A 140,628-nucleotide genomic window follows, 5' to 3' on the forward strand; every position below is an offset into this window, starting at 1 on the left:
AAAAAAAATTATATATATAGATATAGCTACAAGTGGGAAGTTTCATTGATTTATTTCTATTTTACTAACTAAAGTAAGGGGGGAAATGGTCAAAAATGAAGATTCAAGTGCATTAATGGCCGATTCCAAAATGTATTTTGAGGATGACATTAATCGAAATCAAGGTCGATCAATTGCAATTTGAATCTAACACCTGATTCTACCATTTTCTGATTTGAATTTTGAATCAATGCTTCTATGATTATTTCTTATTCAAGAATCATTAATAGATTGTCAAAATATATGTCAATGGATAATCACAAATTCACTTTTGATTCCTTTTGGTATCTAAATATTTATCTAACTAATGGAATATCTGAATATGAGTTTGAATACCTTTAAAGATTCATGTGGTAGGTAACACATGAATTCAAACGTCGAAGTATTATTTTTTTTTATTTTTTATTTATAATTCTAAACCATAAATATGTATTAAAGGTTTATATTCAGTATATATTTTTTTGGGAAATCGTATTGATATCGTATAGCTTTTGTAGGTGGCTGATACCCGATCTGATACGATAACGATACCTCCAAATTGTAGTCAAATATCTTCCCTACTCGATTAAGTAGTGCGGCCACCAGCAAGCTTTTCCTATTTATAGTCTATGACTTCTGAAACCAATAAATGACCGCTGAGTTGTAGTCCCTCAAGGTTCTCTAACTCTGAGTTCCCCGAAAGAGACTGAAAAGTAGAACATAAAAAGCGAGGTTGATAAGTTTCATCCCGTGAGAATGATCTTAACCATGGTTTTAGTGCACGGTATGGACATGGGTATCGGTAACATGTAAAATTGATACGATATTGATGTGGTATCGGTCTGGATCGATTGTATCAGACAAAATTACCTTTGAATTTTCTTAAAAAATGAGTTTTCTGATCATTTTACTTCTTGTCCGTACCGTGCTATCGATACGGTATCGATGACTAGCAAAATCGGTATGTATTGCCCTATACGAATGATACGATACCAATTCTTAGAACCATGATCTTGACACAAAAGTTCAAACATCTAACAAAGTGATCCAAAGCATGATTCAGAAATCGTTTACCCATTGTTAATTCTCTTCATGAATAATATGAAATTATTATCCTCCAACAAGTCATGCCTTCATTTATGTTCGAGTGAGTGTTTAAAAATTGGAATTGGATCGGTCGAATCAACTGATTTCGGATCAATTCGAATTAGAAGGGGAGTGGGGGAGGGGGAGAGAGGAAAATTTTAGACACATCTCAAGTGCATTAGGTTTTTTTTTATATTTTTTTAATAATTTTAGGGAGAGGGATCGCTCCAATGCCACAATGCAATTTTCCACCAATGAGGGGGTGGGTGATGGAATCATCCAATAGGGAGAGCTTTATGAGACAAAAGAGTATGGAATCCATGGGTGGGATGTGAGAGGATGTGCACATGAATCACACTAGTGTCATGGGATTCTTTTTCCTAATTTTTTATTAAAAAACCAATCGATTCCATGGTCGATTCAAGAAAACACTGTTGGAGTCAAGAATTGGCTAAATTTTAACAATTCAACTTACATTTGAAATTTCTAATGATTCACCACTACTTGTGTTTAGAAACAAAAAGTCCTGGTAGTTTCTTTTTCTCATATATGAGAGGCACTTATTTTTACATTTAAATTTTTATTTTGTGTATTTGTGATGAACCAATGGTTGATGTCTATCGATAAGATTGACTACACACCAGCTGCTTGGTGTACACAGTATGAAAGGTGATGGGAGAGATGTTCAATAAGGTTTTCACTACTTGTTAAAGGATAACATCCAAGTTAGTGAGGTGTCAGACTGTGACTGGTTGAAATCCTTGACCTAGATAGTCGTTATGTAGAGAATTTACAAACATGTTTTTATACTATTATATTCAACTAAATATATTTGAAAAGTGTTTTCAAATTGTTTTTGGCTTAGTCACTAGTCATGGTGCTCCTTTAGGTATTTGCAATGGACTTGTTTGCATGGAGGTGATTTTTGTACCATGCGTGCAAGTCTATTATGGATGTTGGTAGTGTGGGGAGGGATGTAAGAAAGTGTAATGAAAATATTTACTATGGGGTGTTTTCAAGTGATACATTTTTGTGCAATTAAGGACAAATTAAAAACTACCATTTAGGATCATACCACTTGGTGCAATCTTATGTTAGATTATAATCTCCTAAGTTGGTTTCTTCTATTTAAGAGAAACTTGACACAAACCCTAATTACACTAAGCATTATTTTGCACATGATTCTCTTAGGGAAGAGAGAAATCTTGAGAGAAAAAAAGAGGATCTTCTTCTTCCTCAAGCAATGATTTCAGTCATTGGAGGTAGTGTAGTTGACAGAGATCATGCCCTCATGTTGCATTCGTTTGGAGGAGTGTGTCACTTAGGCGTTTTAGGTAACCTGTGAATCCAATATTGATTTGTTATCACATGTGTTCATCGAGATCCTTGCACTATTATTTATTTTCGTATAACTTCTGTTGTCACTAACACCATGCCCACGTTTGCATCTTCCCCTCAGTCGAAAACCACACAACACTCTTCTCTCCGTAGCTCTCTCTTTCGGTTTCCCCATTCCTTTCCCTCTACTCCCTCCATGACATCCCCGCCCCCACCCTCTGCTCCTTCCCCCACCCCCTGCAAACCTGTAACAACCCTCTCCCTCTACCGTTTCACTTTCCCCTTTGTCCCTCTTCCACCCTACGTGTATCAGTAGAATATCCTACAACTAGTGCGTGATCTCTGTGGTCTCACTTGCGTCATATAACTATGGAATATTGCATGCTAGAATCACATACTTGGTTTCCATGTGTAGCTTGTCATTACCTTGTATAACCTCTAGGGTTTCCATCCAAGATAGATTTGATGTATATTGCACTATATATATAAGAAAAAATTGAGAAATCCTATGCACGTAACATTCTTTTTTCCACGTATAATATTGAATAACTAATTATAAAATAATAATAAATAACCATATAATATTCTCATATTTGAATAACTCTCTACATATCCTATGCAGCTAACGTTCTTTTCCCCTTCAAAGAACCTTGTCCTCAAGATTCAATTTGTGATAGTTGAATGTCGGTGATCAACCCACTTCTCTGTCTTTATAACTATCGACAAAAGCAACCTCGATCTTCTTCAAGATTCTTTTTCAGCTTCTGAAGTCATTGATTGCGAATAACTCATGGTTGACCAAATTGCTTAGGGCATTTCTCAAATGGATGGTTTACAACCTTATGAAATTTTTTTTGTTTGGGTTGGTGTAGCAATCACTTTACGTTCTGTCCGTGAAGTCGTCTCACGCGATAGCTTTCTTTTGTTGTCTTCTAGTTCATTCATGCCGTTATGAATTTGGTGTTTGTCTTCTTTCTTCAACTCGGCCAAGTCTTCCTGAACATGTTTGGAAATATTCCATTATTGTTTTGGACAATGCAATGATATTATGATTGCCTAATTGTAAATCTTCACTAATGGCCTCGATGATCTCCGATGGAATACCCATGTTGCAGGATCATCGTCTGTGATGTTACACCCTAGTTGTGCTTCATCGATCCACACCTTCTGAATGACACCCATGCCACCTGTTTGACACGTGTTGTCATGCTAGACGATCTCTAGCTCAAGGGTGCGTTGGAGAGGAGCCCAATCCATCGAGTCTCCAACATTACATTACAGTAGAAGAACTAATCTCCTTGTACAAAGAGATGGACTCATACAAATTACCTAGGGGGCCCATCTAATTCACATCCAACTAAGGGTGTCAAAATCAAACCGAAACCAAACCATTTTAGCATAAACCGTGAAACCGTTTAATAAATAGTTCGATTATGATTTTGAAATTGAGACCGTTTAACTAAACAGTTTAAATTGAGCCGGACCATTTAATCGAAGTAGACCGTTTAACACTCTTAGATGTACATAATGTGCCAAAATCAAATTTATCGAAATCAAACCAAACCATAAAGCTGTTTAATAAATGATTCGATTATGGTTCTCCCCCCCCCCGGGCGATTCCTCCAATTCCAATGACCACCTTACCTCCTACGGCCCTGCCCAAAAACACTGCTCTATATGGGATCCTGTTATACCCGCACCCCGGATCATAATTAATTATTATTTCTTTCCCGTGACGTGTGGTTATCACTGCCACGTGCTGGTGAGCTGTTCTCACTGGTGGTCAAACCCAGTTACAAATTATTGATCATGATACGGGCTTACCATTGACTCACCATGGCAATGGAAAAGTAAGTTCTAGCCTCAAGTCTTATTAATTATTCTTTCCTTGGTAACCTCGGTGCGGGTCCGGCTTGAACCGCCGAGCTATTTCATGAGAGAAGGAAATAATTTAAGTTCGGGTCCCACGTACCTTTAGGAAGTACATTGGGGACTTATACCCATCTCTTATGAACCCATCTAAGAATGGGCTTTTCCCTAATTAAGGTTGTGGGCAGGCCCATTTGACTCTATTTGACCCATCTAACTTAGAGTACCCATTTAACTTGGGTGACCCATTTAACTTAAACTACCCATTTAGCCTAATGACCCATTTATCTTGGATCCACCCATTTAACTCTTGACCCATTTAACTTAAACTATCCATTTGGCTATTTGACCCATTTAACTTAGAGGATCCAAGGTCCATTTTCTTTAAATAAGACAAAGGGGGAGAAGCATTCATTTCATTTCTTCTCCCATCTAACCTAAATCGTGGAGGAGAGAAAGAGGAGAGAAAGGAGAAAGAAGAAAGAAGAAAGAAGGAAGAAGGAAGAAGGAAGGAGAGAAGGAGGAAGAAGGGTGGAGAAACTTGGTTGGAGGTTGGAAGAGCACTTCTTGGAGCCTCAACATGGAGCCTTCTACCTTGGGGTGGGTAAGCCATTCAATCCCATCTCTTTTCTTCTATTTTGGGTTTTGGGGTTTGGGAAATGGGAGAAATTCGACCTAGGGTTCTCTTGGAACCCAAGGAATCAATGGAACCTCTAAACCTAGACTATGGTGGAGTTATTTCACTCCATTACAAGCCCTAAGCCTAAGTAATCTCTTTCCATTTAAGAAATTTAAGGTTTCTAACATATTATGTCCTAATTTAGGTTCTCTTTGTTTTCTCTTAAATCCATGGGATTACATGGACCTAATGAGGTCTTAGAACCCTAATGGACCTAGGAGGAAGCTTTCTTGAAGCCTCCCTACCTTTAAACCCCTTGAAAAATGAATCCCTAGTGAGAAACCCTTCAATTTTCGGTCACAGTATGTGGTTTTACACTTGATTCAGTGTTCAAACCACATCCGCATCCGACCTTGACTAAAACTATCCTAAGCCCCTGGTTAGCTAGGATTTACATGTGGTTTCGACACTGCAAGAAACCACCTGAAATTACCTTCCCGAGAAGGATTCTGCGGAAGGTCGGATTTACACTTGATTCGTTTTCGAAACCACATCGCATCCGACCTTGACAAAAATTGTCCTGAGCCCCCGTGAAGCTCGGATTTACACTCGGATTCAGTTTCCGAAACCACATCCGCATCCGACCTTGACTAAAACTGTCCCGAACCCCGGTTTCCTAGGATTTACATGTGGTTGCAGAATTTGGGCATGAAACCACTCCCGCAACCACTTCGTCTCTGAAACCTTATACTTAAGTGTTTATGGGAGACCTTTGGGGATCCGTTCCTTTCGCTCGTGTAACCTTATTCCACTCCTTGTATAGGTTAATATATTCACTTTTGTGGCTTATTGCTTGATCGAGGCGACAACGATAATCGTGGTGCTTGGCGTATACGTTGTGAGTGGGTTTGGTCGTTGGGCTCGTTATTATTATTGCATTATATATTATGTAATCATTATAATTAATAAGCATGTTTGCGCATATTGCATACTCTTATATACAATTGTTATAATGTTGATCGGTAATGTTGTACCTTGATGGGTCTCGGTTGGTGGTAGTGTTAAACCCGAACACTATATACATTTATGAAGAAATTATGTTGAATGTCATGTTGAATCAGATGCGCCGTGCCGTGTGGTAACCGGGCACTAAACCGGATGAAAAGTTGATGCGCCCGGATTACCTCTCGGGACGATAGGACCTGGCATGTAGTATATTGTGGCTAGGATTTCACACCCTTATGCTACGACCCTTACCAACAGGGGTTTAGGTGTTGGGTAATCGCACACCGGATTCGTGGAGGTGGGAGAGGCCACCATGGTAGTATTGGTTATCGAGGGTCCGCCATCGAGTGGTCTTGGAGGCTTCGATCGGCGTAGGTCCCACGTGACAATTGAGGTTTCATTGTGGCGATAAGTTAAGTGACCCACAGTGTCTCCCGAGTTGTCACGAGCATATGCCATTGACTTAGTTGTGATGTTAGGTGAAAAATTTACTTAACATATGCATGCATCATTGGACTATGTGAATTGTGTGTTTGTGCATCCCCATCCCCTCACGGCTCAGTGGAGAGCTAACCCCTCGTGTACACAATTTTTAGATTATGATGCAGTCGGAGGAGCCAAGTCGTGTTAGAGGAACATGGCAACGGGTGTCCTTGTGACAATTGCGCCACGGGCCGTGAGAACTCTAGGGACTTGTTTCCTCTTTTGTTTATTTTAGGCGTAGGCCCATGTAAAAACATTTCTTGTTATACCCTTGTTAATCATTATTAGATGGTAATGAAAAATGGATTAACTACAGTATTTATCATCTAGGCTTTGATCATCTTGTAATTATTGATTTTATACGCTCGCAAAACTACCGATCATTTGAATGTAATATTTTCCTTTCCGCACTCGATATTATATTGTTTTAATATTAGTCATGACGCGGCGTTGGGACACCGTGTCGCTGATCCTGGCCTTAATAGGATGACAAGCGTTGTCCTAGTCACCCCTTATAATGTATGTCATCCCTATCGGGATGGGGCGTGACGAGTGGTATCGAGCAATGATGCTCGCACCGACTACGCCTCGCGGACTCTTGATTTACTCTCCACAATTAGGTTCTAAACTAAAAATCTTCAAGAACATAAATGATTGTGTGCGTACATAGGAGAAGACCGATTGTGGTGAAACAAGAACTTAGAAGATAATAGGTAACGTGGAACTTAGGACTTGAACCATAGGTCGTTAAGCTACAACTTTGAAATTGCTTGGTTGAGCCTTAAGTAGGTCATAAATGAGTAACTATATGTTAAAATTCATAAACAATAATGAACCAATTATAACCAAGCATAATTATCAATACGATTTAAACAAGAAAGAAGTAAGCAAATACATAGAGATACATATAAGATTAATTACAAATATTCAATCGCTCCAAATCTTCTTGGGAGGCGATCATATCCTTCCCATTTCAACATTCATGATTTCATCTATTCCAACAAAGACATATGATTCTATCCCTGCTCAATCAAAAGATACTTATCTAAACACTATAATTATTCCAGATTCTCTCGCTTTCGGCATAATGTGCCTTTCCCCAACTCGAAATGCAAGATCTCATCCTGTTCCAACTCAAAACATTTGATTCTATTCATCTCGATTAAATATACAAGTCTATCATTTCTAAAAGTCCCCAGTGGTTCATCCTAAGACAGAACTAGAAGAACCGATCGAGATAACTTCAATTTGTTGAGAGAAAAGTGGGCTAGTCATTTACACCACCGCCACCACCGCGACCAAGAAAGGTGTCGATGTTACCTACCCCTCTCTCGATACCCTCTAGGCGTCGAGTGGTCGAAGAGTTGCTTCGTGACCTCATCGAAGCCATCCACCACTCGGGAGTTCAGCCGCCGATGGCCATCGAATGTCAATACCTCCCACTTGATTAAGGTATAGGGATTCCTTCTAAGTGAACAATAGGTCCTTGCTCCTCCAATGGACACGTTGATAACGTCGGCCAACCTGGCCGCAATGAAGGCTATAGGAACCCCTTGACACATGAAACAACCTCGATAATTCCGTATGCCTGGGTTCTCGGTGTCCAGATTTGTATAGAATGGTAAATGAGTTGTAGGTAGTATGGTTCGGAAGGTTGAGAATGTTGGTCCACCCCAATGCCTCGAATCTCCGCCCCACCATGGAAGCTTTGAGATCATCCAACACTACATCCCGCCCTTCCACTATATTTTTTAAAGCGGAAGTAGTCTGGGTAAAGCTCTGGGTCCTCTATCTTTTGAAACCATAGTGGATCTAGGACAGTTGGTGCAACTTGTTCAACACATGCACGCTGTGTTCTTGGAGCCGTTGATTGTTTTAACCTGCAGCCAAAAGCTAAGATTGATAGCAAATTAGTACCTTGAATGCTAAGGCCTAAGTAGATGATCAATGTAAGGTTGTAAAGTTCAAAACCTAGCCCTTGATTTTCCTTTCAAAGCAAATTAAATTACAGCAGGATTCTTAGGCTAGAAAATTCTGATTTTATCCAATTGTGATCTAAGAAGTTGGGAAAAAGGGAAGGCATGACCATTATGTGAATGACATGATAAATAATGAAGATTCATGGTCATAATATGCCTAGAAAGTAATGCTTTATGCAAAACAGTGAGTTCAGGCAAAATATGGACTTATTTGATCTTGAAACATGCTATAAACTTTAAAGAAAATTTTTAGATTTTGTGATTGGAAGTTTGAATCTTGAGAAACAAGTAAAGTTGGCTTGTGACCACTCAAAGGATGTAAACTAAGCCCTATCTAGTAAGACCGATTCATACATGGCAAAAGAGAAGAGGAAAATTTGAGTAGGTTTTGATTTTTTCCAAAATCCAACCTAAATCCTTGAGTTAGATGCCAAGATCGTATGCAAGCCCTTGTATAGGTTGCTTATGGTGAGAAAATGGTTAAGATTAGATTGTGAACAGCCTACTGAGCAAAAGAAAGCAAAACCCCCAAGTTTTCAAAACCTAAATTATGTTTTGGGGTTTCTCCGGAGCTTTAGAGTTGTGTTTTGAAGGAGAAAAATAAACCTCTAAGTCACGGGTTTTAAAATTTTAATTTTGGGCCATGCGGTTTCACCTGTGGATTCAATTTTGTGAAATCGATCGAGAATCCATGAATTTCGAGAACAAAATTTGATTCGAAAAGCTCGGATTTACCCGTGGTTGCAACTTACATCGAAACCACACCTAAAACCACCCAAGCCGAGAAAGGGTTTTCTTGCCTTGTCTTGATGAACCAACCTATGTTAGGCTTTTATTACCTCTATTTGATGTTTCCTCGCCCCTCTTGTGGCATATCTTACCCCGGTAACTTAAGCTTTATGCTTGACAAATAAAAGTATAGAAGTGAAATGTATACAAGATGTGGAAATGGTATTGTGACAAGAGCATATAAGGGAAATGAGACATGATAACCAGAGGAAGATGTTTGGAGTGAAGAGAAATGAATAAGATCAATGCACATGTAAAATCCGTGTGAAATCCCTAGTGCATGGACGTGAATAATGAGATCAATGTGAACAACATATACTTTTGGCGACTTTACATCCCAACCAATATCAAACAAGCAAGCTATTGGATGAGAATACCTCAACAAGAGACAAGAATTATTTATTTGAGGAAGAGAGGAAAGATTCTAAGGATTTTTATCAACGATCATGTATACAAGAGAATATGCTTGAAGATAAGACAATGTGATAATTTTCTATGAGAATTTATGGCATGTAAAAGAATTAGATTTGAACTTGAAGAGTTTCTTCACAATATTGTGAATTGAGGACTTTACCACAACCAAAACCTGGGCATAATCCAAGTAAAATTCAACTAGACATGACAGCATAGTGATAATCTCTAAAATGCTTGCAAAGACTTGAAAGTTTATAAAAGATGCAATAATCAAACAAGGATCCAACAACTTAGTGCCATCGATCAAATAGGACTTGATTTACACCCAAAAACCCTAGTTCCAATCGGTTTGACATGGATTTGGTGTACATGGTCATGGTATTACAAGCAAAGTCAAGACATGATCACAACTTAAAATGATTCATCCCAAATCCAAGAAAAGAGAAAGTAGGAATGGAAAGAAAGCCATATCTTGAACAAGTGAGAGTTAAACCTTGAGGCTTAAGATTACAAGAAAACCACCCGAGGGAAGCTTGAACGGAAGTCCCCGTAGAGCTTTTTCTCCCCTGCGGTTATGTTCCTTTCTTTGGAGCCAAAAGTGAGTTTTAAAACTCGCGGCTCTATTATGTTAAATTTCGCAAATGAACGAACGAGCGAATCCATTTATCGTGAATCCGCTCCGCATAAAACTTGAAATTATCATTATAAATCTATGCGGATCAACGAACGGATCCACACTCATGCATCCGTCCGTATATCCGTTTGACTTAAACCCTCTCGGCCATTGAGACTTTTGAGATTGGACAAACGAACGGATTCGCATTCCACATCCGCCCGTTAGTCCGCTCTCCCTATTTTCGTGGAGGAGCCACGAATGCACCCGGACATCGACACCGCTCGTGAGTCCACCCAATTTCTTTTAGGATTTTTAGCTTGTTTTGGAGACCTTTGACTACACTTATATGTGATGATTATGTGCCTATACCCTAGATCGGACACCGTTGTGTGACCCATTTGTGGGAACCACCTAAGTCTAGTCAATACCTTGAATTGAAAGAGGTTAGGACTTGTACCGATGGGCCAGCTAATAAGAACTAGCAGGCATTGGTAATCGTTGTGACTCCTCTCTTACATAAGAGGAGAAGAGTTACCTTTGAGGATGAAGACCTTTGATCCTATGAATTTAAGGACCCAAACCTTATGGGTAGGTACTAAGAAAGGAAAGTAATAGGCTGGTTTGGGCTGGTCTATGTGATTGAGCCATGAAGGTCACGTGTATTTGGAAGTCATTCATAACACCTCAAGCTAGTGACGACTCTATTTGAACTTTACTTGGTTTATCCAAACCTTGTTTAGACTCATAGAGAAAGTCCTACACCGTGATTTGACTTTCCAAAAAAAAAAAAAGAGACTTAGTGAACCGTACCTGAGAACTTCTTGTTCTTGTGGATTGACCTAGATGACAGATATGTCCATAGGGATTTGAATGTAATTATTGAATCTATGCCTACATATTGGTGTGATAAATATATATAGATATACCTTAGAACCTTGGACTTGTGTGACTAGAGTGATTCTCTGGTACTACAAGTATGACCTTACATCGACCTTGCTGTGTAACTAGTTGGTGCCCTGACCTTGGTTGACCAAACCTTAGGGTAATGAAGAATGAATTTAATGACCGAATAGGTTAAATTATGGAGATCGCTTGAAGAGTTGACTTTGACAAAAGCTAGTAAAGGTTGTTGGTTCTCGAAAGAGGACTGATGTGGATTCTTCCTGTGGGATAACGTGTAGTAGGTTTAAAGGTTGTGAAAGCTAAAATCGAAGGATGTAACAAGACCTTCTCCAACGATGATATGAATGGGGTAATGGATCACCAAATGCGTTCCCTCCGTACTGGGAGTGAACAATAGGAGATTCCATCAATATTCCAAATCATTCTAAAGTTGGGTTAGGTAATGAGACAACCAGATGTGAAAGCCTTTAGAATGTGAACCCTATGTTGGGACATGGACAAGTTAAATCCTGTAACCCAAGACCCACGCAGTAGTGAAGGCTAGAATAGTATCACCCGATCCGGAAGATTTAGGAACTCGTTCCTTGAGACTTAACTTAGTAGTTGGAACCCCTGTTTTCTAGGGTTATTGTGAACCACACCCCCGTGGTAATGCGACCCGTAAGGAAAAGAGAATTGTGGAACCCGACTTGTTGTGCCACGTAGGCACCGCCTCATCTTGACCCGACCTTTGACTTAGTTCAAGATGTGGGTGACTTGGGATGTTGTTATCCAACACCCTTCTCACTTGAGACCCTAGTCGCCTCAAATTTCGGGACGAAATTTCTTGTAAGGTGGGGAGGATGTTATACCCGCACCGGATCATAATTAATTATTATTTCTTTCCCGTGACGTGTGGTTATCATCGCCACGTCGGTGAGTCGTTCTCACCGGTGGTCAAACCCAGTTACAAATTATTGATCATGATACGGGCTTACCATTGACTCACCATGGCAATGGAAAAGTAAGTTCTAGCCTCAAGTCTTATTAATTATTCTTTCCTTGGTAACCTCGAAGTGCGGGTCCGGGCTTGAACCGCTCGAGCTATTTCATGAGAGAAGGAAATAATTTAAGTTCGGGTCCCACGTACCTTTAGGAAGTACATTGGGGACTTATACCCATCTCTTATGAACCCATCTAAGAATGGGCTTTTCCCTAATTAAGGTTGTGGGCAGGCCCATTTGACTCTATTTGACCCATCTAACTTAGAGTACCCATTTAACTTGGGTGACCCATTTAACTTAAACTACCCATTTAGCCTAATGACCCATTTATCTTGGATCCACCCATTTAACTCTTGACCCATTTAACTTAAACTATCCATTTGGCTATTTGACCCATTTAACTTAGAGGATCCAAGGTCCATTTTCTTTAAATAAGACAAAGGGGGGGGGGAGAAGCATTCATTTCATTTCTTCTCCCATCTAACCTAAATCGTGGAGGAGAGAAAGAGGAGAGAAAGGAGAAAGAAGAAAGAAGAAAGAAGAAAGAAGGAAGAAGGAAGAAGGAAGGAGAGAAGGAGGAAGAAGGGTGGAGAAACTTGGTTGGAGGTTGGAAGAGCACTTCTTGGAGCCTCAACATGGAGCCTTCTACCTTGGGGTGGGTAAGCCATTCAATCCCATCTCTTTTCTTCTATTTTGGGTTTTGGGGTTTGGGAAATGGGAGAAATTCGACCTAGGGTTCTCTTGGAACCCAAGGAATCAATGGAACCTCTAAACCTAGACTATGGTGGAGTTATTTCACTCCATTACAAGCCCTAAGCCTAAGTAATCTCTTTCCATTTAAGAAATTTAAGGTTTCTAACATATTATGTCCTAATTTAGGTTCTCTTTGTTTTCTCTTAAATCCATGGGATTACATGGACCTAATGAGGTCTTAGAACCCTAATGGACCTAGGAGGAAGCTTTCTTGAAGCCTCCTACCTTTAAACCCCTTGAAAAATGAATCCCTAGTGAGAAACCCTTCAATTTTCGGTTCGCAGTATGTGGTTTTACACTCGGATTCAGTGTTCAAACCACATCCGCATCCGACCTTGACTAAAACTATCCTAAGCCCCTGGTTAGCTAGGATTTACATGTGGTTTCGCACTGCAAGAAACCACCCCGAAATTACCTTCCCGAGAAGGATTCTGTGAAGGTCGGATTTACACTGATTCGGTTTTCAAACCACATCCGCATCCGACCTTGACAAAATTGTCCTGAGCCCCTCGTGAAGCTCGGATTTACACTCGGATTCAGTTTTCAAACCACATCCGCATCCGACCTTGACTAAAATCGTCCCGAACCCCGGTTTCCTAGGATTTACATGTGGTTGCGAATTTGGGCATGAAACCACTCCCCGCAACCACTTCGCCTCGAAACCTTATACTTAAGTGTTTATGGGAGACCTTTTGGGGATCCGTTCCTTTCGCTCGTGTAACCTTATTCCACTCCTTGTATAGGTTAATATATTCACTTTTGTGGCTTATTGCTTGATCGAGGCGACAACTGATAATCGTGGTGCTTGGCGTATACGTTGTGAGTGGGTTTGGTCGTTTGGGCCTGTTATTATTATTGCATTATATATTATGTAATCATTATAATTAATAAGCATGTTTTGCGCATATTGCATACTCTTATATACAATTGTTATAATGTTGATCGGTAATGTTGTACCTTGATGGGTCTCGTGTTTGGTGGTACCGTGCGGAACCCAACACTATATACATTTATGAAGAAATTATGTTGAATGTCATGTTGAATCGAGCGCCGTGTCGTGCCGGGTAACCGGCACTAAACCAGATGAAAAGTTGATGCGCCCGGATTACCTCTCGGGACGATAGGACGGCATGTAGTATATTGTGGCTAGGATTTCACACCCTTATGCTACGACCCTTACCAACAGGGGTTTAGGTGTTGGGTAATCGATACACCGGATTTCGTGGAGGTGGGAGAGGCCACCATGGTAGTATTGGTTATCGGGTCCGCCACCGAGTGGTCTTGGAGGCTTCGATCGGCGTAGGTCCCACGTGACAATTGAGGTTTCATTGTGGCGATAAGTTAAGTGACCCAAGTGTCTCCCGAGTTGTCACAGAGCATATGCCATTGACTTAGTTGTGATGTTAGGTGAAAATTTACTTAACATATGCATGCATCATTGGACTATGTGAATTGTGTGTTTGTGCATCCCCATCCCCTCACTGGCTCGTGGAGAGCTAACCCCTCGTGTACACAATTTTTAGATTATGATGCAGTACGGAGGAGCCTAAGTCGTGTTAGAGGAACATGGCAACGGTGTCCTTGTGACAATTGCGCCTACGGGCCGTGAGAACTCTAGGGACTTGTTTCCCTTTTTTTTTATTTTAGGGCGTAGGCCCATGTAAAAACATTTCTTGTTATACCCTTGTTAATCATTATTAGATGGTAATGAAAAATGGATTAACTACAGTATTTATCATCTAGGCTTTGATCATCTTGTAATTATTGATTTTATACGCTTCCGCAAAACTACTGATCATTTGGAATGTAATATTTTCCTTTCCGCACTCTGATATTATATTGTTTTAATATTAGTCATGACTGTGCGTTGGGACACTGTGTCAGTGATCCTGGCAGCTTAATAGGATGACAAGCGTTGTCCTAGTCACCCCTTATAATGTATGTCATCCCTTGTCTGGGATGGGGGCGTGACAGATCCACTCCCCCTATTATAGGAATTGGAAGTGCCCGCGAATTGAAGGGGATAATTATCCAATCAGACCGTTAACACGCTTACATCCAATGCTACGGATGGGACTCGGAATCAACCGTCAACGGTGGAATCTGTACAAGGCATCAAGGCCCACGCCGTCCATGTGCCCATTGCACGTTAATGGACAGGTTAGCGAGAAAACTTCAAAACGTTGCTGAGTCTCCCGGTGAGTCCTGAGTCCTGACAGTTATTTTATTTTGGAATTTTTAATTCAGGTGGGTTCTGAGAGAGGGAAAGAAAAGGGCATATTTAAAGAAAGAACTGGGCTGTAACCCACAGCTACGTAGTAGGGTGAGTTTCTGTGGAAGTTTCCAGTTCCACTAATACAACACGTACTACTACTCTTACTTCACACTTCTTCTATCAGTAGCCATTTCCATTTCCATTTCCATTTCCAGACTTTTGGACCTTTTATAACGTTCTTCTCTGCAACACGAAACCCCTGTGTTGCTGCTGCTCTGCTCTTTGTGTCTTGATCAGAATAGCTTCCTGCTTCCCGCATTCTTCTGAGGTTTCTTCTATATATAAATGTGATCAATGCTTGTAAGCTTCGTTTGTTTCTTTCCATTTTGTCTCTCAGTTTTTGGTTCTTCGATCGATCTCTTCACTTTTCTAGTTCGGTTGTTGAGTTAGAGAGTTTTTGTTTCCTCAAGATATAATTAATCTAACGTAACCAGTCTCAGAGATGATTCTTTTTTTCTCACTTTCTTTAATTTTTCTCTGGCTAGGATTATTGGTCTTCTACTGTGGTTTTGGCTAGCATTTTTCTTATTGAACTTCCGTTGGCCTTTTCTACATTCTTGCCGCCTCAGTTTTGGTTCTTTTCCTCGCTCTTTTAGTTCGGTTCTTGAGTTTGAGAGTTTCTGTTACATCTAAGAGGTGATTCTGTTTCGCTTTCTTTTTTTTTTTCTTCTCTGGCTAGGATTATTGGACTTCTACTGGTTTTTGGCTACCATTGCTCTTATTGAACTTCCGATGGGGCTCTTTAAACGTTGTTGAGGTATATCTATCCTTCTATGCTACAACCATTTTCTTTTCTTCTGCTCTTGCTGCCTTTGTCAATTTTTTTTTCTGAGGGATTTGAAACGACAATTCGACATGAACTATGGCCTCCTCCTCGTGGATAGGTTTGATTATGTTTATGCTTGTCTGTGGTGATTGATTTCTTGTTTACTCTAAGAACGGCTTGCGGCAAATCTTGCAAGACCTCTCGGTTAGAGTGCTAATTATTTCTGATGTTCTGCTCGTCATTTTCTTTGCTGCTCTGCTAAGTTGCGGAGATGAAATTTTCAGAAAGGCATTCACAGAGGATGATGCCATTGCATTTTTGCATGATTAGCCATCTGCTTGTGACTATATTGTGGATTTTTGGCTCTGAAACAAGCTATGTTTTTCGGCCTCCTAGGAGCTTAGATTTTTTTCAGGGTTTCCTCTACCCTTGCTTGTATTGTCTTGCAATATTATAATTTTATGGGTTTTACTTTCTAATTTTTTGTTTAAAGACACATTATTATTGTTTCTTCACCATAAATTATGTTTCTTTTATTAATTTTAGGTTTTGCAAAGACCACAGTATTGAGTCTTTACTACTTCTAGCTGGAGACATGGAAGCTACATCTCACTCTAAAAGAGCAGATAGAGTACATAATTGTGAATTTAAGTGGGGTGAAAGTCGTGGAGATGGTGGGACAGATAATGAGGTCCAATTTTACAAGTCATTTACGTATGATGGTGTAGAATACTCTTTGTATGATTGCGTCTATATGCATGTGCATGGACTAAATGAGCCGCAGGAGCCTTATATTGGGAAACTTGTGAAAATATGGAAGCTGCGAGATCATAGGAAGTACATTAGGGTCGTATGGTTTTTTCGGCCTAATGAGATACTTAATTGGTTAGGAGATGATGATGCATCACTCAAGAATGAGATATTTTTGGCGTGTGGCAAAGGTGAAGGCCTTTATAATGACAATCCTCTGGTAAAAAAAATTTCTTACCACCTACCCTTGCCCTAAATGTTGTTTGTGTTGTGATTTATATTCAAATTCAATGTGCTTGGAAACTATAAATTAAACTTGAAATCATCTCGGAATGGTGCCTCATTATTTTTAAATCTTTATTGCAATGTGGTTGTAAGTGGTGAGATTTTTCCAAGAGGGAAGTGAATGAAAGTAAGTTGGATGTTATCTATTTGTTTGCACCATTCAATGATTGTTGAGAACACTCTGCCCAATGTATTTTTTCGAATAATAATCTTTTCTATAAATTTTGCATTAGCTTATCTGAAATATTTGTTTCTGTCTCATTCCGTTCATTTGCATCAACTGAAGTAGGTAATTTTCATACTTGTATGATGAAAGGACATAGGGAAAAAGCAGTAAAACCTTTCTTTTCGATTTCATATTTCAACCTTGAAAAGATGATGTTTAGATCCTCAATGAATATCCATGATGGGTAAATGGCTGATCAATTTTTGTTCAAAACATTTTTGTCAAGGAAAGAGATACTTAATAATAATATAATTATATGTTATTTATAAAATAAAAATAAAAAACAAACTTATAAGTTTCCTGAAGTTTTTATAACTTTGTTTTTTTTTTTTTTTGGGGGGGGGGGTGGGTTGAGGTGTGGATTTGTGCATGGTGCTGGTTCCTCTGTCTCATTTTGGTTTCTTGTTTTAAAGGAATTCAAAGGTGTGGACTTTGTTTTTTAAATGATAGGATTTCCATTTTTTGAGAAATGGTTGATGAAATGTAATCTGCAAAGTGTGCATTATATATTCTAAATTTTGAGATGTCTTGACTGAACCACCATGAAACACTGATAAATTTAAGCACTGTGAATAAACCTACACCAAGAAGTGAATTAGTCTACATCTGCTGATGGATGAAAACTTGAATATTGTTCAGGATTTTTAAAATTTATTTGATTATTTTTATACGTTATCCCAAGCTGATTTTATGTGCAAACTCTTTACTCTTTTCCCTATTTTAATTTTGTTTTATATGTTACCAGTTCATTATATGCCTCTTTCTTTAGAGATCCATCCACAGGTTGATCAATTTTATCTTGTTCCTTTCTCTTCCCATTTTTGGTTCTGTAATTGCCTTGCTTGTGTTAAAACGTCTCTTGATGCAGACCATCCCACTGAGCTTATTTTAACTTGAGTGAAAACTATCATTCGTGTTATTTTAGGCCGAGAGTTCCTTGAGTAATGCAAATACATGCAAGGTGACAAGGTGACAAGGTGTCAAGGATTGCTATCGGACAGCGTATCTGAAAGTTGGATTTAAGAGACTTCTCATAGATGTATCAGAGAGATGCTGGATATGCTTTGATACTAATGGATATGCTTATGATACATGTGCAAAACAAGTCTTTTAAGCATTGTGCACCATAAATAAGAAATAAAAAAGAAATCTAACCAATGTTAGGTTATCTCTGTCTTCACGACATCTATATGATTCAAATATGTATTGGCAAGTGCAATATCAAACCTACTAATAAGTAATAGAAAACAATTATGCAAGAAGATTTGAAAAAGAACCATCTATTTGCACATTTGGATAATGACTTAAAAGTAACCCCTGAAGGTTCAAAACCAAGCAAGCAATACATAAGTATGCTTCTGGAAACAGCCTCTCTGTGAAAACAGGGGTAAGGCTGCGTACATTATGACCCTCCCCAGACCCCGCAGTGGAGGGAGCCTTGTGCACTGGGTACAGACAAGAAACATACTACTAAGTATTAAGTACATATACGCATTAACCATACTACTACTCTAGTAGTAACAGATTAAACAAGTATGAAGTTGTATGTAACTAGTAATAAAATGCACTTAGCAACAAACATAAGTATATATTATAGATGGAAATTCATTATAGAGGGTGGGCCTTGGTGCAACGGTAAAGTTGCTCCATTGAGACCAAGTGGTCACGGGTTTGAGTCTGGAAACAGCCTCTCTGCGAAAGCAGGGATAAGGCTGTGTATCAAATGATCTAACTATAGGTCAGTTTTTTTCAGTTTATATGTGACACTTGGCAAAAACAAGCAAGAAAAACTAAGATTCAAGCCCAATAAAAAAACAAGTTAACATATTTCAACCACCAGATTTTATGTTTATCTCTACTTTGATGAGCTTTAATGCAAATTTATTGCTTGCCTCTTCTTATATTGTTTTTTGAGTGTAGATGGGATCCATTTGGATTTTTTTGCCAAAAAAATCAAAGTAGGAAGAAGTTTTCTGTCAAAAACTGGAAATTTTGTGTTGTGGCAGCCTGTACAGAATGTATCGGTACCATATTGGTCTGTCAGTTATGTACATAATTTTTTTATGCATCGGTTCTGTATTTTATGGGCATAGCCAATCTCGATACTATCGGACCTTGCCATATTGATACTTGTCGGTCCTTATTGTATTGATACTTGATACCATGAATACATGTATTATTTTAAGACTTCATGAAATTGTTTTTGGAGTTATGCATTAGTATTTGCTACAATGGCAATCTTTATTGAATTTTCTATATCTTTATCAGGAAGTACTTGTTGGCAAATGCAATGTTGTCTGCACATCGAAGGACAGCAGAAATCCTCAACCTTCCGACATGGAAATGAGAAGGGCTGATTATGTCTTCTATCGTACTTTTGATGTTGGAAAACGCAAAATATCAAATAGATATGAGGATATAATAGCTGGCATTGAAGGTACATCCTCTATGTCTTCTCTTTTTCATTGCTCATATCTGAAACCTGTTTCTTAGTATATAAGCCTGAAGAGCCCCTCCCAGCATCCAGTTTTGATCCCTCCGTATATATGCTGCTCTTGGATCTTACATTTTATTTCAACTAAGTTAATTTTATTGGTCTCCTCACCCCACCTCACCCCTCAAGAAAAAGAAAAAGAACTTTAAGGTTAATAGGTAAATGTGGTGAGATAAATTCCCCTTAATCAAATCGAAAATGGGAAAAATTGTTCAAGTTTCTGTCAATGAACAAGAAACCCCTGTCAGATTGATGTACAAGGTCTATTTATTTAAGGTTTTTGCTTGCTTGTTGAGGGGTGAGTGATTAGGCTCTTTTACAAGTCGTAAGCCTAAAGAGTGAAAATCCTAGAGAGTAAAGATGAGAATAAGTAATGGATGTAATAGAAGGGAGAAATTAGGGAGATGTAAGGAAGGTAAGGGATGAAATCGATGAGGGTTATGGCCTTACATTTTTAGAGTACTATTATTAGTGGTTAGAACAAGAGTCATGTTTTGGAAAGAAAGATGCAAAACTGTGAATATGGCTTTTGAGAAAGGAATTTATATAATATAGAGAAGAATAAAGAAGCTTAGAGAATTTGAACATAAAGGAGTAAAGATAGAGAAAGTAGGATATCACCTAGGATTTCCTTGTGTTTCCATGCACGAGACTTGCTCCAAACAAGACTAATAATCACTGGATACAGCCTATACTTAAATTAACCTCTAAGGTTCAACTGCTTCTAAACTTGAAAAATCCAACTACAGTTTAACTAAAAAGGTAAATGATAGAAGTCCAACTAATGGTGAAAACATAGATCCTACTTTCAACTTATTTATCTGATAAAATCAGGATCTACCAGAAATTACAGATCTCAACTTGCTAAAATTAATTAAAATTGTCATATAGTAAATTAAGAAAAAAATTAATATCAAGCAAAGTTTAATCAAATAAAAGTATCCTTTTCGTGGGGATTGTGCTAACATCTCTGTCTTTGATTCTGCATGTAATTAGACTTACAGCCGATGTAAGCATTGTTGAGACTTTAAGTCTGTACCTTCCTTGAAATTTGTTCTTGAGGTATACCATGATCAAGATTCAAAGGCATAAGTCTTGCACCCATAGCACAGACATGTGCATGCAGCCATACATGTAGCATATGCAGCCCTCCATTGAATGGGATTGAAGTCTTCCCCATAGACCAGTAGCCCTTTGAACTTTCTGGACTTTTTCTTCATTTTATTTAAACAGGAATCAGAACAAAACAACTATTTTTCCATGTGGCAAAAGTCATATTGGGCTGAAACTTGCCATGCAAAAAGAGTTTAGCAGCAACATGTGCATCCGTGATGACCTGCCATCTCTGCTGCCTTGTGGGAGAATTGTGCATTAACAATATTTGCTGATTTTTAAGGATGGATAAATTTCTCCCATCTCTTCTAATTTCTCGTATTCATTGCAGTCAGGCACTTCTTCAACGCAACAAGTCATCGGAATGACAATTGGAAAACAGATTCCTCTTCCAAGTTAGACTTGCCTAAAGCAGTGGCAACTCTGGCAAAAGATGGGAAGCCTGGTGTCCAAACAAATCCATCAATGAAAGGTGACCTTTGACTCCAATGTTTAACAAATGTGTCTTGTCAAATCAATTTGATGACTTGTTTTTGGCACAGGTGCAGAATCGAAGAGAAGTATCGCTAGTGGATCAGATCAGGGACGCATTTCTGATGAATGGGTCTGGCCAAGGGTCACAACTTTTGACAAGAGTACAATTAAAACTGGAAACATTCCATCCATTCAAGTTGTGGATGAAGGAAACCTAAAATCTGTTCAGGATTCATTACATTTGGAAGCATCTGATGGTAGACCTTTCAAAAGAAGGAGACTTCTTCTTGGCACATCAGTTAAACCTTCGGAGAAACTGGAATCCAATGTGTCTCCTGCACTAGCAAGGGAAGAAAGTAATACCAATATCTTGAAGAAGCTTACAGTTGATCCCAAGGAGAGTGCTGCAAAGCCTCCAGGGTTTTTTTAGAGAATATCTCCATATAAATCAAATGGTGACACCAGAAAAGATCTTGTTGGTTAGGTAATGATTTCTACGGTGAGTTCCAGTGACAGCAACCAAGCTTTCTGGTAAAGCATATCGTAAACTTGCAGTAGAGGACATCAGAACTGAAAGCCAAGTAATAGATGTCACCAGAAGGCCAGATGCTGTAAACTCTCCCCCCCCCCCCCCCCCCAATGCTTTCTTTTCTCCTCCAGGGAAAGTATAATTTTGTTAAAGTGTATCAAGAAAGTGTTGAGTTAATGTATTACACTTGTACCTTCATTTATACCTGCTTTTGCTTCATTAATCAAAGATATGTATCTTTCCCAATGGTTTTTGTTTTTGGTATCACCTCTAATAGATGTATATGCTGTTCTCAGCCCTGGAAGGAAGAAATAGAGAGAGGTCATGAGCAAGGAACCCTTGTCCTGCTGAGAAATTTGGACTCATGTTATGCTTCAGCAGAAGTAGAGGTATCTATGGTACATCTCAAGTTGTAAGGTCTTAGAGGCTAAGAATTTAATTAAGGGCTAGTTTGTACTGTTATTCTTTAATCTCTCCATTTTAAGCTCTATTTTGCTTCTTTGTTTTCTCTCCTTCCGACGATTTTCTTTTTAATTTTCTCCTATCAAAAGAGGGGAAGGGGGAACTTGTTGAAAAGGTTTCAAGCACATCACCTTAAAAAAAAAAATTAGTTTTACTTGCTCTAGTACTGCCTTCTCAATTTTGCTATGTTCCAAAATTTTCTCTGTTTTCATTTTAAATGTATGTACCCAGAACTTTGCATGTTTTAAAATGTTTAAACCTGCTACTGGCCAAACGAAAGGCTTGAAGTCCTAAACATTATTTACTTCCTCTTTCTCTGTCGCTTCCATTTCCCCAAGTTCCTCTAATACGGGGGTGGACTCCACCAGGGCAGGTGTTAGAGGAACTTGGGGAAATGGACCTGGAGCAAATAAAGGTCTGGCGATTGGTTACCATTCATCATCCATTGCCCAAGCAAACCTCCAACTGCTTGGACACTTGTATCAGGTCTGGTCATCAGTAATTGGCTCGAGTTTATCAATCGGGTACTTTAATACCAATAAACCCTCGACATTCCTTATATTCTTATTCGATGTGGGATTATCTTTTCTGCCTTCCCCGTGGAACCCCAACAATGATGACATTGCTTTTCATTGGAAAGCTATTGCCCCCGAATGAACGGTTGAAAGTACAGAAGGTTCCGTCCGTCACAACATGTTTAAAGATTTAGTAAATTCTCATATAGATAAACTCCGTGTAGAGGAGATGAGGATGTTGAGATGGACTAGTGGTAAAAATAGAAAGAATAAAGTAAAAAATGATCATATTAGAGCTGATTTGGAAGTTGCTCCAATAAATGATAAGCTACGAGAAAATCATTTGATGTGGCATGGTCATGTTCAACGGAGGCCTTTGGATGCCCCTAATACGAAGGAGTGATTTGATTCAAATTGAAGGAATTAAAAGAGCCATGGGAGGAGAAGCAGTGAGGAAAGACATGCATTCTTTAAGCTTTGTATCAAGTATGACCTCAAATGGATCTATGTAGCCGGCCCCAATTAATTGAGATAAGCTGAGTTATTTGTTTGTTTGGAAAGTTCTCCCTCCATCTCACATTGTCGTCCCCATTTTTACGGATTTGGCTCTTGTCCTGCAGTGGGGGGAACTGGAGAGTCCAGCCCAGCTAAATGACACCAGAAACAGAGGTGGGGTGATCATTTCACAGGTGGTTCCCACCTGGGCCCCACATGTGAAATGACCACCCCACCCCCTGTTTTTAGGTGATTTTGCTGGGCTGGACGCTCCAGCTCCCGCCACTGCAGGACAGGAGCCGGATCCCATTTTTACTGTCCCAAATTGTTTGTCTTCCTAATATTTAAAGGATTTTAAAAGGTGGGAAAGCTGCTGGTACTAGTATCGAATAAGGGGGGTTTATGTTAGGACTGAAGTTTACCATATTATCAATTTCATTTATCCTATTGCGGTATTGCCTTTATTATCCAATTTGAAGAGAATCTTGTCATAAATAATGGGAGGATAAGATTGCAAAGTTGGGTGGTTTTTAATACCTTAACCGCCCATCCTCAAATATTGTTATATTTGATTGTAGAGTACAGTACATCTGAAAATGATCCGATAACAGGAAGAAAAAAAAAAAACAAGGTTACTTTATGTGTACTTGACAGGATTCTGGGAATACTTTTGGCCACTCCTAGTTTTTCAAAATAGTCCCTCCTGGCCATTATATGCTGCAATTTTTTCTTTCTATCTTCACTAAAATATCCTTCCAAAAACGGTTGACTACGCGAGCACTCTCATATGTCTATCTCTCTCGTCTCAAAACAAGAATGTAGAGGTGTCTTTTCAAATGGGAAGGCGAGAGATAGATTCATGGGAGTGTTTGTATAGAACTTTCTCCCTAAAGTTATGGGAGAGGGATGGATATGCAAGTACTATACCATATGTTAGCACCTTATGTGTCTTATCTCTCTCTTCCCCCCTTTGAAATGACTCCCTTACCCTTCAAAGGGGGAAGAAAGAGATAGACACAAGGTGCTAGCATACGGTATACTGCTAGCATACCTAACCTTTTCCCTAAAGTTATATAAATCGTTGGTTAAGAAAACTTTAATATTATGTAAGGCGTTTAAGTGTACCGGTTTGCTCGAATGCATTGACTAAGGAAAGCTCTGAAATTCAATTTTTTCTGCATGTATTTGAATCAAACTTGAGATGCTAATCAAAACGACAAGATAATTATAATTTGTATTGGAATAGAATTTTAACTGAAAACATATCTTTTTGCAAAAGGGTGAATCTTGTTGTAATCAAAAGTGGTGAATTGAAAAATTGTAACTTTTTTCTAGTTGGTCTTTCTCTTCTTTTCAAAAGTACTTTTGATTGTCCCTTGTTTTCTCTCCATAAGTTCTCTGAGTTGGATAAAAAAAAAGGTTCTCAAAATGATTTGAAAGTGACTTGCCAATATGTCATACTTACCATTATGTTATTGTCAAGAACTATCATTATCTTGCAGGATAAAAATGAAAAAATCCTCTGCAGTGCCCTAATCTGGCGATGCACTGCAGTGCGGGCCTGAGAGCTCATCCCGTGGAAGATGCGACATCCAACGGTGCCAAGCTTGAGAAAAAAGAAAAGGAAAAAAACTGCCTTGCATCGAGCTCACACCGTTGGATGAGGTTTCATTAACGTGTCGAGCTCTCAGGGCCACACTACAGTGCAACGCCAGATGTCCACAATGCAAAGGATTTTAACCCAGATAAAATAGTCTGCAGTGCATGGTTTGTGCAATTCATTGCAGTGCAGCCTCCATAGGATGCCACGTGGAGGAAGTGAATCGTGCAGTTGAAGATTGAGTGCTTGATTTAAAATGCAAAAACCCATTTGACTACCCGATTTGAGAAATGACCCGCCTGACGGCTGAAACGGGTCTCGTGAAATCCCAAATCCCCTGGGATCTTACCTTGCGAAATTCGAGCTTCAGTCCCCTGGCCTCTTCTCTCTACTCCTGCTAGGGTTTTGAAGTCCAGATCTCCTCCCTACGACAGCGATCTTATCGAAGTATCCAACTATGGATTCCGTCGATTAAACCTAGACCATTTTTCGATGTCTTGCTACCGTGGATTAGAAACCCTGTGGAAGTGAGAAAATGAGAAGGAGAGAGCTTCGCATCTGGGTGAAATCTTCTACATTTACCCCAACTGAAGGGGGAAAAAAAAAGGGGTTTGATGAAAACAAAGGGGAATAAATCACGGTGCAGGTGAGGAAAGTGAGGCTTTGTATTTGCTAGATTAGGGCACTCTCCCCACCCTCTCCCTTTGTTCCTTCCCCAACCCCCAACTTCCCCGCAAGAGTATGATGCTACATTGCACCTGGACTACAATTACTATATAAACATCAAAGAAATGAGGCTTAAATGATATAGCCTGATAGGCTGACCGTGATGAATTGAGAATGAAAAGGGCAAGCTGCACAACACTAAAGACATAAATGTAAAATAAGAAAATCTATAGAACCAATCTGTTCAAAATGGAATTGATTAACTCCGATTTTGATTAAAACTGATCTTGATAAAACCTATTTTGGATCAAAATCAAAAGTATAAATGATTACAGAAACTTACCTCTTGTATAGCTTGATTAATTTTCTAAGCGGTAGTGATGGAGATACTGTAAGTAGTTGTTGGAGGGCGGTGATTTCTTCAAGAGAGCGGAGAGTTCTCATCTGTTTTTGGATCGACTCTTGTTGAATCTGTGGATCTACTTTTGGCGTTTCAAATCTGTTCGGTTTTGGTTTCCAGCGAAGAGAATTGTCTTCTTTTTTGGATCGACACTTTTTGAAACTGTGGATCTGTTTTTGGCGTTTCAGATCTGCTCGTTTTTTGTGCCTTGGTGCTTCTGTCTAGGTGGAGAAAACCAACCATTTCAGATCTGATCTTGGGGCTTCTGTCCAAGTGGAGAAGAAATACGTTGTTGGTGCAACTACAGATAAGTGCCTTAGTTTCCTTTTTATTGGATGAGTTTTTTGTGTTGCTCCACCTCAGGTGATTTGTCATTTTTGGAATTTTATAGTTATTAATCTGAGATCTCAGAGGTGACGATTATCCCTTATGTTTCAAAAATCCGTTGGATATTGAGGGAGTTATGGAAACATGAAGTTCGTGTAGTGCGATGAGCTCCTTGTTTTGAAGATTCGATTGATTTTCTCTTTCAAAGCAGTCTTTTACTTTCTCATAGTGGATCTGAAGTAGATATCTGGGGGGGGGGGGGGGACCATGCATCTGTTGCTGAGATCTGCTTCAGGGACCAATTGAAACAAGGCAGCTCTGATCTGATACAGAGTAGAATCACAGATCTTTGTGAGGTCTTGGAGGTGGTAGGAAAGCTGGTTCAGCTGGAGGGTAGGTGTTCGGCTGAAGGTCAGGTGTTGAAGGTGCTGGTTTAGGTGGACCAAGCAACGGATCTGGTTGATTCTAGTTTTTGAGAGAAAGTTGAAGGTGAGAGGTGGAGTTGAGTTGAAGGGTAAAAGAAATAGAGGAAGCCGAGTTGATTCTGACACTAGAGAAGGAAGTGCTGTCGATGAAGACCATGTTAGGTCGAGATTCAAAGTTTGGGTTTGCAGATTTTTTAGGGTTAATAGCGAATGAATGAGAGCAGGGGAAAAAAATCCGAGAGGGAATAGAGAGAAGACATCGACGTATAAATGAATACCTGTGCGGTGGAGTTGCAGGTCAACGACGATGGAGTGGGACGAAGGATGCAGCGGTGGTGGTTGAAGAAGAAGAAGAAGAAATAGTGGTGGGTTAGAAAAATAAAAAATTAGAATAGGGTTATTTTAATTGAAGGGCAAAGTTGATATTTAAAATGTATTATTTAACACCGTCCCTCAGGGATGTGATTGTATAATTTAAAAATATAGGGGTTGTTTTGTATTTAATATAAATTTCAAGGGATGATAATGTAATTTTTCCTTCTTTTTTTTGTGAGGCATATATATTGTAGTGATCTTTTGAGAGATATGAGAGTGAGGGTTTGTATTTGCTTCATAGAAATAATAGATTCATTTTAAAACTTGGCTGTGGATGTAGTTTTTTTTTCTTGGGGGTGAAACACGTAAATCTGGTCTTGTGTGTGTGATTTCTCTTCTGTTTTTTTCGTTTTCTTCTGCACTACTGTCATTCTGCTACGTTGTTTTTCTAACAATTATGATGCGAGAAATGGTGGGTTTTGAAAGAATCTAGTGAAGACAGTAAAGGAATTGAACCTTGTAAAGAGTAGTGACTGAAATTTGAGAAGCTTTGGTTAAGAGGGAAAGAAGAAAGGTGGGGGGGGAGGGGGGGGGAGGTGGGGATTGAGATCCTCTCCCATGCGGGACGGTGTCCAGCGCGGCTGGGGAGGCCTCGATCCACATGCTACTGCACCGGGATGTGTGCGGAGGTGTGGATTGAAGCCCTCCAGCCGCACGATAACCAGCGCACAAGTGTGCTGGAGAGGATCTCGATCGGGGGGGGATCGCACTAGGTTGAATTTGGTTGTGAGGAATGAATGGTAAGAAGATGAAAGGCAAAACTTTCTATCTTTATGTGAAAACGCAAAAGAAAAGAAAAAAAAAAAGAGAGCTTGAAATCAACGTAACACAGCTAAAGCTTTTCTTCATGCTTCAACGATACCTGTTGCCCTATTCCCCAGCGTATTACTTACCAGTCTTCCATCTTCCATCTTCCATCTTCCATCTTCCAACTTCCAAGGATGTAGGAGGAGCCGTGGAGGGGAAGTCGAGATAGGGAAGAGTCGTCTTCTCTTCAGGGTTCCGGCAGGTAAAGGGTAAACCTGATTGCTCGGATGGGTCTGGTTTAGTGAAATGAGCCCAACCATTTACAGCCCACGACGCTAGAGTGCAATTCCCCTCTTGCATGGGATTTTTTATTGTTCTTACTCTTACCAAAGCATGCACACCTCAGCACATCATTTATGAATATGCATTTTTTTTTCAGATGCCTCTACTGTTTGATTAGTATTTTTTGTTTTAAACTTTGACCACTTCCTCAGCATTAAGTTTGGTACTGGGTTTATTAAATTTGCTTATCCATTTTAAATTGCCAAAATGTTGAATCTTCTGGTGACATCTATTACTTGGCTTTCAGTTCTAATTACCTTCTTTTCTGCAAGTTTAGGATCTGCTTTACCAGAAAGCTTGGTTGCTTTGTCACTGGAACTCACCGGAGAAACCATTACCTGACCAACCTGACCAATTTTGGCTTCACCTGTTGGTTTATATAGAGCTATTCTCGAAAAAAACCTTAGAAGCTTTTCAGCGCTCCCTTTTGGAACCAACTCTATTACTGTCTTCCCTTGCCAAGGTAGGAGATGCATTTGAATTCCAGTTTCTTCGAAGGTTCAGCTGATTTGCCTAGAAATAGAAGTCGTCTCATTCTTTTCAAGATTTAAATCCAGATGTAATGCTTCCAGTTTTAATTGCATTCACGCCAAAAGTGTGACCCTTGACCAGACCCTTCCCAGCAGAACTGCGTCCCTAACCTGATGCACTGGCGATACAACTCTTTGATTCTTTCACTGATGGGAGATATTCTCGAAAAAGAGCCTAGAGGATTTTCAGAAATGTTAGAATCTTAATAGCTTGATTTTAGTTACCAAAGAAATTGAAAGAGTAAATCTGATTGTAACCGAAATGGTGAAATTAACTTCACTACCATTATGCTGTTTTATGATCAACACATTTTTTTAAAAGGACAAATCTTATCATTTTACATAAAAACTACATTAAATATTGCATTAATAACTTTAAATTTTTTTTTAAAATCCTATTTTACTCATATATTTATTACTACATTAATAATTTTTTAGAATAAAACAAGGGGCAGTTAAAATGAGGTTGCAACTATTTCACCACTTTGGTAACAAGAAGTTGCACCCATCTTCAAATTACAGAATACGCAACTATCCAACTATTCATACATATAAGTGTGAGAGAACACAGATGTTTTGCAATGAAAAAAACACAAGCCCATGATCTCATCACTAGATAGGTACAGTGAGAGAAACCGAGAGCCAAGTGGTATGGGGCCTGTTGTAGGACTTGGTGCTTCAATTCTCATTGAACCTGTCCAGTGAATGCAAAGGAGCCATCATAGACTCCCTGCTTAAACAATATGATTCATGCTCACATATACCTAAATAGATACACATACATGCTTTGATCAAAAGAAGATACACATACATGCATACACCTTTATTTGTACAGGATCAAAAAGATTCGAACAGAATGGTGTAAAATACCCAGAAATTATGGCCAGCAAAATGAAATTTAAACTACACCATGCACAGTGAAGCAAATGGGGCATCAAACAACCTTCAGTTCACCTAATCACAGATCAAAGCCTCACAGCTGAACACAATCACTGCAGACGGTGCAAACAAGTAATTACTTTATCTGCATTATTCTATCGGGTGGATTAATATTTGGAAGCATTACCCAAAAAAAAGGATTAATATTTGGAAGGAAATTTGACTAGACACAGCAAGGTTAATACCAATAAAATAAAAAAAAGATGGTATTTATGAACTATTAAGTTACAAGATGGATTTTGAACCCCCCCCCCCCCCCAACAAAAAAAAAAAAAAAAAGTAACAAGATGGATTAATGAGATGTACCAATATACTTAAAACATTGGAACATAAATGTTGAGACAATATTATAGACACATCAAACAGATTATGTATAAATTTGCAATCTATTCACGGTGTGGCTAACTCCAGATTTTCCATGCATGATAACATGGCACTGTATTGAGACTGGATCCAGCCAAGACGGAGGAATGCATGTCATCCAAATTTAGGAGGAATTTTTAAGTTCATTAATCCTCCAAGGGACCAATACCTACAAGAAAAATAATGTCATCCACAGAATATTAAACTAGAAAGTCTAAGTCGGGGAATAAATCAAGGATTCCAACCTGTAGATCTTTTACTCAGTTGTGGGCCTGATCATGCTCAATAAAATCCAGGGCTTCTTCTTTCGAGACCACGTTAACACGGCTGACCCTATTCTTATGTGTCACCCCATATATCTTGTCAGCAACTTTCACAAGCTCTGGCCGGAACGTTGTGGTTATAAACTGAGTATTTGCCATGTCTGCAAGGCGGCGGATCATGTCTACCACAAAGAATTAAGGACTCCAAGCCAAAAACCAAATCAAGCAATCAAGTTGGGCATGAAACAGCTAAATCATCAAATATTATGTAGTCAAGGATCTGGAGCCAATGACAGGACCTTACTTTTGAAGCAGAATGGGTCAAATGCTCCACTAGCTACTCACGATCACATGTTGCCTCATTTGGCATGGCATATGTTCTCTTGATGATACAGAACTTTATTGGGGAAAAGAAAGAAAAGAACAAACAGAAGCATGCATCTCTGCTATTGTCACGGTTAGCAGGCAAAGAATTGCAAGATCTAGCTGTCAATCGGAAGCAGATGTTCACAAGGAAGCGATCACCACCAAACAAGCACTTGTAAGATGCCACAGCCTAAGAAGGCCACTATCCAATAGAGAGACCCAAGTAATGACTAATTAAAATCACCCTAGACTCTCTAAATGAGACTAATGGTGGGACCGGGAATAAAACTCAACCAAACATAAGCCCAAGGACATGAAATTGGGTAAACAAGGGAAAGTGCTACAACCCAAACAGCAAGGGGAAGGACTGCTGCAATCATGAGGTGGCAAAAGGACCCAAAATATATTTTGTAAGAAATAATAAGGGTCTGCAGAGAATGCAACCAGAGTATTTATCTTCCATTTAGGTATTGCAATTGAAGAGAAATTTCTTGACATCTCACACATACAAACACATGCATGCACACATGGATTACGGAGTATGGAAGTAACTGCACCATGGCATGCTATATATGTGTATGGATACATACAAACAAAGCATGATGCATACATGGATTACAGAGTATGGAAGTAACATATATATGTTGATAACCACATGTATCTAATGCCGCGTCAATCTCATCAAGAGCAAGACGAACCAAGGTAAGGAAAAAAGAAAAAAATGGGAGGATTGGATACTTCCAACAGCAGTCCTGTACTGTGGATCTAATGCCGCGTCAATCTCATCAAAAAGATAAAAGGGGGCAGGGTCACACCGTTGTATGGCAAAAATCAGTGCCAAGGCGACAACAGTTTTCTGACCCCCAGAGAGTTGCTTCATTGATTGTGTCTCCCCCTGTCCAGTAAAAGAAACCTGACACAATAAAAGCCCAGAAAATAATTAATTTTGATTCAAAATCAGGCTTAGAACAAAAAAAAGCATCATTTCTTCAAAAGAAGCAATTTCAGAAAACATAAGAAAACTCCATCAGAAAACAATCTACGGACACTACTATTCATCTTCCAAAACTAGGCATGCTCAAAGATTCCACAAAGATCAATCTTCACTCATAGAAGGAAATATAAGCTTCAACATGAAGACACATGCCTTCACTTTTACTCCAGTATATTTTTCGACCCTTCCCTCTGGTTCCACCTCACGAGGCAGATCATCAAGATCTTCGTCACCAGGATCTCCATCCTATAGAAAGAAAAGTAGGATGAGAACATGTTAAGTCAAATTGCAAAAACAAGACCATGAAAAAAAAAATTGTGATTACATTTTCTGTCAAAGTCCTCCACGAAGAATTCTCAAAATGTAAATGACAAGAAATTCCTTGTGCAAGATAATGAAAAATGAAACAATTGGAATGCCAATCTTAAGCAAAGAGAAATAGATTATATCCATCACTGCAGTAAATTTGAGAAATTTTACATAATAAACAAGATAAACTCAGGTAGGGATACCAAACACTCTGGTTCATGAGCTGAAATATCCTAGCCAAATTGATGAAGGAATGCTCTGTCAAAGAATGGATTTCCTTCCAAAGAATATTACTTCTGCTTCAATCAACAATTGGACAAAAAATAATGTATCTAGGACAGTTTGAGTTGTTCTTGCCTTGCCAATGCTGGTGCTCATATATTGTGCTGTCTTAAAAGTGGGCTAATGATCCCTCTTTTTGTCTGTTTACATGACAAGTCCCTAGGTGATGATAATACGGGCTCCATTCATCTGAGGTGTGAGGTCTAAAATTTAGGCTCTATGCTAAGAATTTTTATTTGTTATTTATTAGCAAGATAACATATTCTATTAAGAGGGCTGGTCACGGGTTTGAGTCTGGACACAGCCTCTTTGTGAAAGCAATGTAAGGCCAAGGTTTAAAGTATCGACCGACATGATACGATACAGACTGATACGTACCAATACTTACGTTAAATGTGTTGTGAGAGTATTGATATGTATCGGTATGTATCGGCCAATACAGACCGATACAACTCGATACATACCGATACGGTCGATACCAACCAATACGGCCATTAAGGGCCTGCATGATAACACTTCTGTCTCTTTTTCTAAGAGAAATCCGTTTGTTAACACCGGTTCATTTTTTTGTTCCTGGAAATGAACCGGGACAAAAAAGTTGCTGAGAAATAGAAAAAACGAAACTCCAATTTGAAGCTTCTTTGTCCCAGAAATAAAAGGAAGAAATAAGGGGGGAGTTGCTCTTTAATGAGCACATGCTTAATTTTATGGGCAAAGCAGTAATTTCATGTTCAAAATAAAACACCACCATTAATGCAACTTCAACCACCACCACCACCACCACCATTGACGCCGCCACCACCTCCACCACTACTGCCACTTTCAACTCCTCCACTACCACCACTGCCACCACCACCGCCACCACTACCTCCACCTCCACCTCTACCACCACTTCCACCGACACCGCACCGCACCTCTACCACCGCCACCACTACCACCACCACCACCACCACCACCACCGCTTCCGCCACCACTACCGCCACCACCACCTCCACCACTACCACCGCCACAACCACTGCCACAACCACTTCAACCAACACCGCCACCACGTCAACCTCCACCAAACTTTGGTATTTAATGGCATTTTTTAAATTTTATAAAAATTCTAGAATCAGAAATTATTGTGCATAGCAAACGCGTTTCTGTTTCTTTTCTAACCAAGAAATAGAAATTATTATGTGTTACCAAACATGTTTTTTTCCCCAGAAATATGGCCCAATAACAGAAGTAAAAAAAAGTTATTTCTAGAATAGAATCATATCCCAGAAACAGAAGTGTTATCATGCAGGCCCTAAAGGCCCATGTGACTATCAGACTATGATTTTGTTTTTGAGATCAGAGATTGAAGGAGATTTCACATAAAAAGGTTGGTTTCAGAAAAACTTGATCTTTGTGTTTAAATCATGGTTTTTAATCCTATTTTTCGTTATAAATCAATAGATTTAGGTAAAACTAAGTTTGTTGATGCATTAAACATTGATCATTTGCAAGGATTTCTACTCAAATCAATGAAAGTCTCTTGTCTCGTTATACATTGTTCTCCATTTTAGTGTTTATGCATTATACATGTTATATATTGCTTATTCATATTATTTTTTGCTCCAAAAGTGCATTTCTATGTGTATCTTGACCATTTCTATGTGTATGCTCAGGAGCAAACCATCCATGTGCATGATGCCAGTGGCGATGAACACATCCAGCCGGAGCCAATAGTAATCAGCACTCCGGCCATGGTCTTGAAGGAAATGGAATCCATTTTTCCATAGAGGTTGGAAGGAGAACAAGCAACCATTCCATCGGTAAAGCCTACAATTACTTACTTGTATAAGGAGGCTAGACGATCGCTTGCTATTATTCATATTAAGGATGGTGATATTCCTATTGTTTCCCTTCCTACAGCCGTTGGACCTCCCAGATGGTCAAGATACACATGGAAATACACTTTACAGGTACATCTGTAAAGCCCATCAATGCTGGTCCTTCTCAAGGCAAGTGGGTGTCATCAAATTTTCTTGTGATGTCCTATCTCATCAACTCCATAGGTCCTGAAATAGTCGGCGGTTATCTCCTTCTCGATACTACTGCCAAAATTTGGAAGACTACAAAGGACACCTATTCACAGGTTGGTAATGCTTCCTAGTGTTATGAACTCCGCCAAAAAATTCATACTACCAACAACAGGAGTTATCTCTTTCCAAGTATTATTCCAAGCTCTATAGCATGTGGCAACAGATGGATTTTTATGGGTCCTTTACCACTACCTGTGATGTTAATGCTACCACCTTCAAAATGTGGGAAGATGGACTTTGTGTCTTTGATTTCCTTGCTGGCCTCAATATTGAATTTGATCAGATACAAGCTTATGTCCTGAATCGTGATCTATTTCCCACACTTGAGCAAACGTATGCCATGGTGCAATCAGAGGACAATCGTCGCAATGCTATGGTTCATCCAGTTACCCAGGAACGATCAGCCCTCTTTTCTAGCCCACAGAGTTCATCTCGAGGTGGGCTCGCTCATGGTACTAGTGATCGTTCCACACCTGATCGAGTTCGATTGAAGTGCAATTTTTGTGGGAAGGAGCGACATACCAAGGACAGGTATTGGAAATTACATGAGCGTCCCAATGATACTTGGAGACGTGGGTCACGTGGGTAGAGTCATTCTTCCTCTTCAGCCAAAATGAATCAGACTTCATCTGAGGACACAATTTTTTATTAGCCCCTTTCTTAGGAGGAACTCCAACACCTACGTCGTCTAATGACCCAGCTAGACTCATCTTCTTCATCATCACCATCTACAGCTTCGACTACCTCCTTACCAGGGCTTGCAATCATCATGTCAGTGGCAAGTTTGATCCAAAGGGTTTGCACTGCATTTTTTTTGGGATATTCTGCTATCCAGAAGGGGCATAAGTATTGCCATCCTCCTTCTCGAAAATTGTTTGTGAATATGGATGTTATCTTTCAGGAAACAGACACTTATTTTCCCACTCATACACCTCTTCAGGGGGAGCCTACGAGTGAAGAGATGCTTTTAATTGCTCCATTGGAGGTGGATGTGCCTACTATAGAAGATCCGTCTACTGAGCTTGAGGACGGGATAACCGGACAAGAGCAAGATCAGCCTTTAATCTAGGGGTAGCAGGAATGGCCTCTAATTCAGGGGGAGCATGGTCAGTCTACCTTAAAGACATTCATTAGAGGAACGTGGCATAAAAGAAAGCAAGTTGACAATACCACCACTACTGCTCCTAACCAATCGGCATTACTAGTCTCAAGTTCTTCTGGTCCTCTGGTTCCTTCTGGTGAGTCCCCTTTAGATCCTAGTCTTGACATACCCATTGCTATCCGTAAGCCACGTATTGTACTCAACATCCCATTTCTAATGTTGTTTCATATAACTCTCTTTCCCCATCATTCTATGCTTTTGTTTCTTCTTTGTCCTCTGTTTCCATCCCTAATGCCTGAAGAAGCACTAAAAAACTCAAGGTGAAAAGAAGCAATGAATGAAGAAATGAGTGCCCTGGAAAAAAATGACACTTGGGACTTGGTGCCTCTTCCTCCAGGAAAGGAACCCGTAGGCTGTAAGTGGGTTTTGTAGTCAAACAGAAGGGTGATGGATCGGTAGAAAGATATAAGGCAAGGCTGGTTGCTAGAGGTTTTACCCAAACTCATGGGATCGACTATTAGGAAACATTCGGCCCAGTTGCTAAGATGAACACTGCCAGGGTAATTCTCATGTATTGTTAACCAAGGATGGGATCTCCAACAACTTGATGCGAAGAATGCCTTTCTCCACGGGGAGCTCGATGAAGAGGTGTATATGGATATCCCTCCTGGATTTGCTGCCCTAGAAACTTAGGGCAAGGTGTGTCGTTTGAAGAGAGCTTTATATAGTCTAAAGCAATCCCCAAGAGCTTGGTTTGGTCATTTCCATAGAGTCATGGTGTCCATTGGGTATAAACAAAGTAATGTTGATCATACGTTGTTTATCAAGAAGACTGATCAACATATCACAGTTTTGATTGTCTATGTAGATGACATAGTTGTTACTAGAAGTGATGTTGATGAAATAACCAAGCTGAAGACCTACTTGGGGACAAAGTTAGAAATTAAGGACCAAGGAAAGTTGGGGTATTGATGCAGGGCATCCAGCTGGTCCAACCAACAACCCACCATCAAGAAGGCCTGATCCAGCTGGTCCAACCAACAGCCCACCATCAAGAAGGCCTGATCACTACTTTGTTAAGAAGTATGCTAGGCTAAAGGCCCAGTCCAAGCCCACAGCCCAACAACAGCCAAAGGCCCAGGCCAACTAAGGATTCATGTGCATAGGCCCAAGTCTGGCCAACAGTAGTAGGCCTAGCCCATGGCTAATCCTCTTGGGCCTAGGACCAGATCAGACCACCTTGGCTGGCCCTCTTTATTCTTGTCTTTTAGTTTCCCTAAAGTCATTGGTAGTTGGTGACTAAAGTCATGTTAGTAACTTAAAGTCATTAGTGGTAGGTTACTAAAGTCTTGGTTGTAACTTAAAGTCTTTGATGGTAGGTTACTAAAGTCTTGGTTGTAACTTAAAGTCTTTGGTGGTAGGTTACTAAAGTCTTGGTTGTAACCTAAAGTCATTGGTGGTAGGTTACTAAAGCCATGGTCATTAATAGTAGGTTACTAAAGTCATGTTTGTAAGTCATTGGTAGTTGTAACCTATAGGCATTTATGTCTCTCTCCTCATACTATACAAAGAGACCATGGCTGCTCATGGAAGTATGAATTACAACCAACAAATCAATCTCCTTGTGAGTCTTTTACTTGTTAGCAAGTGGCCTTGGGTGGATCTCCCTTGGTGGTCTAGGTGGGACTCCTACGGCTGGGACACTAGTGGGACTCTAGTTGTCTAAGTTATCTTTTATTTATCATCTTTATCTTCAAGTATCCATCATCCATTACAGCAAATCATCTTCAAGTCATCTATCAAGGCATCTTATATTTTGTCCCTACACCAATCTTCCATTGCACCCCTTTTGTTGCCTTTAAACTCTATACATAACCTTCCTTCTATAATCCTTTAGCCGTGGACTTTTCATTACCTCCATCAAAACCAGCAGCCAACCATCCTAACCAACCTTAGCCTAATTAAACCCATTTCAGTTCAGACCCTATCCCCTACCAGTTTCAATCTTGGCATGCTAACCATTTCGGGTTTGCACCAGGTATTTTCTTGGGATCGAGGTTGCCTATTCTGCTCAAGGTATCTTCCTTTCTCAACGAAAGTATACGCTTGATCTTTTGTCAAACACAGGAATGTTGGGGTGTAAGCCTGTTGATACCCCATTGGATCCTAACACTCGTCTAAAGAATAAGGATGGAGAGCCAGTGGATAAGGGTAGCTACCAAAGGTTAGTGTGACGCCTGATATATCTTTCACACTCAGCCAGATATAGCCTTTGCAGTGAGTGTATTTAGCCAATATATGCATGACCCTCATTCAATCCATCTAGAGGCAGCATATAGAATCTTGAGGTATTTGAAGTCTTCTCCAGGAAAAGGTGTTTTCTTCTCTCCTTATGATCAATTGCAACTTGAGGCTTTTACCGATGCAAACTGGGCAAGATGTCCAAATGACAGGAGATCCACCTCAGGTTATTGCACCTTTGCTGGAGGCAACTTGGTACCTTGGCAAAGCAAAAAGCAGGCTGTAGTTGCTTGATCCAGTGCAGAAGCAGAGTTCCGAGCTATGGCCAATAGCATATGTGGGAACTCCTTTGGCTTCAAGGATTCCTTCGGGACTTATGTGCCACTATTGAGCTGCCCATGCACCTCTATTGCGACAGCAAATCAACAATAAGCATAGCACATAATCCAGTTCAACATGATCAAACCAAGCATGTCGAAATTGATCGTCACTTCATCAAGGAGAAGCTGGAACAAGGAATTGTGTGTGTCCCTAATCTACTGAGCAATTAGTTGATATTCACACTAAGGGAATTAGTAGTAAAAGTTTTAATTCTATAGTCAGCAAGTTGGGCATGTTTGATATTTATGCCCCAACTTGAGGGGGAGTGTTGTAATGTGGGTTCAAGGGTAGTTTTGTCCTAGGGTATTTTTGTCCTTGTACCTAGTATGGAATGTTCTCCATCTTGTTATAAATAAAGAGTGGCTGTGACCATATAGTAATAAGCCATATTTCTCAAATCCCCACACATACCTCTTGAGCAAGCTGCACGTATGACATTTATTCTCCAACTTCAGGGTGGTGGAGGGTAAGAGCCTAAGAGGGTTGAAAGAACACCTCCAAAACAAGATCTCAAGACAAACTCCACTAAAAAAGAAAACCCCAAATTTGACTGAAAATCAAAACCTTTTGGGATTATCAACAAACTCTAGGAAACAAAAGGCACTAAGAAGAATAAGAACCCTTCAGAATATGGGACTGATTCGATGGCTAGATAGGGAGTAATTTGAAAAACAATGATCTCTCAAATGCGCAGGGTGTAGCTCTGATCCATGACAAACTTAGAGAGAGTCGTTTGAGGTGGTTTGGCCATGTCCAACGAAGGCCTCCGGATGCCCCATTTTGTTGGACCAGGATGTTGGGGTGCTGAAAAATGGTAGGAACTCATTGGTAGATATGCCTGAACTCCCAAATCACTATATGCTGAAAACTATCAGAAAACAGGGGAACCACACATTTAGATCAGAGATTTGGAAGAAATTAAAGGCAGGGTTGAATCACCAATAACAGCAATAAATCGGTGATATTAAACCAACTCAAAACCAGAGATTAAAACCCACACAGAAGTAATAATCAGACGTTCAAATAACAGAACCTTGCACATGAAAACAAAGGACTAAGGCTTCCTGCCAGCAATAGTATCCCACTGCCAAGCTTCTCGCTAAATATACCCACCTGAATCTCTCAAAAAATTGCAGAGCAAACAAGCTTTCAATTTCACTTTGGTTACAACAGAACGGATAATGAGGTGGTGAAACTTGATGAAAGGGAAATTCCGCAAAGTGATTATTTTAGATATCTTGGCTCAATCATAAATAAAGAAGGTGATATACAGGATGATGTTTCACAGAGAATTAAAATAGGATGGGTGAATTGGAGAGGTGCATCCAGAGTGTTGTGTGATCGGTGTATTCCTTTAAAACTTGAAGAAAATTTTTACAGGACAGTCATACGACCAGCTATGATGTATGGTGCGGAATGCTGGCAGTTAAGAAGCATCATATAGATAAACTCAGCGTAGCGGAGATGAGCATGTTGAGATGGATGAGTGGAAAAACTAGAAAGGATAAAGTATGGAATGATCATATTAGAACTTGTTTGGGAGTAGCCCCGATACGTGATAAGTTACGAGAAAGTCATTTGAGATGGCATAGCCATATTCAATGGAGGCCTTTGAATGCTCCAGTATGGAGGAGTGATTTGATTCAGATTGAAGGAACAAAAGAGCCAGGGGCAGACCTAAAATAACCTTAGGAGAAGTGGTGAGGAAAGACATGCATAGCTCAGGGCTTGTTTCAAATATGACCTCAAATAAAGCTGATTGGAGGGCAAGGATCCATGTAGATGACCCCATTTAGTGGGGATAAGGCTGAGTGGTGGTGGTTGTTGTTGTTGTCTCTGAGCTTCAGCCCTTACAATACTTATATAGAAAATAAAAACTCCACTCCTAATCTGAATAGGAAACCAAAATCCTACACAAACTATGAGTCTTTATTGTTATAACTTATAACTACAAACATAGCTGAAATAAAACCTATTTAAACTAGGAAAACAAATCAGCAACTAATTAATAAACTAAGCCAGCCCCAGGTGGGCCTGAAATAAATCCATGCATGGGCTGGATCAAAAGGAGCTGTGCTCCTCATCTTGCGGGTGTATACTTTCAGCCCCTTCTCTGCATCAGAGGGGGAGTCTTAGAAGTACATATTGTGAGAGTAGAATAGTAAATAGAATGGGAGGAAGCACATATGTGTATGTTATGTTAGTAGAGGGGCATTCATGTAATTTCTCTTTTTATCTAATGTTAATGAATATAGGGGAGAGGTACCCAACAATCTCTCCCAACTCTCTTACCGCAACTTCACCTCCTCCATCCTTCCTCCTACTTTCTCTCCTCTTCTTTATCTCTATTATCGAACTCTGATTGGGTTTGTCAAGCTACATTAAGTTTCAGGAAAATACCACAAGGGATCTAGAACAGTGTGGAAATTGCCATGGTAGTAGACGTCTAGACGAACAGATTTAGCTAGTTATAAATCTCAATAATATAGTACTTACAGGAAAACTTACTTCACTACCTTCTTTTATTGGATGGGTTTGGTAGCATCATCTAGATCATGATGAAGAACATGAGACTACTGTGATGCACAAATTGCTTATTTATGGGATAATTTGAACTAAAAGCAGAATTTCCATAACCACATAACCGGAGAATGACCATTGTGATACTAAAGTTGAGAATTTTTACAAAGAGCTATCCCACCATTACATATTACAATCGAAAAAAGCATATAAATTAAACAAACCTTTTTCTTCATCATAACCAAGAAACCATGGCCACCTTGAACAAGCTCAGAGAATACTTCTCGGAAGTGCCTAGCAACACCTTTGAATGTACGTTCGATTGATTCATCTTTCCTTTGATCCAAAACAGAGATCAATTCACTAATTTTCTACAAAAGTACACATTGAATTGGCAAGAACTGATCAGTTCACAGGCATACACTAATAAGCATAGACTTAATTTTATGAAAGAAAGTAATGAGGTTAAGCGAAAGTAATACCTCATCCCCTGCATCCAATTCAGCTTGCCTTTTCTGTAGCTCCTCTCGTTGCTCTGTGAAATTGACATATTGATCAAGTGCTTTCTTGTTTACATGGCTAAATTGCTGCAGTTGTTCCTGGCACTTGGAAAGCATTTTATTCAACTCTTTTGTGCTCTTCCGCTTATACCTGTTTTTTTTGTGTAAAAAAAAAGCAATGTTTAATAAAACCCACGGGGTGGGGAAGAGCAGGAAAAAAATAGATAATTGTAATTCCAGTTACATGGTAGCATAGTTGTCAAGGCGTTGCAAAGGCGTCGCCTAGGCGTCCAAGCGGTTTTGTTGGGGCCTAGGCGACCTATGGTATCGAACCCGATATTGGCCCTTATTTATGCCAAATATCATTGAAGTAAAGGTCTTATATTTGGTATTTCATTTACTTAAGAAATTATTCATAAATAAGCAAATACCCCCTATTTGAATCCAATTAAAATAATTAGAAAATAAAATTCCAAAAGGATAAAAAGTCAACCCTCCAGTTCAAGAACAAAAACTGGATTTTCAACAGTAGGTAAAATTTTCAACTTTCTAATGCTGGGATTTTTCTCAAATCTAAAAATTTTGTAAATCTAAATATAGTAAAACATTGCTAAAAACCAAAAGTGCGGTAAAATATTTATTTGTTTTGATATCTAAAAAAATATTTTCATCCAGAGCGATTTTGACAGTATTCGCACATACCAAATAAGGTTTGACCGGAACATAACTTCTTCAATATAAATTAGATTTAAGCAATTTTGGATTTGTTGGAAAGCTAGTTTTGTGCTCTACCTAATCCTAAAAGTCTCATGTAAAAATAAAACCATCTAACTAGTCAAACTTCTTAGAGAACAAGAACATTTCTCTAAATCAAGAACAATTTAATTACTTATAGATAAGATCATATTTTCTAAGAACAGTATAAACCAAATGTATGTTTGATTGTTTCAAACTTCCAATAGCTTGCGTCTTCAGTTCTATTGTCTTTTAGTTCTATGTTGATTTTTGATGACTTGATATGGCTTAATATTGATTTTTGATGATATAAGGTATAAATTGTAGCATACTAAAATATTGAAGCATGCTAAATAATGTTAGAGAAGGGGGAAATAAAAAATAAGACTTGGGGGCACCGTGGTTGCCTAGGCAGGTGCCTTGTCGCCTAAGCACTTAGACACCCCTCCAGCGCCTTGGGTCGCTTTGCCGCCTTGACAACTATGCATGGTAGTTAGATCTTAAGCCTAATATTACAGATTCAGACAATTATCAAACAAAGTAATTATACGTGAATTCTTCATTCATAATCCTTCATAAAGAATGAATATGAATGTTATATCTTATCAACAGCTCTTCAGTGGATGTCAGTTCACCAGACAGGAGGATTTAGAAGAATGGGAATCCAAGGGAATGTTTTCTCTTTGGCTTATTATTTCCAGTTTCAATATATCTTTTATATTTCCCTACTTTTATGATAGGCAATATCCTAATAATATATATATGGTCTTATGTTATAGCTGACATTAAAGACAGAGAGAAATCTGTCCTTGCTTGGTGTTTAATTCAACTAAAGAGGGGAGGGAGAGTTGAGAGACACCGTTCTCTCATGGAGATGGTCTGAAATGAAACATGGTCAAGACAATATAGAGTAACTCTCAGCAGTTCTTATCTTATTTGATAAAATAATTTGGATGTGGATCAAAAGATTAGAACACTCCTTTATAACCTTAAGCAGTTCTTATCTTATTTGATAAAATGAGTTGGATGTGGATCAAATGATTGGAATCACACTCCAAATATTTAGAAGTGTAGTTCTCATAAAGATGTGCTCCAAAACTATAGAATCATGGTCTTTTGTGAGGGCCACCTACTTCCTGGGCTGTTCTGGTTAGGTTCACAACAATGAAGGAATTTTTATCCAAAAAGAAAAACAATTAAGGAATTTTTCTAAATCGAAGGAAAGTAATATACATTTCAAAGGCATCCGACGGTAATGAACCCAGATCCCTAATTTTCTTCATGCAATCTTCTTGTTTAGAAAGAAACATGCTCCTTTTACTTAACAACTGCTCCAGTTCTTTTGCTTCATCCTGAAGCGTCCTTTCATAATTGTCTTCCAAAGTCTGCAGCAACACAAGGACTTACAACGTTCCATATACCTTCTTCCTATCAAGCAAGTTGACAGCACATGAAATATTACCTTTAATTTTGTTTTCTCATCTTTGATCTTCTTGACTTCCTTTGTTCTCTCATCTATATTTTCTGCAATTCCTGTAGAGCATAATTTCAGTCAGAACAAGGCATCAAAAGACAGAAATTTGAGAAAGGAAAACTCGGGCTGGTAAGTCAAATATGTCACCTTTAAGTTGTTGTGTTGCATCATCAACTGATGTTTTAGCATCCTTCAGTTCCTGCCTCTTCAGTTCAAGTTCCCCGTCAAACGTGTCAGTCACGGAAGATATAATAGCTTGCAACTCTTGTTGCCTTCTCTCAAGGTTGGTTTTTAGGTTAGCATCAAGCTCACTTTTTCTTGTTTCAATCTATAAATCAAAGATACAAAGGAGAATATAATAATCTACATAAATAATGAAGAATTATACACAAAATAATATAGGTTCAATCAACAGACCTCTACGCGCTCTGCCTTGCAGGCAATAATCTTTTCTTTCAGCTCCGTGATTTCAGGATTCAATTTTGAAAGAAGATTCTTCTCCTCTGCCGTTAAGTGATCAATAAGATCTGTTCCCATTTCAGAATGCTTCATGGCCACATCAGATTTGAGCTGCTCTATTTGACTGAAGGTTGTTGCAAGCGACTTTTCCTACAGAGATAATACAAACATTCTAATGCTGGAAGCAACAAATAGGAATACGTAAATCGAAGCAAAACTCATTGTATTCCAGGAACCTTATTTTCAAGGGCTTTGCGATTGGAGTCTTTCTGTTTGGTTGCATTTGCAATATCCTGCTTAATTTGTTCCAATTCTGACTTGTCATGAGCCAATTTGGCATCAAATTTCTGCTGATCACTAACATGCTCTGTAATTTCCTTGTCTATCAGTAGGTATAGGTTAAGTGAGAACTGAAAGAACACATTAGAGTCCCACCAAAGTTCCCAATTGAATGGCTTGATTCTAGTTCAACCAATTTTCAATAATAAAAGGATGAACAAGAACTAATAAAAGGCATAGTAAAATCAATAAACCATACGGCGCAGGTTGTTTCACTAAATGGATGGAATAGTTGAATAGACTCCTGAAATTGGATATATACATTATCTTGAAAAAATCAAGATTTATAACTTCATTATTTAACACCTCATCCAGCTCACCAACATCAGCAAACACCAAAGGGTGGAAGAAAGGCAGAAACACCCAGGTCACCATGTCCACTGGGGTCATTGCTGACATGAAAAAGAATATCGTGAACCATCTTAACAAAAATTATTGTATATAGGTCCACAAGCCAATTACTTCCTTGATCTAATTCACCGTCATTAATAACAGTAGCACACTGAAAAAGGTGAAATAAAGGAAGGGAAAGGGAGTCTACCCTTTCCAGCTCATCCTCTGTCACCTAGGCATCCTTCAATTATCTTCAGAAGACAAACAAAACCAAGTCACTTTTATTTTCCATTTCTCACTTTTCTTATCTCATTTTTTCATTCCTCTTACTTTCCTTCCTTTTGTGAGGACCTCAGTTTTCCCTACTTTGTTTTGAAAGGATCCATGTAGCCGACCCCATTTAGTTGGGATAAGGCTGAGTTGTTTTTGTTGTTGTATTCTCCTACACTAAACTAGATGCAGAATCTGATGTGAGAAAACCACAAGTCCAATACCGTGGTCTAACACATTGTTTTTATATAGATTAAACTAATATAATTAGCCAAACCCTAAAGCACAGAAATAAGAGTATTTGGAAGGAAATGAGAAAGGATTGGCAGCCTTTCTCAGGGAACAGAAATGGAACAGAAACTAAAGTGGAGTAATGGAATTCCCAGAAACTTTAGAATATACAAATTGGATACTGAGGAGTCGTGCAACCTAGGGATCCAAACCCTAATTAGATCGCTATAGGCCCACTAAAAGTGATAAATCTCAAATAATATGAATAGTGGCCATTTGGCGCATTCAGAAACTGTTCAGACCCCTTCTGGGTAAGAAACAGAATCAGGGACTAAACAGGAAATAAATTTCAAAAGAAAGGACGTTTATGGAATTTAAAAACAAGAATGGGTTAAAATCGAACAAATTCTGAAAAGGAAGGGCTTTATGAAAATTAAACAGAAGCTGTCCTTATGTGGAAATAAGCAGAGTATATCTTCTTCAACCTAACAAAAACCGGACCAGTGGTAGAGCAAAACATGTTTCGATTGAGAGGAATCTCATATGAACACCGATCAATTTGAAATTTCAGGTAATGAATCACAACTCCCAGCCCTTCTGAATGCAACCAATAACAGACCTAATTATTAATTATAAAAATTAATATATATATATATATGAAATTGTATCTGGCAGAAGTCAAAGAACCAAATTTTGGTTTTCGATTTGAAACTCTCTATTCCACGCTTCCAGCAAGCTTTCGAACTAGAACTTTGCAGAAAAGGTCACCCTAAGGTACTGATTCAAGCCCCAAAGTTTGAAGCTGAAAGAAGGAATACCGATTGCTGAACCAAGTCTATCTCCAGAACAGGAAGGGTAACAACAGGACGAAAAGAGAAGGAAAGAACAAAATAAGGGGGGGGGGGGGGAGAAGAAGAATAAGAAGAAAATTAAGGTAGAAATCAGACCAGATAAAAGGAAGAAGGATTGGACGAAGAGATTCAGAACAGGGAGGAAGAAGAATAACACAGCAGTCGAAGCAACCTTTCAACTTCATAGACAGTGAATTAACTCGAACAGAATTCATTCGATCAACTCTGTCAATTGATGGGTTACATGGCTATTAATAACTTTGTTAAAGAATGATGATAACTCTAACTAGGATTCCTTATCACAAACTAACTCAAAAGACTGACTGAACTCAACCTCCTAATCAACTGCTAATAGACATAAAATAATAATACTAACAACAATAATAATAAATAGAGGATGGGCCTTGGTGCAACGGTACGGTTGCTCCATTGTGACCAAGTGGTCACAGGTTCAAGTCTGGAAACAGCCTCTCTGCGAAAGCAGGGGTAAGGCTACGTACATTATGACCATCCCCAGACCCCACAGTGGCGGGAACCTCATGCACTGAGTACGCCTTTTTTAATAACAATAATAATAAATGAAACTACAAAAATAACCCCAAAAAATAAATAAATCCCTAATAACTCTATTGGACCAAAATCCAGGTTTGAACCGGATTTTCCTTGGTCTGGGCTTCCAAATTGGTTCATGCCGGTCCAACCAAGCATATGCTACTGCATCAAGGAAAGGCTAAATTCTGGAGAAAAGGGCCATTTTATTTGGCAGCTGCATAGTGAAAAAGAACAAAGACAAACCCTTCAGACACTCCATTGAGCTGAAGTTTGGCCCAAGAAATAGGCACCAAAATGAACCTGTAACTCTGTAAGTGGCTTCAGAAGATATAGGTGGTCCATATTGAGCTTAAGCCCACTAAAGCCATTAGATGGCAATGGCCTACACCACAACAGGAAAATTTGAAGTTCTTAATCTATTCACACAGCTCGAGTGGGTTTTAGGGTTGCCCGTATCTATTATATTACTTCTGATAAAAGAGAATAAAAAGGCATACCCAGTGCACAAGACTCCCACCACTGTGGGTTCTGGGGAGGATAATTTTGTACGCAGCCTCAGCTCCACTCCATGTTTGCAGTCTTGTCATTTGTTCATAAGAAAGCCTATGGATTCTTACTTATCTATGTCATAGTACATCATAAGCCTATAGAAGAGACACATGCACGTCTTAAATTCCAACATTACCCTTCAATATATGAAACAGATACATCCCTTGTCCTCCATTATAAGTAAACTCATTTACTGTCATCATCCTTCCTCAGCTATCAAAGAGAAATATGACCAGGCAGTTTTCCAACACATTTTCTTGTTCTGATTTCTTTTAACCTACATAACTACATTAGCCTTCGCTATATATTTTTTTTTATATGCTAAACCACTTAATGTAGCTCTAGATAGGAGAAGGATCCTACTAGAGGCCAAGCAACAGGATCTAAAAGGGGGCTGCAGGTTCAAATGGTCAGAATAAGGATTTTAGGTCAATTTCTAGGGTTAGGGTAGGGTAATGAGAATGTAGTTTATATGATAAAACTAGGCAGGCTTTAGGGAGTTTAATGAGCTAGGTTTGATTAGGTTTGAGTAAGATTTTAAATTTCAGAAAATTTAGGATTAGGGTTTCGGGTTTTGGGAAATAGAAAATGGAATGAAAATAGGGTTTGGGATGGGATTTTGGGGCAGGGCTTTGGATCCAGTACAGGGGACAGCGGGAGGGAGGTTCGAACTAAGTTTGGGCTGATTCTGATGGCTAGATTAGGCTGTGGAAATTTTAGGGTTTGTGGGGCTTTAATGGAGGATAGGATTTTCTAGGGTTTGGATGGGAGTTTGGGGACCAAACTCAGATCGAGTTTCCCAATTGGGGAGGGGGATAATCGATCCAAATCTGAGAGGAAGGTGATGGCTGGAATGGTCTGTGCAGGGTTTAGGGCTTTAAGTTTTAATTTGAGAAGAGGGGAAGTTAGGGTTGGCTGTTTAGAGGATTTAGAAGAAGAGGAATGGGGATGGGGGCTTCAAACTTAATTGGAATTGCAGGAGGGAGATAACAGCAGCTGAAACTTGAACAATGGAAAAGGATAGAACCACCTTCAATCTTAGGGATCCTCCCAGCCATCACAGCGCAACGAGTCGTAGGAAATCCACCTACCCTTTCCACCTTGATAGAACCACAAGGATGAACACTCTCAAGGAGCAGCAGCAACAAAGGCAGCAAACACGATTTTCTTTTTAATTCATTAACTGTGGGGGAGCCTCACACAATTTAATATTTATAATAAAAGGCTAATAGCCAAATCCTATTACAATCTAAAACTCTACCCTCACTTAAATCGTGGAGGGGGGGACCTAATTAAGACAACCCCTAATAACTTAAAATAAAAGACACTTAATTAAATCACTTAAATTGAACCAATTGGATGCAACCAATTTGAACCAGTTCAATTAAAAAACATAAAAATAAACTAAGTATTGGGCTAATCCCGTATGCCACTTATGTACCCTTAGTTTAAGCCCATTAAAGTGGCCTATTACATAGAAAACCCTTGGGATCAAAGGCCTAACATATATATATATCCCAACCTATATCCCAACCTAGACTTATTTCTAAAGAAATTATCCCATTTCGATGATGAATCTGCATCACCACTCTTCATCCAAAACATTCCATTACCCACTCTATTTGTTTTTATTCTTATTCCAAGGTTACCAATTCCCTCTTCATCCTACACGTTCTATCACCCTACAAAATGGTTTCTAATGATTACTCAGGGAAGGGGATGGATAAACCATGAGTTTCTAATTTTCTAATTGCAAGATTGCTCCTCTGTTTAGAGATGGCCTTCTCTTCCTTTAAAGCAATCTATTGCCCATTTGCTTTCAGTTTTCATCTTCTTATTCCAAGATTGCCCATCTATTGGAAACAAACTTGAGAGTTCAATTTTCAGTAAATTTGATCAAAATCTCTCCAATGCACCTTGTTAGGCCAAAATCACAAATTCTACGTGGCATTACTTAGATATGTTGACTCAGCAATTCATCCCATCAGACACAGCCTATTGATGCTCCTATTGCTACGCAATGAACATGCCACCCCGCAACTAGTACAGTCTCAGATCAGTCCAGTGTTTGATCTAAAATTTTTTTTAAAAGAAATCAGGACTAGAAAGAATAATTCACTTGTTTTATAAGAATTGTAATATCAGCAATGGAATTGTAAGGTAAAGGAGGAAAAACCTCCTGTTTCCTTTATGAAAGTGATACAATATTTATAGCTTTGATGATTTCCCTTGGTGATTTCTCTCACTGCTCGCAGCACAACATAAGCATGTGATTGGTGAGACTCGAGAACAATAGGTTGGCCTGATAGGGGAACTTCATTGAATTCTTCTACATGGCTTTGCAACTCAGAGGAGAGGACTAGGTGGTCCTACACTTCAGGTTTGAAGTGTTGTCAAACTTTTAAGAACAAATTGAACCTGATTATGAGTGGTAGAAAGATTCATGATGGCACAAATAAGATTTTGGGTGATTTAGGGACAAGTATCCAATTTAATAAGAAAACAAAAGAAAATAAAAGAAAGTATACAGAGAAATACCTAAGGTGTCAGCACAATAGAGCTTTCTTAGGGCTAAACACCTAAGAGAATCTGGTATCAGAGCAACCAGGACCTTGGAGTCTTCAGCAAGAGATGGTAAATTGCCAGGATTTTGCCATCTTCGTTAACCACTCAGAAGTCAGAAATGAAAATATTATCTCTAGAATTTTCTATGTAGGCTGTCTCCAGAACAAGAAAAGAAACAAAAGTTGTAAGTCTCCCATTATTTTCTCCCACCATCTCTGTCATCTTCTCCCAAGACTTTCAATTTTTTGACCTGCCACCAGAACAAGAAAAGAAACAACAGGTGCAAGTCTCCCATTATTTTCTCCTGCCACATCTTTCATCTTCTCCCATGATTTTCAATTCCTTGACCTAAACCCTATTCCCTCAGCCAAATCTCAGTTATAAACCTTTAATTTAGGAGACCCAACTGATGCCCCAGGTAAGCTTTTGCAAAGCCTAGAACCCCTCTCTCTCTCAAAAGCCCTCCTCCATGTTTCAACCCAAGCCTTAATTCCTTATCATCCCCAATCCCCTGCTCTCTAATGACCTATAAAAACAAAATTTTGGAGTTAAATTCAAACCAACACCCTCTTTTCCCCTCTTTTGCAATAGAAAAGATGGTTGTGGTTAGTGTTTAGTTGAGGTGAAGATGGCTTCAAACCCACATATGTACTCAACCCTAAAAAAACTAAACCCTTTGAGTGCCTAAATCTTTTTCTTTCACCTATTAGCAACCTATTATCTGATCAAGAATTTTCACCTCATATCATCACATCCTCTATGGTCAGTTCAAACCACAAAGAAAAGAACCCTAGCCTAAATCTTACCCGATCCTAGCTTCCAAAGTCAATCTTGAAGACAACAAGTTCAAGTAACTCTGTATCAAATGTAAGAGGTTACTAGTATCAAGCATGCTTCTATTATTTTCCAGTTTCTTTTTTTTTTTTTTTTTTGGGGTGGGGGGGTGGGGTTGGGGGAAAGGGAAGATTTTATTACAAAAAGGCCAAAAAATCAACCTGTCCAAGATTGAACAGGTCCAACAGGAATCTATACAAGTACCTCAGTCTCCAAAAGGACCCTCTACATAAAGACCCACTCCTCCCCCTCTACAGTTCCAAAAGAACCAGATAACTCAAACTCCATTTACAGACTCTTTCCAATTTTCCCAAATAAAAAAAATGTATTGATTCCCAAAAATCCGGCACCAGAGATAACCAGCTCAAAACTCTCTCTAAGCCTTTTACAAACTGTGGGGAAACTGATTCTTTTGTAGCTTCAAAAATTCTCAGATTCCTTTCCATTCATAGGCACCAGTACACCAAGAATCGAATGATCCTCAGAAGAATTCTAAACCCAGTCCATTCCTTCAGAAATGGTTAAAGATAATTTGAAGAGGTCCAAGCCTACCCAGGACCAACAAAAACTCCCCTACACAGCTGCAGCAAAACTAAATCTCAGTAAAAGATGGTTAACATCTTTTCTAATTTCAGCACAAAGATAACATGTACTATTGTACTAATCATCCTCCTCAACTCCTAATAAAATTTTCCATTATTTTATATTTTTCTAACTACACAATCACACTCCAATAGCTCAGCATAAAGACATGCCCTAATACATGAAAAATACATTTGCTTGTTTATATATGAAACCATGTGCATCATTCGTGGTACTGAGGTGTGCCATACTTCTTTTCTCCCTGGTTCTGCAAAAGGGCCTATGATGTTTTATAAAGGAAAAGATAACATACAGAAATATCAAAGATAAATTGGCAAAACAGGCTAAAACTGAAAATCTGAAATAAGTTTGCTACTTCTGAACAAATCAACTTTATCAGGATATCTTCGAGATCCAGTCTAATCTTTTTCAGTTCCTCTCCCTTCGCATTGATGGACTTTGTGTTTTGCCTAATAATGTTCATAAACTTCAGTTTCGAACGCCTATAATCATAAAATCCTCCAGTCATACCACCTTTCTTGCTCACTTGATCACCTGGTATGAGAACACAAAAGTAGTGAAACCTTATCCCAAAAAAATCCAAATAAAATGTAAAACTGAGTCATGCAATACAAACCTTCCAAAGTTATGCAGTCCAAACCATCACTTCGAGCAACCCTTGTAGCCACATCCAAATCTCGGCAAACTAACGTTCTACCAAATACCTGGGAAGAAAGTCCAAATCCAATCCCAATGACAACTTTTTTTTCTTGGAGAGGTGAAAAGTCAATGGCAACAGCATCATGGACAGTTAGTTACACCCCCCCCTCCCAAAAAAAAAAGAACGTTTCATGAGGAGATTCTGCATTATCATCAATTAATAACTTAACCAGTGGGCACACCAGATGAAAAAAGTAAGAACAAAAGAAGTGCATCAATTCAAGTAACTATAACAAAGGAAAGATTTTAAAATGATGAGAGTACCCAATAAAAATAATTTTTCATGACAGTTTTTCCTGATGATTTAACAACACTTTTTGAAGGCAAAAGTAACAGAAAGCTCATCACTTGAAGCGCATTTGACAAGAATGTCACAATAATTAAGGATCAGGGGCCAAGATTAGAGATAAGGCACCCAAATATAGTTCAGTCAGCTTTGAAACTGAAACAACCCAATCTAGGACTGCAACCTATACGCTTACAATCAAGAACAGGTGCAAGAGCTGTCATTTCTGTCCAATTTCCAACTTGTTTATTGCATTTGTTGTGATTGACAAATAAAAGATATTCAGTTAAGGCATTCAGTTCTGATCCATTTGTTACCATTATTTGGTATCAGAGCCAACCATGACCAGCAATGAAAGTCTCTCTCTCACACGGCCGACAATCAAAAGATTCGTGATTATGTTCATAGGGAGTTGATGCAACTGAATAAGCAAATGGCTCAACAGGATAAACGAATAGCTAGAATGCAGCAACATATGGGCGTCCCAGAACCATTTATAGCAACTCCTTGGGAAGAGAAGAGACCTTTCAAAGCAACAGAACCTGAAATTGAGGTCAATGTTGGAAAGATTCTAGCAACTTGTGTCGCCAAGGAAGAGCCAGTCCTTGATGAACCTATTGTCAAGGCTTACATTGAAGAATTTGAAGCAAGCAAAGTTAAAGTAGTGGATGATAAGGAACTTGACACTACAGTTGAAGTGGTGATTGATGAAACACTTAAAGAAGACTCCACAGAAGATGAATTCACAACTGAGGAGACTGTGAACATGTGAACAACAAAGAAGAAAATCCAAAGGAGCTCAAGTTTGAAGTGGTGGAGGTAGAGGACACAACAGAAGAAGACTCTATGGACATGGCAGTTGAGTACACGTCTGAATTTGAGGTTGAGTACATGGGAGTATGTTATTCCACCCAAGTTCATTGAGGAGAGGGGGCCACCTCTTGAGGACTATATCCCTACTTATCAAGTAATCGTGAGCTACCAGAGTACTTGTATGGACTGAAATGCGATATTCATCAGTTATCACAAACGGTTGGTCCCTCGACATTCTAAAACTCGGGCTCAAATTTTTTTTAAGGTGGGGCGAGTAACTGAGACGGCAAAGCTTTAGGCCCCAAGGTGCCAGCCAAGAAGCCCATCGAGCCCAACAGTCTCAGTCACTTAAGCTTCAATACTAGGCCCAATTGATGGACCAGGTTTGGGCCCATTAAGGACCCTTCTTTATGACTTGCGTGGAGATATTTTCTGGAATTGGTTACAGCTGCAGCAGCTGTAGTTTATTCTGTCGGGAGACTTCTAGCTGCAATTCTTTAATTTTATTTAGCTGCTATTTTATTTACTAGTCATTAGTTAGATTTCAGTTACTTAGAATTCGCTTGTCTTCTTTCCTTTTTTATAAATTACTTTCTGTACAAGACCCTACACCATGTGTGGGGTTCTTGATTGGCTTATTTCCTTATTTTCTGAACAACAGTCTATTTATTTGTAAGAGCCTTTAGTGCTCAACACGATTTGATGAAAAAGGCCAAGTTTGGTTTCAACACCATGGTTGTGAGATGCAGTTGCTGTGAGATACAGTGAAGAAGAGATTCCTTAGCTCTGTGAGAAACAGACCAAAGCCATAGGTGAGAGGCCTTGGTCATATCCCTCCCTCCCTATCTTCTTATTCTTATTCTTTTCCATTAAGTTTTGTTTCCATTTTCATTACCTTGCAATAAACAAATAATCAGAAGGTGTCAAAGGTTTTATTTCTGCATTGTTGAGTGCTGCTGATCTTCTGAAGACTGGGCTATCGAGATCCATCACAAGCTGGTCCCTTGGAAGTTCAATCTCTTCCTTGTGGCTTTAATGTATTGGAGATTTCTGCAGCAGAACTTGAGCCTTTGTAACACTACAGATCAAGTGAACAGATCCAGCCCATATTTTGAGGGTACAGCATTCCCTTCAGGACCTTCTTTCGCTGGGGGTTTAAGCCTGATCCAATGGTGGGATAAGGCTGTACACTGTGAGTTACAGAACATGCTTTATTTCTAGTTTGTGTTTAGCCCTATGATCCTGGTGATTCTTGGTTTTCCTTTGTTAGAGTTTACGTAATAAGGGTACTTTGGGTACTGGGCTAATATCTTGTATTATGTTCTATCTTTTTTCTTCTTTTTCCTCCCTAGGCTACGTTATGTTACATGGGGGTAAGTATGTAATTTCTCATATATAATTAAGTGAATCAATATAAGGGAGAGAAATCTAGTCTCTCCCACAACACATTCACCGCCAACTTCTTCTCTTCTTTTCTTCTTCTCCAATAGAAAGAGAATGATAATTGGCAACTCTCATCTTCTCTCCTCTTCTCTTGTTCTATTACAACCTTTAGATTTCAACTTCCTTATCACCAGCAATAGGTGATTAGGATTCCATTAGAAAGAGAATGATAATTGGCAACCACAATTGCCCAAAAATAATCTCCTATTTCAGATGGTACAACTTGATTCTCTGCTGGCACACAACAGTTCCAACTACTACAAATAACCTACCCAACCCTCTGTTCTCCTCGAAAACTCTTGTAAACCCATCTAGATTTTCTCAGAGAAAACACTAACAGAAGATTTAGTATTCCAGCATCTTAACAAGACTCAATCTAACATTTAAATTCATCTCATCCAGTTAAGTTCACCATCCATCTTCCTTATGAATACAAATTCTCTTGCTTCAAGTCTTGAGTTTCCTCAAACTCCTAAGCCAGCCAAAGGGATCCAGATTCATTTATGAAATTGTTATAGTATACACTCACTGTCATGTAAAATCTGCCAAGCCATCGCTTTCTGTTAGATAATCATCTGTCTGAATGCCATCACTCTGGTCTGTGACATTCTATGATGCAATAGCATTAGAGTGGATAGACCGATTCAATAGGCTTTGGAAGCCAAACCCAAGCCCAAGAAATCCAGCTCAATGCCTAAGCCGATGGGTTCAGTTTTGGGTCCATACAAGGCCCATTGCTGGTAGCTATGTTAGTTGGGAATAATTTTAATTGTTGAGGAGAGTTGTACTTTTATTAATTATATAAGCTGTTAGTGTTGTTGGGCCCAAGCTAGGGAGTGGTAGGTTAGTTCTTTAGTCTTTAGGAAGTTAGTTATTGTTAGGAGTCTTCAACACATTGAGTAAACATGGTAAGAGGTTTTAGAGTTGTCAGTCTATTAGAGTTCTTATTTATGGTCTTTATATGTCTTGTCCTTATCATCAATTATTGATTTGAATTGAATAAAAACATTTGTTTGGGAATTTTTATATGGTGTGTCGACTCTCTCTCCCTCTCTTTCCCTTGTCGTGTTACATTTAATAAAAAAAAAAAAAAGAAAAGCTTAAGTTAATTAATTAAAGAATATAAAAGCCCTGTGGTATATTTTCTCCTCATTCTTCCTCCCTTTGATTTTCTCTTCTTGCCCTATCTTTCTCTTACTTTCTCTCCTACTTTTCTTTATCTATCCCTTCTCTCTCTCTCTCTCTCTTTCTCTATCAACGTTCTCTCTCTCCTATTTCCCTTCGTATTTCTCTACTTTATTTTCCCTTTCTTTCACTATCGTAAGGCACTGAAGTTGCAGGATTTCAGCAAGCATCTTTCTCAGGGAACAGTCTGAAAACAGGTCAGTTTGAATCATATAACTACCAAACCAATACCTGTTCTGTTTCTGCTGTTTTAGTATCTTATTCTCTTATTTCTCCCTTTCACACACACACACACATACATATATAGGGTGCATCTTGTTGTCACCAAGTAGGTGAACTAAGAAGTTGTAACCTCACTTTTTTGACCCTTGTCTTATTCCCTAAAGTTATATAATGCAAGCGTAACCTGTCATTGACTCATTGCACATGGACAATGACAGCTTTTGGAAATGACATAATGATAAGTCACTTTAAACTCGAGTTGAAAACACTTTTTTACCCATGACTAAAATAATGTTTGGGAAATAAGACGAGGAGCAAAAAAGTAAGATTACAACAAGATTTTCCCTAAAGCTATTTAATGCAAGGGTAATCCTGTCATTGCACATGGACAATGACAGCTTTTGAAAATGAAATAATGATAAGTCACTTTAAACTTGAGTTGAAAACACTTTTTTACCTATGACCAAAATAATGTTTGGGAAATATGACAAGGGGCAAAAAAGTAAGAGGAAAAGGATCCGATAGAGGCTATGATAGAGGCTCTGATAATAGTAAAAAAAGAGTAGATGAAAATAGTAAAAAAAGAGAAGTAGAAAGAAGTAAAAAGGAGTAAAGGATGTAAGAGGAAAATAAATAGGAAAAGAAGTCAAAGCAGCATCCTAAGAACATCCCCCTACAAGGGGTCGGCTACACGGGTCCTTGTCCTCCAAACAACTCTATCTACAGTCATCCTAGGATCGAGCCCTACTACATGCCTATCCTTTCTTACCACTTCTCCAATAGTCATTTTAGGCCTGTCCCTATCTCTTTTAGCTCCGTCAAACTGAATCTAGTCACTCCTTACTGGTGCATCCATGGGTCTCCGTTGTACATGACCATACCATCCCAAGCGGCTCTCATGGAATTTGTCCTGGATTGGTGCAACTCCCAATTCAGTTCTAATAAAATCATTTCTTATTCTATCTCTTCTGGTCTTGCCGCACATCCTCCTCAACATCCTCATCTCTGCTACACTCATCTTATCTATACTACTCTTCTTAACTGCCCAACGTTCCGCCCCATATGTCATAACTAGTCTTATTACTGTCCTGTAGAATTTCCCCTTAAGCTTAACAGGCATACATTTGTCACATAACACTCCCAAAGCACCTCTCTACTTCATCCATCCTACTTTAATTCTGTGGGAAACATCATCCTCTATATCACCCTCTCTGTTAAAGCTTGACCCCAGGTATCTAAAGCATTCACTTTGTGGTATCTCTCGCTCCTCAAGTTTCAGCACTTCAACAACTCTCCTGGTTTGGCCGAAGTTACGCATCATATATTCTATCTTTGTTCTGCTTAACTTAAAACCTTTTGATTCCAAGCTAGATCTCCATAACTCCAGTTTCCCATTAATCCCTTCCACTGTCTCATCAATCAAAACAATATCATCAGCGAATAACATACACCAAGGGAGTAAGGTTACAACAAGATTTTCCCTATATATATTCACTCATTCTAGGGTTCTTAGAGGTTTTTCCATCAGTGGAGTATAGGAAATCTAAAGGACTGAAGTTTTATGTAACAAAATTCAGTTAAGAGTCCAGCCAGATTTGAGAAACAGGGTTTGCTGATTTATATGCCCCTCCCCCCCCCCCCCCAAAAAAAAGGGGGGGGGGGGGCTGTAATGTTCTAGGTTGGATACTCACTCATTCTAGGGTTCTTAGAAGTTTTCTATCAGCAACCACAGGAAGATATAAGAAAGCAAAGAACCAACAAAAGTAAACAAAGACACCCCCCCCCATAATACCCCACCAAAGAAAAGGGGGGGAGGAGAGGAAGAACTCCAATGACACACTCCACTAAAGAGCACTCTAGAAAACCTGCCACAATGAATAGTATCAAACCCCAAACCCCCCATCCCATCAAGAAAAAAAATGCTAACAGAGCACCCGATACCTAATCTACAAAAGCAATCCCAACACCACAGTCAACCAGAAAGTTTAAATAAATCAAAAAAACAACAGCAGTGAAGAAATGATCGCTTAATAATTTCTTGGATGTGGATGCTTATCAGAGCCAGGAATACACTAAATGTTATAAGCACAGCATAGAATACGCAGTTCATCTGCCAAACATGCAGTTTCAAACCTAATGATGATTACGAACTTATGACGATGATAATCATTTGAAGCAAATCACAATGTACAAAGCACTACTCAGAGAATGTACCCAACACAAATCAATGTTTTAATAGGAAACAAAAATCACTTGCAGAGTACAGAAACTGAATTCAATTAAAGAGTCAGATTAGGGCTAACCTGTGCAAAAGCTGGAGAAAGATTGCGAGAGAATTTCAGTTTGTCTATCAAAGGTATCACATCCGAACTCCTAGGATAGGTTACATGTGGGGCCCTCACCCTGTTCAATGGTATAAAAGTAACTCGCCCACCTTTTAATGCATTAAGGTGTCTTATTATTTGAGTTGATATTTCATCCGTCTCAACAACCACATGAAACAAGCTACATACACACAATAACAGAAGCCGTAGATAACCCATTAGAAGCATGGAGTACATGGCAAATAAAATCTCATGACAAAATTGCAATAGAGCCCAAAGATTCATGATAGAAACTCCAATAGGATGGTCAGACCTGTTTCCAGCAGTAACTTCCACAGCAGTAAAAAACTTTTCTTCACAATCAAGCAACTCGAGAATTGGACCTATAACTCCTTCAATGTTATAATCTCTAATGATCCTTCGGACAGAACTCAACCCTCTTCTGATATCCTGTTAAGTTTATGTGAGCCATAACAATATTATTAAGCTAATAATATAAAATGAAATAAAGTATCGATTATTGATCCCGCATATGTTTGGTAAAAAGAATAATCTTCTCCTTTGAGAATAATCAAAAATGGAAAGTGTTCAATTGGAACATGAGTAGAAAGAAAAACTTCGCTGCTGTGAAAACAAAACAATGTTCCTCTAAAATGAACCTAATATGCATCCAAACACTTTGATATGTATATGGTATCTAATCCATCGTCCAACTCCATAATCCTATCTTTCAGGCCCCCAGAACCCTGACTTTGATTAGTGGAGTCGCTTGGAACTAAGATAGATCAGGAATATGAACAGTGAGCAGGAAAACATTCTCCTGCTAATTGAACTTGAGAATTTATTAAAGTAACATCTTTCAAAAGGCATTTTTTCAGGCATGTCTTCGGAGACATGGAATCTCCGGTAACCTGATGTCCTAAACTTTTGACGGTATGATGCCTTCTTCCTCTCCCCCCCCCTCCCCCTCCCCCTCCTCTTTCTGTTTCTCCTCCCGGTTTTGTTTCACCTTCTCCTTCTGCTTCTGGCCATCCCAAATGGAGTTCTTTCTTCAATTCCTCCCACAACCCATCTCTCTCGTTTGAGGGTCTCCCCCTACACTTTGTTGCTCCATCGGTTGTTAGGTCTACTAAGGTAGCCATTTGATCCTCTGCATATCTCGATAATGAAGAAAATATTTGGGAGTCTTCTTTAGTTGGCCATTTTCTCGGTTCTAGATCTCCTTTCCACATTGTCAAAGCGTCTCTATCCAAGCAATGGAGAACCCTTGGTACTCTTGACACCTATCTCCTCGATAACGGTTTCTTCATTTTCAAGTTCTTCTACGATCACGACAAGAATCGAGTGCTTGAAGGAGGCACTGGGTAAGTTGGGAAGAAACCCATTTTTCTTCAGCAATGGCACCATCACTTGCAGCTCCGCCAAGTTGATCTCTCTACTATCCCCCTCTGGGTCTCACTTCCTAGGCTTCCTCTCTACTATTGGTGCACTGACGGCCTTAGCACCGCAGGCTCTATGTTGGGGAAACCCTTGTTCTCAGATGTGCAAACAATGCGGAAGCTTCAGCTGGCGTTTGCTCGTATTTGTGTGGAAGTTGCTACTGATGAACCTTTGCCATCTTTCATCACTCTGAATGAAGGGAATGACTATTCCTTTGAACAGGAAATCCATTACGATTGGAAGCCTCCTCAATGTTTGATTTGCAAGAAGTTCGGACACGACTCTTCTCTTTGTTTTCTTATTTCTGGCACCAACCCTCCAACTGAGCTTGCTCCTGCCTCTGTAGACCACAATTTGATCTCTGAAGCTACCTCAAGGTTTACTTCCCAATCCAGAGGCAGAACTCGTTCCAGACTTCACCGCCGGCCTCATGGTCGTGCTCTGGTGGTCCAACAAGGCAACATCTTGAGTAACACTGCTTTATCCATTGGACAAAATCGTTTTGCTGCTTTATCTGACAATGCCCCTTTGAAGTCTGGCCCTTGCCCCCGAGAAGATCCTTGATTCAGTTGTTCATCAAAGTCGATCGCTCATGGCATCACCGCTGGCTGAAGACCTGTCTGACACCTCTGGAGATCAAGCTTCAATCCCACAGGAGTTGTCGGTGCCCTTGCCATCTCTGCATCCTGAAATCCCGTTGGAGCCTATGACATCTCCTACGAGAGATCTCGCTATCTCTTCTCCTACGAGAGACTCTATGCCTCCCCTTTCCCATGTTTTCTCTGAAAATTCCCCTTTATTGTTAGTTCCCCTGTAACCCTATTGTGGGACCCTCAACCCAAATGTCTTCTCCCTCGTCTCTAACCCTTGTGATCCAAATATCTAAAAAGCCCTCCGCACAAAAAAAACAAAGACCCAAAAGAAAAAAAAAAAACCCATAAGTCATCCACCTTTGTGGCCCCCCTCATTAGACCCTTTGGGTTCTCCTTTAAATCCACCTGGGTCGGGTCATCAAGTGGGGGATTCCTTAGCATCCAACAAGGACTCACCTTCTCCTTTACTCGATCCTCTTCCTTTATCCAATAACCTCTGCAACTCCCCTGTTCTCTCTGCTCCTGTTGCTTTGAACTCTCTTGCCTGCTCCTATAACCGAAGTCACCGTAGCTCCTCCTCGTCTCGAAGTATCATATCCCGGCTCCAGGGGACTCAGGCGCAACCCCTGTCCATGCCCAAATGAATCACGGAGTTGTGTGGAACACTCGGGGTTTCAATTCCCCTTGTAAAAATGTTGTTGTTAGAGCCGGTATTCGGCTTCATCATTCCACCTTCTGTTGCTAGCTGGAAACTCATGTTAAAGAGCCCAATGCTGCCAGAATTTTGAACTCCATTGCTGCGGGTTGGTCTTTCTTATCCAATTATAACCATCACCCAGATGGTCGTATATGGATTTTATGGGACTCTTCAAAAATTAAGATTTCCCTGATCGCCTCTTCAGCCAAATTCCTCCACTTAAGCTTCTCAGATTGCCTAAACCAATTCACCTTCTTTTTCACTGTTATCTATGCTTCTAACTGCCCTTTACAGAGGCTATCTTTATGGGATGATCTCCGCAACACTGCTAGTCTTATAGGCCCTTTCCCTTGGGGCATTGGTGGAGACTTCAATGTGATCAGATTTGGGTTTGAAAAACAGGGAGGTGATTATTTGGATCTTGATTCTATGGCTGCTTTTAATGATTGTATTGAGGACTTGGGTATGGATGACCTTCGCTGGACTGGCCCTACGTTCTTTTGGAGCAATGAAAGGGCTGGGAGCTCCCTTATTGATTGTAAGCTTGATCGAGTTATTGTCAATGAAAATTGGCTTGCTTCCATTCCCTCTTCATATGCTACCTTTGACACCCCTGGAATTTCTGACCATAGCCTTATCTCTCTATCTATCCAACCATACAATTCCTTTGGTCCTAAACCTTTTAAATACTTTGACATGTGGTCCTCTCACCCCACTTTTCTTACCACTGTCAAGGATGCTTGGGACAAGCCTGTTCAAGCTTTTTCTTCTCACCTTATTGCTTTTGCTAGGAAGCTTAGGAATGTGAAAACTGCTCTTAAAGATTGGAACACCAATACTTTTGGTAATATATCCCAGCATGTTCAGGATTGCAAGGATAAACTAGCTACCATTCAGCTGCAAATCCAATTGGATAACCTCAATTGTCAACTTGTTGCTAATGAAAAAGCTGCCTACCTCGAGCTATCTTTGCCTCCCTCCCAAGAGGAAAGTTTTTTAAGACAGAAGTCTAGAATTAAGTGGCTGGAGCTAGGGGACTCTAACTCAGCCTACTTCAACCGATCTATAAAATCAAGATCCAACTTCAATTCCATATTACAGTTGGTTGCTCCAGATCGTTCTCCTGTTACATACTGTGAAAGACATCAAAGACTTGGCTGTGAACCACTTCAAGGATCTTTTTATGGCTCTTAGCATGCTACGGATCCGATTCCAAATAATTTGCTCAATAAATTCATTCCTAATGAGCTTATTCAGTCCCTTAGTGCCATTCCTTCGGCGGCTGAAATTATTACTGCTATTCACTCTCTCAAGTTGAACCGGGCTCCTGGGCCGAATGGGTTCAGTATGGGGTTCTTCTTAGCCTCTTGGGAAATTATTAAGGATGATCTCATCAAAGCTATCAGAAGTTTTTTCTTTAATCCAAGCCAGATTAAAGGGGTGAACCATACCTTTCTTTGCCTCATTCCAAAGAAGAAGAGAGCTTCAATGATGTCGGATTTCAGGCCCATTGCCCTCTGTAACCTGATATACAAGTTCATTGCAAAAATCCTTGCTTTCAGGCTCAAGAGTGTTGTCGATCTCCTTGTCAGTGAAAATCAGCCTGCCTTCATCCCAGGTAGGAACATTTCGGATAATATACTTCTTTGCAATGAGATAGTCAAAGGTTTTGAGAGAAAGAACCATGCCCTAGCTGCTCTTTTGAAGATTGACATTCACAAAGCTTTTGATTCTCTGAGATGGGACTTCATTGACAAAGTGCTTGCTAAGATGGGATTTCCTCCGGTAATCATCCATTGGATCCATTGCTGTATATCTATACCTAGGTTCTCAGTGCTTGTTAATGGCAGCCCGGCTGCCTAGTTTGCTTCTACTGTGGGTGTTCGTCAAGGTTGCCCCCTCTCCCCTTATATTTTCACATTAGCTCTGGAAATTCTTTTTCAGGAGATCCAATTATGCGCTAATCAGTAGCTCATCACCCCCATCCCCAAATGCAAAGCCCTCAAGCTATCTCACTTGGCGTTCGCTAATGATCTCATGATTTTCTCCAAGGCTTCCATTAGCTCCTTTGAGTCTATTATGCATTGTTTGTAGCATTTCCAAGCTTTATCAGGGCTCCAGATCAATCCATCTAAGTCCCTTCTTTTCTTGGCCGGGGTTTCTGATCTGGACAAAGTTATTTTGATGGGAAAATGTGGCTTCCCCATTGGTTAGTTTCCAGTCAAATACTTGGGTCTCCCTTTAATTTTGGCCTGATTATCGGCCCATCATTGTACTCCCATGCTGAACCTCATTAGGAAAAGACTTCAACTCTGGAAAGGCAAGCTTCTCTCTTATGCGGGTCGCCCGGTGCTCGTCAAGTCTGTGTCGCAAGCTTCCTACATCTACTGGTCTGGAATTTATGGGCTGCCTCACTCCATCATAAAAGCCTTGGAATCCCTTATGTCTTTCCACTGGAAAGGCCCTGATTCCTCAAGGTTTCTCCGGCCAACTAGTTGGGCTTCAGTTTGTCTCCCTTTGGTGGAAGGAGACTTGGGTATCAAAAGGATCAAGGAGGTGAATTCAGCTAGCATCATCAAGTTGATATGGAAGATTGCTTCTAGAAAGAAAAGTATTTGGGTGGATTGGATTTATTCTGGGCTTCTTCGATCGGATTCCATTTGGACAGTCTCCATCTCTTCGGATGCTTCCTGGATCTGGCACAAAATCCTTGCTTTTCGCCCCATTGTCCTTGGAACTATACACTCTCACATTGGTAATGGGAATTCCACTTCCCTGTGGCTGGATCATTGGCACCCTATGGGAATTCTCCTTCATCAAGTCAGCCCTAGAACTATTTATGGCTCTGGGTTGCCTAGAAATGCTTTGGTGGCTGATATCATAGATGCTAATGGCTGGGCCCCCCCAGATTCCTCAAACCCTGTGCTTACTAATATCTGGAATTTATTGTCCTCTATTACCAGAAGACCCCACCATAGGGATGACTGTATTACTTGGCTGCCAAACTCTTCTGGTTCTTTCAGGCTTTCAGCTACAAAGCTGATTGGGATCTCATTCGGACTCGTCAACCTCTTGTACCTTGGAGGAAACTTGTTTGGTTCAAACACCACATTCCCCGGCACTGCTTTACGGTCTGGAGAGTCTTCTCTAACTGCCTTCCAACGCAGTCCTTTCTTTGGCATCGGCACATCATTGTTCCCCCTAATTGTGGTCTCTGTTGGAATGGGATTGAGGATTCCAATCATCTATTCTTTGCATGCCCTTTCTCCTGTTCCATCTAGAAAGGCATCCTTGCTTAATGCTGGCCAAGAAATCGTCGGATTCTTCCTTTTGACAGAGAATGGTTTTGGGTTGATATGACTTTTGGAGGTTCTTCCCTTTGTAATGTGGTTGGAAAGCTGGTTTTTTGTGCTGTGATCAATCATATTTGGATGGAGCGAAATTTACGGAAATGGATCACCAATTCTCGAACTCTCAATCAGATTTGGAATTCCATCTCTTTTGAAATTAAAATCAAACTTAGTTCGGTTGCTCCCTCTACTTGTAATGACACCCCAAGGAACAGGCTCATTGTTGTTTCCTGGGGTCTTCCCTCTATCTCTCTTCAAGCTGTGGGCTCCCCTGTTTGAGTCTTTGGCTGTTGGTTATTGCTTTTTATCCCTCCAATTTGAGGGTTGTAGTTTTCTTTCTTTCCTCTTTGGTAATGAATTTATTATTCACCCAAAAAAAAACATCTTTCAAAAGGCAATCAGATAGTGTGCAGACAGAAAAAAAAACCAGATCCAGAAGCTAAATACATCAGGAATTGTTGGTGTAAAATGGCCTAAAAGAAATTGAAATATGGATCTTCATATACAGTGCTGCAATTCAGCTATATCCAGATTCTAGAACTCGAGGCTTTCCTTACAACACTAGGTTAAATGGCAAGATCCCAAGGTGGAGAAACCTTACTAAGCAAAGAAGCATTATAAATAAGACAAAACGAAACAAGAAACAACTCCTTGGATGAGGCATCTTCATCAAAATGGCAGGTATCACTGCTAAACTTGGATGAATAGTTTATACACCTGTCTTCTGGAAGTGTTTAATTTAAATATTTGTATAAACTCAAGCCGTCCCAAGTAAAGGTGTCTTGAACATATGAGATTAGGTTTATTTACCTTCCCCTAATGAATTAAGAGAGTAAAGGAAAATAACTACTCACACCAGGAGTAGCATGATCCAGGCTCTTTTCTGCCTTCACGACATCTGCCTTAAGTGTATCAATTTCGGTGAGAAGCTCGCTTTCTTTCGCCCAAAGGGACCTAGAAAGATATTTAAACTCGTAACTGTAAAGAATAAGAATTTTTCCTTGTACAAATACAATACCGATGCCAAACCATACTTCCGATCATCTTGTAGGCGATCCCTTTGCTTCTTGAAACTACTGAAACCTTCCCGAGACTTGAGGATATTGGATTCAATTTTTCTTGCCTCAGTCTTCCGCTTCTCTATGGACAGATCCCACTCTTTCAGATTAGCATTAAGCTGCTGGATTTCATTTTGAACCTTCTTCTCCTGAAAAGAACACAGTGGAGAATCAGTTCTTAATCCCAGAGATACTACTCATTCATGATGTACACTAAGAAAGTTCTACAGAGAGAGCTTTAGAAGAACACCAAATTACTGTGGGAAGCCAAGGACAGAGAACAAGCATGTTAAAGAATACAGCAACAACAGCTAAAGCCACTAGCTGGTTGCCAAGAAGCAGGTGTGGTAACAGAGGCCAGCATAATAAGCATGCCTGATTCTGAGCTTCAGTAAGGGTTTTGAGAGAATAAGCTGCAGAGGTGCCCCAATTGTAAGAATACACATAGGCAGATATAGCACCGATATAGGAAAGTTTTTTCCCCCTCCCACAGTCCCACTTCATGTTTTCATTGCTTGGTCACTACCAAACTTCTTTCCTATATGAGATATATATTGGGTTCTGCAGGAGGCTCAAGGAAATTGGATAATGCAACCAGAAGTCCAAACAACCTTGTACGGTTTATGTTAAAATATGACTGAAGGTTTTCAATAATTACCTGGACCAAATTTGCTGAAAGAGCTTTTTGACTTTCATCAATTTCTTTTTGAAGCCATTTGTCACGTGCAGCTTTACTAGAAAACTGGGTGGCACGACCCTGTTTTTGATAAAGAATGCTAAGCTGCTTTTCACGATCCATTATTCTACAAGAGTCACAAAATGAATAAGCAAATAGAATAAATCAGATCTCATGAAAACCTGACTTCACAGATAGAATCATGTTTACATGTTGGCAACAGTTTCTTTTCATGGCTCACAAGGAAGGCTTTTCGTGTGGTCCACCTAATTCTTAATGGAAGGGAAATGTGGTGTACTGATGTTTGACTGTTGGATAGATAGAGCATGGCCTGGATTGGCCATGCATCAAATTTTAAAGCTAATTCAATAATATAAACCCATGCATTTGCATTTTCCAATGATTTTTCAACTGCCCATTTGTTTATCAATAGTTTCATTTTCTTACTGGAAATTCAAAGCTAAATGGAACCTTAGCCCCCCCCCCCCTGTCGATAAACATTGGGCCCATCCAACCTGCCACAAGGCAGATATTAGGACTCTCAAAGAAACTAGTTCTCTTAACTGTTTTAGGCAAAAAATCAGATGCTGCTAGAACACTGAAAGGATAGGGATAAAAATATTTTTGGAGGAAGAGAAAGCAAAGATAATGAGAACATGTTACTCAAAGTCGCACCAACTTTGTTTGGAGTTCATTTAACGAATACATACTGAGCTATCATGAAAATATTTCTTGTTGTATAAAGATGGTTCAGATCTGCTGGTGTCCATGAGACATACCCTTTTGTTATTTCTTCCTCTTCAATCACTTGGGCTTCATATAGAGGCTTAATTTTGTCCAGTTCATCCCTGGAATCCTGAATTTCTTTCTGTAAAATCTCGAGCTGCCTTGCAGCATCCTCCTAGAAGAATTAAAAGTTTGTTTTGGCATCAAATTATGTAGCTAATCTTAACGATAATCTCTTCTCATAAAATTCTAAGAATAAACATGAAGATCAGGGGAAGAATACCTTTGCTCGAATGTTCCCAGAAATTCTCTCTTCCAGATCTTTGACATCAAGCTCAACCTGTGCATGTTTCTTTATTGTTTCTGTGCGCCGTTTTTCTCTTGCTTCTTTCTCCTTGTTTAAACCTTGAATATCTTTGGTTAGGTCTTTAAATTTCTTCTCCAAGTCCTTGGAATTTTCATGAGCATCCAGCACACTATTATACATCTTAGTTGACTTCTCAGAAACCTTGCTTCGAGCCTCATCTATCTAAAAAACAGTTAGACAACTTTAATGTTAAATTGGATTCAGAGATAGAAGCATGTCAAAGCATGAAGTCGGAATGCAATTTTCATATAAATTTTACTTGCAATATTAAAATGATTACTCTCAATATAACAATGTGCATGCATAGGAATGAAAGCTTCGCCTGTTTTGTAGGTTATAAGACCAAAGGCTCTCAAGGAAAAATATCACCTACAAGTAATTAGTTTTCCGTAAGGAAAACAAGAACAGCATCAACAATGTTTTCGAACATTTGAATAAAATAAACCTATGTTATTTGTTGACATTCCAGACTGCAAAGAAAGTATCCTTGAACTATATATGGAAAATATGCCCCATGCAGTTGAATCAATATCCACAATCATATATCAACCTTCCCATCTTCTACTCCAATTTGTCACTCCCAAAGTACAAAACAATGATCCAACAACAAATGGACGAGAAGAGTTCTGAACTGAGATCAGTGAACCCTTGTGCATGTTTAACAGTAAGAAAGCAACTTTTTTTTCATAACAAAACTACTTTACAGTCCCTCCAGGTTGTCGCATTCAACAACACTCTTTTTTATAATAAAAATACTTTTCAGTCTCTACAGGTTTCCACATTTCAACAGAAGCTTATTTCACCAGTAATTTCAACAGAAGCTTAGTTCACCAGCAATTTCCCTTTTGAATTCATAGTTAAATTCCTATCCTCTACTTGCTGCCTTCATTGTCTTGAAACAAAGAACATCAGTAATTAAATCTACTTGAATCAAGCTACTGTTCATAACTCACTAGCTTAAAATCCATCAAGTATAAAGTAGAAGTAGGTATAGGCTATCAAACAAGGAAAATAACTTGACAAACAATGAATTAAAATATAACTAAAGCCATAATTTCAAAACTTCCACATAAATACTGGCAGTAGCATATCTGTTGCAATTTAAAAGCATCACATATTAGCAACCTCTGCCAATTTCTGTCTAGCATCATTGAGTTCCTTGTCATATACTGTATATTCCAGAGATTTTCGCTGCTTGTCAAGCTGCTGATATTTTTTCAATTCCTCTTTCTCTTCATCCAGCTCTCTTAATCTCTCATCCAAGTATTGAACAACTTGAATTATCTGTGTCCTCTTAGTACCTAATAATGGAAGAGAACTCCGTATTAGAACTTAGAAGCTGCAAACAATACATAAGATGGAACTGGTTCAATGAGATGTTAGCTTGCCAGTTTCTTGCATAATTTTCAAGCTTTCGCGGCGTCTTTCCTCGTAAACACGGGTGCCACCTATTTCCTTCAGCAGATCCAGGCGCTCGGAATCTTTCATTAATGTTAACGATGCTATCTATGGAACAGATAAAGAGTCTAGTTAGAGATAACAAAGAATTAATGCTTAATATAACAACACAAGTCCATGAAATTAGAAATTCCATACCTTCCCTTGTTGCACAACATAGTAAGGATTGGAACGAGAAAACCCAGCACTTTCCAATAAATTCATAACTTCTGTCTTCCTGCTAGTACAATTACCTATTGTTATTCAACTAAAAACAGCCAAGGAAACAAATACGTAAACATACAGCTGTAAGCTCACGTGATATGTTTTCCGTCCAAGAAATACTCATCCTTCTTGAGACCAATTGTTCTTCGTAAGCGCACTTCCTCCTTGTCAACCTATCATGCAAGAAAATGAGGATAGTTTAGAAGAAAAGAAAAAAGCAGGGGGTGGGTGCCTTGGAGTAGGTTTTATATGACCTATATACAAGACAGAAACATGTTGCTAACCATAGCACAATTGCATAAATACACATATATGCATTATCTTTCTACTTTCTGTATGTAGTCCAATTATAAACATACTGATCTGAAAAGTAATTTTTTTATTTGGGGGGGGGGGGGGGCCATGTTGAAGATTAAAGAACCTTTAACAGTTTAACTTCATTTAACATAACCAAATGTTTCCTGTACTGTAACATATATCTTTTCTTAACAACTAAATCTTTGCTTCTAGGAAGAAAATACTAATAAGGGAGAGGGATCGCTACAACGCCAAAGTGCAAGTTCCTACCAATGATGGGGAGGGAAATCAAATCGTCCAGCAGGGGGTTTAATGAGGAGAGAGTGTGTGGGGTCCACGGGTGGGATGTGAGAGAGCGTGCACAGAAATTCTGCATACTGGTGCCAGACCCATCTTTTTCCCTAATAATAATAGTAGTAAGGCAGATAAAACAAGCGGGTGCAGTACTGATGATCCTAGAACCGTCCTTGCATATCAATACCCAACTAACAGGAAAACTCAAAGATATGTGCCTCTTTTTCTTTTTTCTTTTTCTTTTCTTTTATGGTGGGATGTAAGGGTTGCGTCGTAAAAGGGGGGAGGATCAGTACAACCCTTACCACCACCACCAACACCCCCCCCCCAAAAAAAACAGTTAACTCAAAACCACCTACTCTCCAAATCACAAGTATCCATGTTTTGACCAAACCTCAATAAATCCCTGAAACTCTATTGGAACAGAAGGGGAAAGAAAGAATTCATTCATCCCGAAAATCACGTTGCAAAGACCATCGAATCTTGAAGTATTCATGAGTGCTTCCATAATTTCCACACACACACCCCCACCCCCCCCCCCCCAATGGCAAAGGAGAGCACTCCCCACCATGCCCAGTCTCATTGTAACACCCCACTTTTCCTAGATATTTTTCAATTAATGCCATCAAGTACCTTGCACTCTTGCAGGGATGGATTCAACGGGTGTCAGGGACAGGAAATGTCTCACCAAAGGGTTAATTACGTAATTTTAATAATTAACATTTATTTAAGAATTTATTCAGTGGATTAAATTAATTGAAATTTGTTCATGATGAATCAATATTATTCCTAAGTTTAAGCAAATTACATTATACTTATATATATGGACTATAGTTGATAGAATCAAATTACTTCTATAATAATATGCTAGTTAAAATCATAAGCTTGTACTATATGAGTATTGAATAAATTTGCAATTAATTTAGTCTATGTGCCTAATTAATGGGCTTCTATAAGGTCATGGGTTAAATAGAGTGGAATTGGGTTAATTTAAGAATGCTTCAGTTGGTTCAAATGGGTTTATGGATTCAAGGGAGTGGGTTGGTTGCATGTGGTTGCATGTTTTGGTCTAAGTAGGGTCAACCATGGACATGGGTTACTACAATGCAATTAATTTTTGAAAAAGCAAGGTATGGGTTAGACATGGATTTGAGTTTAGAATTATTAAAAGAGGGAGAGGTAGGCAACGAATGAAGCTTCTCCCAAATTGTATTTTCTATCTTGAGTGCCTTAGAATGAAAGAGAGAAAAGAAACGAAGGAAGTAAAGAGGTGAAACAGTGTGCCTGTGGGAGCATTTTGAAGCTAAAACTGAAGGCTAGAAGAGCAAAGAGCTAGGATTGGAAGGGCCAAAACTAAAACGGGGAGATTTTACCTTCAAAAGGTAGGTTCTTCTCCCTCTCCATTTCTGATTTTGGGTTTTGGGATTTTATGGAAGAAATTTCAGAATAGGAAAGAGGAAAGAAAGGAGAGAGAGGAAGAGGAGAAAATAGAGAGAGAGAGAGAGAGAGATCGTGAGGGAGAGAAAGGGAGAAACCGGGAAAAAAAGAGAGAAAAGAGGACAATGTGAGACCGAGAGGGAGAGAAGGAGAGACGTTTTGAGAGGGGCGGCCAGGGATGTGTGGTTTTTTTTTAAAAAAAAAGAAGTTATAGAGGCTGGAATTTTAGGGGAATGATTGGATGATATATATGCAATTAGAAAGGGAATTGTGAAGTTAATTTTGACACATTGTGGACTGTTATGTGGATGAACCCATTGGATTAATTATAAACTTATGGAGTATATGTTCTTAGACTGATTAAGCAACATAGACTTTAATGGACCCAAACATGACTAATGGGACTGCTTTAAGTATATGGGACTGACTGTATGGCATTAAATAACATAAAGGGCTGATTATGTACCAAGGGTTCTATTTGAGCCTAGTGTGATAAAATGGAAAGTAAAAATACTGTTTAACAACAAGTGGATTGAGACAATTAGGTAGGAATTGATATTGTAACGTGGGATGCATGTTAGATGTACTGATTTTATTAAGTAAACGAACATGGATATGGGCTGCGTTATGGCCTAGATACACAGCTTAGGAATGACATGTTATGGACGACAATAACATAATCCCTAAGATATGAACTGATACAATAAAGAAATAAAACTGTGAACACACTATAGGCTATTTTAGCCTAACATAGAATGAAATAAAAGTTTATACCAAAGAGGACTATTTTATGGGCTCACATATGGGCCAACAAGGCAAGTTATAAAATGGGTTCTAAAAAGAGAGGAAAGAGATGGGGGAAAAAAAAGAAGGAAAAGAGAAAGAAAATAAATAATAACATAAAAGACTGGAGGTTTTTGTTGGGCTTCCTTATAGGCCTAAATGCATATTTATAAAGTCATGAAGTTTTGAATTATATCCAATAAATATTTAAAGGGAACCTAATATAACCCTAGGACTATAAAAAAACATAAGGGCATATGTACATAATTTTAATAAGAATGACAAATATACAGACTCAAACAATAAGATAAATAAATAGGAAAGACTTTGGATCTAAGGAACTTAATAGAAGGATCATGAACAATAAAAAGATTTACAAAGCTGGAATGAAACCCTAAACTAGAAGGATAAGTCTATGTAGGTGGAAAGACTGCAAATTCAAGGACATTAGCAGGAGGGAATTCTTCCAGTTTCTTTCGGGTACAGACTGTATTGTGAGTGGACTTTCCATAACTGATGGTTATCTACTTTTTATTTTTATGTGTACGATGGGATGATGATGAATGACATGGTTATGATACTATGATGTATGGGCATGCTTGAATGATGATGGATGACATGGTTATATTGCTAGGGGCACGCTTACTTTTATTGATGCGATGTGTCATTAAGTATGTGATTTTATTATGATATGAACAAAGCACGACATAATGATTGCTAAATGAGACATGTAGAAATGTAAGTGAAAACGAAATGAAATGTATGCACATGAATAAGGACAAAACTGATATGATTTATGATAAATGAATGTTGGACATAGCTGCAACCCTTCCAACAAGGGGTTAGGTGTTGGATGAGGCACCCTATGTATTGTACCTCACTTAGTAGGGGGAGGAGTGAGATGTACTTTGAGATTGTTTCCTCACTTAGCCGCAGGGGGGGGAGTGAGATGTAAATTGATTGCCTCACTTAGCAGGGAAGGAGGAGTGATATGTATTTATAATTTTTCCTCACTTAGCAGGGGAGGAGTGAGAGGATGGATATGGAAGGACTTGACGGGTTATAACTGTGAAGTCTCATATTGTTGCAAATAGGGGTGCAAGTTTGGCCCTGCCGGCCCGAACCCGCCCTGGCCCGCCCTGAGCCCGAACAGGGTCTGGGCTGAGATATTTGGCCCTGAGGGCGGGTCAGGGCTGAAAACTTCTGGCCCTGAGTTAGGGTTGGGTCGGGTTAGGGTTGAGGCCTCGAGCTAAGCTTGACCTGGCCCGGCCCGACCCTGATTTAAGTTACATTATAAAATATATATTGATATAATTTATACATTATGAACTTTAAATTTCACCCACATTTTTTTATATAATATACTATATATGAAGACAATAAGTGTTATAATATAATTTATTATATTTTTATTTTATGTAAAATTAATAAGTTCTTCCCAGCCCATTCCAACCCATGCATTTCTTTCCCCCTCCCCATGATCAGGGCCAATTAGGGTCGGCCCGGCCCGACCCTGAGGGCGGGTCAGGGTTGGATTTTTCTGGCCCTGAGTCAGGGTCGGGTCGGGCTTGGGCCCAGCTAAGGGGACTTAGGGTTGGGCTAGGGTTCTATAAAGCCCGGCCCAACCCGACCCTGTTGCAGCCCTAGTTGCAATATAATAACTTCGGGATCCAAATCCCTACCCTTTTTCCAAATAAATGACACCACGTGTCATTAGACCAAAAAGATAAACAATGATTTAGATGAAAGGTTATAGGTTTTCCCACCATATCTGCACCACTCGGGCTGGGGTCGTTACACTCATCCCTTCAAATGAGAAAAATGAAATCAGGTTTTTCATGAAAACACCCTATAAATCTGGGACTGTAAAGAGGTTAAGGTAATCTAACGATACCCCCCTCCAACCCAACTACGCATATAATGCATTACAAGCTGGCCACTTTCTTGCTTGCATCAGAGAACATATTAATTAGCCTCATCTCCCCATGTGGGTTTCCAAATCCACAATAAGAATCTTATCAAGTTTGTCAATTAATAAACAGGAAGTGTGATGCAGAATTGGTACATCGATTGGGTTTCAAACTGGATCCATACCTGGCCCATATTATGGGATTATTTAATTCCAATTTCCCAGCCTACATTCTGCCCAAGGATAGCAATCGGCCAGCCTTATTTGGGGGGAGAATATAGCTATCGATCTTCCTGATTTGAAGGAGGATTAATTCCAGGTCGACCAGATTTACTTGGAGTATATTTTCCAGATCTTATGGCCACCTAGCCTGCCGTTTTAAGGAGATATTTCCATAATCAAGTGCTGTCCATTAGCTATCGAGCTTACCTATTTGAGAGGATATCAACCAGCAGTTAAAGGATGGTATAATTACCAGATTTGCTGAACCCCATGGTCAGCTGGTGAAGATCAAGCTAAAGGCAATATTGTTGTGCATGGAGGCCTTCTTTTCAAGTCAAAAACAGCTGTCAAACTGATCTGGATTAGGAAAATTTTTAGGACTTAGTTATACCTTGCATGGGGGTTTTATTAGTCAAGAGAAGTTTCCATTGATAGAGTTGTTTTATATGTAAAGGGCAGTTTCTATTTTAGGATTCTTTAGTTGCCTAGTTTTTGAAGACCAAACCAGCATTAAACTTTGTTCAAGAAGATCCTGTCTGGGGCTAGGTCCTTCGTGAACCAGCCTTACATTAAAGTCACATTGGTAGGTACAGAAGACCTGAAAATGTAATTCGCTAAAAGAGAGGAGTTTCAAGAAGAACCCAATAAAGATGTCAAACGACTTTAAAAGTGTATTTTCATTTCAATTTTCAAACATATATCCCAACATCTGTATACAAAGATAAAATAAGGCAGTATTCCTTAAATATCATTTTTTCCAATAGTACCCTCTATTTCCTTTTCACTCCATTATACACATTAATTTTTCTGATGTACAATAGGAATGAACAGATCTTGAACTTAATAGGAGACAAAAGATATCGGTATTAGAAGTCTTACAGGGATGCGATTGTCAGCATTATCAAAAACTATCTCCACAAAAGCAGATAGCACTTGGTGGCCTGCACCTTCCTGCCCAGTTTTACATATTAACACATACATATGTTGACACAAAGAGTTATAAAATGCAAATTGATTAAAATAAAATGGAATTAAAAAAAAAAATACATACGTGGAGAAGAGCATGCCGATCTTCACTGCGTAGGTTTTGGAAGAGATCACTGAGTACAAATCGTATCGCTAAGGTAAAAACAAACCATTAAGCAAGTTCAATTTAGTGCTGAAATCAGTCTCTAAGCTTAGATACCCGACAAGTAGATATTCAACCATTTAATGAACAATTATCATAAGCTTACCATAGAAGAAGTTCGTCTTCCCAGATCCATTAGCACCAACTGCAGCAGCATGGAGACATGAGCTAAGTCAAGATAACAGCTAGTAGTAACACTCATATTACTAGAAAAAACTAACTCATACGTGGTTTTGCCTTCTTAAATAGTTTCATTGCTCGGTGGTGAAGAAACTACTGGGAGGAGGGAGATTATGATGATCATCATCATCACTATACCAAAACGGTCGTGTATCCCATGTAAGTAGTATCTCAGCTACTGAAGAACAGACAGAAGACGGGAAAAAATATCATACCAACACAATTAACTTTTGGACTGAATGGTTCAGTAGCAATTTGTTCTCTGTAGCTCTTAAAGCCTTCGATAATGATCTGTTCATAATCATCAAAGCCGATGTAGCAAATAGTTGGAGGGTAAACTTGGACATGAAATTCCATGAAATAAGTAATTTAAATAAGAAGTTTCACAAGCAGATTGAGGGATTACCTGCTTTATGTACATCTTGGTAACAGAAACGATAACTCATCCAACCTTGCAATAGAAAAGAGAAATTGAATAAGAAATTAATAGAATATGTTTAAAACAGAGGAGGAAAGCACTAGTAACTCATGACCAAAGAATTCGAAATTTCGAACAAATAGATTAACACCCTCGACCTTAGGGTTTCAAGTTTACAGTGGAACTAACTGATAAGAACCAAACCAATATCTACGTATCCATGCGTAATTAAATGTCTGCAGTGGAGGACAAACTACTACTAGGGTTTTTTGTTAAATTGAAATTTTGACGTGCAGCAGCAGAAGTAGCTGTTTTTACAGCGGCAAGTGATGGTCGCACCCAAAAACCTACCAAATCGCAGCTGTTGATCGAATCAATCGCAGTGGAAATGGGGAAAAGGTGAAAGAACGTGAAAAACGAAGCGATCGATAGATAATAAGTCGGTAAATTAAAATTATGAGGTGGCCAGTGAGAGTAAAAACAAGCAGCAGCTGAGAACGACGACTGGGAGTACGTAAAGACAGAGAGAGATAGAGAGAGATGGAAGGAGTAAAGGGAAAAGCAGAGGCTTACCTCTTCCGCCTCTGCCTCTTACTCTAAAAAAGCGAAGAGCAAATTGCAAAAAAGGGAAATGCTTAAAGCACAGCGCCGTGAAATTTTGGCGCCATCACTCTCTCTCTTTCTCGACGGTTACAGCTGGGTTAGCTTTTTTGTTTCACAAACACAGATCGGTTACCTAACCAGTCATTTTAGTCAAACCCCGCTCCCTCTAAGCAATATGGTGCAGTAGAAAAGCATCGAGGGGTATTATTGTCGTTATAATGGATAAGTATTTTGGACAATTTTTAAGATCTACGGGATAAGAACGGAAATTACTAGATAAATACGCTTCAAATTTATTTTACATCCACTTCTTTCTATTTTGAAAAGATTTACTCAATCCCAAAGTTGGTTAATACTCATGCCATGCAAGAATAAAATAAAAATAAATTTTCAAAATTGCCCCAAAAATCTGTTTTAAATTTTTAAACCATGATGTGAAAAATAGGAGGAAAGGGGCGAGTAATTTTTTCTATCAGTTTTTTTATTATTTTTTATTATTTCTCTCACTTTTGTTTTGTGTTTTTTTTTTTTTTAAACCAATTTTCCTTCCACCAATCGTGAATGAGATCCCATTCACTGCAGGGTGGAAGAGGGCGGGAATAAGTATCGAGAGGGTATTTCGAAAAATACAAAAAACCCTAAGAGGGGCTGTGAACCCTAGGATGATGGATGAACCATCCTCGTAATTTGTTTTATTTTATTTTTAATATGTTTCTATTGTTTTCTATTCCAACAGTTAAGATGTACTTCCCTTTTGATTCGATGCAATAGTTTTGTTTTTATTTTTTTTAGAGGATAATAACCGTTTTGATTTCTACTCCTACAATTAAGGTGCACTTTCATCAAATTTCACTGCTTTTAAAACAGTTAAATGAGGTTGGAATAATTTTAGGATTATCTTTTATTTTATTAAAATTTTGCAGGAGTACTAACCATCTTTGGGGTTTAAGTAAATCTTTTTAAAATAGAAACTAATGGGGTGTAAAACAAATTTGAAACCTACTTATCTTGTAATTTCCGTTCTTATATAATGAATCTAAGTAATTTTTTAGGGCAAAAGTAATAATGTCCGTCCGAGTTGGAGTGATTTTTTTCATCATTTCATATCTTTTCTTCTTAACTTTCCTAGTACTAACCTGTTAGGTATTTGATCGATACGCCAAAAACTCTGAAACTAATGGAACGCATTAAATCAAACCATATGACATATCCCATAGTAAGCTAACCCAATCTAGCACCAATACACTAGAGTGGGCCCCATTAAGCACATAACATAACCCCTTGAGGAATCTAACTACTTACAAGTTCGCCATTCCCTTTAGTGCTTGGACTTTTGTTAAATTGGGTGAGCCCAAAATGAACCCAAATAGGGTTTTGTGACCCAGGTTACTTACAAGTTCGCCATTCCCTCCCCATGCTCTTTTTGTTAAATTTAATGTTGATGGTGCGAGCAAAGGCAATCCAGGTCCTACAGGTATAGGAGGTGTCTGCAGATCCTCAACTATTACCTTTCTCTGTGGATTTTCTCAAGGTATAGGTCACACTTCAGCTGTGGTAGCGAAAGCTTTAACCGTTCGTCGAGCAATGCAGATTGCATCTCAACTGGGACAGTCGCATCTTATCATTGAGAGTGATAATCTTATGCTAGTTAACATCCTCTCTGGAACCAATTCAAACGTCCCATGGAGAATTAAGCCTATAGTGGAGGACTGCATAACTCTTTGTAATCGTCTTTCCACTATTTCTTTTGTTCACTCTCTTCAAGAGGCTAATGTTGTAGCAGATCTTTTGGCTTCGCTGGGTGCCTCCTCACAACAGAATCTTTTCTGGCAGGGTGCTCCCCCTTATTGTATTTTTCTTTCTTTGCTTGCTGGTTCGTCTGGAGTAGTTTTCCAGCATTAATAAATTATTTTACCAAAAAAAAAGACCCAGGTTCCGCATCACTACCACATGGGATTTTCATCCTCTCAAGTGCGGTGCACTGCCCAATACACCACATTTGGGAATCCAACTGTAAAAACATGGGCAATGACGTCTTTTTATCAAATGTTGGGTAGATGGTTGGATTCACTGCACTTGAGATGATAAATTTCCCAACCACATGGCCGATATCACTCCAGAGAAACAATTCCCTATCATAATCGGATAAAATCCAAAACACTTGGTCCATTACAAAAGGAAAGCACAGGCTCAAGTAACTCTCCAGGATAAATGACATTCAAGGACAGAGCATTTGTTTTTGAAAGAGGAAGAGCAGGCAAATATTCATATCACAGCATTTCTGTAGATCCAACTACTGTTAATACACAAATACAAAGGTTCATCAACCTCATTACAAATTATCATATGTACATATTGTGAACGTTGAGAAAAGGCCACAACTCCATGATTTTCTTTTCCTGCTACAACCCTGAGGCCGTGATCCCCACCCCTCCCCCCTCCAAAGAAAAGAAAAGAAAAAGATGATTTTATTCTTCATTCGTAAATTACAACATGCAGTCAGTCTATTGAAGCTGGATTGACACATCAATAGGCTACACCTCCAGCAAAACCATCTCCGTCATGAAGCAGACTCTCTGTCAACCAATAACCGTCCCATGAACCACCTATCCTCTGCCAAGAAGAAACATAAGCCATTATTCTGTAAACAAATAAATGATCTACCACCACATACAATGGCAAAGAAGAATATTTTATATTTTATATTTTTTAGGCAGAAATGGATTAGGTCATGTGTAATTTTCCATTGGTGTAATAGTTCATATCTGATTTCTTCCCCAGTTTCTGTAAATCTTATAACATTACCTCAAACATTTTTTCTTACATAGTGGCATCCCCTTTCAAAACTGTTTCATTGAATGTGTACTTGTCTCTTGACTCAAGATTGTGCATCATTTCTCTCTTCACTCAAGAATACAGAGATTTGTGTATAGCACCACACAGAGAATCGTGCAAATACAAAAATTGTTAAGAGAATAGATCTGAGGATCATCATATTTGATAGCCACTCGAGGAAAACAAAAAAGATTGAAATTTCAAAGCCCAATATCAATGTAGAATGGTAGAAGAGTTCTAACCACCAGGCATCCCCCCCCCCCCCCAAAAAAAAAGGCATATTAACTTGCTTCGTAACTGCTAATATTAAAGTTTTTCCCGAATTCCAATACTTGCTTCAATATCAGATGGTGTAAAAGCCTCCACCTGCAGTGAGCCGTGCATAATTAAAGAATCGAAGGCTAGGGGGTGGTTGTATTATTCAGGAGGATGATCTCGGGTTTATCATACATGCAAGCATCAACCAGTAGCCATGACTCAGTGAGAACAATATAATGTTCAGGACCTTCAGGATGAAATATATACACAAAGCAAGAAGTCATAACAGTTTTACCAATTTGAAGATACCAAACACATAATCAGCATTCAGCAATAAGAAAAGGAATCAAACCAGATTTGAAATTCTACCCTACATTTCCCACATGAAACTATTGTACGAAAATGGTGTTCTTTTATATTGAGGTGAAGAATTATTAATGGAAAATGAATAATCCTATACAAAGAAGAGAAGGCTATGAGAACAAGGGTACAAAGAACAAACCTGAATCATTGTAAATTGGAATATCTCTTCTTCCTCTGGACGGGCACCTCGAATCCAAACCCGTTGCTTGAACCGGTTCTATGGAAAAATTCAAACAGATCAAACTGTTAATTATAGAAACACAGATTTTGTGGAAGTTTGAGCAGATTGTTGGGATTTACATAGCCTGATGCATGCTGGGCAGAATTCATAAGTTAATCCAAAAACCTGATTAATTGGTTAATTTACAAGTTTTTTATTACCTCTTCCACCCACAAACTGCTCAAGATCCTCCGCTCCTTGTGACCCAGCAAAACTCGGTAGGTCGAATGGTGGAAGATTCGCCTGAACCGTTCAAACTGCTTGGAGAGTGAGAATGACACATATGAACCTGGAGTTAGCAATGAAGCCTTTACCCAAACATTATTGATTAGGTATCAAGGGTCCAGATAGATCACTGACCTGTCCCAAATCAAAGAAGGGCCCAAAATATGTGGACCTCTCAAAAGGATCAAAACCAGCGAACTGTCACTCAAAATAATACAGCATTCCGATTGTCACTTAAAGTTTCACCAAGAAATGAGAGAAGAGAATAAACACAAAGTACAAATTGTGCCAGAGGTGTTAACTTAGACATTACCCGGTACATGACTTCCACCCCATAATCTTGACGGGGCTGGTCATTGTATTTCAAAGCATCAAGCTGGTGCTGAACTGCTTCTTCTGCACTAAACTAAAATAAGAGATCAAAGTAGATCTAGAAGTTATAGAGGTATATATATTTACAGTTTTGTACCCAATAAAATAGAGAGAATCTTACACTTAGTCTCGGGCCAAAAGGTCTTTTCTGGCGAGACTCAAGCCTGCAAAAGCAAACCAAGTTTCAAGGGTGCATAGCAAATTGGTGTTGATATTCAATTATCACTGACTAGACCATAAATAAAGACGGAGTATGGTTTGGAATGTATATGGTGTGTAACTTTATTTACACTAAGACAGCTAATGAGGTGGTGAATATCGATGAGAGGGAGATTCCACAAAGTGATTATTTTAGGTCTCTGGGCTCAACCATAAAAAAGGAAGGTGATATTGAGGATGATGTTGCTCAGAGAATTAAAATAGATTGGTTGAAGTGAAAAGGTGTGTCTGGAGTGTTATGTGATCGGCATATTACTTAAAGCTTAAAGAAAAATTTTATAGGACTGTCATACGACTATGATGTATGATGCGGAATGTTGGGCAGTTAAGAAGCGAAATATAGATAAATTAAGTGTAGCGGAGATGAGTATGTTGAGATGGATGTATCGCAAAACTATGGAGGCCAAAGTAAGGAATGACCATATTAAAGCTGAGTTGGGAGTAGCTCCGATTCATGATAGGCTACGAGAAAGTTGTTGGACGCGGCATGGCCATGTTCAACGAAGGCCTTCAGATGCTCCAGTTCGGAGTAGTGATTTGATTTAGATTGAAAGATCTAAAAGAGCCAGGGGCAGGCCTAAAATAATCCTAGTCTTTTACCACGTATGACTTCGAATAGAGCTGATTGGAGAGCAAGGATCCATGTAGCAGACCCCATTTAGTTGGGATAAGGTTATGTTGTTGTTGTTGACTGACTAGACCAAGGGCCATCTTGAGAATGGCAGACCCAGCAAGTCTTCGAGCAATGCTAAAAGTCAAAGGCAAGTAGGCAACAATGACTGAAAGACTAAGATGATGGTACTTAAGAAGCGAAATCCACAAACGATGGGCACTCATACAAGTGTGGTGAATAATGAGGTAAACAAAGACTTTGCTAAGACTAATTAACTAGGCTTTCCAGAAAATTGGCATTCTATTCTGTGAGAGATGTAATTACCAAGAACTCACTTTTTTTTCCCTTGTTTCTAAGATGTAGTCTGACCACTGTTGGGGAACTTTTTCAGCCACAATAGATGCTCTTTTGTACTGGTAGAATATTTTTACAAACACACCACTTCTGATTAAAAAGAGAAAAGGGTCATGATATATTTCATAATTGTTTGCAAATATAGGTGGGACCATGTGATAGAGGACCCTACAACCATCTCATCGGTCAAGTTTCAGCCTAAAACCAGTGGAAGAGCTTTAAAAGTGAATATAAACTAAACAGAAAATTAGAAGAACGCCACTAGTTCTCATTACAGAGAAATGGGATTCTTGTGCTTCTATGAAAATTTAAGGTCATTTTAACCACTTCTTGTGCTTGTCTCAACCTGATATTTGACCTGTGAGATGAGTATGTGGTCCTTTATCACATGGACCCACCTTCGGGCATCCAAATCTGCCACATGTCAAGAAAAGCATGTCCTCATTGCAAATCCAAAGTCACTGAAGATCATGACATTTATATTTATATCGAAGTTTTGAAATCCAATAAAAGAAATGTTTATTGTACCTTCTGTAGCTACCTTCACCATCAGAATGCCACCAAACATATCCCCATATTTCTTGTTCCAATGGAAATTTGCAGCAAAAGCGGAAGAACTACCTTCCCCATTTAAGAGTAAAATATATATCCCTCCCACACACCCCACCCAAAAAAAAAAAAGAAGGAAAGGTTTTCCTATTTAGTTTCTCTAGAAGTAATTCAAACACAGGCCATCAATTTGTGTTTGATGTAGGAAATCTAGGGTGAAAACAATAACTTGAGAACTAGAGTTGAGTAACAGCAATCTGAAGATAAAAGATGCACAGGCAGTTACATTGAAATAGAAATATTATGCTATAGTTTTTCGACCAGTATAATATAATATATCTATATGATAGACAAGCAAAACACGGGAGCCTACCATCTACCTCCCCCAGACCCTGCGAAACGCGGGAGCCTTGTGCACTGGGTACGGCCCCTTATATGATAGATTAGCAACAGTAAAGTGTAACTTTTCACTGTCTACACCTCAAAAAGTCCTCAATGGGGCTCTTTTCAACTCTGAGCAGGAATTTGGAATGTCCTACTTTTGGAGTTAATCAAATGGGATAGGGCACAAATGACATATCAAATATATGAATGTTACCGTCTAAGAGTCTGAGATTCTGCAACGTTACACCATCCATGTTAAAAGAGTACACACTTGTCCCCATTTGCATCACTTTGTAGTTGTGGTTACATAATTCTCCCAATGAATTTTTGTAACATAATATCCTCTTTATTCATAGTTTGTATTCTCAATTTCCAGTTTTGGGGTTTTTTAATTTCAGGCAACTCGAATACATTGGCCAGTCCAGTTGCAACAATGACATAGCCCTCTCGTTTTTAATTGCATGTATTAGTTGTGTCATGCCAACGGTTGCTTTACTTCACTCTCTTTACATATTTTACATCTTATTTTACACGAGATTCTTTTTGTTTTTTAGGTATCTAAATTGAGAAGCTTGGAGTTGAGTGTTTCAATCTTTTCAATTGCTCAAACAGAAGTGACTCTAGTTGGAATCCAGTTTTCCTGTCATGAATAACTGCAAAAGCTACCAAATAAGGTAGGGTAAAGGAATCTCCTAGACTTTCTTAATATTAACAGCATATGGAAAACCTAGAGAATACAGAATTCCATCAGTCTTTCACGTTAATGTATAGCATTCCAAATGCCTAGGAAACAAATGTATGAAAGGATCTAATAGTTCAATAAAAGGCCAGAGTGCATTCTTACATTCATGGTTGCATACTATAATAAAATTCCTTGGAAATAACTCCTCTTTATGGGTGGAATTCAATTCAATCGTCTCTGTTTCCGCAGAGTCAGAACCGAGAAGGAAGCAAAATATCGTTCAAATTCAACAAATCGGTGCAGAAACATAATCCAATGAAAAATCTTTGCATTTGTAAACCTAAAGATTTTGGACGACGGGAAAAAAGGGGGGAAAATAAATTTTTTCCTCTCAGACAATTTTGATAAGTACAAACAGCAGGAACGACATACCAATCTGCCGAGAGAAAATCGGGAACGTCAGCAGAAGCTCTACAGCGAAAGCTAATGGCGAAGGGTCGAGCCTGATGTATTCCGCCATTAGAGGGTTTTGAGAAGAGAGAAAGGGATTGAGCAGGTGAGCACGAAGAACAGAACGCCATCATCCTCACCTCAAATCTCCCAATTTCCCCGAGCTGGAACGGAACAGTAGACATGCGAGGAAACTACTTGACCGTCTCTTTGTACACACTCTACACGTGTCACAGCAAAAATTTGGATATCCAATTTCAGAAAGAAAATAAAATTAAAACTTCTTCAATTACTCCAAAGTCCGCCGCACCCCTCCTGGACCCTAGAAAGGTGGAAAAGTTCAAGGGTGCGGTCGTCTTTTTATGTTGGATTGTGTCTGGGTATTAATACATGCTCACACATAGCACCAATTAACGTTCCTTTTCTTAGAAAGTTAGACTGTATAGTTTTTCCTATGGAAGGAATGCTTTGGGGATTGGAGCTATTAGGGTGTTGACCAACCTTAAGCATAAACATATTGTTTTAATTTGATATTTGTCCGGGATGAGGGCAAGCACCTGAACCACTGAAGCATGCATTCCTCTACTACCCTTAATTGGCCAAGCAAGCTTGGTTTTGCTTCTATAGTTTCCATGAGATCATCATTAGACCAATGTTTACCCTTCTTTGCTTGGATCATTACGTGGGGTAGAGAACTGAGAACTACAAAGAAGAAGCAACAAAGATTCTTCATTGCTCATGCCATCATTGTCTCTGAAATATGGGAGTTGAGGCATGCTAGAATATTTAGAGCCACCCTCCCATCATTTGATGCATGGCTATCAGTGGTCAATCGAAATGTGGAGGAAACCCTATCTTTGATACATGGTTTTTTCTGCTTGCCAGGCATCCTAGCAACCACTTGAGGATCCTTCCAATGTCCCAAGACCATTCTTACACCAATGCGGAATTTTCTTCCCACTCAAAGCAACCAAGTAGCATTCTTTTCCCTATATGATATTTTTGTTTACGACAAGTGTGGAGCCAAGATAATGAATTCCTAATTACAATTGGATTACATCAAGGATCAGCTTAAAACCCTTATATATTTGCGGTTATCTTAGATGATTTAACTAGAGACATTCAAGATGAGGTTCCTTGATGTATGCTTTTTGCTGATTTATTGTTTGGTGGAAGACAAAAACAGGGATTAATATCAGGTTTGAGTTATGGAGATCAAGCTAAGAATCAAAAGGTTTTAAGATAACATTCCTAAAGCTTTTCCATTTAGATGTTCTTAAGAATACACCCTTTTGCTTTAGTTTGTAAAGAGTTTGTATTAGGAATGGTTTTACTTGTACCTGGAATTCATCATTGTATGATGATAGCTTTTAAGCCTTTATTTGTTGATAGTTATGCTTATGCACAGAGCATACTCTTCTTTTCCCCCTGTTATAGTGTAGAAGGTATGGATACCTTATCAATTGTTGGTACCTTCTTTTTCTTTAACAAAGTGATAAAGAAAACTAAACTATACTGATTGAAAACCAAAATTTAAAAACAAACTTAAAAAACAATTTTCTGGACAAATACAAATGCTTTTCCACACAAACTGAATAAGCAAATTGCACAATCACAGCCAACCTCAAATCCTACCTTGGAAGTGATCAAATATTTCCAGTTTCAGATCAATCTTTTCCCCAGATCTAGAAATAGATTTTCAAGATCTCAGAAATTTCTTCCCCAGGCATCATGATGAGAATTGTGTGGAAAAAGCTGTATCTGAATGCATAGAATCTAATGGTCTAGCAAGCACACATAAGACATGAGACATTTGAAACATGGAATTAGTCTGCAGTGCAGTCATCTTATCTAGTTTTTGGAGTTGTATATTTCAGGTAAAATTTCCAGTATTGACCAAAACTGTTTATGTGGACAGAACACAAAACAATGCCAGGCCCTAACAAAAACCGCAAGTCGAGACCAAAGCAAAATGAAATTTAACCAAAATTTTCAGCTCAAGAATAAAAAGAAAAAGAGAAGGAAAAACCATGTTGATCAAAGGTCATGGTTTTAGTTTAAACCATAAGAATCAAGTAAATAGTCTCTCTGGTCAAAATTGGACAGTTTACAACTGATCAAATTAAAAATCAAGAAAAGAGGGTAAAAAAATAGGAAGGGATTACAGGTAATGAATAATATATACAAGATGAAAAGAGCACCGCAATTGTTTTTACTTGCGAGCAATCTAAAGCTGCAATATGAAAACAGGACATTCCCCAATAGCATGTACGGCAGCAGCACCATAAATTCTTAAGAAGCAGCAGGCATTTTGAGGCGGGAAGTTGTCTCGTCTTCTTTGCTGCCACACCTTTACACCACAAATTAATCAATCCCATTCAATAACAAGCTTCTTTCACAGTAAAGAAATACACTGAAAGCCTGCTTCTTACTATTGGTCTGTATCCTTTGTGAATGCCAGTTGACAAGCCAGGGCAATATGATCACTACCCCATTTCTGAAAAGCAGAAGCCAGTAACACACTCAAAAATAAGACAAACCACAATTGTAGTGACAGTGAAATGAAATACAATTTGCATGTGTGTTAAAACTTTATTGTTTTTGACTTTTGATAGTTTATAGACCAGCAACTAACGCACCCAGCAGCATCGACTATTATAAAAGTCCACCATTACAGGATGGACAGGTCCCACCTAGAAGATGTGCCATGCTGGTAAGAATTTTCTACAAGAATGTAGTATCTTCTCTCCACCCATCCTAAAGAATATGCATCTGATGCTCCAGACCAACTTTTGGCAAAGGAGATACCAGATGCAACCTGCATAGTATTAGGCCCCCATCTTCGAGCTTACATGCATCGTTCATGCTGGTAAAAAAATGGTATCATTGTCCCAAGGTAAACTTGACAGGTGACCTCAATTCAACTGGATGAATACACTAATGGATTTAGTTTTTATTAGATTAATGTCATTTCTAATGACCTAGGCCAATCCACCAAGGTAAGAATCTAGAAAACTAAGAAAACTTTAACATACATGTGTTGGGAATCCACCAGTTAGTTGCTTAAGAACATGCTTTGGTATTGTGTCAAGCACTTTGACAGTCTGGAGACCTTCCGAACACCTGGGTGTAGATCAAGTTTCAGTAAAAATTTTCTCAATGAGAAAGAACAGCAACTCTATTGAAATAGAAAAATAGAGGTACAAGTACAATCCACTAAGGGAGATGGAATAAATTAACAAGAAAAAAAAGCATTAGGAATAGACCTACTACTCATAAATGACACATTATTCCAAAATAAATCTTGGTCCAAGGACACCTTGTTTTGCCAACTCATCCACTTTTACTTGTGCTCCTTAGGAATCACCGAAATGAGTTGATGTTTCAAACTATTGTCCTTTTCCTCAACCACACAAAAAAAAAGATTCACGCAACTCTATAAGAATCATACTGAAAAGGAAGTTTTCCCTTTCTGTATACAGATTTTCTTTTAGAAGGTAAGTACACCTTTCAGTACAACAGATTTCAAAACCCTCTTAAATATCAATGATCCTATTGAAAACTACCAGGGGAACTGAAACAGCGCAATTTTAAAGAGTAAAAACCTACTAGCCAAGCAACCTTTTTCCCATCTTGAAAGCTAACGATTCAATACCAATCAGCAGATGCAGATGATAAAGCTGTTAGAGTTCATAAGGGTATTTTAAGCATATGCCTGTTATATTGTAACTTGATGTAATGTGTTCTTTTCCTTTCGTCCTTTTACCTCCCTTAGCTATCTTATATTAGCATAGGAGGGCAAGGATGTAATTTTCCTTTTTTAATTGAGCAATATATGAAAGAGTTGTGAAGATATTCACAACACACATTACCACCAAACTCTCTTCTTCTCTATTTCCTCGTCTCCTCCTTCTTCTCCCATCTCCTTCCCTTGTCCTTCCTTACATTCACCACCTAAATTCCAACTAGAGCATCAAGTCATGAAATTCAAAAGCAAGCTTACCATATATAGTCAACAGTACCCAAAAATCTCCTGTTATAACTGGTAACTTCAGGTTCTCTGGTTGGGTCTCTCGTTCCAGAATAATCCTGCGAAACATCAAAATGGTTAGAAAGACTAAGTCCATTTTGGTCTCCAATATTCAACTAATGATTTCCATGAAAAATTGGAGCTACTCAACATCTGTGAAGATGTTTACGAGTTCAACTCAAGTAGTCATTAATACATAACAAATATCTTTCCAACTTCTTGACCACGTAGCATTAATTACTATCACATAGAAGACCGCATGACAGTCATAAAATACTATGGTCGCAAGGACTTAATCGTGGTTGCAAAGACATAGTCACTCTCAGACATGTACGAAAGATGATCACAGCAAATGATGACATCGTCCGTCTAAGATGATTTAATCTCTTAAACTCTCGGACATTCACGGGAGATCACATGGAAGGCCACAATGATTGTTTGTAGACACTTACTCAATAAAATATCTATTGTCTATGAGTCTAGACTTAGACTTTTTAGATTTGCCAATATAGTTCGATGTTCATTCTTATTTACAAAAGATCATTTCTTGATTGAAAAAATATCTTCTAAAGCTAGTGCTGCATCATCCAATTGCAAGATCAAGTGAGCTTTTCTGATGCACATAATTAAGAAAGCAAATAAATACTTCATAAGATAGTAGAATAATGCGACGATACCTCAACTTCTGTATATGTGCTTTTTAACTTTAGAGGTTGTTCAAGAAGTTTGCAATCTGGATTTCCTGATGCTGTCTCTATTTCCACTGGAGTCCATAACTTAGGGTCATAGACATATTTCTCTGCCTTGGTAGGCTCAGTCTCCAAATGCAGTGGGGAATCTTCCTGAATTTCAACACTTACTGGATTCAATGGTGACTTGTTTGGAGTAGCAAGGCATTCTTCTGAGAACTGATCCGTTTCTACAGAACTAGGTCCTCTGAACTTGTTGCAGTGAAGCTCAGTTCCAAAGATGCCTTCGCTGTTGTGTTTCTCAGGTGAAAATGAACTATGATCTTCACCTTCAGTTACATTTTCGCCTGCAACTTCATCTAGCTTGTCTATTGAGAAGTCAGCCAGCTTTTGATCCAAGGACACGTAATGTGTTGAGGAATTAGACTTCTCTTTAGTGGTGACTTGCTCAGATGAAGAAATATCAGAAATGGACACATTCACAGGCTTCTCATCAAGTACATCAATATCTACATTTCCACTTTCTACATCGTTATGCACAGCCTCCTCTGGCGTTGCTGCAACCATCAGACAATCCATGTTTGAATCTGATTCAGACTGTTTACTCAAGGATCCAGGAATTGAGTTGGAAGTGATACCTCTTACTTCTTCCCCATCTTGAGATTCAACTACCCCAGGCTGAAAATCATCACAACAAGATGTTACTGGAGGAGTAAGTTCATGACTACCATCATCTCCTAGATCGACAGTGAGCCCAACTTCACTTCGATTAGTACTTGGACTTCCCTCTAAGCAATCATCTAGAACACGGGCAGCTGAGCCAAATTCATCCTTACAACCTTCTACTATATTCTGTTTTATTTCTTTTCCTGCTGCAGCAGAAACGTCGTTTCCATTTCTACACTGCACATCAAATTTTTCTAGCACAAAATTAACACTTTGAGGTGGAGACAAATTCTCTTCTGAAGGTGCACTTTTGACATCAGTATGTGGCTTGTTTTGTACATACAAATCTGGGAAGCAATTACTCTGTTCATTGCCAATTTGTGTTTCATCAACCAACATTGAAGCTCCATTTGTATTACTTATAGTCTGAGCCCTGCAACAGAGTACTAATTTTCAGCCTTAAACTTAGCCACATATTAAAGAGAAGATGGGTTTGACAAAAGAAGATTAGACCTGTTCAAAACACCCCCTGAATTAGGGGTAAATGACTTTAGTGCAGAAATTTCAGCAGAATACTGCCCAGAGACCTGATCTCTAGCAAGTCCAGACAAACTTAACTGCAAAATGTAAAACATCAAAAGTTAGACATTTCATGTTATAAAATGCCAAAAAAAAAAAAAAGAAGAAGAAATTTAGAGAAGTAATAAAACATTACCATCTGTTCTGATATATAGTTATATAATGGACTCTGATCCAAGAGCAAGCAACAAAGAAAAACAGTGTTAATGCAGAATTGATTCTAAAACTTCTTCAGAATCTACAACATAAATTTATGTTAATGAAGAAATCTTAACTCAGCCTTAGTGGGAAGAAGTGACAGAGAAAGAATCTACCTTTGGAGTACAGTTGAAATCCCCACAAATAACAAGGGGAGCTTCATTCCAAATCTTAGAAACAGCATGAGCCCTATCAAGGAGCACTCTAACCTGTTAGTAAAGGCATTATTACGTTAGTCAACCAATCATAGATATCAACACAGAATTTTATGATTTCTGACTAAGGCATCATCCGTGCTACTGATCCTTGGAAAGAAAAGAAAAGAAAAAAAGAGGACCACAGATATCCACAGTGAACACCAGGCATATTACTCGACTAAAACCAAAGATATGACGAACTGATCTGGCAGTGAGGATGATACACACAAATTCTTATGTCTTCAGTACCACAGTTAACAATGATATAGTGAACCCTTACCAGAAACTCCACTGTAGATGACCCTTTAGGATGATGCACCCAAATTCTTCAGCCTTCAGCATCACAATTAACATGGCTCAGTGAATCCTGACAAAAACTCTACAAGAGTATACGCTTCCAAGTCTTTCGATTTCTTTTACATCTAGGAACCCCATTCAGACCACCCGTTGAGTCTTCTTAGCAATCCAAAACCGAAGTGCCTTTGTCACAAGACTCACAACTCACAACCATGTTGTACAGCAAGATAAATTCATGCATTGACTTAGAGAGGAGTTTCTAGAGTGTTTTGGTACAAGCCTTGTTGAGAACCGTGGGATTGGAAATATTGACTCTTTGTCTCTAGGCTTTTTTTTTAATTTTTTCCCTACACTATTTTGCCCTTGGGGTGTAACTTTATTATAAATAAAGAGGACCTCTGTCATTAAAGACAAATCACTTCATTCTCTCAACTCTGATTCCGAACTTGATATCAGAACACAAAACCCTAGGAAATCCTTTTTGGTTTTTCGCATTGACCTTTCCTCACCACTGCTGCCGCCGCCATTGGAGGTTGTAGCATCCCCATCTAGCATGGTAGACAACCACCGTACAATGCACCCATTAAAAATTTCTATGTTTTTGCGCCTCCTCACCGCGCTCTCCTACCACTGCTGCCGCTGCCCATGCCAATGCTGCCGCCTCTCTAAAAGCCTGACCCAAGGTTGCCTCTTCCAGCAGTGATTGCCGCCTAGCCGCAACCCAAGGTTGCCTCTCTCCGTCACCCTTTGCCGCGATCACTACTGGTCGCCCTTCTCTACTGCCATGACCTCCTCCCTGGTTGCCTCTCTCTGCCGTGCACCCTTAGCCACCGCTCCACCATGACCTCCCGGTCGCCGTGCCTCCACCGCCGGCCTCTCTAGCCACTGACGCTGCCGCCGCCAGCGCTTGTCACCGGCCTCTCCTACCGCCGATGGCACTTGTTAGCCACACCCCTCCGGTTGCCGCACCTTCTACGTCGGCCTCTCCGTCGCTGGCGTTGACACTCCCATGTTTTTTTGGCATTGTTGAGTACTTCTATTTGTTGCTACCCTTGATCCTCTTTTCTTGGTTCTCATGGGTAACGATAATACAAGTATTGCTTTTCTTAATGCACCCTCCTCAGAAACCACTGAGGGGCACCCACTTGGTCAATCAAGTAGTACTGGGAATCATACTCTCCAACTTGGCCCCATCAAACTGAATGGCCAAAACTACCTTACTTGGTCCCGGACATGTCTTCTCACTCTTCGGGGACATAACTACTCTGGCCTCATTACAGGAGACACTCCTAAGCCAGCCGATCCTACAGCCGCTTCTACATGGCTGTCTAATGATGCACTGGCTATGTCTTTCCTGCTTAATTCAAAGGAGCCATCTATTAGTCCTAGCTTTGTTCTCCTTAATTCGGCCAAGGAACTATGGATCCCAATTCGTCAGCCTTACATGCAAGAAATTATGCTCAAATCTATGAGATACGATGTCAAGTTCATAATACTATTCAGAAAGAGCTCTCCCTCACTGCCTACTACTTTGCCTTTACCACTCTCTGGCAACAATTGGACTTCTACCATCCCGTTCCTATGGTCCACCTTGATGATGCTGGCAACTTCCAGAAGGAAAGAGAAATGGACCGTGTATAACTTCTTGACTGGTTTGAATCCTAAGTATGACCAAGTTAGGGTGCAAATATTGGGGCGTGATACATTCCCTACACTTCTTCAGGCATACAATTTGGCTCGGTCTAAGGAACACCGCCAGACTATTATGATGCCTTTTGCTATTCCTGTTCAATCTGCCTTGCTCACTACACCATCTCAGTCGGCTACATCACTTCCTGCCGATCTCTCCCAGGCTTCTATTCCTCCACGGGAACCAGTGAAGTGTGATTATTATGGTCGCCCTCGTCACACACGGGAAACTTGTTGGAAGCTCCATGGACGCCCTAAAAGTGGGCGTAACTCTAAACAGGGCAACACTCGTTCCCAGGCTCATCTCTCTAAAGCATCCGACATTGCCCCAACCACTTCTACAATGGCACCCTTCTCTCTGAATCAGATAGCTGTTATCCAAAAATTGGTGACACAATTAACTACTAATTCTACCTCTTCTCTTGTCTCCGACCTTGCTTAGTCAGGTAATTTTCATGTTTCCTCTTTGAGTCCTTTGTGGTTGATTGATTCTGGAGTTATTGACCACATGACTAGTAACTCTGAGGTCTTCCATACCTACACTCCTTGCTCTCGCCGGGATAAGGTATGCGTTGCCGATGGGTCTATGTCCTCCATTTCTAGTAAAGTTTCAGTTACCTGTTCTTCCCATCTCTCTATTTCTTCTGTCTTACATGTTCCCCAATTATGTGCAAATTTATTGTCTATTTACCGCATGACTACTAAGTTGAATTGTTCTGTTCACTTCTTTTCCACTCATTGTGTGTTTTAGGATCTGGTCACAGGCATAGTACTATATCTCGCGATATATCGGTATCTCGGGCCTACCGAGATATCCGAAATATCCGAGATATCAATATTCCCGAAATATTGCATTTTTCTGCAATATTTCGGGGTCCATCTCGGGGTATTTGGCCATATTTAGGCTCGAAACTTCATGGACAGCCTTATTTAAGCTTAATAAACACATTTAAACCATAAAATTGTAAAAATGTGAATTCAAATTGGTGTTTTGGGCTTGCACTGATTGACATACGTCGCCGACCTTAATGTATAAATAGTTAAATACACATAGATTAATGAAATCACAACTTAAGTTACAAATTACAAGTGCTAAATCGCTAATAGTAGTTCTTTGTGCCTCCTGGATCAATCCCACTCATGCCTGCCGAGTCGACGTCCATTGCTCTCTGTTTGAATGACATATGTGGACCACGGTATAGAATCGAGAAGAAACGAGTGTAGTCATCCACAAGTGTCACGTAAATGGAATCATCAACATCGTAGGTAACCTATCCTAGGATATAAACTAGGTTACCAATCGATCCAATTCGTGAAGAAGATGATCCACCGTGATATGATGTTGGCGCCGCAAGCAAGAGGCGATGGCATTGGCCGCATGTATGGCGGTGAGGTTGGTATCTAGGTCCGCTAGGGTATGCAAAGATGTTATCTACAAAAGATGATCCAAGATGTCCCTGGGATCTGGATCGTAGTCATAGTCCCCTACCCCACTAAATCGCCCATATGATGATGATCCATATCCATATCCACCGTAAGGTTGTGATGCACCATAATCCGATGCCAATGGAGCGGCATGTGCGCCAAAAGATGGGGCACGCCAATGTCCAATGCGGTCCTCCCTCCCTATCACCCATACTCAAACCACCAACAGAGCTAGATAGGTTATCAATGTCCATTCGATCAGTGTGCGAATCGTGTTCGCACGAATTCTACGCTTCCTCGTCAGACAGACATGTAGGGGCCTCTCGAAAGGGCGGGGGCACGTGCCCGTGGTCCGTATTCAGTGTGGCATGATCAAACCGTGTCTCTCCAGGAATCGGAGCGGGCCCACAGCGCCGAATCCTCGGGCCTCCTGGCCTACCACATAACGCCTCGCATGCCGTCATATTCTTCACCAAAGATCACCACCACCAACATCACCACCACCAAGATCACCATCACCACCACCAAAGATCACCATCATCACCATCATCATCATTCGAGGACTTAGACCAGCCTTCATCATCGCAAGAATATCGCACCAGCGGTCAATGGAATGGTATGGGCGAGGCTTCCTCGCATGTATCCGACCCTCGTCGCCCATATACTCGCCCACATCGCACCAATCTCGGTTATCATGGGGTCGGGCCTACCTCCCTCCTCATCCAACACCGCTCACCTCTATCCTCACCCAATCCACAATAGGGTCCTCATCGCCTCGAGTCAACTCAAAGATGTCACTAGATCAATGCGTCCTGTCCCTCATGTCCCATGCGATGGCAGCTTTCAGCCTCAAGTCAGAGCGCATACACCATGTCGATAAACGTTGAGACCCCAACTGTTGCGCCTCTCGAGGGATGAGTGCAAAGGTACTCAGTTCCTCTCACAACCGGATGCGAACATGTTTGGGCAAGGACTTTAATTGCTATTCTTCTTAAGTTTTCACCGATTCCCATACAACACCCACCATTCATGCATTACAAGTTTACAACAAAAAGACATGTGTCAAATGTTGTTTCAACTTTCAACTTTCAAATTTCAATACATATGTAATTTAAAACTTAAAAGAATTACCAAGATCACCACGTGCTCGCTCAGATCGCAGCCTCGCTCCAAAACTTCCCAATGCATCCCTAAATACCTCGATCTATACCCATGTGGAAAATTAGTAAGTACTTCTTCACTACTTATTTGAAAGCATCAATAAGTCGAGTTTCCAAATGAACTCACTTCATTGTTGCAAATTGCTTCAGTAGCGCACCATCCGGCTCCAACTTCTTCACTACTTGTTTCACAAAGATCAATAAGTCGAGTTTCCAACCCAAGCCTATTGTTATATTGATACTTAGGGTCAAGTAGTATGCTGAAATATGACATATAGAATAGAGGTATTGTCAAATGCATAGGTAATTAGTAAATAATAATACTATGAATTAGTAAACATAAAACAAATTTATTCACCAAATTTATGCAGTGGATGCATAAGTTGATTCTCCCAATGAGCATTTATGATATCTAAGAAGTGTTTCACATCGCGAGGACCCACACTATAGACACTATCTTTCATCAAGTCTATTGCAAGATATAGGACTGGCATGGTCAGCCCTTCGAGCGGAGTCGCAACATGTAGAACTTGAATCGGCTCTAAAACTTTCACCACTTTGCTTAGTTTGGTCCAAGTCCTCGATGACATCGTTGTTTGTGCTTCCCTCCCATTTGCGCTTGGAACCCTTCCATTGAAACCCTCCTCGAAGCAAACATGCTTCTCGCCGCCTTCTTTGTCTCAATGCTTTTGAGGGCAATGTAGTTGGTGGCAAATCTTGTGATGCCAGGCCTAACCAAGTCACCCCACATTTTTCCCTCAATAGATTGAGTGCATAGGAGTGGTTGTATACAAAGTTGGTGACTTGTCTTGCACTTTCAACCACAGTCTTCACCAACTTTAACTTTCCCATATCTTTTAGCATTAAGTCAATGCAATGGGCTGCACAAGGAGTCCGGAAGAGCCGGTACTTATTATTGTTCATCATCTTCTCACCGGCCACTGAGTTACTTCCATCGTCTGCTACAACTGACAACATTCTCAATACCCACATCTTTTTCCACTACTTCCTTTAACAATCAGAATATATTTTGCATCCTTTATCTCTTTGGATGCATCCACGCATTTGAGGAACACTGCCCTCCCATCACAATAAATCATGAAATTGATGATGGACTTTCAGAGGCCCACCATCCATCTCGCCATTATAGTCACCCCATATGTCTCCCACATATTCTTCATCTCACTAATGTACTCATCAATCTCACTCTTTTGTTGAGGTAGATAAACATTCATTACCTCATATGGGGTGGGGCCCTTGAATCCTCGGGCCACCTGCAATGGTATCTATCACGGTATCATAATGGGGGCCTCAGTGCATGTTTCTGGGATGGTATGGTATAGCATCCACTTAGCTATTGATTCTTTAACCAATCCCTTCATCCCCTTCCACGCTCCTTCGATTGGTCGATCGCTTCCTTTCTTCTTATGCAATTTAGGATCGATGTTGATGGTGTACTGCATGGTAGAGGTGTTGGGGTGCCCTCACACTTTGTGATCTTTTAAAAGGATTCAAAGTTTTAGGACCTCCTGAATCGCCACTCCTCCACTACCCCTACTCTTTGTCTCACGATCATCTTGAAAACTTCCTCTACTCCAAACAGTCCGCCTAAAATCCCTAGCCTCCTCTCGCTGTTGTATGTCATCGCATCGCAATGTCATCATCGAGGAGGAGGAGGAGTCATCATCATCATTGTATCGCCTTCCTCCTCCCATCGAACTCCTCACCGTATCCTCAAGTTGTTCTCTTATCCTTTGCTTGTCACACCTTCCTCTTCTTTCTTCCCTCAAACTATCACCAATCTCCTGGCTACTTCAAGAGGGGACCATATGACAACCTACAACATCTTTAGATCCTCCAATGATGTTGTTTAAGTCATCGGACCCACCTCCCATAAATTGCATGTGACAATAATTACATATAGATTTTCTCTTATCCCCATCAATGGGAGTACCATGTAACCATGCAATGTCACCTATCTTTGGCTGGTTGGTCTCTCTTGCTCCCTCTGTTCTCTTTGTTCCGTCCGCCCCCTTTGTTGACTACTTTCCCCCACCTTTTGCTTGCCCCGCACGTTGTCTATCACGATCCGCCATAATGATACTTGTTTATCGCAATGTAAGTAACACAAATAATTAAAAAACTTAATGTAGATGCACTTCAATTGACACTTTTAGATTACTAATACACTTGTATAGTTATTTAATATTTTTCCCTAACCCTTATATTTTTCACAAAATTAAAACCAATTTTTATATATAATGTTAATATAAGTATTGACCTAACACAACAAAACTATGAATTAGTAAACATAATATACATGTAATGCATCTCAAAACATATAGAAATAACTTTCATATTTTTTCATTATTTTTTAAACTTAAAACTCATATTTTTCCTTATTTATTTCTTTTTTTAATTTTTATATATTTTTCTTAATTTTCGAAAATTAAAAGAATTATTTAAGAGCAGAAAAATAAACCGACATCGTGAAGCCGTAGATCGGCCATTGGTGTCTAACATATATTTAATTCATTACCATCTAAGTCATATTACCCCTAATTATTTCCTATTTTAGTTGTAGGAAAATGAATTTTAAAACCAGAAAAAAATAAAAAAATACATATGGGAAAAATTTCGACACCGTGAGGTCGAGATCGGCCTCCGTGTCAACATATATTAATATCATCAACATCCAACAACATTTGTACAAAGTTTTTTAAAAAAATTGTTTTAGAGAAATATAATTTACCTTAAATAATGAAATTAGGCTTCGATGATGAGCTTAGATGACCCTCCGACGCCTTCCCGGCGACAAGGAGCTTCAATGAGGCTTTGGAAGGGAGGAAGAAGAGAGAAAATTTCATTTCAGCAGCTCTCGGTCGAAATATCGACCAAGAGCTGCGAAATATGAAATTTATAAGGATTTTGAATGTGACACTATTGTCACTTTACAATATCTCGCGATATATCGTGATATCTCGCGATATATCGTGAGTTCCACGATATATCGTCGAAATATCTCGATATATCGACGAGTTATTGTACTTTTTATTCGACCTTGTTTCGTGATCTCTCGGTCATGTCGAGATTCACGAAATATCGCGATATATCGCCGATATTTCGCGAGATTTTATACCATGGTCACAGGTGCAACGATTGGGTATGGTCGGGTCCGTGATGGTCTCTACTACTTCTACTTGGAGTCTTCACCAACAACACTTCTCCCCCATCCTTTGCTCACATCCTTCGTGCTGATAATGCACTGACCAAACTTCACCACTGGCACCGCCACTTGGGACATCCTAGTTTTCATATTTTACGTTCTATGTTTCCAATTTAGTTAAATTTGTGGTTTAGAACAGCTACATTGTGATGTGTGTGAATTTGCTAAACACACTACAGATTCTTATCCTGTTAGTGATGTTAAATGTGATATTTCATTTTCTATCTTTCACTTTGATATATGGGGTCCCTCTAGGACTGTTGATCATAATGGCTTTCATTGGTTTATTACATTTATTGATAACTGCACTTGTCTCACATGGCTTTACCTCTTGCACAATAAATCTGATGCTTTTCATGCTTCCAGTCTTTCCATGCCATGCTTCGTACCCAATTTAATGCAACAATTCGGGTTCTTAGAAGTGATAATGGCATGGAATATCTTGATGGAACATTCCAGCAGTATCTCCTTTCTCATGGAATTCTTTCCTAAACCTCTTGTGTTCGGACCCCTGAACAAAATGGCATTCCTAAACGGTAAAACCGTCACCTTCTAGATGTGACCTGTGCCTTAATATTCACTATTGGTATCCCTAAAACATATTGGGGTGATGCTGTCCTTACTACTGCATATCTCATTAATAGGGTGCCATCTAGTGTTTTTAATTTTAAGACACCTATTTTTTTCCTCCCGGAACCATCAATTGCACCGTCTTGTCCTCCCAAGGTGTTTAGGTGTGTTTGTTTCGCCCATAATTCTTCTCCCTTTATGTCAAAATTGAATCCTTGAGCTATTCGGTGCATTTTTCAGGGTTATTCAGCTTCTCAAAAGTTGTGTCATCACCCCCTTCTCACCGCTTATATATCACCTTGGATGTAACTTTCATAAGTCTGAACCTTATTTCACGACACCTCTTCAGGGGGAGATATCGGTCCCACAACCACCTGCTCTCCAGATTTGATAACTTACACTCGGAACCGATCTAGGCGAAAGGAGACCATGGACGATCAAAGTCTTAAGGAAGAAGATCTGTCGTTACCCACTCTAGTAATTGGCAGTCTACCTATACCTATTCTTGCTCCTGTTCAACGGGAGATATCAGTCCCACAACCACCTGCTGCTCCAGACTTGATAACTTACACTCGGAACTGATCTAGGCGAAAGGAGACCATGGACGATCATCAACCATTACCAATTATGGCGCCTCCACCAGATCTGCCCTCACCATCAAGTAACATCCCCACTGTTATTAATTCTGTACCTGTTTCTGCTAATGAACCTGATGACCGCCCCATTGCCCTGAGAAAAAGGGTCCATCATGTACCCAACATCCTATTAATCACTTTGTTTCCTATGAGTCTCTAGCACCCTCCTATCAGGCTTTTGATTCCACTCTGTCTTCTGTGTCAATTCCACAGGATTGGAAGGAAGCCATCAAAGATCTCAAGTGGAAGGCTGCCATGATGGAAGAAATGCGGGCTTTAGATAAAAATGGTACCTGGGAACTTACTCCTCGCCCTACAGGGAAGAAATTAGTAGGCTGCAAATAGGTTTCATGGTCAAACAAAGAGCAGATGGCACTGTTGAAAGATACAAGGCACGTCTGGTTGCAAAGGGTTTCACTCAAACTTATGGGATTGACTACCAAGAAACCTTCGCCCCTATAGCGAAGATGAACACAGTAAGAGCGTTATTGTCTTGTGCTGCCAATTTGGGGTGGAATCTTCAACAATAGGATGTCAAGAACGCCTTCTTAAATGGCGATCTTGAAGAGGAAGTCTAGATGGACCTGCCCCCTGGTTTTCCATTTCCTTTAGCCACTGATCAAGTCTGCAAATTGAAGAAATCATTATACGGCCTCAAGCAATCTCCCAGGGCCTGGTTTGGTCGATTTCTGAAAGCAATGCAAAATTTTGGATATCACTAGAGTTAGGCCAATCACACTGTGTTTGTGAAAAAGGCTAGAACCAGGATCACTACCCTTATCGTGTATGTTGATGATATAGTAATTACTAGGAACAGTGATGATGACATTTCCCATTTAAAGTCATTACTTGAAGGGAAATTTGAAACCAAGGATTTGGGAACTCTTCGGTGCTTCCTTAACATTGAAGTTGCAAAGTCCGATAAGGGCATTTTCGTCTCCCAACGGAAGTATGTTCTAGACCTTCTCCAAGACACTGGTATGTTAGGGTGTAAGCTTGCAGACTCTCCTACTGAGGTCAATCATCAGTTGTTCAGTGGTATGGGTAACTCTGTTGATAAAGAACAGTTTGGACGGTTGATTTACCTGTCCCATATAGCTTATGCTATGGGCATTGTCAGTCATTTCCTTCATGATCCCAAGACATCACACCTAGAGGCAATAAATCGTATATTGCGGTATTTAAAGTCTGCCCCTGGGAAGGGAATCCTCTTTGCAAATAATGAAAACCTTCGCCTGGAGATATTCACGGATGCCGATTAGGCTGGATCCATTGATGATAGGCGACCTACCTTTGGTTATTGCTCCTTCCTTGGCGGAAATCTTGTTACATGGCGGAGCAAGAAACAATCAGTCGTCTCTCGCTCCAGTGCGGAAGCCGAATTCTATGCCATGGCATAAGGAATTTGTGAACTTATGTGGCTTAAGGGAATTTTGAGTGCTTTTTGGGTATCGTTGCTGAAGGTCCTATGCGCCTCTACTGTGACAACAAGGCTGCTATCAGTATTGTTCATAATCCGGTTCAGCACGACCGCACCAAACATGTGGAGATCGATCGATACTTCATCAAAGAAAAGCTGGAAGGAGGAGTAATTTGCATTCCTTTTGTTAGTTCTGATAATCAGTTAGCTGATATATTCACTAAGGGCCTGAATTGTAAAATGTTCCATCCACTGGTCTCAAAGTTGGGCATGTTTGAAATATTTGCACCAACTTGAGGGGGAGTGTTGAGAACCGTGGGATTGGAATATTGTCTCTTTGTCTTTAGGGTTTTATTATTTTTTCCCTTGATTATTTTGCCCTTGGGGTGTAACTTTATTATAAATAAAGAGGATCTTTGTCATTAAAGACAAGTCACTTCATTCACTCAAATCTAATTCCTATCTAGCCTTGGTAAGTTCAAGGGATTTTTTCCTATCATATATATATGCCTATGTTGATCGACCATGTTGACATGCTTCTTCTTCATCTAGACGACTTGCCAAAACAAATAATCTGAATTGCGGTGTTGATTACAGAAATCCAAACTTCTTGTACATTCATTTTGTGTTTATCCATTCTCCAACTCTCACTTCAAAACTATAAATTATACAGAAGTTCAACGCCGCAATACTTGGGGAAACTCTAAAAGTCTAAATATCTCCCTCAATTCTTTAAGACAGGCATCAGCTTGCTCTCTCCATTCATCCAACATATTCTCGATGCAAATAATTTTGTCCAAAAAATCAAGCTACTGACAAATCAATAAATTAGTTCCAAGATATTTATAAAACAACAAGATCTACGATGACAGTGTGACACCATAAGGCAGTAAAAGGTTAGACAATAACTAATATGGACAACTTCATAAATGGGGTACATACCTGACCAAGCTTAATTTCTCCTCTTTTAGGGTTGTAAAGCACATGGATGTTACATACAACAACTCGATTAGCATGTGAACTGCAAAGATGGAATTCCTTTTATCTTCATAGTTCAATGGATAAAAGATCTTCTTAAAAGTGTTTGAATAAAACGCACCAAACAAAGTAGAAATTGAAGCACAATGGGATCTAAAAATTGATTATTTCTTTGTTGCTCCTTTTTGCTAAACAAGTCTTCTTTCACTTTCTCACACTACTTCATAATTCATGTCTTGGAGTTCCCTGAAGAAGTTAAAACCCCAACATGGTTTTGGCCAAGGTTCTAAGACTCGGGTCTCGGTGGCATCTCGGCCAAGCCAGAAACCGAGTCGAGCCGAGATCTCGGCGAGTTGCTGCATTTTATTTTTAAACACAATGGCATGCCCAGATTTGCCAAAAAACAAGTCCAAATATGAGTTTTACTTTGGAATCCTACAAATAGGTGATGATTCTTGGACTGTTGGAGTTGAATCTTCACTTTAGCACTTGAATCTCACTTCAAACAATGCAATCCACCCAAGATTTGAAAGAAAGAGGAAGAAATTTGAGGGAGAGAGTTGTTTGAGTGTTTTCCCCTTTGTTTAGAGAGCTATGGACAGAACTATCAAGATTTCCAAGTTCTGTCCATTGCCCTCTTTTAATAAAATGGGCACATGGGTCAAATGGGCAATTAAAATGGGTAAAAAACCATGTTCTAACCCGATACCGAGATCTCACCGAGATATCGGCGAGATATTGAACTTTTAAAACTAAAAAAAAACTGGAAAAAATGTGTACCAAGAATACCGAGATCTCACCGAGAAAGTGTAGTTTTAGAATGCGTATGGCATCTCGTCTCGGGATCTCACGAAACCAAGAAACTCGGCGAGATCTCGCGAGTTCTCGAACCATGGTTTTGGCAAGGGGCGGAAAAAGAATGGAAAGGTGATTTGTGGGCCACATTTTGTTGTATTTGGGAGGAAAGTAGTGCAAGGCTATTCCTACATCAGTAATAATGTACTCATGGTCAGGCAGAAATAAAAAATATGGTCGCACATTGGGCAATGGTGGAAATTGCTTCAAAGACATACTGACAGGTCAGCTGTTTAGAGATTGGAGCCCACTGATTTTTTCTTAGTAAGTGGCAAATAGGTCGGGCGTCTGCTGGGAGCCCCCCACTAGAGGGGTTAGTGAAGCTGAATGTTGCTGGATGTCCACTTGGAAACCCAGGTCCCTGAGGTATAGGAGGGCATTATAAGAAGAGATGGTTCAATTATTGGGCTTTCTTTGGGTCCAATAGGAGAAGGAGATTTGTTGAGGGCTGAATAACTAGCACTAAAAATGGATTAGAGTTGTTGCAGCTGAGAGTACATCTTAATGCAATTGTAGAGGATGATTCAGCAAATGTGATTTGATGGATGCAGAATTCACAACATGGCTATTCTCAGTGCATAAGATCATGATGCAGATTTATCACCAAACTAGGCTTCTTTGCTTAGGAATAAGTGTAGGGTTGGGTTATATACATGTTGGGCCTTTGATCCCATGGGTTTTCAATGTAATAGGCCACTTTTATGGGCCTAAACTATGGGTAATAAGGTTGCAAACGGGATTAGTTAGTTTGTTTCTTTACTTAGTTTATTTTTTTAAGTTGTTTTGGGTTAGTTCAATTAAACCGGTCCTATGTGGTTCAATTCAAGTTGCAAGAAATTGCTAATAAGTGTTTTAGATGGGCTGGATTAGGATCCTATAAGTCCAGCCATCTTTTGAGTCTATTTCCTTCAATATTTTAGTTTCCTAATCAGTTTAGGTTACCTAATAGGTTAAGGATTGGGTTAGGCCTTTCCTTTTTAGTGTAGGAGTCTATTTTTGAGTCTTTTATATAAGGTTGTAAGAGGGGCAAGCATTGGACACAATTTTGATTAATGAAAAACTTTTTTGCTGCTCTTCTTCTCCATTGAAATTTTTTGTCTTGTGTGTGATCAAGGCTGAAGGAATCAGTGTTTGATCCGATTGACACCTTGCAGTGGGAAGCCCGGATGGTTCGAATTAGTTATTTTCTTCTCCATTGTTGTTACATTCAAGTTCTGGTTTCAAGAGTTATTCTACATCAACAACATTCTGTTCAAGTTTGTTCTTTAATTTACAAGTGTGAACCTGAATCCAACCCTAACCACTCTCTTCTTCTCCTCTAGACCATCCATAACCTGTCCAGCATAACCTAACCATCAGAAAACTACCAAACCTTGACCGAGTGTCCTTCCAGCCCTTTGGAAGACTCGATCCAACCCTGGTCCTAATCTGTCCACTCTAACTCTAGAATCTCCACTCATCCCTCCCCAAAACCTAACCTTAACTCAACCAACCTTGCTGTCGATTCTGTTCGGCAGCCTTAGACTGGTTATTTGTTAACGAGACCTTCACTGGATGACTCCCCTACATCAACTTACCCTAACACTAACATCAAACCCTAGATCCCACTAAACGCTAACCCCAAATTTGACATTTCCGTTAGTTTAACCCTAACCGAATTACCCTTTGAAGAACAGATCCTGGATTTGGCTTCTAGTATGATTTCTTTCAACCTAGGACTACATTAGATCAATTCGGCATTTAGCTTCTCATATGCATCTTATATTTCAATGGAAACCAAGGACAACTAATGAGAATGAGGTGGCGGATGAGTTAGCAAAACAAAGGGTTCTGAATCCAGATTATGTTTTAGGGATAATATATTGTTGATTATTTTAGGACCATGTGGTGCACGGGGTCATAGACCTGAGTGGTATTTCCTATGTTTTTTTTTGGGGGAGATAAAAAACAGAAAATATTTTATTCAATATAAAAAGAAATAGCAGAGTAGAAAATCCACAATTCCCTATAAAGAAAGGATCCCATATATAAAAGAGAATACAATATAGAAATCACCACTAGTCCAGTATGAGCAATGAATTCCCTGAGAGCCTTGCACCCCTACTTACACCCTCCGTAGAAGATTCCAGGTGAACGAGCAATTCACCTGAGAAGCCAAGTACTTAATGCGTCTAATGACACGAGCAAATTGCCAGGGACCTTCTAAACTGATCCCTACCCAAGCTATAATAGTGACAGAATCACCATTGACAATGATAATATGAAACCCTTTTCACAATGCAAATTGTAGCCCCCATTCTGGAAGAAGGAAGCTCCGCTCCTGATGGAATTCCCCACCCCAATGGGGCCTGACTACACTTCCAATACCTCTCTACAAACTAGGATCAGGCCATCCACACCTGAGGGCCCAGGTTGCGAAGAGATGAACTATCAAAGTATCAAAACAAAGCTTAAGTACTTCTCTAGAGGAGATCAAGCCACCTGAGCTCTTTCCTTAGGGATGTTAGATCTAATCACGGTGTCCCAATCTGTAAATAGGAAGGTGTGTAAGACATTCTGAAGAGAGGATTGAACATAGCCCAATTAGCAACCCTCAGAACTCACTTTCACCCTCTTAGTAACCATTGACTCAACTCTGAAGAGAACCCATCTCGAAATAGTTAGTTTAGTCTGTAATCAGCCTTTCTCAGCAATATAAAATTAATTATATCCCCCCAACCCCCAAAAAACCTAAAAATTGATAGAAAAAGGTTTTAGGGGTGGGTACACCCAAACCGTTAGGGAATGGTCTGTTTTGGCCACGTGTCAAAGACAGCAAATGCTATGTTTTGCTACCTACACAAATGCACTTGTACCTCTTTCTGGGAGGTGCTTCGTTGCTCTTGCTCTGCCTACCTAGGTACGCAAACTCACTACCCCATGTAATGGGGAGTCCATGCTCCTGATCCGTAGTCATGTGTAGCTTTTGGGTTTTTTTTTTTTTTGGGTGGAATTTACTAATTATGTTTATTGCTTGGTTTTAATTTCTATGTAGCATTGGGTCACTCTTATACTTCATACTCTTTAGGAATTATTCAACTTTTTCTATCCTCTAATAAATTCAGTTCATGAGGGGGAGTGGGAAGATACATAAAATCCCTCAGATCTCACCTACATTCTACAGAAGAGTTACTAGACAAACTCTATTGGAATGAGATATTCCTGAACAAACGAAAGGACCTAACAACTTGGATGAGATGAGAGAAGCTCCATGTGCCAAATTTGTAAGAATAAAAACATGGATAGATGTGTTCTGCTGTCCATGCATGTGTTTGAGAAAGATTCACAGTGAGGACACAAATTAAATGCATTATGGTTATATCAGGAAAGAACAATGCTAAGAGGACCCTTGTGTCAGCTATCTAGAGGAATCCTCCCCCTCCCCCCCCCCCCCCCGCCCCCATAATACACTTGCACCACATGGTATCCCCCAATTTCATTTCCTTCTTTTCTGAAACTTTGTGGGGATCCTCTAGATGGCTGACCCCATGGTTCGAAATTTCAACATTCACAACCTGTTTTAGTTTCAACAGTAGTCAAAATGATATGATATGATGAGGTTTGCTAGGCTGGAAAAAAACCAACACTAGAAACCTACAGGAATCGCAGTGAACCAGAAACCGAGGTAAATGACAGAAACTGAACATGGATATAACTCTCAATCCATACAACCAATGGAGCTGAATTAATATAGAATGGAAGCCCTAATGGGCAGACTATGTGGTTAAAATATCAAAGCAAGATGATGGTTAGATTGGGAGAAACAAGCAAGGGCAGAAAATAAAAACTGAAAATCCAGAATTAGAAACTCAAAGGAAAACTAGAACTCACGAGTGGCTGTTTGGATGAACACCAAACTTTGATTGAATGTAGAGGGGAAGGATTAGAACATATTAAAAATTGAAGATCATCCAACCCATGGGTTAGAAAGGAATGCAACTCTGAAGTTCTGTTCCACAGAATGGATGGAACAGAATATCACAAGGTATTCTGCAGAATACTAGATGAGAAGCAAAAGCAAAAATAGGACTAAGAAGTAAGAATAGAAGATAAATAGAAGTTTGAAATCACCATTACAGGCCACGGTTGACAATACATGGTTGCTGGAATTTCTACAGAACAATGCAGAAGGAGGAAAGAAGATGAATTAGAAGAAAAGAAGAAGGGGATATGACGATAGGCTTAACCACTCATGGCCTGAGGGAAAGGCTTCACCACCAGTCCCAAACCAAGGATTCACCACATTGGGTTGCACTTGCTTCAACTCAAGAGCAACTCTCAGCATCACCACCAAAGAGAAGACATTCAATTGATCAGGCCTAAATATGTGGGCAGCATGGCCCCCCTCCTTCATTTATTGTAGCTGATACTTGATAGCTACATCATAAAAATAGAAAATTCTTCTAAATAGAAAGAGATCCTTTACAATATGGCAACTCTAAAAAATTAGAAAGTCTAACAAAAAGGAAACAACTAAATAGCAATACTAACTTAGTCTAGAACTAACTACCATTACAACTTGGTAACTATTATAAAGTAGAAACTAACTACTAAATCCCGTATAGACCTTAAATCCCTAACATATGGGCTTATAGGTCCATTACAATAGAAAACTCAAAATTACTTGGCTCATGACACATACCCATTGGGGACTTGAATTTGGGCCCAACTTATTGAATCGCGGGGTTCAACTTGACCCAAAAAACTGAACCAAACCCAAATCCAAAAAAATTATCTCCCAAGGGATGTGATCTGCATCATGATATGGCATGCGAATTGAGGTGTCTTCAATGTTTTAGTTTTTTTCACCGAAATGGACCATATTTCGGTGCTATTTCAGTGGTATATTTTGGTTTCGACCAGGATTGAAATCCCAGTTGAAACCAAAATCTTGAACCTTAGCTAACCTTGGGGTCCCCTAGACAATTCCCACCAGGAAATAAGGAGGGAAAAAAAAAAGAGTGCATCTCCATTGCCTGGGCCTACAATGTTGTTTTATATGTAATTTTTTTTATGATATCAATCTCAATTCTAAATTTTATCAATAACATTCACCAAGAACCCTCCTACTCTCAACTAAACAATCTTGTGACATCCAAATACAGATCAAAATGTGCAACTACTAGTTAAAAAAGAGATACAAAGAGGGGAAAAAACAAGTTTGAAGCAGATCCTAGGGATACCTTGGGAAAGCCGCAGTCCCATTTTCACTAGCATTTGAACTGCTTGACTGATCAAAACAAGGAATACCACTAAGTTTCTGATCATGTAAAAAATACCACTTAGAAATAACAAGAAACCATTTGAAAAATATTTGAATATGATTTCAATGAAGGTTAAGATCCAACGTACCTCTAGAACACAAATCTGGGCAACATTATCACGTAGTCCAAGCTTATTGAATTCAATGGACTCCTCGTGCAGCAACTTGAATCTGATATGAAAATGATGCTATGATAATTACTAATTAGGGATCATCCCAAGATATAATCTCCCTTGAAGATGACACATGCTAGAATTAGGAAGCAGAATTTGTCTTAAATCTAACAATATCATGGAAAAGGAAATAAAAGACAGTGGAGGTTTGGGGGGGGGGGGGGGCAAAGTTTAATGGCTTAGATATACCCTTGGTTACAAGCATGAATTGGAAACATATTTACAAATAACAGCCGCATTGCAGAAGCTTCAGGTCAAACAGTAGCATACATGGTAACATCATCACTGCAAAACTATAGGCAATTTACATTACATGCATGCATGCACATCAGAACAAATAGATTGGAGATAGGTCATATAAAGAAGAAGCATTAAAAAGGGGGAAAAAGGGAGAGGGAGAAAAGGCTGGGAGGCGTGGAAATAGATTTGGACTGTGTCAGTGTGGCAGATAGGACTAGTAGAGTCCCGACACAAACACCTCTCTTAAATAGAAGGATGATATTAATTTTGGAAGGAAGAAGAGAACGGAGCCTCGCCATCCTAAGAATCATCTTTTTTTCAATAAAAAAAAAACATACCCAAGAACCATATGAAGTGATACCATCATGAGCATAGTTGTCATGGTGCCACGGTGAGCCAAGGCACCGGCCAGGAGTCTTGGGGCCTAGGCACCAAGGCGGTCTCATAGGTGAGGCCTTATTGGTCAAGGCATGCATATAAAGGGGGACATTTCAGTTTATGTTAGTACTGACTGTTTACTAATATCTTAACCAAGCTATGTTAATATTTAGTCTACTCAATAGTAATACATAATACAAAGTATTTTAAAAAAAAAAGACATGAAGCATTTACCTATCAATAAATGATCATTCATCACCACCAAAACAAGCAATAAATGATCAAGGAAGTATTCATTTTTGCAATCACCACAATTTTGGGGCTTAATTATATTCATTCTTCCAATTTTAACCCTTTAGTTTTACTTTTTCCCGTTTTAAACCCCCTTAAAGATATGACAAGCTGCTTCAATATGCACCATAAAAGCATACAACCTATAAATGAGTAAAAAAATAAAATCAACCCAAAATGGACCCAAATAGGTCAAAGCTTGGCCAAGGTGAGGGCCAAGTTGTAAACAACTAAGCAAGTGAAGCACCTCTAGCCTAGGTAAGGCTTAGGTGGCCTTGACAACTATGATAATTAGGGATAGCACTGGAGTGGAGTAGTCAAACCCAGACCCACTCCATTCAAGGCATTGCCCAACCCGGCTTCACACTGTCCCATGAAAAATGCACGAGGACTTGTTAATTTTACAAGGCAACCGGGGTGGGGCCCTGCGGATTGAGGCAGGGAACCAGGGAGGAGTGGGTCTCCTTATGCTTTTTAAAACCTGCCCTCCCCACAACCGATCTTGGTCAGACCAGGGGTATGTCTCCTGTTAAATCAACCCCATTGCCATCCCTAATGATAATTAGAGAGGTCACAATTAAAGAAGCTCTAATTCTTGCTGTTTCTTCCCAGCCATGCAGTGCCCTTATTTTCTGTATTATTGTGTATTATGCATTATGCATATAGAATATGTACAGACCACACAATCCAACAGATAATGTGCATCATCTCTCGCAATATTTTTGAGACTGCCTGAACTGATGATCATAGCATATCAACAGAGAGAATAGTTTTGTAACAAGAAAATCAAAAAATTATTATGTCATAATTCTCATCTTTTGAGTTTTGAGAAGATGATTGCTTTAAGAGGAAGACATGAATCTCCTCCTGATTATTCAGGGCAGGGAAAATAATTGAGAGACTTTAACCCTTCACCGTAGTTATAAAAAAAAAATTTCCTCTTTTTCCCATTCAGTTTCCATGGGATGACCTGGGAAGTCCAAAACTGGTACCCTTCAAGTCAGAAACACTATGTGCTCCAACCATCAACTTCTAGACATGAAAGTCGAAAGACATTTTCAGTCTAAAATTCTATGTTTAAAACACTATGTGCTCCAAGTATCCAAGCCCATTTGTAGCAAGTTACTCTTCAATTGCTTCAATGGTTCAATGTCATCTAGCAGCATGAAGCTGTAATAAAGTAATTTATTAAATAAAAATATCAGATACCACTAATGAAATGGAATAAAACAGTAAATTTTCAAAAACAGCATAAACTAGGTCTATTTTCTGTAAGATAAATTTGCTTCGTTCCTAAGCACATCTTGCCCCATCCCCTTTCTCTTAACAACATATGAGGAAAGACAAATAGCAAAACAAAATGACAAACATCATTCAGACAGAACTAACTAAGCTCAATATGTTTCACAAAACTAAATCAAACCTACACAAACTCAAAAGTCAGGGGATAAAATTGAGCAGCAAGAAATATTACCTTGTTCTTCGCCAAAAAATTGCACATCCATCGACTGCATTACCAGTTCGCATCTGCAAATTCAAAAAAAAAATGTAAGATAAAAAACAATAAAAAATCTAGGTTCATGTTATCTATATGACAAAACTCTATAGTTTGGGTTCATGCTTTAAGGGGTCCTTTATTACAGAAGCGCAAGAGTAGATATTGAAAGTAGCAAAAGAGAAAATCCTATATTTATCAAGTACATGGATTAAACTTTAAAGTATCGCACCGTGTCATATTGGTCGATACATATCGGTATCGGTAGGTACCGATACGATACAGGCCGATACGTATCTATTTTTTTGAAAAAAAAAAGGGGGAATCGATAGGTATCATACCAATACAGCTCAATACGGTACGCTCTATCGATACGTGCTGATACTCAATGATACGCCCATTTAAGGGTTTTTTATAAATAAAAAAAATTAACTATCAATACATATTGGCCGATACACCACAATACGCCAATACGGTGCGATAGGTATCCAGCACCATTAAAACCCAAAATGGGCTTCCGTTCGCAAACCAGAGAACAGAACACAGTGCCTAGTGGGCTCTTTTTCACCCAAATTTTTAGCCCCTCTTATTCCTCTTCTTTCAAATCGGTGAGTTGGGGCTTTGATTCTTGCTGAAAAACGAATCAAATCAAGCAAACAAACTTCAGTTTGGTTGAATCAACATTCATAAATCTTGGATTGAAGAACTCCACAGAAAAGGTATGTTTCTCAAAAACATGATTTTTGTGCTTAAATCTTTACTTTTAGACCTGTTTTGTTTGCATTAGTTATATGGATTTAGGTATAAATAGCAAAATCATAGCATCAAATGAGTTTCAACCACCACGACACTCTTCGTATCAACAGAACATTACTACATGTAAGAAACCTCATCCTTTACAACAATTTCAACTGAATGCACTTGTCTCATGATACATAGTTCTCCATTTAAGAGTTTAGACATGATATATGTTATATATTGCTCATTTATAGTGTTTTTGTTCCAAAATTGTGTATTTCCATGTGTACCTTGACCATTTCTATGTGTATCTTTAGCGTACCTAGCATATCTGCGATACGATATGATACATCTCTTAAAATCAACCCGCCGATACGATACGCGATACCGATACTTTAACCTTGGTCAAGTATCAATATACCATCGAATATGTAACTTTACAACTTGTTCACATTATTAGAAAATGAAAAGTGAACTAATTAAGCTGCATTTTGATATCCTCTTTCTTAACAGAAAAAATAAGTCAATACAAAGAGTTGGATTTGGTTCAAAGCAGGAAGGGTACTGCCCAGGATTGTATGCTGAAAAGTCAAAGGAGAGCATGGAGCAGCTTGTGCTGTGTCCTCATAGATTAAGAATAAATCTAGCATTCAATTGCTCAGAACTTCTATGAGTTTGATGGAATGATCTCTTTTACTGACATTTTTTCCCTGGTGGAATAGCTTCGATTTATTAACATTCATATAAGAGTCCTGCACATGCAGTTTATGGCATAAATGCAAACCTACTTCTAACTGTTCAATGCAGTCATCTTTATGTAGCATAGGTTCAAACACAGCAGCCAAGTTCCATGGCTACATTGAAAGCTACAACTGTGCTAAACGACAGTGCCTTGAGCACAATCAAAGCAGTTTCAGGAAGAGAGCTACTCACCCAATCAATGCACAACAATCAACCAAGTATTTTGGAAATTCAGGTCTCCTTTCAGTAATAGTATTAATTAATTGAGATTTAGAGGTAGTTCCAACATCCAACTTGAAAGATTTTGATTCAAAGAGGAAATATCCAAAAGTTAAAGAAGAAATACCTCCCCCTCCCCCCCCCCCCCCAAAAAAAAAGAAAAAGATAATGAGAAACAAGAACCACAGATGGAGGAAAAAACTAAAGAAAACCAAAAAAAAAGACAACAAATAAACTAGCACAATGGCAGCATAGAGAACCCACATTAAATCCTGTTTAGAGACACCATTTTTGGTGAGAGTATCAGCATAATTGTCCAAGCTGAGCATCAAAGTCTCATCAACATGAGACACACCTCTCTAATATAGTGATATTATTGATGTTGAACAGAAAGGGCTGTCTCTTCAAATAGCAGGTCCACTAGTCACATCAGAAATCTAGTGACAAATTAAATCACATGCTCTGACCTCAATAAGAAATCCATCAGTAGTATCAGGTTTTGTTTCTCTCAGAAAATTGAGAGATTCCACCAGCTGACCACACATGATCAGAGAATCATCAGATATTGTAGTCTCTATATGGCTCCTTTTGTTTCTTATTTCACCCATGCAAAACCACACGAAGTTTTTTGTTATCTGACTCCCCCACAAATAGGTTCTTAGGCTTATCATAACGCCGGGGGGAGGGGGAAGGGAATGCTATATTTCTCTCAACTCTCCTAGGCCATCGACATTTATGAATCTGCAAAAATTATTCCAATCAGTGATTAGATCACTTTTAAGTGTCTCGCAGCTCCAGAAGAATCTTTCTCTGAATTTGCCCAATTTTCTTAACTACTCCCACCACAACGATGAAAACCAATAGATTGTAACTTGTAAGTTTGTGAAAGAGAATTTAATGAGGGTTATCCTAACTTTGAGGAATGCATAGTTTGCTTTTTGCTATTTGTCCAAGGCTGCAATTTCTCAGCGATTTTCCTAAAGACTCGGTCCAAATTCCAAAATGCAATGGATGTAGGCCTGGCCCTGAAGAGCATGCAAAGGCATCAAGGTGTCACCCTTCAACCTCACAGTCCCATATATCTGCCCGAGACAGAAAACACATTCATGTTGCTCCTGGTCACCAGTTTCCAGAAGCTGACCTTTAAGAAATAGGTAATTTTTTCAAAGCATTTCCAATAAGATTACAAGGCAAAGAAGTTAGCCAAATAAATCAGGATATTTTTGGAGGTAAAAACCATATTTATTGGAGAACTGATGATAAATAATGGTAGTACTATCCACAACCTAAAAATTAAAACCATTATGCTCTCATGACATACTCTAAAACCTCTTAAAAGGTCCAAACTCTTATCCTAGTTGAGGAACTTACAGATGAATTCCAAAAGTAGTGAAACAGAAGAAGCGAGAGGGTTCATCCTGCTCCAGGTTGTGAACAAACACTTGGGGATCCACTTACAATAATAATAAACAATGTAGGTTGTGCAACCACGCATTAGGGATCCACTTGCTGTAACAACAAACAACATAGATTGTGCAACCATGCATTCACTATATCCAATTTCTTTCACTGTTTGCTGAAAAAATGAGAGAAGAATATTTTCCATTAAAATGTACCTTCCAAATGCCATCATATCCTTGGAGTTTTAGAGCCTCCTCTAAGTCTTGAAATCTATCAACTTCCTGAAACATGGAAGACAACAAGATGTCGGATGTACACATTAAATCACATGAAGAAATATCATGGCATATAGACATGGCAAAGATTCTTGTGGGAGATATCTAGGGGTCTCTTTGGTATCATTTTTATTTTTGTTTATGACCTATTTAAAAGAAGTCATTAATGAAACCAATTTTAATAAAAAAAAAGAAAATTGTTTGGTGAACATTAGACAAATAGAGTATGGAATAAGAAATCGTTTGGTAACTACCTAGGTGTAAATAATTTTTGGGAAAAAGAACACTGCATGGTCGGGCGCCCCTACGCCTAGACACAGGGTTGACAAAATGACCACCCTGCCCCCCATGTTCGATGCCTGTGTGCACGCTCCTATTGGCCCTCGCGTTGGGCCATGAGACCAAGCATCGTTCTCTCTCCCATCATTTTTTTAACATTTTTGAAGAAATGGGCCCAAATTATGGAAAGTTAGCCTTCTATGAAGACATGGGCCCAAAGCCCATATACAGTTTAAATATTGGGCGAAGGGATTCCCCCTTCCTCCATCTTCTATCTTCTTCACCAAACTGTAATCTGTTACAGGGTGGGGGTGGGGGTGGAGGTGGAGGGAAGGGGCTTGGGGTGGGAAGGGTGAGAAATGCAGTTTTCTCAACCGATAAAACCCTCTCTTCCCTTATTCTTAATTTTTCCCTTCTTCAAGTTCAATCTCAATGGATAACTCAGTTTCTAGCAGATTAACTCGCTCTCTCCGGACAGTGATCGCAAGAAAACATCCCCACGGTGAATTACCAGTCTTCTCTGATTGGAGATCATATTTTCATGCATGGTTTGAGAACTCGCGAGATCTCGGTTTTTTTGAGAAACCGAGTCAAGTTCCAATACGATATTAAAAAGTACACTGGATCTCGGATCTCGAGTCAACCCAAAACTCGACCCATCTACCTCTTGTTTTACTTACCTAACTCGACATATCTCGGTCGAGTTCTATCCAAAGCTCCCAACACTACTCTCTTCTTCCCCATTTGAAGCTCCTTCTTCAAAACTACAGCAACACTATGACATGGGAATTCTTTGTGGATCGTGTTGGGACTAAATACATTAACATACACATTTTATGTAACATTTGTTTAAAGATTGATGTATTGTACACTTTAAGTCTTTAACATTTCTAATGCTTATTTAAGTTGTTTACATTAATTGAATGTTTTGATTGCTTTCTATTACTAAATTATGTGTAGAGTAGGGTATTTTAGTACGTCGTTGCCTACCAACCTATGGTCCAAAGTGAAACTCATATTTGGACTTTGTTTTTGCAAAATCTGATAGTGTCATTGTGTTTCAATGGCCTAAAATAGGTTGAATACCAAGTTTCAGACCCAAACTAGGTCTAAAACCCACCGAGTTGAGGCTTTGAGTCGGAAAAAAAAATGCACCAACTCGTCAAGATCTCGGCGAGATCTCGACTCAACTCGGTTTTTCCAAGGGTCAAGTTGGTACCGATTTCCAAGTTTTAGTACCTTGTTTTCATGACTAGTAACTCTTCAGCTTCTCGGTTTATGTTTTGTTAGGGTATTGATTGCTTATCATGAAGAGCTAGGTTCTGGAATCTTATGGCTTCGAAAACTAGACTTTTGAAGCTGGCATCTAATTTCCCTTTTAATTCTCTTTCTTCTTTTTTTTTTCATATATTTTGTGCATTAAGTATGAAAAGATTAAGATCTTATGATGATGATCTCGATTCGATTGGGGAGAGAGGGGTTTGCAAAGTGGGGTAGGAGGGATCAAGACCCAGACTGTTTACATCGACAACACTGGGAAATGAAGCAGAGTTGGGGTTAACGAAGATACGAGGTTTAATATCGACACTGAGCGAGGGAGCAGAGGAGGGGTTGGGGCTTGCCTTTCTATTAACAAAAGCAAATGACTATTACACCACTCAATTTTGGGACTTATGAGCACATGCTCATTAAAGTGTCCGCATAAATGGCCAAAAATGATTTTTTGCCATAATAGATAAATGAGTCTTGACCCTATTATGGATTTTTTTTATTATCCCGATTTACATTAAATAGAAATAGAGTCCATAAATGATACCAAACACTTGCAAAAACATTTTTCTGTTAGAAAAAACAAAAATAAAAAATGATACCAAAGAGAGCCAAGGTTTATTAATAAATAAAAGCACCATGTGCATAAAAACAAAGTTAGAAAATAAGAATAACCTCAATAAAAATAAATAAAACTGATTATTTTGGAACAAACCAAAGGAAGCTAAATAATGCAAAATCTTTAGGCAACCAGCAATCTTCAGGTTTAAATTGATTTTTGATGTAGTTGCCTTAGCCTGGTTGGACCAACATGACCCACTTTGGAAGCCCAAACCAAGGACTGGTCCTAAACCGGAGCTGATGCAGTTGCCTTAGCCTGGCTGGACCGACATGACCCACTTTGGAAGCCCAAACCAAGGACTGGTCCCAAACCGGTTTTCTGGTCTGGCAAGGGCGGTAGTTCACTTAGGAGTTAGGATGCAATATTTAGTTTGGTTTATTTTATTTCATGGGTAGATTACGCAGGAGTATCTTAGGTAGTTTCCTTTCTTTAGCTATGGTCTATTTTAGTAGTTTCCATTTGGGTTGTTTCTATTCCTATGCAACCCTATTCTCTATTTATTCATTGTAATCGTAGGAGAGCAACAGATTTGAAGATTTGATTAATGGAAGTTATTTGTGAAGCTCTATGAGAGTGAATGCGTGAACGTGAGTTCCCTCTTCCCTTTCCCCTCCTTTCTTCTAATTCTTCTACTGTTCTCTCTCTGTGAAGCCCACCACAGCAGACCACCCCCCTGGTCCTGCATTAGTTTTGTATGTGCAAAGTGCAAACAAGATAACTACAGTACCAATCTCCCCAAGGATGTAAACAGATAGTCGAAAATCCGAATTCTAAAAATCACATTCGTATCCATATTTGGAAAATTACTATCCAGAAACTATCCATATCCGTCTGAAAATTAATCGGATACGAATTCAGATGACCCAATATTTGATCAGATATTATCCAATTTGTTTACCTCTCCATTTATAGAATTAAGTAAATATTAATTTTATGATACCATAAATGGTAATACTTGTAAGTGGACAGCTGGACCGCATTAATTTAATTTAAAATTAAAGAAACCATAGTGGAGACGTGGAGTGGAGCACTCGAGTTTTCTATTCATTCCTTCGTTTTTGTACTTCAGTATTTGACTATTTGCACTGTAGTCTCTACTCTCTAGACTCTAGAGTGTTCAATGAATCAGTGTTCTTTCTTCTCTTTTCGGTCTACTTCACTTTGTGTTTTTGATGTCCGTGTTCTTTCGTCTTCTTGATCCGGACCCGAGATCAAGAGGGAGAAGGCAGAAGGAAGAGACAGCGACAAGATTTACCTTTACTGTCCTGGAAAGTTTATGATCTGGAGGAGATGCTGCTGTTGGGTGGAGGAGCTTGTGGTGGGAATCCCACTTGTAGCGGCTGCATCCCCCCTCTCCTCCTCATGTTAACTTCTTTGCAGACATCGAAGTTGCAATATTTTCTGTTCAAATGCATATCAAGCCCATGCATCAGAAGTTTGATAAAATCCTTCTACAGATCTGAAGATTTAGTGGAGAAATTAGATAGTGTGATGATCAACAAACGCCTCTGCTTCACAGATTTGCCTTTTTTCTGCTTTCCGACAGATGCCATCTTCGAATTTATGCTTTACAGGGTCCCGGTGGTCGGAATCGTGAGATCTCTTCAATGGAATCTTGTTGCTGGAGATGGGTATTAACATTTCGAATCGAATATCCAGGATATCCGTCATGTTAACGAATTCGAATTCGAATTCGATTAAGGTTTTATATATCCGTTTGGATAAACAGACAAATCCAAATATTGAACTTGTTAAGCAGATTCAGAAATGAAATTGTTATATTGAAGCCGTTTCCATCCCTAACCCCCCCCCCCCAAAAAAAAAGTAAAAGAAGAAGCCAACAATGAGCAGAAGTTCTAATTGTTAAGCGAAGCAAAGGTTCAAGAAATTAGAGGGAAATTTAGGGTACGCTAGGCTATAGAGTTAACATCAATAGGAAAAATGTAAAATCTGATGGAGGGAATTAAAAGGAATGCATGTGAAGGAATAACAAGATCATTTAAGGTGATGGTTGAAATTAGAGCGGCCGCCTGGTTTAGGAACGTCTTCTACAAGGTTCTTGGTTGACTCTCAGGTAATTTCTTGAATAAGGATTAAAGCTAGGTTGCTTTCTGCTGTACAAAAGAAAAAAAGAGCCTACAGTGGAACAGCATTGAGGTTATGAAAGTTCTAGACCAATTTGTGTTAGTATCTCTAGCACTTTACAATAAGAAGTTTTCTCAGAATATTATCTGAGAAAACTCTGGCTGGGAGTGTAGTTGATTGTTCCTTCAAAAATGCATCGCTAGAAGAACTGAACCATAAACAACAGCCTCCAACTTCAATTTGGAAAAGGGACAGAGAAGTGGGAACCTAACAGAAGAGGTTCACTATAAGCTCGTGTGTCTTTTTGTAAGTAATTGATGTAGGTTCATCATAGATATTGGCTTATTTCCTTAGAAATAAGCCTAGGGTTGGGTTATATACATGTTGGGCCTTTGTTCCCAAGGGTTTTCTATGCATTAGGCCACTTTAATGAGCCTAAACTAGGGGTGCATAGGTTGCATACGGGATTAGCCCAATACTTAGTTTATTTTTATGTTTTCTAATTGAACCGGTTCAAATTGGTTGCATCCAATTGGTTCAATTTAAGTGATCATGAGACTTGGTTAAGTGGTCATGTGATGTAAGTTGGGCTGGATTAGGACTCTATAAGTTCAGTTATGTTTTGAGTCTATTTCCTTGAGTATTTCAGTTTCCTAGTCAATTTAAATTACCTAATAGGTTAGGGATAGGATTAGGCCATTCCTTTTTAGTGTCTAAGTCTATTTTTGAGTCTTCTATATAAGTTTGTAAGGGAGGCCAGCATTGTACACGAATTTGATTAATGAAAAGCTTTTGTTTGCTGCCATTGTTGCTACCCTGCTCTGTTGAGTGTTGCTCCTTGTGAGTGTACATCCTTGTGGTTCTATCAAGGTGGAAAGGGACTGGTGGAATCCGGTTGACTCTTTACACCGTGACGGCTAGGAGGATCTTCTTCAATTCGAAAGTGGCTATATCCTTCACATCTGTTCAAGCTGCTGCCAGTGGAATCTCCAGTAAGTTTGACACCCAATTTCTTCTTCTAACCCCTCCATTCCCTCACTCCATTAAACCCTAAAACCTGCAACCGATTCTGCCCCTAACAGCAGAATTGTACAACCCCTTCAAACCCTAATCTCTTTACATTATTAGGATCCCCTAAACCTGCATATTAAAACCCTATAAGCCCCTTTCCTAAAATCTACCCCTAAACCCTAGATTTTACAAACAGTCCATTTTCATAAGGCCTCCTACCCGAAACCCTAGATTTCCAATTTCATCCAAATCCATCCAAACCAAGCACATCTTTACCAAATAAACCCTAGTTCGAAACCCTAACCCTAACCCTAACTTTTGCCCTAATTAACCAAATCTGCCCATTCGGCCAACCCTATTACATAACCCTATTCCCCTGGTTCCTAGTGGGATTTCTCCTATCTAGGACTACATTAGTAACCCTTCATATTCATGTGGCAGAAAGAATCAAAAATTATTTGAAGTTCCAGCAATGGTTTTATACAAATAAAAATTGGAATTGCATTAAAATCAATGAAAAATTAAAATATTGAAAGAAAAAAAAAAAGTAAGCATGTTTGCATGGTGACATCCAACTGTTTAGAAGATTAGCTTCAATTAGGTTTATAAGGTAATGATGGAGCTACTTTACATACTGCTTGGAAAGTGAGGAAGCTCAAGCAGATACTTAAAAGAAAAAAATAGAACTTCGAGAAAATTCAGTACAACCATGGATAAAGAAGCGGCTGCAACATTTGCTTCAATTAAAGATGATAATCCAGAACACTGTAATTTGTTAATCCTTACCTGGAAACACATGATGTCAGGTGACCACAGTCCAAGCTCGAAAATTATGTTTCTCACTCGCCGCTGCCAGTCTAAGATATGTCTTGGTATGTGAAAGTAAAGCTCCCGGCGATGGTTCATGGCCAGGTAGTCAGCAAGTATATTGTATGACAGGACAATGAAACGCTCTGTAAATCACCACAAAGTAGTAAACTTTTTGCAGCATTTCACCCCCCGGGGGGGGGGGGGGGGGGAGAGAAGAGGAGGGGGAATGCAATATAATTACGATAGCTACAGTTCTTGTTCAAATATGAATATAAAACTGAATTGCAATCCAAATTGTTTCAAATAGTGATTCGGATACCAAACACTAAATTCTTCAAACCTTCGCATCCAAAGAATCTTACGAATGAACTCAATAGAGCCTAAAATTTCAGCGGAAAGCAATACCACAGTGAGAGGGAGGCTGTTTCAAAGCGTATTCCCAATTTCTGAAATCCAATGGTTTCGGTCTCGGGGGAGGTGGTTGGCCAACAGGCGGCCGTGGACGGAAATTTTGCGGCGGAAACCTGCCAGGTCTGCCAAAACGACCTCTCTGTCCCTGCCGGAATCCGTAATTCGCATCCCTCACAGAGCTGAAATGTGAATCCCCGCTCACGAGTGGCTCTGTATTGTCGTTCGGTCGATCCGAAAACCCTCGCCGCCACAACCCCCGACCACCTCGACACTGTTAACAGATATAACGGATAGACTGTCAGAGGAATGCAATTGCTCCGCCAAATATCTTTCAATAAACAAAGACAATCTTTTTGAATTTATTCATTGATAGAGTACTTACAGATGCGCGGGAAAAAGACATGGTTGCGTCAGCGGCGGCAGCAGCAGCAAAGCATTGGAAAGAAGAAGAGGCGGCGAACCTCATGGCTCACACACAGTTCCTGCTGAATCCATTACAAGAAAACTTTAGTTTCTTCTTCTTATCCTCTCTTTCTTCCCATTAGTGTTGGTGAGGTTCCATCCCTGTAGTGTTGGTGATGGTTTCAACTTCTAATGGTGTTTTAAGCTGAAGGCCTATTAACTCTTTTAGTAAAGTAGTGTTCTGTCAACTCAGTACCGAAATCGGATCGTACTGTATTACAGGTATCGTATCATATCGAACATATTCGATATAGTATTGGTATGAAAAATGGTACAATACTTGATATGAAATGGTATGAAGGTTGAAACTATCGGTACATATCGATACCGTACCAAATTACCAAATATCAATACCATACCGAAGTGAAAGCATATATATACGTTTATATGTATTTCATATGTAATAATTTATATATGCAATATAACATACTAAATCTAATATATTTCATATTAGTAATATTACTAGTAAAGTTACAAGTGCAAATGCACATGTTTGTTCAACAAAAAACGAAAAGTGGGGTTTTATAGATTGTTCAACAAAAAAATGGAATTATTTTTTAAACGATAAGTTTGGTTATCTTATATTAGATATATATGACATTAAAACTAAATTATTTTTTAAATGTCCCCGTAACTATCATCTAAACAAATTCTGCAATGAATAATGATCAAATCACATTCTAGTATTATTTCTTAGTAAAGAAATTTAATTAAAACTAAATTATTTTTTAAATGTCCCCATAACTACCATCTAAACAAATTCTGCAACGAATAATGATCAAATCACATTCTAGTATTATTTCTTAGTAAAGAAATTTAATTAATAAAAACTATCAGTATATAGTGTTTCTAATATCTTCTTTTTTGATATCTTTCTTTGTCCTTATCTCTCTTGGTAGCTCTCTCTCTCTCTCTCTCCCACGATATTCCTCATCCTCTTTTTCTCTAGATATACATCTCAGTGTCTCTATCTCTCTCTGTCCCCCCTCTCACGATCTCTCTCTCTCCCTTTCCCTCTCTCGTACTCTTTTGTGTCTCCCTGTCTCTCTTGGTTTTAATTTTTTTTTACACTAATTTATCCAGTCAAGAATTCTGATAAGAACTAAGATTTCATAGTATAACTCACCAAAAAAATAAATAAATAAATAAAATATACATAAACTTTTAAGACAATGATGCAATTCGAATGGATATTAGATTTTATATCAAATCCACAACTTACATTAAAAAAAAAAAAAAGGGGAATAAAAATTTGGAGGATACCTTGCACTTTCAGTAACTGAATTCGAAAGCCCAAAAAACTTGGAATTCAATAATTCAGAAGAAGCAATAACCAGATACATAAAACTCCAAAAGGAAGATGTTTCTATGTAACTTGTTTCTTTTTTCTTTTTTTTGAAAGAATGGAAAAGTCTACTTAAGGGTATTTTTTTGGGAGAGAATGAGGGAGTGGATAACAGAGTCGTTTGTATTTTTTTTTAAGAATGGAAAAGTCATAGAAAATGAAGATTGGTACAGAGCATGGCAATGTATATACACAGGTTTCTATGTTTTTTTTTTTTTTTTGGAAAGATGGGAAAATCTTTTTTTTTTTAACTTATTAAATAATTTAAATATACTTACCTAAAAACAAGAGAAAAGTCTTTTATTTTCTCAATTTATGAACCCTATTTTTTTGGGAGAGCGAGATGCACATACATAGACTGAAGGGTATTTTTTCGGGAGAGAATGAGGGAGTGGATAACAGAGTCGTTTTTTTTTTTTTTTTAAAGAATGGAAAAGTCTTAGGAAATGAAGATTGGTAGAGAGCATGGCAATGTATATACACCGGTGTCTATGTTTTTTTTTTTCGGAAGGATGGAAAAGTCTTTTTTCTTTTTTAACTTATTAAATAATTTAAATATACTTACCTAAAAACAAGGGAAAAGTCTTTTATTTTCTCAATTTATGAACACTAATTTTTGGGAGAAAGCATGGCAATTTAAATATATGCGTTTCTATTTTTTGTTTTATAATTTAAATATACTTACTTAAAAACAAGGGAAAAGTCTTTAATTTTTTTTTTTATAATTTAAATATACTTACCTAAAAACAAGGAAAAAGTCTTTTATTTTCTCAAATTATGAACCCTATTTTTTTGGGAGTCGTTTATTTCTTTCTTTCTTTTTTTCTTTTTTTAAGAATGGGAAAGTTTTTTTTTAAGATAAGATTGATACAAAGTATGGCAATTTACATAACACGCGTTTTTTTTTTTTTTTTTTATAATATTTAAATATACTTACCTAAAACAAGGGAAAAGTCTTTTATTTTTTCAATTTATGAACCTATTTTTTTGGGAGTCTTTTTTTTTTTTTTTTTTTTAAGAATGAAAAAATCTTAAGAAATGAAGATAAGATTGGTACAAAGCATGGCAATTTACCCTTATTTTTTTTGGGAGTCGTTTCTTTATTTATTTTTTAAATAATTTAAATATACTTACCTAAAAACAAGGGAAATTTTAATGTAAACTACTCAATGTACATACACAGGTTTCTATGTTTTTTTTTTTTTTTTTTTTGAAAGGACAATTTTTTTGGGTTTATTGATATTGTTGAAGGGTATTTTTGGTATGAAAAGATTTGCCATGACTTTTGAGTTCCTATTTTTATAATATAGTATGATATGATATATAATAATCTTATTAATTTATATATAAAATATGACATAGCGAATACCAAATATCGGTAAAATACCGAGTTGATGCGGTATCAGTATGGGAAAGTCATCATTTCTCCGATAAGATACAATATCAATATGGGGTATTTGACTTTTGTATCGTACTATACCAAATACCAATACCATATCAAATTGTCACCCTTAGGTCTATCTCTCTCCTCCTTGAAACAGGGCTAGAGGTATCTTTTCATATGATGGGGAGGAGAGATATGAACTCATGGGAATGCTGGTGTAGGTCACACTCACATACAGAGTTCTTTTTCCCTATCAATTATTAAGATAAAAAGGAGGATACAAGGTCGTTTTGATTCCAGCAGATCTATAGCTTGTATAGCTAATAAATGACTTGGGTCAATATAAGCTCTATCTCTATCCTTCCTAATAATATAGACCCGTGTAAATAACTTCATTAGAGCAGACTTGGAAGCCATAATGATAAACTATGTTTAGCAAAGATGATGATGTTAAAATGGATGTGTAGAATAATAAGAAATGATAAAGAACAAAATTAATGTATTAGAGCGAACTTGGGAGTCATCTCAATCAATGACAAGCTCTGAGAGAGTTATTTAAGATGGTACGGTCATATTCAACAGAGACTTAAGGATGCCCTAATAAGGAGGAGTGATATGATTCTGATTGAAGGAGCTAAAAGAGCTAAGGGTAGGTCTAAAATGACTATAGGAGAAGCGGTGAGGAAAGACATGCCCAATCTAAGTCTTGTACCAAGTATGACATCGGATAGAGCCTCTTAGAAGGTGAGGATCCATATACCAAACCCCATTTAGCTGAGATTCTTCCGACGTGTTGAGTTGTGCCTCTTTACTCTTACTATCTTTCACCTTTCATATTGCATTTTTTCATTTTTCTATTTATTTTCATATTTTATTTATCTTCTCTTTCCCATCTTTCCTTTCTCGTTTTTTGTTAGAACTCAGTTTTTCTAACTTTGTTTTGTTTGGATCCATGTAGTCGACCCCATTAAGTTGGGATAAGTTTGAGTTTATCGTTGTTGTTTGTATATAACTTCATTACACATCTGATATCCAACAAAACAAAAAAACACTTCTCGTAGCCAATGAAGTTGCCCATGTTACCAGATCATCACAATTAGTCCAAATGTATAGTCTATCCAAGCCTACAGATTTTGCCATTTATAGCCCTATGAACATCTCTTGTGCATTCTCTACATAGCCAAAATCCATTCAAACAGCAAAAATATTTTTGTTGAAAAGGATAATAAAAGTCAAACCAGCTTTGTTTGTTTCCTTTGGATAAATTTAAGCATGCGTATGTTAAACCTTTCCTACATGTCCACTTTTAATATCCACAACTCCACTAATTAGAAGGAGCCTAAATTTTGTGGATGTGTAGACCCCCATGTCTTCTATTACTTGTCAAGGTTCAATATTATTGGAGTTTTCCACATGACAATTGACACCCCTAATGTGCCTAGACATACATGGGGACATGGTTCAAGGAATTGATCTTGGATCAATAAAATCGCTTGAATCGGATTGACATTTGCTAAAGGTGATTTTGATTCTTGGCCGATCCAATAACGATCTACTAGTACGACCCAAGGGTAAAAAAGTGATAAGACTGCTTGTTAATAAAAAGCAAGGGCAATTCTGTTTGATCTAATCCAACTCAAGGTGATCTGGTTTGGTATTGGATCACTATCTACTGAGATTAATCCCGATCTGATTCTTGATTACTAAAACCTTATACACATTAGGGTATTTGATTGAATTAGGCTTTAAAATTTGATGTATGACTAATTCAAAGCATGAACTCTCTATCCAACAGTTTTAATAACTACAACAGTTGTCCACATGGCAAAAAAATATTGAACGTTTGGAAAAAGTTCGTTACTAAGGCATATATGAATATCTTTCTTATAATGTGTATCTCATAAAATGTTGGAAAGATTCCTACCTCGGGCGTGTGTATGAACATTTTTCATAATGCATGTTTCATAAAAATTTACCCATTTCTTATACGGGTTTATGCGGGATGAAAGTCTTGTATGGTACTGCACTGATATCTATCATTTTATAGTTCAAATAGAGCCCAAATTTTGTGGATATATTATCTACTCACATGTCAAGTTTCAAGGCCAAAAGTCTTTTTTTTTTTTTTTTTAAAGGAAAAATGACTGAAATGAGTTGTCATGTGGCAAAGTAGAACTTTGAAATGCTTCTAAGAAAACGAAATAAAAAAAAATTTTGATTGAATTTAAGTGGACAATTGAAAATACATGGAAAAAATTCATAAATTTGCATGTTTTAATGGCATGGATTGGCAGTATTAGAGAATTCCGGTGGAGTCTTTAGAAATGCCAATATGGGTGTGACACTGGCTGGCCCAGATAAAGTACATCAACCCGAAGCCCAAACCCAAAATTTTAAGGCCAGGTTCAGACTGAATGCAGCCCAGCCCAACGGGGCTTGGGCCAGACCCCAGCTATTTGACATTATGATATTACACTGGCCATATACCGTGACATGAAATTTTTTCTATCCCAAAAAAGGAAAAAATGTCTTGTAGAATTCTCTAATTATATTTCATTAGTCACAATATATCCATTTGAAATGCATAGACGTTATAATTTGAGTTAAATTGGATGTTTAAACGACACTTTTATAGGTGTATTTAGAACTTGACATTTTTTTTTAACTACCTTTTGTTTTATTTCCAAAAGTTCTATAAATTAAGGATATAAAAAATAAGAGGAGGGTTCCCTCCGACACCCGTGTGCAGTTTTAAGTGTTGGGGTGGGTATTATGAGAAACTCAATAAATAGGGGGGGTATATAGGACATTTTAAGGGGTAGTGCTACAATGTTTTGGGTGGGGAAAATTGTTGCCAATATGCAATTTGGGTTTTGTGCTGGCGTCGTGGGGAATTTAAACCTAAAAATTAATTTGGAAGTAACTTATCATTATATTATTGGCGAAAGTTATCATTGTCATGCATATTTTTTTAGAGATTTTTTTTTAAATATACATGTGAAATGACATATTTATCTTCACTGAAGAAAAAAAACTTGTTACATTAAAAAGGGTAAACAAGGAATGTTACAAATTATTTGACACCTAAAATAGTGACAATAAGAAAACCTCTATGTTTTTTTTTTTTTTTGGTAGAAGAAAACCTCAATGTTAATGGCACAAACTATGCCATGTGCGGTAGTGCAACAAAACTTCATGGGGCAGCCCGAGCCTAGCATGTGACCAATGAAGATTGCGTACTAGGCCCATGGGTACCCCAACCAAAAGATGAACGGTGGGCTGGGCCAAAATATACTCGGCCCAAGATCATCTGCTTATATCATATATCGTATTTGACAATGAGTACAACTTGTTTGGGAAGGGAGTAGCAAAATTGCGTGCTTTACACGCCTACTTGGGCCATGTAGATGGATGATGTGGTAATTTTGACTAATGGAAACATGAGAAATATTCTAAATAAGCCACTTATCACATTTAGACTCAAATGCCTTCCCATGCATGCCCATAGATCCTTGTCTTTTTTAGATATTGTTATATATTCACCTTCTCATAATCATGGACTCTTTGTTTGACCTAAAACTTGAAAATGCAATGAGAGACCTTGGGGCCTATCTGTCTATAAAATTCTAGTCACATCTAATCTATAACGTGACAAGATATTTATGTATAGTAGATACTTCTCTACTTTGCCCAATACTTAAAATTGTGATCTAGTTTATTGGGTAACTTGGTAATAATAATTATCACCTCCAATTCCCGGGCACCTCTAATTCCTCCAATTCCTCTAATAGGGGGAAGTGGACCCCACCTTGGGTAGTGTTTTTGGGCAGGGAGTAGGATGGTCATTTTCACCTCTTTGTGAGGAATTGGAGGAATTGAAAGGGATAACGATTCAATATGGTAAGCATAATTTTGTGAGAGATGATGCTATAGCAAGTTATTATTAAAAAATGCTTCATGACCATAAGGGCAGCTAGTATGGATTTAATTTTTAAACTGATATAGGGAAAACAATTGTTTGCTTAGTTAATTGGTGTCTTGGTAGTAGAGTATAAGCTCCTAGGAGGTCATGGGTTCGATTTTCTCATATTCATGGGTTCGATTTTCTCATATTCATATCAAACTCCAGTATCGATATTGATAAGTATACTGTTAATTGATATGTTGATACGCAATAAATGAGATTTTTAATTTACTAGGGGTTGGGCGGTAATTACACGCGATCCTATATCTAGGAGGACCGAAGCTGAACTTTCTTAATGGTTTGGTTTGAAATTGACCTAATATCAGACGAAACCCCTACTGTTACGTACAGTGACGGCTCTGGATCCGTGCATATAATCATATGGGTACAGGAGGAACCAACGAAGTGATGGATGGAACATGAAAGGCATTGAATGTCGTTTGGGCAGAAATGCAGAATGAATTGATACGTAACTAGTAACTGTACGATCACAGTGCTTAATAACTACTGCCTGTTTCAAAGAGTTCCAAGTCGGCTCCCAGCCTCCGACCACCACCATACGACAATGTCCAGAATAAACATATCCAATCACAGTTCACAGTTCACAGTTCACAGCTCACTTACTTTTTTTATTATTTATTGATTAAATAGATAGATTTGTCATCTGGTGTAGTAATCCCGCATGGGTTGGCTAAGCATGCAAAGACTACGTAAATTTAAGTCTTATATGGATGACATATGTGTATTTATATTGTTAGGAAATATATATATGTATGTATATTTATATTGTTAGGAAAAAATAAAATAAATAAAATATATATATATATATATATATTTCTTTTATTATAAAAAAAAAAAGATGATATTATACACGGCCGCATAATGCATGAGTGGGTTACAATGGGTTTGGTTATTTCGACCCCTTATTGTGAGAGTGGGGATTGCCGATTCTTGGTGTGTGGTCGTACACAAAACTTTTTTCAAAAACTTTAAAATTTTCCTTCTATTTATTTTTTTGGATCTAATTTTTCTTCATCGATAATGAAGAATGAATTCTTTAATCGATGGGTCTCACCGCCTTGGGATGGGCATTCAAATTGAAGGGGTATTTTCAACCTTCACGTTTTGGGGAAATAATTTAAACCCTAACATTCAGTGGGTGAATCATCCTCCACGGGTGGTGGAACTATAACTTGCCCCTCTGTTTTTTTAATAAAATTTTTTTTAGAAGCCTTTTAAACAAAGCAATGATGAATAAACTCATAGTGATAGATTGACCAAATTTTATTCGGTGGCTTCAGGATCTCTGTGGGAATGAAGTCACTGGTTGTATTCCTCTTTTTCATCAATAAACTTGCCCTTTACCAAAAAAAAAAAAAAAAGATGAATAAATTCATAGTTACCAAAATGAATTCGTGAACTAATTGAGAGAAAAATTTGTGAACTAAAAGAGAGGAATTTTTTATTTTCATAATTTTTCCACAATAATTTGTAGTGATGTTAATTCTAAGACCACACCAGTAGGATCGATTTGTCCCAATCGGTGAAAGCATAAAATTGGTTCGACATGTTAGCTAAATATGTTGGGCTAAGGATTGGCATGGTAGCTAAATGTGTCGTTTATTGTGCAAGGGTATGGATCGACGGGAGCCCGACATCTTTTGATTAATTTACAATCTTGCATTACATAGCTTATATATAAAGGACTATGGGCCCTGTAAAAACATAGAATTGATAGTTAAAATTATTGCACTATAAAGTTGATGGGTCAAAAATAGACAGAGCACATAATCAAGGTCATTTATATTGTTTAGAATACCATCATATATATGTCCATTGAGATTGAGGTCCCAAAGAGCTTCAAATAAATTTAAGATATACTTATTTAGCCATTAACCCAGTGAGGAACATTCAATTCTTTCAAGAAAGTTCTTGTTTCATCTAAAAAAATTGAATCTTATTAGAAACTATATGGACCAAACTTGTATAGCTAGGGGTGTCAATGGGTCGGGTTGGGCCGGGCCTGCCCTAAACCCTAACCCAACCCTAGAGGCCTTAACCTAAACCCTGACCCGACCCGACCCTGCCAGGGCCAAGAAACCCTCAACCCAGTCCCGACCCTGTCAGGGTTTTTCCTGACCCGACCCGACCCTGATTGACCCTGACCCTGATTTTGTCTGTAATCCCATGTGCCTTTAGGGCTTTTTTTGTCTTTTGCTTTTCATTTTTTTATTAGGCTATAATTATAAATAAATATTAGACCAATATATATATATATATATATATATATATATATATATATGCTCGTGATATTGTGCGTAGACTTCCTTTACACCTGCAACTTACCCTTCTTGGGTGGGAAAAGTCTGATAGTATCTGGAACTGAATCGTCTAAACGGCCGAAGGAGTGTAAGTCCGGGAGACGACGGTATAACACCAGATAGTGCCTTTTTTCCATCTTAGAAAGGTAAAATGCACTTTTAAAGGGGGGATAGTACCCGTATCATGGACCATTTAAGTCGGACGATGTCTTCAAGTACCTTAGGAGACTGGAGCTCCAACTGTAGCGTAATAAGTAATGAAGAACAAAAGAGAGACGGAAGTCTCAAAAAATGGACCATCCCCAAAGTTCCGACCAAAGACGTCTACAAACAAGACCTTGTCAGCTTTGCTGAAACTATCAACACTGTTGAACAAACTGTTGACTACAGTCCAAGTATGCAGGATATCTGCCTGCTTAACCCCAAAAATCTTGAACAATTAAAACAAAAATATAATTACATCCATATAGGTTTCATCCAAGTAGCAATCAAACCCCTTCACAGGGAAGGACTAAACACATCAATACTCTTAGCCTTAAGAGATACAAGATTCCTCAAGTTTGATGACTCTCTCATCGGAGCCATAGAGACCAGCATGTGTTATGGACCAGTCCATTTCAATTGCTACCCAGATATACGTTTACCCTTAAAAGACGAGAACATCTTAGATGCTCTCAAAATCAACCTCAAGTCCCACGGCTACAACATGAAGCCTGGTTCAATACCCATAGCCGTTGTCCATAGGATTCAATACAAGGCTATGAAGAAGATCTCCTGCCCAAGAGCTTTAAGAAAGTCTGACAAAGACCAAACTAGATACATAGAAACAGACTTCGCTCATGCTAGGACCATTCTCCCAAGAATCTCAAAATGGAATGAAATTTCATTCCCTGAAGAATGGAAACTGCAGTGCCAGATTCCGATCCCTCAAATAGATAACAGAGAGGTCAAGCACATCACTCAGACCATTGACGGAGAAGTCTCAATGATATATATATATATATATACAATATTATATACTTATAATTAATACAGGGTCGGGTTGGGCCGGGCCGGGCTAAGCCCGAGATCTAAACCCTGACCCGACCCGACCCTGCCAGGGCTAGATTATAACTAAACCCAAACCCGCCCTCAGGGTTGAAAAATTAGGGTCGGATCCGGGCCGGGCCGAGCTCAGGGCGGGTTCGGGCCAGCCGGGCTTTATTGACACCCCTATGTATAGCACATTTAGTATGAGCCCATTTATAGGCAAGTTTAGCTTGTTTAGTACAAGCCCGATTATAAATCATATTTGACCGATTGTTATAAATAGGACCATGCCTATCCTACGAGGACTGATTACTTAAATGATCCGGTCACGGTGCAGGATCCTAAAGTAAGGGGACCAATTAGGCCACCAACCGATTGACACCCCTAGTAATTTGAGCATAAAATAGAAAGTTCTATTATTTATTTTTATTTTTTTTTGGGGGTGGGGGGAACTCTTCCCTGCAATGTCTCCCTATGCCCTCTCATATGGGGCAGTTAAATGACCACCTCACCCTTTCCCTTGGATGCCCATATGTGCGATCCCATTGGCCCCCGTGTTGGCTTAGGCCACGGAACCTTGTAGCAAACCCCTTCCCTCGGTTTTTTTGGATGAGAAATTAAAATAGTAAGTCTTATTATTAAACTTTAGGAAAAAAGAACGCTATCTGTTGCATGGCTCCTGCACCCAGACACAGGAGTGCACAAAAATACCACCCCCCCCCAATACAAAAATTGCATCTATGTTAACCCCCACATGGTGCAGACGCTACACGACTAGACAACGATGATCTCTTGCCTAAAACTTTATATCCATCAGTTCTTTTTAATGTTTTAAAACTCAATTCAGGTATTGGATCACATCAATCTCTATTGATAATAGGAATTCATTGGACTCAATCAATGATTTCCCAAATCAGATGAAATCAATGTCAAAATTAGCTGATTTTGATTCGAAAGGCGATTTATTTGATGTATTTACGATTTTTTAACCCTCCCTCGGCTCTTTCGTCACTCTCCATGAATCAAAACTCAAACAGCCTATAGGGTCATAAGTTTTTGGATCTCATTTTCAATTCTACATATTTACGTCAAAACAAATTAGGTCTTTTATTGACAATGCTAGTTATATGTTCCAATTTCTTTAGATTTAAATGCTATCATTTGTATAGAAATTTATTTACAAAAACATCACATATGGGATCTTAAGAATACACACTTCCATAATTTTTTTTAGGTGTGGGGAAAGAGTAAATGATAAGTAAATTTTAGTTGACATTTTCACATAAAAACAAAAAGTTAGGTGACATTTTATTGGACCATGACATCATAGTGTCTTATGAGATTAGCCTTTTGTTTGTGTTTTTTTGTTTGGTAGAATGAGATTAACCTTTTTGAGGGGTTTGAAGTGAAAGGTGAAGTTTTAACAACATCCACTCAAATAAAATTAAAAAAGGGGAATTGAACGCTAACTAATCTTGCACTAGACGTGACGATCATGCCTAGACATATAATTGCCTTGGTCGTTTGGAATTTTTGCCTTTACATGACAATAAGGCAGTCATTTCCAGATGTCCCAAGGCGATTACGTGTCTAGGTGTAGTTATCACGCCTAGTCCATGACCAGATAGTGTTCTTTCTCCCAATAAAAACATAGAAGTTAAAGTGTGGGGTATAAAGATGCGAAATGCTATTGTGTCTTTTCTTTCATTTTTGTCCATTGGAGCAAAACCCGTGAAATTTGATGTATCTTTTGTCAAATCTTGTGTTTTGGTTGTATATCACGAAAGCTATTGGAAGGTGGCTATTATGTTATTGGAAATGTTAGGATTCTCTCATGATGTTTTCAGAAGTCACGGGTCTCATGCCGTTGGGCGTCCTATGGGCTAAGCATAGGCAACTTTAGTGTTGGCTAATGGAAATCGGCAAGATGGGCACCGTGTCGATTGTCCCAGACCTCCAAAACACAAATATAAGGTCCTTTTGTTTGGCAAAAAAAAAAAAGGTGGGAAAGATGCTGGGGTGGGTCCTATGTGTAGTGGAATGGGTCAACAGAAAAGGAATGATGAGAAAATTAAGAAAAAAATAGTATAGTGGGTCTCATGTTGCTAGTTTCCCATGATAGTGCAAAACTCTCATTAAATTTGATAGGACTTTTGGGATGAGTGGGGTGGGAGAAATAAAGAACCACGTAGGCAGACACAATCCGTAATTTAAGGATCTTTGTTTGTTAAAATCCCATCCCATGTATCCAAACATCAATCATTTTGGGGATTTTATGGAAAAAGACACAACCATCCCACCCCAATTTTTACTGGCAAACAAACATGGCCTAAGAGTTTCACCCCATTGCATTAGTCTTTCCAAGTGTTTGATAATTTTCTTGCATTCAAAAAATTAGTGTTATCAATGCTTTTACGCTTTGCCATGACGCCTAATTGTCTACCCTTTTAGAGCAGAGTGAAGGTATCTCTGAAGTATGTGCATGTCTAAGCACCTGAGTGCTTACTTGGGGGTGTCAATTTTCACCCAAACCAGTTGGACTGACTGAAGCAGACTTAAAAAATTACACCAAATCGAATTGAACCCTTATTGGGTTGATTTCAAATTACTTCTATAAAATTTGGAGAAAACTGAATTGGACCGACAAAATTAATCAATCAAAACAAGAAACCGAATTAAACCAAAATTGAAAAAATCATAAAACATTATGGGAAAAAGAATGTTGTTTCATTGTGTGGCTCCTATGCCTACATACAAGAGCACACGAAATTATCACCCAATCCCTCTTGAAATAAACAATCCCATCGATGTTAATGCCTTGCACATGTTCTTATAGGCCCCGTGTTGGTGCATGGGCTACATGACCAAGCAACTATCTCCTGCCCAAACATTGTAATGAAAATATATTGTCTGATTAATTTTTATGGGCAAGAGTTCTCTGTGGGGGAGCATGGCCTCCGTGTGTGTGGGCCAACGGAAGCAGACACGATGACATCAATAGAGCAGTCATTACTGTCTTTCATGGGGGGTGGGTGGGGTGGTAATTTCTCCCACATGTGTCTAGGCATAGGGGTACACTCTCCACAGAGAACATTTCTCAATTTTGTTTTATATATAAAAAGCCTAAACCGAATTGATAACAATCTGATAATGTTAAGGCAACCTGATAAAAGACCGAATCGAACTGACCAAAGATAAACTTGGTCTTATCTATTTGGTCTAATACAAGATCAAAATCGGTTCAACTCAACAAAAATCGAACTGAACCAACCGATTGACACCCCGAACATATGATGTCTAGGCTAACGAAAGTTTCCTCTAAAAAGAGGGTTTTGCACTTGACATTGAGCCGACCTAGGTGTTTGTTCAACCAATCTTCAATTGTGACCCAACTTCAGTTGAAGTACTTTAGATAGCCATAGTGTGGGTAAGGATGTCAAACGGTGTGGTTTTGATTATATGGTTCGGTTCCGATTTAGTGCACATTTTGCAAGGTAGAAATCAAAATCGCATCAGATAAGAATCTATCAAAATCATAATCATTTTATATATGGTACGGTTTTTCCGGTTTTTATTCAATTTAACAACCGCTTTGCATGCGGTTTATAGCACCGGTTTACATCCAATTTCACTTTTGTATCTTTTAATTCTATTTTTATTGTCCTTGTTATGTGGGAGAGGGAAAGATAGGAGAAGAGACTTATTGCCATTCGCCAGTAGAAAGTGTTAGAGTTAGCTTTAGGGTTAGTTTTTTATAACCATATTACCATGTATGGACGTAACCCACCTGATGATGGTAACCATGTATAGAGATTAAAATATGGAAGAGATTAAATAATGGACAGGAAGTACACTCTAGGTGATTTTTTTTTTTTGATGAGAAATACTCTAGGACCTCTAGGTGATGATGACAACGATAGAAAAGGAAAACAGAATGTTAGGTAGTTAAGAAAAAAATTAAACGATGCCTCTTTTTATTCTTCATTGTATCCACGACATCATTCTCTATTAAAAAAATAAGCATTGATTATAAAATAATTTTTATATGATTTCTATTCGATTAATCATCAGTTTTTTATTCTGAAACTAGAACCGAACCAGAAAAAAAATCTATAAAATCAAAACCAGATTATTTCTTTGCTGTTTGATTCAATTCGATCATAATCGGTCAATTTTGATTCCAAAATTCAATTGCGGTTCCATTTTGACACCCTTAGGTATGAGTAACTCAAGGGTGAACCAAAGTGTAAGAAGTGATTGAGACGTGCAATCCAACTGTTGAGGACGTTTCACACACCTACATGGCTACAGTCAACCTGATATGGCTTTGATAAAAAGTTTTCTCAAGAAATCTGTCTTTCTCCTCCAATTTCCTTTTGATGAATAACCTTTCTTCACACACTCTCCATTCAATAAAAGGAACGTATATATATAGGTATAAAAACTCATACCGGCAATTTCTTGATTGTAGGAAAGCCTTGTGAAGATATTAACACAACTATGTGGGATTTTTCATCTCCATACAAATATAGATAATAGAATCTTCCCTATTGTATTTTCAAATCACATAATAACAAAGTAGAGTAAGGAAACGTATACCGTTCATCATTATTTGATCTCTGTGCATCATGACTGACAATTATCACCTACAATGCAGTTATGAAAACTCAAGGTTGTTCTCTGGATCATTATTTGCTCCATTTCCCTGTCTGATTTCCCTAAGTTTCTCTAATAGGTAGGGGGGGCAGAAATGACCACCTTACCCCTTGCCTAAACACATTGCTTGGGTGAGGTCCATTCCCCCCTATTAGAAGAACTTGGAAAAATAGACCGGACAAGAAATAGAGCAGATAATTTTCCGCTCGCTCTTCCTTCCCTTTAGTGTATCTCAGTAACTGAAGTTATGGATCAAAAGTAATTAGGATATAGAGAGGACCGAGATCCCAACTTATAAATAGTCAATGCAAACCTCACATCAAGGAATGCAATTAGATTTTATAGTTCTAATTCTCTCAAGTGGTTGTTGAATGGGTATCACAGAGAATCCAAATCAGTGTACAAAACCAAAAGCAAAGCAATAAGATAACCACTAGGTCACTAACACTTAATTGGTCATGTGGGACACTAATAGAATAAAATCCCTACGAAATATACAAGAGATGATCAATGTAGAGTTGGCGTGATATGTTAGATTTCTTGTGGGCTTAATTAATTATAACCTAATTATTGGTGTAGGTTCATGAGCATAAAACCCGATTTAGGACCACTTTAAGGTTAATGGGGGTATACTAGTCATTTTCATTGTGGGAGGTGAACAAGGATTAGAGTTTGGTATTATAAATACAAGGTTGGGGTTCCTGCAGTCGTTTGATCTCATTCTCTATTCTTTCCACCAATAATTTGAGAGGTGCAAGTGAGACAAAAAGATTGTGGAAGATCCAAACCAAGATTTTGTATATTCATGTTCTTCGTGAGGAATTTTACCAAATCTTCTCCAACATATGTGGGTGCAAGGTACACACCGTCTTCTGTTTTCTTTATTTAATTGTGTTCTAGTTTACTTTATGAAATTTGTTTAAAGTTTCACGAAAACCCAAGAAAATTCTAACATGATATGATCCAACCATGTAATACTATATATAGTTCATGCATGAGATGGCCAATCCGGGAAATACCGCATATATCTCATAATACATTTCTTATGAGATTCAGTTCCGTGCCAAACTCTGTAGCGTACACTAGCACCTCTTGTGTCTATCTATCTCCTCCCACAAAAAGGATAAATATATCATTCATATAGGAAAAAAAAAAAGAGATAGACATTGGGAGGCACTAGAATATGCTATATATGTAGATGAAATTTTTTTGAAAATAAATGGTCCACCAGACCAACTAAACTCCCCCTTTATTAATTAGGATAAGGAAAGAAAAGCCTCATAACTAAGTTCATAGTTGACACTTTGACAATCAAGTCAACGAATGGAAATGAGGTGCATGAATAGAATTTAATTTTGGGAAAAAAAGTCTAACTTGCATGAATAGAATTTAATTTTGGGAAAAAAAGTCTAAATGGTGAGTAAATGGTCCAACTTCCAACCAGTTTCCCTCAATTAAGAAGAAGATATAGAAGCCTTAGAACTAATTCCGTAGACAGGTAAGGTCATAGAAAGGAATTTATGGTTTCCATGTACTTCCAGATAAGTGGGAGTGAAGTTTCCATGTGAAGAACTTCAATTCCTTCTTCTCAGGTTTTAATTTACTACCAGATGCGCAGTGTATCAATACCCAGTCACTCTCTTACCATCACTTGTTAAATTTATAAATGAGGCAATATCTTGGAACTGTTACTGGCCTCCTATAGCTTTAAAGGCTTAAGCATATCCTGTGATCGGTAAGGATTGAGACTGCAACCTACTGTTGGATGGGTTTCATTAATAAATGGGAAAATTACATGATTAGCTATTTTTGGGTTTTCATTTACAAAACTGTCCACCTTATGTTTGAGTTAACAAAAATAGACAAAAACAAGTTAAGGTTTACAAAATTGGACAAAATAGTGTCTCTCCCTCCCACATTTATTTTTTTAGACATTTTTACCCTTGTCATTGCCTTCTCGCCTAGGCATCCTTCGTTTCCTGCAACCCTACCCTTGTCCCAACCACCGCCATTCTCTGCTACCCCAAGTAACAGAGGAAAAAAAAAAAGAAGATTTTTTCAGAGGGGAACTGCCGAGGAAGGAAGGAGAGTCACTTTTTTGTCTAGTTTTGTAAAACTAAACTTGTTTTTGTCTATTTTTATTAACTCAAACATAGGGTGGACAGTTTTGTACATGAAAACTCAAAAGTAGCTAATCATGTAATTTTCCCTTAATAAATTAACTTGAAAAAAAATCAACGTAAAAAATTGACTATATCTCACATTCTACTATTTGTGCCTGTAGATTGACTATTGTGTACTTGAAATAAAAACACACATGTGCCCAATGATTGACCATTCACTTTGGTTCCTACCATGATTTAGATGAAGTGGGTTTTTTGGATTGTTTTTTTAAAAAAAAAAATTAGGTAGAAAGAACGTCATCCGATCGTGCATTTGGGCGTATAACTGCATCCATACACAAAATGATTGATCTTGATTCTGGTTGATCCAGCTCGACCAATCCCTATATGGAAACTAGGTTTAGGGTACTCCTATACCAATTCTGGCTGATTCCCACCAATTCCAATCCTACCTACTGAATATTTGTTGTATCTGGAATAACATCATCTATTTATCTACTAAAAATAAGAAATGGATGCTAGATCATTGTGGAGGATGATTTCGATTGCAATCTCTCAGATGATATGAAACGAAAATTAATAGAAGAGATTCTTTGTTTGGTTGTTTCCTTTCTCATAATTTTTTGGGTTAAACTTTGAAAAAAATTGTCAAGAATGTTTTGGTCAAAAAGTTTGATCATAACTTTAATATTTTTTTTTTGTTTTTTTTGTTATGTATCAATTTCTTTTAGGCTCTATTTTATTTGATTGAAATATGATAATACAAGATTTTGAAAATGACTTTCATTTTAAATTTCTAGATATTGTCTCCAAAGAAAGTTGTGGCATCTTGGTCCATGATATACTTAGGACCTGCGAAGAACAACAACCCCATCATATGAATGGATTCATTTTCTAACTCAATCATGCCTAAGATCCTTGTCATGTACAATTAGAGAAAAAACAAATGCTAAAGAACTCAACAATAAATAAATGGGCAAAAGATAGATGTTTGGTTGTGTAGTTCCTGCATCAATGTGGGGGGTCAATGAAAACGCATGCAAGAGCATCAACATAGATGCCAATTTTTTTATATCATAATGCACGCGATCATGTAGTGTTCTTTTACCCATAAATTTTATTAAAAAAAATCAAAATCTTGGAAATCTTTTTTGAAATGGAGACTTAGATTTTAATTATAATTCCTTAGTACTATATTGACTACCTCTCTCTCTTAGCATTGTTGTATCTTTTGATGTATCCTTTTTTCTTTATTTATAAATTTTTCTAGTTATGTTATTACGGGCTGTTCCAAAAGGTTCTTTACTCTCCAGCACATTATCAATAAAAAAGTAACTAATGATTTATAAAAACTAAAAATTGTTACCAAATTAAAAACTTATTTAATCTTTTATGTTTAATTAATGAAAAAAAAAAGTTTTGTGCGTGATGCATGGTCATGAACAAGAATTCCTGTCAAAATGACAAAACACCCCCTATTGTACTAGCCATCGATGCGATTCATGCAACCGTGCATGAATGCCTTCCCCTTAATTAATTAAAAGCTTTAATCATACCTAATTATCCAATTAAATGAGCACTGCCACCCAAAACTATTTATTATACAATCTCCAATTAATAATGGTACCTACCATGTATTGATGTGGATCCACCATATAGTTGGGATCTGTGATTTATGTGAATGCTCATCAAATGTTAAGGCCAATCGATCCAAATGGTGGCGACTGTGATCTATAATCGTCTTACCTAACACAATTCTTTGATAACTCCTCGAATTTCTGATTCATGTGCGCTCCTTATGTTATCAGAATATAAGGAGGCACCATAATTGATTAGTTAACCAATAATTTTAAATGCATCAAGTTAGGCCAAAATTTGAAGTTGTGTTTGGTATGCATTATTGGAATGCATTCTAGGTTGATTTCCCATTCTGAGACGATAAAAACAACTATTTTTATCATCCGAGAATGCAAAATCGACTTAGAATGTATTCCAAGAATGCATACCATATGAGATGCTTGTCATGTGATAAATACGAAAACGTTATACTTCACTAGGCATGCATAATGACGGGAAAGAAAACTCTTATTTGTTTATTTATCATTTATTCCGTCAAAATACTTACGCAAAATCATGATTTATATTGATTATGAATGCAAACTCACCCAACCCTCTTCTTTATTTTATTTTTCCAACTTCAAATCATTTTAGAAAATTTCTATATGGATTTTTGCTTTCGCATGAGTTTGTAATCATATAAATAATAACTCTTTGGTACCTTTATAACATTACAAGAATATTAACTTGATGATGACTTGAAATCACAGTTTCGAAGAACAACTCTTGCACCAAAACTAGATGACTAATTTTCTTGCAAGAGTAACTACTCCATTGAAACAAAACTAGTAGTGATGGTTTATTTTTGCATTGAAGATGAGATATAATGCCATTGTTTTATTTGACCTTAATTAACAATGTACATGGTAACTCTTCCCTCAAAGAATAATATAAAATGATGATTAGAAATCACAAATTAGTGGAAGAATTTTAGGGGAAAAAAATAAAATAATGATTCTTTTGTTCAGTACATGAATATTTGTAGCGTCGAGTTCCTCTCTAGCGACCCTCATCGCCCAGGGAGTGCTCAGTGAGGCATCCAATTGCTGGGCTGACTAGACCCACACTGGGATGTGTGCTTGTGTGAATCGCATGAACGACTAGTCAGCCCAGCCATTAGATGCCTCATTGGGCACTCTTTGGGCAATGGACTACCTGAAGATGAGCCAAATCTATATTTGTACGGTTTACGTTTGCAACGAGGAAAAAAAAAGATCGTAAAATGTTAAATATAATGTGATATCTATCAAAAGTTATTTTCTAATTATCCTTTAAAAGAAAAAAAAAAAAACCTAAAAAACACTGCATGAATTTTTTTTAGACTATTTAAAATGGAAAAAAAAAAAAAAAACTCTTAAACTATACAAAACATTGATAAGAGGTGGGAAAGAAGTAGTGGAGACCGTGGTATAGGATTTTGGAAATAATTACATAACACACAAATTATTTGGAAGCGGAGCGGGTCGTACCATATACCCGTAAGAAATATCCACTGGATCTATTATTACTTGAAAATGAATATGCCCATATGGGCTCCAATTTTCTAAATTCAATTTTTTGACTATGGCGAAAGAACGTTATCCAGTCATGTATTATGGTGTGCATCTACGCTCAGACACAGGATCGCGTGAAATAACTGGGATACCTTTGGTGATTTCTGCCTTTTCAAAAGAATGCACCGATGATTTTGCGCGCAAGTGCACACCACAATACGTGATTAGGTGACATTCTTTTTCCATTTTTATTATATTCAAATAAGAATTATACATGCACAAATTGACCCGAGATCCAAATCCAACTTGAGCTACTAGTTTTGGTTCTGGATCTATCCATGTGTGACCCAATATCCAGATAGATTTGAAGAAGAAAATTTGGTCAACCCCACATTAACAATACACCAACACTTATTTTTTACATCAACTAAGATAAAAAAGAAAGTGGTGGTTTATGTTAAACAAAATTAATTAGTACCCTTTGTTAGATACATAATCCAAATCCAAATACTTATATGGGAGAATGTTCTCTATGCCGCAGCGCAGCCTGCGCCCAGTCACATGGGCAGCCTGTGCAAGGGCAGGGTGAATAAGGGTGATCATTGAGCCCACCCCCATGTGCTTGGGTGTAAGCTGCATTGCGGCACAGAGAACAGGGCCCCTACTTATATTTAGATCCTTTGATGGATTTATTGAATTACTAATATTTTCTAATAAAAGTAAATAAAATTTCAATACCTCAGTGAGTATTCTTCATGAGTACAAGCA

The 140,628-nt window shown here is 38.6% G+C and overlaps 4 protein-coding genes across 6 annotated transcripts; 1 reads left to right on the forward strand and 3 right to left on the reverse strand.

Moving 5' to 3' along the window:
• The first annotated feature begins 15,778 nt into the window (after positions 1-15,778).
• LOC122651095 (protein ANTI-SILENCING 1-like) lies at positions 15,779-22,282 on the forward strand. The gene is made up of 6 exons (XM_043844427.1): positions 15,779-15,888; positions 16,445-16,866; positions 19,426-19,594; positions 21,096-21,236; positions 21,307-21,849; positions 22,064-22,282. Exons 2-5 carry the CDS (start codon positions 16,492-16,494, stop codon positions 21,666-21,668), a joined length of 1,047 nt encoding a protein of 348 aa, XP_043700362.1. The 5' UTR covers positions 15,779-15,888; positions 16,445-16,491; the 3' UTR covers positions 21,669-21,849; positions 22,064-22,282.
• A 7,663-nt stretch (positions 22,283-29,945) lies between these two features.
• On the reverse strand, positions 29,946-75,192 carry LOC122653155 (structural maintenance of chromosomes protein 3). Of its 2 annotated transcripts, XM_043847096.1 has the most exons (30): positions 75,174-75,192; positions 74,974-75,019; positions 74,783-74,858; positions 74,494-74,532; positions 74,310-74,377; positions 74,138-74,209; positions 68,410-68,489; positions 68,251-68,329; positions 68,043-68,160; positions 67,780-67,955; positions 66,571-66,816; positions 66,341-66,462; positions 65,544-65,688; positions 64,862-65,034; positions 64,682-64,781; positions 58,061-58,197; positions 57,727-57,928; positions 51,392-51,479; positions 51,160-51,309; positions 43,885-44,036; positions 43,607-43,798; positions 43,337-43,517; positions 43,178-43,248; positions 42,949-43,100; positions 40,963-41,131; positions 40,705-40,851; positions 31,730-31,822; positions 31,321-31,495; positions 30,199-30,398; positions 29,946-30,122 (listed from the first exon to the last, which is right to left on the reverse strand). In XM_043847096.1, exons 2-29 carry the CDS (start codon positions 74,986-74,988, stop codon positions 30,214-30,216), a joined length of 3,603 nt encoding a protein of 1,200 aa, XP_043703031.1. In that variant the 5' UTR covers positions 74,989-75,019; positions 75,174-75,192; the 3' UTR covers positions 29,946-30,122; positions 30,199-30,213. The 2 variants fall into 2 exon arrangements, with proteins under 2 accessions (XP_043703031.1, XP_043703030.1); XM_043847095.1 differs by having other exon boundaries at positions 29,946-30,398.
• Positions 75,193-78,019: 2,827 nt separating this feature from the next.
• On the reverse strand, positions 78,020-99,349 carry LOC122651734. Its single transcript, XM_043845246.1, has 9 exons — positions 99,342-99,349; positions 93,200-93,204; positions 83,095-83,256; positions 79,983-80,025; positions 79,803-79,895; positions 79,625-79,687; positions 79,426-79,521; positions 79,184-79,261; positions 78,020-78,201 (listed from the first exon to the last, which is right to left on the reverse strand). The coding sequence occupies exons 3-9, from the start codon at positions 83,244-83,246 to the stop codon at positions 78,115-78,117; spliced, it is 612 nt and encodes a 203-aa protein (XP_043701181.1). The 5' UTR covers positions 83,247-83,256; positions 93,200-93,204; positions 99,342-99,349; the 3' UTR covers positions 78,020-78,114.
• LOC122651733 (carbon catabolite repressor protein 4 homolog 6) lies at positions 85,174-119,935 on the reverse strand. Of its 2 annotated transcripts, XM_043845245.1 has the most exons (16): positions 119,849-119,935; positions 119,461-119,737; positions 119,032-119,198; positions 112,920-112,985; positions 109,585-109,637; positions 107,118-107,199; positions 106,949-106,995; positions 100,836-100,914; positions 89,391-89,483; positions 89,213-89,245; positions 89,011-89,114; positions 88,470-88,930; positions 87,820-88,388; positions 87,116-87,201; positions 86,148-86,235; positions 85,174-85,609 (listed from the first exon to the last, which is right to left on the reverse strand). In XM_043845245.1, the coding sequence occupies exons 1-16, from the start codon at positions 119,930-119,932 to the stop codon at positions 85,544-85,546; spliced, it is 2,355 nt and encodes a 784-aa protein (XP_043701180.1). In that variant the 5' UTR covers positions 119,933-119,935; the 3' UTR covers positions 85,174-85,543. The 2 variants fall into 2 exon arrangements, with proteins under 2 accessions (XP_043701180.1, XP_043701179.1); XM_043845244.1 differs by having other exon boundaries at positions 87,820-88,930.
• Positions 119,936-140,628: the final 20,693 nt, after the last annotated feature.

Source organism: Telopea speciosissima, chromosome 2, assembly GCF_018873765.1.
Source record: "Telopea speciosissima isolate NSW1024214 ecotype Mountain lineage chromosome 2, Tspe_v1, whole genome shotgun sequence".
NCBI classification, from domain to species: Eukaryota; Viridiplantae; Streptophyta; class Magnoliopsida; order Proteales; family Proteaceae; genus Telopea; species Telopea speciosissima.

Excerpts from the sequence above, each read along its gene's own strand:
- LOC122651095 (XM_043844427.1), top strand. The coding sequence starts at position 16,492 with ATGGAAGCTACATCTCACTCTAAAAGAGCAGATAGAGTACATAATTGT. Across the intron at positions 16,867-19,425 it reads TTTATAATGACAATCCTCTG|GAAGTACTTGTTGGCAAATG; the intron begins GTAAAAAAAATT and ends TATCTTTATCAG. Across the intron at positions 21,237-21,306 it reads AACAAATCCATCAATGAAAG|GTGCAGAATCGAAGAGAAGT; the intron begins GTGACCTTTGAC and ends TTTTTGGCACAG.
- LOC122653155 (XM_043847096.1), bottom strand. Across the intron at positions 44,037-51,159 it reads GATTAGACTGGATCTCGAAG|TGATAGACAAGGAAATTACA; the intron begins ATATCCTGATAA and ends ACCTATACCTAC. Across the intron at positions 41,132-42,948 it reads CCGTCGGATGCCTTTGAAAT|GTATAAGCGGAAGAGCACAA; the intron begins GTATATTACTTT and ends CAAAAAAAACAG.
- LOC122651734 (XM_043845246.1), bottom strand. The coding sequence starts at position 83,246 with ATGATGGCGTTCTGTTCTTCGTGCTCACCTGCTCAATCCCTTTCTCTC. Across the intron at positions 79,896-79,982 it reads CTTTTGGCCCGAGACTAAGT|TTTAGTGCAGAAGAAGCAGT; the intron begins GTAAGATTCTCT and ends CTCTTATTTTAG. Across the intron at positions 79,522-79,624 it reads CCTTCTTTGATTTGGGACAG|TTTGAACGGTTCAGGCGAAT; the intron begins GTCAGTGATCTA and ends CTCTCCAAGCAG.
- LOC122651733 (XM_043845244.1), bottom strand. The coding sequence starts at position 119,932 with ATGAGGTTCGCCGCCTCTTCTTCTTTCCAATGCTTTGCTGCTGCTGCC. Across the intron at positions 87,202-87,819 it reads GCACATATACAGAAGTTGAG|GATTATTCTGGAACGAGAGA; the intron begins GTATCGTCGCAT and ends GATGTTTCGCAG. Across the intron at positions 86,236-87,115 it reads GGTACTGTTGACTATATATG|GTGTTCGGAAGGTCTCCAGA; the intron begins GTAAGCTTGCTT and ends ATCTACACCCAG.